The 144179-nt window shown below is 38.2% G+C and overlaps 1 protein-coding gene across 4 annotated transcripts; it reads left to right on the top strand.

Moving 5' to 3' along the window:
- The first annotated feature begins 11791 nt into the window (after positions 1–11791).
- LOC113051696 (A disintegrin and metalloproteinase with thrombospondin motifs 18-like) lies at positions 11792–64487 on the top strand. 4 transcript variants are annotated; one of them, XM_026215658.1, is made up of 23 exons: positions 11792–12105; positions 12265–12337; positions 13477–13796; positions 28077–28353; positions 28709–28908; positions 29029–29112; positions 31268–31427; positions 32041–32146; positions 32777–32914; positions 33137–33290; positions 34185–34280; positions 34988–35136; positions 39837–40009; positions 42478–42608; positions 44817–44940; positions 45687–45934; positions 50769–50889; positions 51483–51609; positions 56755–56959; positions 58873–59067; positions 60410–60658; positions 60755–60932; positions 62784–64487. In XM_026215658.1, exons 1-23 carry the CDS (start codon positions 11992–11994, stop codon positions 62900–62902), a joined length of 3741 nt encoding a protein of 1246 aa, XP_026071443.1. In that variant the 5' UTR covers positions 11792–11991; the 3' UTR covers positions 62903–64487. The 4 variants fall into 4 exon arrangements, with proteins under 4 accessions (XP_026071443.1, XP_026071444.1, XP_026071445.1 ...); XM_026215659.1 differs by having other exon boundaries at positions 42481–42608; XM_026215660.1 differs by having other exon boundaries at positions 11792–12048.
- Positions 64488–144179: the final 79692 nt, after the last annotated feature.

Here is a 144179-nt window from a genome sequence, read left to right on the forward strand (position 1 = left end):
CACACAGACAAGTGGAGTGCTTTTTACAGCTGGATATATTATACATGATATCACCATCAAAGATCTACTAAAGTTCAGCATGACATTCTGTAATTCAAATTTTTGCAGGTTGGTAACATGCTAAAATTAACTTCTATTATGCCTATTTTTTTTTTTTTTTTTTGCTTGAGCCTGACTTTAACTCTTTATCAGTTGACGTCTTATGAGGATGAAATAAAAATACCCTCTGTAAAAAGGTTGAAACTCAGTGGCTGTTTAAGCAGAGAGTTTCTTTGAATAGCAGACAGGCAGAGACAACTGTGAATGGGTCAGAGTAAATTGGCCTCCTGTTGATGTACAGAGACGTCTCTTTAGCCTCTTTACAAACGTGCTGCTAACTGCAAGACCTTGTGTGAATATAAGAAAGCAGAGGTAGAAGGGGACTAATTTGACAAAGTAAAAGCAAATCATCTTTGAGCGTGAAAGGAGCAAGTGAGAGAAAAATGTGTATGTGTGTGTATTTTCATGTGTTTTCATACGATTGACGGCCAGCCAGCAGGGGGCTACACTGGGAATTCCCACAGCATGCTGAAACACATCCCCTCCTTTTTCCAGTCTCTTTAACCTCAGTCCTGTTCACCAAAGATCTTCTGTCTTTTATGGTATTTTCTCATTCATTCGGTCCAATTCTAACTGACCCTTCCTTTGTTACTAAAATCACACTGCCAACTTGGGTTATGTAAATGTAAAGTCTCAAATCCTATCTATCTATCTATCTATCTGTCTGTCTATCTGTCTATCTGTCTATCTGTCTGTCTGTCTATCTGTCTATCTGTCAGACCATGAGCCTTTGTGATAAACAGCAAAAAAAAAAAAAAAAAAATCAGCCCACATTTATTAGCCAATCAGAAAGCTAACCAATCACAAATGATTATGATAAATTATAATTCTGTGAATTGTGCTTTTATCTATTTAAATTTACTGGCATTATACTAACTAAAATTATACTAACACCTCTAACATTTTTAATTGAAATATATAAGTTATTATTTATTCAAAACCTGTCAAGGTTTGCAAGGAGGAACTCAAGTGCAGACAGGGAATCACAAAACAAGGGGTTTATTTACAAAAAGGGGAAAAACAAAAACCCACGAGGGGGAAAACAACGGCTATGTCAGAAACAAAACAACTTAACAGGACAGGATTGACATGAAAAAACAAACTCTTAAACACTAACTACAAACAAACACTCACGTTAATACAAAGACTTCTCAAAGGGGGTTACAAGGGTAAACTTCTCACAAGACTGACCAGTAGGAATACATATGTGAAACAATGAACCGACGCAAGACAGAGCACACTAGGAGATCTAAATAGGGGGAACAATCAAGACACGACAGGTGGCACAGATGGGACAATCAAGACACGACTAGGTTAACAAGGGGGGCGGGGCAAGGGAACGAGACAACACAAGCACATGGCCCAAAGACAAGGCCATGCGCTTGTACACAAAACACGGGTCTGTCATGATCCTGCCTCAAGACTAGGAAAAATCAAGGACACGAGGGCAGAATCATGACAGAACCCCTCCCTTAAGGAGCGGCTTCCAGACGCTCCTCAAGGGAACATCAAACACGGGACACGACTGACATGACAGACTGGGACACAGACAAACCAACAAGACATGACGAACAACAACAAGGGCAAACATGAATACACAACGGCAGGGTTGGGGTGACAAATCAAAAAAAACAAACAGGGAAGGGGAGGGGGCGGGACCACAAAGTTCATGGGGGACAGACCAGGGCGGGTGGGAGGGGTAGGAATCTTAGGAGGACAGGACGAAGGCTGACGACGGGGGGTACGGGCAGGTCTGGGTGGTGAGGGGCGGGGAGGGGTCTCGGGACAACTGACAGGGGACATGACAGGAGCAGACAAGGGACGCGGGGCAACACTTACGGGACGCGGGGCAAGACTTACGGGACGCGGGGAGACGATATCTACTGGACACGGGGAGACAACATCTACTGGACACGGGGGGACCACAGGACACGGGGGGACATCAACGGGACACATGACTACATCAGCAGGACACGGGGCCACATCAGCAGGACACGGGGCCACATCAGCAGGACACGGGGCCACATCAGCAGGACACGGGGCCACAACGGCTGGACACTTGGGACTTCTGGGGACAGGGTCAGGGGACAAGACAGGACTGACGGGGATTTCTAAAATTTGGACAAGACGGGACAAATAATCAGAAAAGGCTTTAGCAGCTAGGACAATTGGCATCTCCTTATGAGATGAGACCGACTGTACAAGAGTCTTTGCTGCAGAGTCGGCCGCGGCTCTCTCCTCCGCTCTCACGACTGCCGACTTGAATACGGCTTTCTTCTTTGCCGCCTCGGGCACGCCAGCGCTCACCGCCGCTGGCTCGGGCACGCTCACCGCCGCTGGCTCGGGCACGCTCACCGCCGCTGGCTCGGGCACGCTCACCGCCGCTGGCTCGGGCACGCTCACCGCCGCTGGCTCGGGCACGCCAGCTCTCTCCGCTGCTGGCACGGGCACGCCAGCGCTCACCGCTGCTGGCACGGGCACGCCAGCGCTCACCGCTGCTGGCACGGGAGGAGACAGGGTCACAGGACCGGCAGGCCCCTTCTTCCTCCTCTTCCTCCTCGGGCGCGGTGCAGAGGCTACAGCTGGGTCAGTGGCGGGTTGGGGGAGTTTGGTCTCGGGCAGGGCAGCCTCGGACGCCGAAGACTCTGAAGCTGACTCCCATGAAAGCCGTCTCCCTCGCTTGTTGGGGAGACTTAAGGTAGTGGGAGGTACCTCAGGATCTTGGGAGGGACCTAACTGATCCCCCAGGGTTGCCACGGCCAGGACACGACCCTCCGGGATCGCCGGCAGCTGGGTAGGTGGGGACCTCTGGGGCTCCTCCTCTCGCCCGCTCCCTCCGGAACGACCTCCCCTGGTCCCCCGGAACACCACAAGGCGAGAGCCCTCAAAACAATCTCGCTGGCTGGCTGATGCCATCCAGCATTGCCTCCTGTCTGCTGAGTTCCTTCGTGGTCGGTTCATTCTGTCAAGGTTTGCAAGGAGGAACTCAAGTGCAGACAGGGAATCACAAAAGAAGGGGTTTATTTACAAAAAGGGGAAAAACAAAAACCCACGAGGGGGAAAACAACGGCTATGTCAGAAACAAAACAACTTAACAGGACAGGATTGACATGAAAAAACAAACTCTTAAACACTAACTACAAACAAACACTCACGTTAATACAAAGACTTCTCAAAGGGGGTTACAAGGGTAAACTTCTCACAAGACTGACCAGTAGGAATACATATGTGAAACAATCAGTGTTGGGTATAGTTACTTTGGAAAGTAGTTAGTTAGGTTACAACGTTACCATCAATTAAAAGTAATCAGTTATGATACAGCGTTACCTATTCATAAAAGTAACGCGTTAGAGTACTCATGCGTTACCAAAAATTAAAAGCCGTATGCAGCGGCTCACACATGACAGACACAGCCCCCGGCCCCTTTAAATGCACCTAGAAGTCGTGACTCCCGACAATGAATAACGTCAGTCATCCGACTAAATTAACACTGCAGGATAACAATAACAGGAAAGACAGTCAGCAATCGGCTATTCCACATGGCGTTTTATTTATTTATTATCACAGAACATATTATTAATCAAAATTCGCACCTAACGTTACCCAGCCCAGGTAGCCTAGGCTACTGTAGCTATATTATGAGCACCACAAGATAACTCCTGAAAACGTAGAGTTAAATTTGAGGTAGAATTTTTGGCGGTCGACAGAAGCTTTTCACCAAAGCAGAGTGTGCATTTTACCGTTATTTTCTTTTCTTTTTCGTTGACAAATTGAAAATAATGTGCGTACTTCCATAAACCAAACGCTGTCCTCTCTGCTATCTTGCCGGGAGTTCGAGAAAAAAAAAAAAAAAACCCCACACACACACAGGGTCAGGCGCAGGGCACAGACGCATCACAGCCATTGACTTTACGATCACAGAGCTTCGGCTCCGCTGATACATCCGCAGGTGGCACAGTAGACCTAGGACTACTGTCTGACAAAAAGCAGGCTGCAGTCGGGATTTTCCTTTCCTTAAAATAACGGATTACTTTTTTTAAAAAAATAACGAAGTTACTGATTACTTACGCACGAAACTAACGCGTTAAGTTACAAATTTCAGGAAAAAAGTAATTAGAGTACTCTAACGCGTTACTTTGTAACGCGTTACCCACAACACTGGAAACAATGAACCGACGCAAGACAGAGCACACTAGGAGATCTAAATAGGGGGAACAATCAAGACACGACAGGTGGCACAGATGGGACAATCAAGACACGACTAGGTTAACAAGGGGGGCGGGGCAAGGAAACGAGACAACACAAGCACATGGCCCAAAGACAAGGCCATGCGCTTGTACACAAAACACGGGTCTGTCATGATCCTGCCTCAAGACTAGGAAAAATCAAGGACACGAGGGCAGAATCATGACAAAACCTTCACTTTTTACCCCAACATGTCAAGCTAAAACTAAAAAGAGAGTTCATTCAGAACTGGAAAGACCATTCAGTGGTGAATAACTGTCTTTCCCATTGTTTATTTGTCTAGTAATTTTAATGTTGAGCTCTGTTCACTTCTCTTAATCGCAGTCTCCAGAATGGCTCCCTCAGCAGCCTGCTCAGGGCTGAGATGGGCCCTGCCTCCTGGTGTGATCAAAGACTAGCTTTATCCTCTAGACGGGTGTAGGTTACAGTCCCTTTCACTTTATGGGTGGTCAAAGGGTCAGATGAACATGTAACCACATATGAGATAAATCCTTAAGAGTAGCAAGTCCAGGGTCAACAGATAGACTGTGATGTATGAGGCGACTAGGGACGATATCACATCTTCTTTTCTCACGGACCATTATGACTCATTGGCGACTTATCTAAACTGTGCATGTTGTGCCTTGAAATCAGAGTTCAGTAATACAAAACCACAAGAAGCTCTTGACTTTGGGAGATCTGTATAAAGAAGGCACATTTAAACACTCAGAAACTCAATATCATTGTGAAATAGATAATCTAATATCTTATATTTTTATTTTATATATTATAATTATTTTTCAAGGCTATGAAGTAGTTCCAGGCTTGTTGAAGTAACTTGAAGTTAGTTGTCTGAATTGTTTGTTCTGGTGGTGTGTGACTTTTTTTTAAGGGAAATCTGTAGTGTAAGTAGTTCTACACGCCTGAACAAATGACTTGAGAGTGACAGACAGAGAGAAGACTGTTGACAAAGCAATTGTTGAATAAAGTAATTATTTTTGTTTTATTCGCATACATAAAAGCATTCTCGTCGCTTCATAACGTTACGGTTGAACCACTGATGGCAGATGCACTATTCTGACGATGCTTTTCATACTTTTCTGGACCTTGACAGTGTTATTTACTTGGGAGTCTATGGGACAGTCTCAAGCCTCCCATTTTTCATCCAAAATGTCTTAAATTGTGTTCCGAAGATGAACAAAGCTTTTATTGGTTTGGAACAACATGGGGGTAAATGATTAATGAAAAAAATTTCATTTTGGGGTGGAGTATCTCTTTAAAGACAAGTGTTGTATTTTGGACTTTTTGTTTAATTTTCAGATCCTTTATGGCTTCAAATATAAGTTCGTCATGTTGTCATTCACAGCAGAACTGGTTGCTTTTGTTCATAGTTTAGAACTTGTTAAAGGGGGGGTGAAATGCTCATTTTCACTCAATATCCTGTTAATCTTGAGTACTTATAGAGTAGTACTGCATCCTTCATAACTCCAAAAAGTCTTTAGTTTTATTATATTCATAAGAGAAAGATAGTCTGTACCGATTTTTCCCGGAAAAACACGAGCGCCTAGAGGCGTGACGTGTGGGCGGAGCTAAAGAATCACAAGCGCGAGTAGGATTTTGTGTTGAGCGAGTCTGGAAGCTGTGACATTACCGTGAGGAAAAAACATCCAAAACAAACCATGGCTAACAGTCAGATTCAGCGTATATTTATGATCCAGAATCAGATCCAGAGGCTGAAATTTAACAAGAGCAGCATCAGCAAAGGCTTCTCTATGTGGTATGTACTAAAACTGTATATATTTGCTTAGCGGTTTTGGAAAATGACTAAGTTCCACTTTGTCGTCTTTTTTTTTTTTTTAAGCTGTACATGTGGAAAGTGCAGTTTGATAACAACATCGCATGTTGTTTACTTGATGTGCTTACATGCCGATAGCTAAGTTAACAACACAGAGATATTTGAAGCAGTTTTACTCACCGCCTGCGGTTCCAACACACGATCGTGACCCTTTTTCTTTGGGACTGCATTATCCTTAAGAAATAAACGATGTGCAAATCCAGCGTCAACCTGGGCCTTGTTTGTAAAACAAGCATCTTCGAAATGTAGGGAACAAACAAACACATTTGCACAACTCCGTTGATGCTTTGTAAAAATAAACTCCATCCACTGGTCCCTTAATGCTGTTTCTCTTTTGGTAATCTGTTCAGGGTTGTCTTGCCCTGGCAACCAAAAACACTCCTTTTGTGACATTTCGCGACGCTCTCGCTCTGATCAGTGAAGTCTGTTGTGCTCTCAGTGCTCTGCTATACGGGAGCGCGTGCTCCTCCGGCAGAAGTGCCTCAGGACCCATATAAGGAAATTCCGCTCCATCTAACGTCACACAGAGCCATACTTGAAAAAAACTTTCAAAAACTTGTGACAAACCGGAAGGAGTATTTTTGGAACAGAAATACTCCTTCAAACGTACAACTTAATTTTTGAAACTTTTTCCATGTTTAGCATGGGAATCCAACTCTTTAACAGTGTAAAAAACTCAGTATACATGAAATAGCATTTCACCCCCCCTTTAATAATAATTTTTGTTCTCGATTCTTTAAACCCCTACAAAAAAATGTATGGATGAAATGTTTCCAGATCCATGATTGCAGAAAAAAGGGATTTTTTTAAATGTATTATTCATTACCATTATTCATTGACTCAGGTTGTTTGAGTATACATACATATCCACTGTATCTTTATCTTGATTATTGTATTTGGAGTGTCCTTGGTATCACTCCTTATCCCCTGGCTCTCTCTGGTTAATGTGGTTAGTCAAGAAAGATGCTTTAGAACAAACTTCTGTCTGTTCCTCCAGCCTCTCCACTCCTGCAATTTTTATATTTCCACAGATGGGGGAAAAAATGCCCAAAACGACAATATTTAGGCTGTAATTACAGGAGAGTAAAATTCTATGCCTGACAGAGAATGAACGATGATGGTTGTGCATGGTCAAACACGCCACATAGAAGATACGTGCTCAGACCAATAAACTAAAAATACACTGAGTCTGGTCTGTTTGCTCACTGCAAACAAGAACACAATGGAGACTTGCTATGAGGTTTACGCTAATTCTCTTCTTCAACAAGCATAAATCAGATGCTAATAGGATGTGGAGTGTTAAATGCTTGAGTAGTTTTGTGAGCTTTCATGTACAACAATAAATAAACATTCATGTTTAAAGGCATGTGTACAGGAACAAATTAAACTAGAGCATGTAGGTAAGCCTTTAAAGGCCTTTAAAGAGGAACCGGCAGACTACCAGGTGCCTCATCTCCCACAAATTATCTTCATTTACCTAAAGCCTGCAGGCTAAAGCCCACCTGTAGTGATGCCTTACACAGACACTTTCTTTTTTGTGGACTAGAAGAGAACATATAGAGCTGCATATTTTGGTATTAAACAGTAGTTAATGTTTATATTGTTCTTCTGTTGAAAAAAAAAAAAATATATATATTAACGTTTGTCTGGTCTTATTGAGATTGATTCATTTGTGCAGGCTAGTTTCTGACGAAAAAAATTAACGTCTTTGTAATCTTTAAAAGTAAACTTGCTCTTCCTCCGAAATGACTTTCACTATCTGTTCAGTATATTTGTAAAAATCACATTCTACCTGGCTCCATTCTGTTATGTAACACCATTTTCCTAATCTAGTCAATTATCATTGGCTAAAATTAAGTCCCATTCTACATATTTTCTTGCTTACTTTCTTCTTTGCTCTTCACTGACCTGTACAATAAAGGTAAATAAAATAGTTTTGTGCAGGATGCAAGTCCATCATGGAAACGAGAGACAATGGTTTTATGGGTCAGCACTGATGGCTTTTAAGAGGAAATGGAGGAGGGGGCTTTAACCCAGATTAAGCAGTCATTCACTACAGTCTTATCAGATGTGAAGGCATTGCTTAATACATATCTGAGTCTTTTCCTCTTACCCCCCACACAGACTTACACATACTGTATGCGTGCAGGCCAAGACACTCTAGAAACTCAAAGACTAGTCAAACAGATCTTACAAAACAGAGCTACACATATACAAACCACTTTCCCACGTATTTGTATTTATATAAATGTATTTAGATGAGCATTTGACCCTTGTCTTGAATCATGTCATGTTGATGGTATTGGAGTTATTTATTTTTATTCTCCTGAACTTCAAGGAGTTTCACTGACAGCATCAAGCTGTTTTTCTGTGCTAATATTATGAGACATGCTTGATCATTTATAGAGTGCTGACACTGTTTTGAAGTCTATATTCTCAGGCCAGGTACACAATAGCAGGGAATAGTACACAGACATTAAACAACATTAAACAGACAGTAAACAGCCACATCGGCATCAATTTAACCATTGTTTGACCCATAACACACATGTGGACACAAGCACTCAAAACTCTGATCTCTAGTTAATCCTTTAAGATACAGATGTTGGTAGCTTTTAGGATTTGAATGAATGCACATGCAGCTGTATTTGTCATGATGTCTGAGATATTACAAGTTGTAAGTTTCCTCGGGCCTTCAAGTCATAAGATAACAGATATCGGGGATATTCTCCAGGGTATGAGCTGAAGTCAAGAGGTCAGACTTGAAAGGCAGTTGTTTCCTCGTTGTTTCCTCATTATTTCCTTATTTGTCACACAGTCAAATAAATAGTGGGTGCAACCACCAACTCAAAGGTGTATAGTTTCATGTCATGGTTTAGAATTTATGACCTCTCAAGTCAACACCCTTGTCTGGGTACCATATTATTTCCAAAGGTACAGCCCACATAGGCTCCATTATGGATAAACAATTTTGTTGAGTGGAAACGAGTCCCTACAAGTAGGTTGTGTGTGTTTTTTATGTAATCAAATGTGTTTAATTCTAAAATTTGTATGATTTATAAGTTTGTCTTCCTCAGCAAAAATGAATGAGAGTTTACAAACCCGATGCTATCAAATACATGTAGATGAGCAGGGCTGTGTATTTCTGCACAAATACATTGAAGCCCCCAGATCCTCATTATTTAGAGATGTGCTTTGAATGACCATCAGACATTATGGTTCCAGTATTGTATTCTGTTCTTTAAATCCAGGACAGGGTAAATGAGGAGCAGATATGGGCAACCCTGACCTGGCATAGTTCTCCCCAGCTGGAGCCACTGCTGGAAAAGCCATTTCTCCACAACATGCAAACAAATATAAAACAAATGGTGTACAGCCATGTAAAGAGATGGGGAACAAATGTTAGGAAATATGAGGTCAGATTCTGAGTTATGACCTCACTGCCTATTGCATTACGTTAAATTGCAAAAGTTGCTTTAAACGATCATATGTGCCAATCTTTTGCAAGCAGCAGATCTGAATTGACGAAGATGCACGTTTAAGAGTCATTCATGTACTCCAGAAGTTTGTATTGGCAAGTATTATATCTGCCCCCACCTCAGGCTTTAACTAATCATTGGTTGGTTGAGTGCATCTGACTCATTTTTGGACAGACATCTGTGAGTGAACCTTTTGACTGTTTTTGACAATCCATTTAACATACCATGTACATAAACCCGTGTGGTATGGTGTTGCATGTTTAGCTCTCTGTGTCTATGGAGTTTGGGCACAGTTTTAAAACCAGAGAAAGAAGTATTGGTACAGAAACCTATGTAAATAACAACTCTGTAAGTAAAACCATCTTCCTTTCGGGTTTGATACATTTGGCTTTGACAAGCTGAGCCCTCAGCCAACATTTACTAAAACATCTGACAACACTCTTTCTGAGGACTTTTCAAAATAAGGTAAGAACCTAATGGATTGTAAAGCATGGCTAAACTCACTGGATGATTTCTTTCACATGCAGACTTTCTTTGAGCTACTTGTCATATGTTTGTTATTGTGTAGAGCATGGCAATCTTGGCCGGCTCTGTTCATTAGAGACAAAAGCCGAAACCACTGCAAAAGCAAACAAAATAAATATCAAACTACTTTTAAGCCACCTCTCATGATGTCTTGAATTGATCTTTTATTCTTTGGCTGAACCTTGACTTTAACTTTTATGTGATTCATAAACATTTTAGTATAAAAATCAGGTAGTTTTACGAGCTCCTTTAATAAACCGGTGAACAGGGTAAACAATCAAAACAAATGAGAATGCTCAAATTCACCCAAATGTAGACCGAGCTCTCATATTAAGACTTTGGGATCAGTGTGTTCTAACAGCTGTCATGTGTTTGGTTATCATAGGGCTTGGAACCAAGAACCAGTTCATATTCAGATCTGGTTAAATCTCTTAAAAATATGGGAAGTGAAAATATGAGTGATTTTCTCATTAAGTACACACTCGTTCTTATTAAAACTGTGCTAAAATATTTTGACAGTGTTTGCTACTATACAGTGTTGCCGCAGTATTAAACCCACAGCTTGAAATTTACAGCATCATCAATCAGTGCAGACTGATACCTCAAGAAATAATGAGCCAGCTAGTGAATGCTTTGAATGGTGCAATTTCCCAACAAATGACTCATATCAGTTGGATCTTTTTAAAGAACAATCAAAAACAAAGTGTAATCAGTGTAATCCGATTCCTGAACAAACAACTCTTGCAAGTTAATTTTAGTTAATGCAAAACATACAAATGCATTCAATTGAACTCTGATTCGGAATAACAATGTCTCTTGTGAGCTTCATTGAATACACTGTGTGACTAGTGTAGTCCGATTCCCAAAATAGCTCAAAACATAACTCTAATCAGCTGATCTGAGTCACTGAATAAAATAATAAAAATAATAATAATACATTCATGTAATGTGCAGGGTTACTTAAGACTTGGGACTTATTTATTTATTTTTTATTTTATTTATGTAGGCCCTATTGCATGTATGCATGCATATATGTATATTTTTTAAATGGTGCCTATAAATGGTACATATACTTCTCCTTAAATATAGCCTATGACTTAATAGGATACAACCAGAATCAGGCTGTCAGGAGATCTCGTTTGCACAATGTTGAAGAAGATTGAATAGATGCAGTAGACAAGAACACCCAATGACCATCACTTAAACAAACTGTAATGCAGTGTAGACTAAGAGGGCTTGCAGAACAGATTTTCATGACAGCAGAGTTTTAGGAACAAGACCTGACGTGAAAGCGCTTCATTATACATAGCGTACAGTAGGCTATCATAAATCATCCGGCAGCCCATTCACAACTCTTCAGTTTCACATTGAACACACATCTCTTTCGACAGCGTGTGTTTACTTGCTCGGACCGTTCATTTATAGGGAGTGTTACGAACATGTGTCCCATTTAAATGAACTCCATGATCTGTTTATGGACGGTAGGACAGTGAGGAACTCTAATACACTGAATCGACCGCAGATGGTCGCCGTTGATTGGTGGAAACTTTAAACCCCCACCTTTTGCCCATCAGCCGGTGCCACTATCGCAGTATAGTTTACACTCACAGACTGTCACTGCTCAGCAGTTATCTGTACCTGCGCTTGCAAACAGAAGCAGTGCGCGTTACCCAAATGGAGCCGGTGGATTTTACTTGAGGAACGAAAGAAACAGGGCAGTTTAAACAATTAGAAATGTCTCTTTATTGCATAGCATGGATTCGCGGATTGTTCATTTCCCCGTTTTTGAAGAGGTAACAGTAAAGGTCCATGCATGACAACATGGATTGTCTTTTTCTTTTGCTCTGGAGTTTACAAGTTCCTTTGGTAAGCAGCACATCAGTGAGATTATTGGCGAGTGTGTCGTTTTGGAACTTAATAAAGGCAGGTGACACGCAGATAATTATATATATATATATATATATATATATATATATATATATATATATATATATATATATATATATATATATATATATATATATATTTGTACTCCTTGTCACTTATCAAGTTAATTGTGGGGAGTTGTTTGCGCTTTTACAGGCTCTGCAGTTCTGTTGCTTCCACTCTGTAACATCGGTGTCATTTACCGGCGACACTGGCGTCCTCTATCAAGGTTTGTGTCTTTACGCAGTGCAACTGCAGCTATTTCTGTTCTGAATGATGACAAGTCAGTGATTGATGCCGATACCTGCGCGCACTCTAGTTGAACCAAAGATTCCTACCTGGACATACCTGTACAAATAAATATATAAATACGCTGCAGGATGGCACACAGATCCGGTGAACTGCCGGTAGCCCGGTATACTGTAGGGTTAGGCGCGTTAAAGGGAGTCCCTCGTCTCTTATCTGCTGCATGGGAGCCAGTCACTGAGAGTTCTTTTTTTTAATCAATATTTACACTACAGTCAAAAGTTCGGAAACTTTTAACTAAATTCATGTTCCTCCTGAGCTTTTGGTTAAATACTTTATGGTTTGTATATAACTTGTGGCTGCATGGAATATAAGTTAATTTATTTGTATTTTCCACAGCTTGCACAGGCTACACTGAAATGTTTAAAAATGTCATGCAGAAGCATGAGACAGTACATTAAGTTTGCAGAGACACATGCGTTTATTGATATAGCAACATAAAATAAAGTGTTAAACGATTTACAGATTTAGTCAGGAGGTTTATTTTTTATTAGTTAATACATTTTATTTAATGGATAATTTAGACAAGAGAGTGAAAGTGAGCCAACAAGTGTTGGCAAGTCCCCATGAAATGGTTTGACAGTGGAGTTTTCTTTCCTGTATTGGGAGCGACAGTTTCATTAGAGACTGTTTGACTAAAAAACAACAACAACATACCCCCCCCCCCCCCCCAAAAAAAATCCCTTGTAGTGCTGAGTGATTCATGAATATTCTTGCTCCAATTCTCCTGGAAGAGAAAGACTGTAAAGTTTAAAAGAGGATATCTGATAAAATTGTCAGCTTTTATTCAATAGAATAAAAGACACTTGAATTATTGAAATTCTATTTTCCTGTAAAGCTGCTTTGACACAACCAGGATTGTATAAATCGCTAAACAAATAGAGGACTTGACTTGACTCTTGATTTACCTGCCAACTGTATTAATTCCCTTTAGACAGAAAACCATGGATGACATTACATTATTACGTTATATTAGTAAGAATGATTAATTAATTAAACGGTGATGGATTGGTATTGAGATTTATATGATTGGTATTTATACTGTGTTGGTTCCTCTCACAGATTACGATTTTACCATACCAGTGGAAGTGGACTCACTTGGAGGCTATATTTCCCATGATGTGTCAAGGCATGGAAGGAACAGGAGATCGCTGTCAGAAGCTGGTGGTCCAGTGCACTATCATGTCTCTGCATTTGGCAAGGAATTGCACTTAGACCTGCAGCCATCTCCTGTGCTGGCAGAGGGGTTTACTCTACAGACCCTGGGTGCAGAGGGCATCAGTACAGCCACCCTTCAGCCTTCTATTCATAACTGTCTCTATCAGGGTTCCATCAGAAACCATTCTGAATCCTCTGTGGCTATATCCACCTGTACAGGTCTGGTAAGTGGCTCCCTTTAAACTGACTCAAAAAAAAGATTCAATGACTCCAAAACGGGCTACATCAATGTCTACCACACATTAAAAATTGCTTTTGAAGAAGGCATCCTAATTGAAATGGAACCGTATAAGTGACTGATTTTAAATGCTCTACTAGACATCAACTTTTGTGCATCATATAAAATTGAATTAAATATAAGTATACTTGTTTACTCATTATGCCCCGAGATGTTGCCTTTGAATTTAACCAAAACATATCTTAAGGGGCAGCATAATTAAGCTGTAAACATTTTGGAACAGGCTTTGCATCTCTTGCACACTTAAATGCTTCACTGCCCTCTATTAGTGTGGATCAGCATGATCATCTATGAGATTTATGTAAATTGCATGTATAATATTGAGTTTTAGATTTTAGCTTTTTACACAATAATTAATTACATATTTCCTTCTCATGTATACCACACCAATATTTGCTGTTTTTTATCCTTATGCCTTGGCTTTCAGGCCTTCTCAGCTGCTAGATATTTGGGAAAGGTTTGAAAATGTGCTGTCGTTTGTTTGTTTACTCATTAAATACATGGATAATTTGCAGTAGCTGCCAATGTTGCTAGTATGCAGACATGTTGGAGTTATGGTTAGTAAAGTATACATTGTGCATGTGGGAGCTTAAGCCTCAGAGCATATAGTTTTGAGAGTGAGGAGTTGTCGTCATAGCACAGAGCCCCTCCCCTCGATATCACAGTCTCCGCCATGTTGGCAGGACACCGGCGGCAAAACATGGTTGTTTATGTGTGTTGTTAACTCGGTAGTAGAGGAGGTTCTCACAATTCTGCACTGTTTTACCATGCCTGGAAGTTACTGCTGCGTTAGAAACTGCTCCAGTACAATATAATTCACAATTTCCATATATGTGCATGGAGGTAAATGGTCCAGGTCTCTGTGCCGCTGCAGGGAGCTCGTATCCAAATACCACTGGTTTGCGCTTGGTGTGAGCTTGTTCCTGTAAGGTCCCCTTTCTTTCGGCTTATCTTTTTGCATTGCTTTACTTTCTTCCTTTTCTTTCTCGTATTCGTAGATCCGTCTCTGTTCCGCCGACATAATAAATGAGCAAAAATTAAAGAGCTCTGAAATGTTTCCTGAAGGCATTGCCCCTGGCAACTGATAGCTTGTCCTACCATCATGGACAACCGGCTCAGACCCCTCCCAAAACAACCCAAATCGGCAACTGACTCCTCACTCTCAATAGTATACAGTGTGCAAGTAAAACAGGTTTATGGGAGCACTCAAGTAAACCAAAGTGCAGATAGTGGAGCACTGAGCTATGCTTGACATATATTGGTCTATATGTTTTTCTTCAGAGAGGATCACGTCTCATCTTGGATGGTGGGCGACTGTAAAAATCATACCGAGTTCAGCTGATGGTCTCTCGCTCCCTGCTCTTTTGTTCAGTGTTTGCCCTGCTTTCCTGTCTCTCTTGTTCACTATAATTAAAGACAGAGTGAGGTTTCAGACACTTGACTGTCAGCGCTAATCTTTGCATTGTCCTTTTCATTAGTGGTAGCCTCTCCACAATAAAACAGCAGTGACCCATTCTTTTAAAACTGTGTGACAACCCAATGTGATTTAGGAGCAATTGCATCTGAATAGACTGCAGGGACTCTTTGATCTACTCCCCTTCTTTTGATGCTCAAAGCTTTTTTTTGAATGATGGGCCAAGCTCTAGGTGATTTTCCTCACTCTCTTAAAGGTGCCCCAATTTCATATATACAGGATGCCAAACAAGCCTGTGTGTCTTTTAGATTTTGTGCTTAAACATACAAAAGCAAAAGGAAATGTCCAAGAAAAAAGGGGTCTCTCACTCTGTCACTCTCCTTCTTTCACTCTCCCTTTCTTTGTTGGAGTGAAAAAGAATGAGTCACCAAGGATTTTAACCCTTTCCTGTCATCTCCGCTTGATGAGGAGCTTTGGATTAAGTACAAATGAGAATTCCCATTCATCCCTCTGCTGATCCGCAACAACCCCTTGTGCCGTGAAAGGCAGAGGAGTCAGTTGCTTAGAGTGAAAGAGTTGTTGTGCTGTGAGAATGCAAGTCCAAAAGTAAAATAAATGTGAACGAGAACCCTCGCAGCTGGTACATTCAAATATAATGCAGTCCATTAGGTTATTGAGTTGATGAAAGTCTGATTTGCTTGTACTGGTTCTCTTGCGCTCTGTTAAACAGTGCATAACATAGCAGATGGACAGGGATTCAGTTGTTAAATGAAGAACAGGCGGTCCCGGACTTTAAATCGGGAACAAAGGGATTTACTCGCTAAATCCTGCTTCATTTAAAGTTTTTAATTACTGAGCGCCTTTCAACTGCTGTCATCACTTGCCTCGAATGGACTGTCTGGCCCCAGATTTAGCAGCATGATCAAACGTCTTCCATCCAACCATTAAACAAAACATATTATCAAACTAATGAAATGCTGGTTGATTTGTGGATTAGTTTTTTCATGTATGTTGTTTCTGGGTTTGGTTCAAAAACTTCTAGATGGGCTGCATCCAGGATGGCATATGAATGCGAGTCCCAAAGCTGCTTCAGTTTATAAAAGCAGATTAACAGGTGAAGCTTCTGAAGCGGTGCTCTGCTACTTCTTGTTCACTGTTAAAATCTTCCAACGGAGAGGTCGCATGGTTGTGCAATTTCACAGTTGCTTTTCCAGCCTAGGCATAGAAAAATCCACATCCTCGGGCCTTCTCTGGGTCATGGTTCCATTAGGCTGGTGACAGGTTCAAGCCCATCCCCCTTTGAAATGGCAGATCCTGCTTTCTAGACGTGTTTTGACTGGCTGAGCCATCAGAATTGGCTTTAGCACTACAATGAAAGGCTTTATACTGTTCAACATGGATAATTGATGTATGATCTATTCTGGCAGTGTTGCTATATTTAGCTGTTATGATTCGTTTGACACATGGGCACTCATTCAGTAATTTTAACACATTCACCGCCCTGTCAGCTGACAGAAGACTTGATGTTCCTTATTAGTTTATGTTAACTAACGTTTTTCTAAAAATTTGCATTTTTACACTCTCTGCTGGGTAGAATAACAATAGGTTGACTAAATAGCTTTAACTTTGAAATGTTGACATTGTGAATCAATTAATTATCTCAAAAAACATACATGGCTGGAAGAATTCCCACTCCCATTTTAATGATGTCCAACTTGATGAAGATGCTATTTGCTGATATCTTTCTTGCTGTTTGGTGTTCTAAATTGAGGGACTCCTCAGCTTTGTTGATTATTTGTCTTTGTAACTATTCTGTGTATTATACTGACAATATATAAAAATTGTACTGACCCCAAACTTTTTAACAGTAGTAAATTTTCTGCTACATTTTTTCTCTAGCTCTCATATACAGATAAACCCAGCATTTCATGATTAGGACAGAAATGTGAATGTAGGCAGAGTACACCAGAGTTTTTCAGAATCCACCAGCTAGACGACTGAGTATAGTTAATTATCCTCATCATTTGAATGGTTTGCAAGCAGGGCTTTGTAAGGCAGTGAAGAGCAAATCTAGCAAATAGATTTGCCCTTCACAAAATTTCAGTTCTTTACAAACATGCCCAACCATGCTGAACTCAGACATGACCTTTTCCAATCTATCTATCTATCTATCTATCTATACAGTACAGACCAAAAGTTTGGACACACCATCTCATTCAAAGAGTTTTCTTTATTTTCATGATGATGAAAATTGTAGATTCACACTGAAGGCATCAAAACATGTGGAATTATATATGGAATTATATACATAACAAAAAAGTGTGAAACAACTGAAAATATGTCATATTCTAGGTTCTTCAAAGTAGCCACCTTTTGCTTTGATTACTGCTTTGCACACTCTTGGCATTCTCTTGATGAGCTTCAAGAGGTAGTCACCTGAAATGGTCTTCCAACAGTCTTGAAGGAGTTCCTCAAGAGATGCTTAGCACTTATTGGCCCTTTTGCCTTCTGTCTGTGGTCCAGCTCACCCCTAAACCATCTCGATTGGGTTCAGGTCCGGTGACTGTGGAGGCCAGGTCATCTGGCGCAGCACCCCATCACTCTCCTTCTTGGTCAAATAGCCCTTGATGCCTTCAGTGTGAATCTACAATTTTCATAGTCATGAAAATAAAGAAAACTCTTTGAATGAGAAGGTGTGTCCAAACTTTTGGTCTGTACTGTACTGTATATATATATATATCAGTTACTTATTAAAGCCCACCTATTAAAACGGATCTGATACTATTATTGAATTAATCAAATTAATGTTAATCTTCCATAATTGTACTGATTGAGCATATGATGTGACATTTAATGCTTAAATTAATATTTTGTGTAAACTGTGCTAAAAAGTTAAAAATTATGTAGTTTGCACTGATGTTACAAGGTGATAGTCACTTTTGCTAAACAGGCTTGCCACAGACTCTCTCTCGTGTGCCTTTTTGGATGGCAAAGTGTTCTTTTATTTTTTATGGAAAGCCCGGCCCATCGTCCAGCCATGTGGGTGCTAGACTCTGTGTGAATTGCTGCTGAAGCACTTCAGCTGTGTTTATTCAGTGCCAGACCTGCTGGTTCAAGCTGATGTGCTAACGTGTGGGATTGTACTTAGGGACAGTTGTGATGCTAATTCACTCTGACTGCAAAGGAGGAAGGCTGTTAGTGCGCTCAAAGCTTGTGTGGATACACTGCAGAGAGAGTAGAGCACCGGGCCATTCAAACATCAATGGAAGAGAAAGGCTGGGAATTACCATATACAGACTCAAGAGCACATCTGTAGTGCTTGTCTGACTCAGGAAATTGTGAGAAAATGTTTTGGGGTTTCCATCAGCCTTGTTTGTTGTCAAGATTTGTACTTAGAGGTTCTGTTGAAATGGTCACCATTGGCGGCCTCCCAGTTTGAAACCCCCTTCCTGGTATCATAAATTAAGTATAGATGCATGGGAGCATTGGGTAGTGCCATTATAATTATATATGACAGTAGTATGATCCTTTTGATCATGATTTTGCATAAATACCTAAGATTCTTGTGTCAATTTTTAAATTGTGACTAATCATAGAAATGCATACTTTGTATACTTTGTACATCCAACAGTACAGATAATGTTGTAATTTAATTTCTCATTGCTTTAAAACATTAACGGGAAGCATTTAATATTTAAATATGTCGTCAGCTGTCAGCAAAAAAAGAAAAAATTATATTGTCAGTACTAGTGTATTGATGTACAAAGCCCAGCTCACACAAAAGTTACTTTCAAACCAAGCAGCTTTCTGTTGGTCCCAGTGTGACCAACTTGATATCGCTGCAAAGTGTCCTCTTGTGAAATTCCTGATCACGTATTTATATTGAAATATATAAATACCTTTGCTAAACAATGATAAATGTGAACACATCTTAACTTGGGCTTAAAATATGTGGCTGCCCAGGAATCAGGTCCTTTTCAAGAGGTTTTACCATATTTTGGGCTCCTTTACATCAACTATTTTCAAACTCTCGTACTGGTATTACACATAGCTTCAGTCACTCTTGTTTGTTCAGTTTAAAAACATTTGCTCACCACAGTAATACAATTATGATAATGTTATTTATTGAATCGCAAAATATGTGTTGTGGTGTATTTTATCACAATTAGCAATACCCTACAGCTACAGGGGCATGTTTGGGACCAGCCTGGGATTCTTCCTGCCACTAGTGACCCAGTCCCATTTATGAACCACTCTGAGTCTGATAGCTGAGACTCAGAAACCTTGCACCTTGGGAGACAATGCTTAGGTGACGTGGTGGACATACTTGTCTGAGTTTTGGGAGGGCAGACAGACAAATTGAAACCAGAGTGAATATATGCTGGGCTCCTTTGTAGTTACAAATGTTCCCAACTCCCCCTTTCATAATTCATTGGGTGTTATGCCATGTTAGCACTATAGAAGTCGCCAGGGGCTATTCCCTGGTGGTCTGTGTGGTGACAGTGATGTAGAGACTGCTTAGGGATGCCAGAAAGAGAAAGCCTGTGGGAGAGAGTGGAGAAGAGGAAAGGCATGCTGGTCCTGTAATAGCTCTTGTTCTCACTCACTTGAAGACCTAAAACTAATGGGCAGTGGTGAAGTGGCTGTCGCACCAGCTCTGAGAAGCCATAAATATTATAAAGAATATCTTGTGCCTTGGACCACTTGGGAAGGGCTTTTTAAAATTCTCATTTCTCCTCTGAGCTTTAATTATGTTAGTCAAGCTCATGCATCTTTCTTAGAGTAATAGAGATATTTGTCATTGACAACTTAGTTTTGTGATATCTGAGGCTTGGGCAGGAGCTTCATCTTTTAAGTTGTCTCTTGTTTGAGTTTACTGGCTTACCCACTGGATCAGCTTTCATTGTGATCTTGCTCCAACTGGTTTAATAGATTATAGTTGGGGTAGTGCCATTCTTAATTTTTGACAGAAATGAAAATGAGACAGTGAGAGGTAAAAGTACAGTGTGTTCGACTGATTGTACTGTAGTTTCCATTGTCATTTGTTTATTGACAACATCTTTCAAAAAAAAAAAAAAAAAAAAAAAAAAAAAGAAAGAAAAAAACAAGCAAAAATACCACAATTTTTTTTGAAAGTCTTGAGTTTGAAAATGATGTGATATACTATCTTTATATAGGACATACAAATTTGTGCTGTGCCTTACAGTAAATACATACAGTATTTGTGTTTACTTTGCACTGTTTAAGTTCTTTAAGTGCTGCATTACATTATCTTAACATGTAATAATGCCACCAGGATATGGACATGAATTTCATAATTTAATCATAGTGTATTCAGAGTTTAATGTCCTTGTATTCATGAAATTGTAGACGTGAAATTGGGCTTTAACTCACCACATGAAATTGTCTTTGACTGCAATATGAGAATATGTAATAAGGAAGCACTGTTTAATTTATGATTGGTCATCTGTTGCAAACATAACATGTAACGTTTTGACATTGTATATTTTGGACCTAATATTTTTAGCAGTGCAAAACCATGCTAGCCCAGTGCTTTATAACCCTTGGTTAAAAGTTTAAGTACAGTTTCCGAGTTTGTGTAGATCTCAAACAATCAAATGCCCATGAGTTGTCCATTATTTGTCTGTGCACACAAACACTGAAGCCAGAAGAGTTGATGCTCTGGTCAGATGTAACCAAGCAGCGGAATGCAGATGTGTTTTAAAGCTTAGTAATAAGCAGCTTTGGGTTTCTCACTGCTCCCTTCCAGCCTTTAACAGCATGTAAGCACTTACTCATCTAGATTACAATACCACGGTGGGAAGCTCAGTTTACACGAATATATGCTAATTACATTTCACAGAATCAATGAGACAGCCCATAAATTATTTCCCTTACTTTCACTGAGGACTCACTAGTGATGTAGTCAAAGACAAATCTCATGAAAGCGCATAAAACATACATTCCCTGCAGTTAAATCCTTCGTAGAGAAGCACTTTGAGGACTGTGCTTTAATCGTTGTTTCCCATCATCTGATATTCCTTTGAATATGTGAAGACTCCGACTCAGTGAGTGGAGTAATATTGTCATGGTTTCTGTGTTTGCTGTGAAAATGAAATGTGTTTATCTGGCAGCAAACTTTGGCCCTCTAATCTACATCTCTTACAAGTGTTTCTTGAAGGAGATAACTAAAAGTCTGGCACATGAATGTGAAACCAGAGGAAGAGACTGTGGTTGAGTGATTCCCTTTGTTCCCTCGAGTGTAATAGGCTTTAAGTAGTCAGGTGGTTTTTGGAGAAGGCTGTAGTTAGGCACTTGTGTAATTATGAGATCACCTGTCAGACATCATTACATTAAAACATTCAAGTGCAGTAATATATTCTATAGAAAAGACTCCCAAACTTCTTGAATCTTGACCCCTCCCCCCACTTCTCTCTATAGTAATTTAATGTAATTTTTTTTTTTACATTTCATTTAATAAAACATGTATTTAATTATTTATTAGCTGTTCATCAACTCATGTATGCAGTTTCTGCATGAACCCATTCGAGAAACTAGCACTGAATACCAATGTTAATTATTAATTACATAATTAATTATTATGTTGTGGTATTAGGATCCATGTAGTTCTTCAGTTAGTTTCCTCTCTTATGTCTTCAGACACCTCATTTCTTTTTTGCACCCCATCAGACATAATGGCCAAAAAGCTTAAAAAAATAAATAAAGTGGCCCCAGATGGAATCCATTTACCCCCATTGTAGAAGCAAAGCACCTTCATCTGCTAGCTGCTGGACTAAGTTGTTAGATATTTGACAGTAAAGTTTGCTATGTTTCTAAAACAAATGGAATACATGTGTGATAATTGTGTGAGGTGGACTGCAGGGCACTTGCAGAGGTCCTCCAGGATGTTGGTTAAACACGTGCTTGCGGGGTGCGCTGTGCAGGGAGGGCTTCACTGCAGGAAGCTCAAGTAATGTGCAAACATGGTTTATAAAAAAATGGCAGCACTGAAATCTTGTGGCTTTTCTTAAAATGCCAGCTTTTTGAATTTCCATTATCTCTTATGTCTTCCATTATCTCCCATCGTATATATATACAGTAGGCTACAGACCAAAAGTTTGGACATACCTTCTCATTCAAATAGTTTTCTTTATTTTCATGACTATGAATATATATATATATCCTTTTTGGTTATCTGAAAGGGAGAGGAAATTAATGAACAAAAAGTGTTATTTTTTTCTGTCAGTGTGGTTTCAAATGTAAAGATGTGCAAACCCACATCACAGCATCAGGAATTGTCCAGTTATTTTTGAAAGTAGTGTTTCATCATTTGTGCGGAACATGGATCAGTGGCATTGGTTTTCTGCTTGTGAGTAAAGTTTTACTGCAAAACTACACTGTAATTCCAATACACTAATAATAGGGTGATTCGGCACTATTATCATCAAAAAAGAAAGTTAAGCCTGTTATTTAAAGAAAGTAAATTGCATATGGGCTTCTTTGGTTGATTTAAATGTGACAGACGTTAAAGGGTTAGTTCACCCAAAAAGAAAAATTATGTCATTAATAACTCAACCTCATGTCATTCCAAACCCGTGAGACCCGTGAGAGCATCAAAAGTTACCGACTGCAGCTTTAATATTAATGTTTTTTTTTTTTTTTTATAGAAATTGTGGCAATAAATTAAGAATTTTTTCCCATATATTAATACATTTCCTCATTTTAAATTATTTAAAAAGTCCATATATTTAGCTGAAATGGCCATAATAACTGTAAATTTAAACTCAAATTTTCCCCCACCTGAATGTCATATCTGTGTCTCAGTAGTAAATGAAAAAAATAAAAATAAAAACAATACAACTTAACATATATTTTTTTGTGCAAATAAATAAATAAATAAATAAATAAATAAATACAATACAATAAAAAAAAAAAAATCATGTTAAAATTGAAATGCGTTGTGTTCTCCCTATTTGCTGTGATCACTTTTGTAGATTTTGGCAAATTCTCACATCAGTTGTCTCAGTTTTGATGCCTTGAGTCAGTGGAAGAAAGCCATTAGCCGCAAGAAGAGAGGTCAGCGTGGTTAGAGAGAGACGGGTGGCCCTGTTGCCCTGTGTTTAATGGTGGGAGCAGATGCCCCAGATTATTGTGGCAGCCTGCCATGTTCTACTGCTGTTTTCACAGCATGTTTCCTCAGCCCTGAGAGTGCCCTGTGTTTACCTTGCCACCTGTGAGATGTGAGGGGTCGGGGTACATGGGATCAAACACACAGGGGCATGAAGAACATAAGCGGGTTAAATCACAGACTGAATGCACAGCTATTCTGCAAGGATTTGTTCTTTTCATGGAGGATGGGATTAGGTAGAATTCCAAAGCCAGACGGAATGTGAGAGGTTCAGCAGTATGGGAGACAAACGTTAAAATTCTAGTCTTAAAGAGGCAAGATGACCTCAGCTCAGTGATGAGAGCAAGGAAGATGCACTATCCCATTACCAATGGTTTCCTTACGGCACCACAGGTCTCTAAAATATTATATTTGATTTTGTGTCTTGTAGCTAGTGTTTTAGAAAACATTCCATATTTATTTCATCCCCAAGCCAAACTGACAGGACAGAGTGGCTCATCTTTAGCACATGTTTATTATATCTTTGTGGCTGTGTAGGTAAAATATTCCCCTCATTTAGCTCACAATAACCAAAAAACCTAGACAGAGTTGGTTGCCCTCTCAGAAGTTTGTCTCTTTGGCAACAATGACTCTGCCAGAGTGAATATGGTCCAGGCACTGATGCCTGGAGGAACATGACCTGTTTTACAACTGCAGAAGTTCCTTCTTAGCAAAGCCAGGCCTGTCGGGAGGAAAATGTGTATATCACATGTTTTCAATTTCTGAATTCCATTAAATTCAATTACATTTTAATACTAAAAGCAATGTATAAAAACTTTTACAATGTATAACAAAATACACTTTATTTTATTCAGAAATTCTGTATTGCTGTGTTGCGTTTTATGATTTAATGCACTTAAAAAAAGAAAGAAAGAAAAATCAGAAACAGTGGCAATGAAATGAATGCACAATTTTTGACAATGTAATTAATTAAATTTGAATGATTCCTTTTTCTTTTTTTTTTGGAAAAACAAAGTGCCATACATAAAATTTTAAAACATGAAATTGTGTAATATCATCTCTGAAAACATAATTTTACTGTACAATAGTCATATAATCATGCCATTACTTCAACCAACCAACCTCTGGGCATAAAGTGAGATGGCAAACACTGAAAACACCAGAAGCGTCACACATGTGCCAAACTGTGCCACTCATTCACACACAAAACATGCAGAATTCATATTTATAGCAGTCTTTTGAGGTTCAATATTCTTAGACTCTAATTCATATCGCAATTTAAGTGTAGGGCTCTCCTTAGAATCTTTTTTCTTCCAAGTTTCCCAAATTCCATGACATTCTATGTTATTCCATTTTTATGACTGGATTCTGTGATTCCTCCTACTAAATATAATGCAAAGATTAATGCAAACTTAAAGAAAGGAAGAAGTCTGAATGCATAGTGCATGTTTGCCTAATGAAGCTGACACTGAAATATTGCCACATTTTGCTGGTAAAAAGGCATAGCAGAAACGCTGACCCAAACCAAATAAATCTGGAGACACATGTATATAGCTTATAATGAAGCAATTAAGCTCTGACATGTTTTATTAGCAATGGCTCCATGTGTGCATTTGTTGGCTTGCTGTGGACGTGTCCCGGGGCACCAATGCATGTCACTATCATAGCAGACGATAAACTTTGGGTTCGCCTTTGACCCCACACCTCATTAATCAACTGCTCACGTCTATCTGACCTGCTCCACCTACCACTCAAGCAGGCCTTCTTCTATTTCTTATAGTGGCCAACCAGCTTTGCAGAATTATTATTAACTAAATTGGCATATTAAAATATCTTTCAAGGATAATGTGATGCTGAAGACTGGAGTAATGTATAATTTCAATATAAAACTGTTATTTTAATTTGCAATACTAGTTCATAATATAACTTTTTTTCTTTAACTGTAGGTTTTTACCTCTCAGGTTTCCTTTTCCTCTGAGAAAACGAGTCAATTAGAGAGTTTCAAGGTCTGAGTGTTGTTAAGAGAGGATGTAGATATGATAGTCTGTGCCTGGCTTTTGGCCATGCTAATCGTCACTGTAAAACAAGCTGCTGAAAAGTTATGCTGCATATGAACTTTCCTCTGCTTTCTGTACTGAAACATTTGATAAATGGGCAGCTCCTTAAGATTCCTTCAGAAGCCCCAGGCTGCTCTACATCCCGCCATGTCATCGTTTGTTTATTGTGTACTGACAGCTGTAACTATGGCGATGCCCATTTTTTGTGACTCTGCAACAGCTGTTTTTTTTTAACCCCCGACGTTTCAGCTGGAGGGACCAAGAATCCTCCACAACCAGGAATGCAAGAGGAGGTGGTCTCCTGGAGGGCTTTTCTTCCATTACACTGAACTCACCGAAATACCTCCATGTCTTCGATTTGATATATTCTCAGTCCCGCGTCTGTGCGCTCTGATTTTAACTTGGTCTGGAGGGTTATCTCAATGCTAATGTGTCCCTTTTGGAGTTCTCGTAAACTAGAAGCTGACCTCTGTCGACAGCATCTGTCCAATGCTGTTTATAACCACTGAGGACAAGTTCAAATCAACCCCCTGTTTGTAAAAATAAAACAATAAACATGCTGACAGCATGTGCTTACAATGGAAATCTTTTGGGCAATCATCATATTTTGTGCAACAGATGCTGTTGCCCCTGCGCAAGTAAATAATCAATTACGGCTATCACGATTAAAATTAAATGTGAAAATTAATGAAAAGTATCTACAGTATCTATTGAATCACTCACACTGCATCAGATTGCTTTTTACGCATGCTTTGTTTTTCTGTGTTGAGCCCTATAACCAATCACACACGTTTCTGTTGATCTTAGGAATGCAATGGCCAATCAGAGACGGTTAGATTAGTCTGAAACGGCGTTCAGATTTAGTCAGCGCTGAAAACTCCAGAGTTGTTGTTGATAGTATGTGCTTACTGATTGAACACAGTGCAGATACAATGTAGCTTTTCAGTGATTTTTGTATAACTTGCACTAGACTAGACTAATGCAAAAAAGTTTTTAAATGTATTTTTTGAATCAGAATGAATAATAATCAGTCATAATTACAATATCAAGAGCAATAATTAACTATCATGATTTTTGTCATAATATAGATTTTTTCAATTCTAATTAGAAAAGGTGCAGTGTGTAATTTTTAGCGGCATCTAGCGGTGAGCTTGCGAATTGCAACCAACGGCTCAGTGCCGAGAAGGGTATAACTGCAGCCTGGAGATCTCCTTATAGGGGTGGGAACTCCAAAATAGGGCGTGGCTTCCTCCAATTGAGAGACACGTGCATGACACGCATGCACAATTTTCCCCCCAAACCACTTCAATGCAAACTCCGCCCCACAACTGATTCTGAAGTTTTTATTGGTTGTGTCAGTTAAAGGGTTTCCTAAACTATGTAACAAAAAATGATAACCCCTAAAACTACCCCATGCCTTACCTTAACCAGTGAAATTGACTGAATGACGGGACTGGCGCTGAATAGCGTGGTAAAGAAAGTTTCAGTTCAGGAAATAAAAAGTTAATAAGATTATGCGATATGAGACTCACCGCTCAATGGCACCTTTTTAGTTACACCCAGCATCACTACCCCCTCCTAGCCTGCAAATTTTGTTTTCCGGGATGGCCCCGTTGCTTGGAATAAAACGATAGAGTAAATTCTTCCTCCGCTCCTGAGTGATTTCCATTTACATCATGAAGCAGAGGTTCAAACTTGGGTCCAAACACCACTGGCCACAAGCTTTGGCCTCTGCTCTTGTGGAGAATATTTATTTATATAGCATATTTTATTTTAGATGAACTAGATACAATGTTTAATTTATAAAGTCTTATTTTGAAATATAAGTCAGTAACAATTGGCTTAAGCCACAGCCAATGGTGAAAGTCTTTACGAGGAGACCCCGTCCCATTTTGGAGGTTCTGCCCAATTTTGGACATTCAGTCCCCTGCTCACCCCTCCCTTCAGAGAAGCTACGGTGGCCGACACAGGTAAAGAATGTTGTCATTAAAGACAGCAGAGAGCAATGCGATTTCTTTACAAAGGTAAATCAAGGAATTCTGAAGAATCATATAATACTGAAGACTGGAGTAATGTCTTCTGAAAAATCAGCTTAGCCAACACGGAAAGAAATACAGTATATTTTATACATATACGTTTTTTTTTTTTTTGACTTGTAATAATATTTAAAAATATAGATTTTTACTGTTATCTGTGATCCAAAAAATGCAGCGCTGGTGTTCATAAGATCGGTCACACTTTATTTTAAGGTCCAATTCTTGCTATTAACAAACATACGATTTTTGCCTCAATAAACTCCTAATTTGCTGCTTGTTAATAGTTTGTGAGGGAGTTGTTAAATTTAGGTATTGGGTAGAATTAGGGATGTAGAATATAGTCATGCAGAATATGTGCTTTATAAATACTAGTAAATAATGCTAATGATAGGCTTGCTAATAAGCAACACATTAATAGTTAGAATTGGTCCCCACACTTAAGTGTTTCCAAAAAATTGTACTCACCCCAAACTTTTTAACAGTATTTTGTTTCTATATCTGACATGCAGTCCAACCTCATTGTTTGTGATTGGTTACCTATTCATAGCTTGCTCTTCCTCTTTCTCTGCAGTCAGGTCTGATCCGGTTCTCCAGCGAAGAACTTCTCATCACTCCACTACCGCAGCATTTGGCTATACAACACAACTACAGCGCCCCCTCTGGACATCGCCCACATGTCATCTACAAGCGATCAGCTGAGCGCAGAGTGTTCTCAAATAAGACTGACTGGATCAGCAGTGTTAAATCAAACAACCCCTACAAGAACCACCACCATCACCACCACCGTCACCATGACTACCAGCACGGAAAGCTCCAGAGACAACATTTCTGCGGACACCGCAAGCAATGTATGTAAGGGAATTTCCTTTTAGCCATTTGTAGACGGAAAGTTATAATCTATACATGTTGTAAACTTGTAGAATTTGTCGGTATGTGTATAAAAGTAAGGCACTCTGAGATATTAATACTGATTCCAAGCAAAACTACTGTGTCATTATTATCTGTTGTACTGAAAGAAATCGAATGAAAGCTTGGAAACAGCATGTGAAGTTAATGACTGTGTATTTCCTGGTCCGTCATCACCACTCTGGTGCTTTTATCAGGGAGCTAGTTTGGAAATGAAAAGCAGTTATTTGTGGCAATTTCCAGTTTCTTTTTCATGGGTTTCCATACTTTTACCTCTCCACCTCATCCTTGCTACAGATAATCCCAAGTCTCCTACAGAGGATCATTTTGTCATGCCTGATGAGTTTGAGCAGCAAAGCCGGGTGAAGCGCTCCGAGATTACATCAAGCAAAGAGGCTGGCCTGAACGTGGAAACTCTGGTGGTGGCGGACAGGAAGATGCTGGAGAAACATGGCAGAGAGAACGTCACTACCTATGTCCTTACTGTCATGAACATGGTGAGCAGAGCTACCAGCAGCATTGTTGCTGAGAAGACACTTTGTTTTAGCATGTAACTGCTTACTTTCTACCTTTACCTTTATCTATAGTAATGTGCACAGTGTTGTTGTGCTAAACAGGTCTCCAGTCTGTTCAAAGATGGAACTATTGGAAATGATATTAACATTGTTGTGGTCAGCCTTCTCCTACTTGAAAAAGATCCGGTAAGATACATACATAAATCCACACACTGGGTCTAATTCATGAAACATGAGCAGAACAAATTTTTGTGTAAATCGTGTGTAAAGTGGTTCTAGCGTAAATTCTCGGATTCATTAAAATGTTCTTATTTTCCAAATGTTAGTTGGTATGAAAGAAATCTGCAACTGCTCCCAGCCACTCGTAAATAGTGCGTTTAACATCCAAACGTTTTGCTCATTAATAAGGCTGCATTTTAATTCACCTTAATCGGGTACATATTTACACAACATTTTGAAAAAAATATTATATATAGTAATCACATACGGGTTTTCTTTTTACTTTTATTATGAGAGCCAGTAATAGCATCTGCAAAAGGAACACTTTAATCAAATAATTAATTGCTTTCAATAGGGCTGGGCAAAATAATATCACTTAATTGTTACGGAAATTAGTTTTTTGTAATCCAGCTTCATGTCGTACCATTTTCTTTTCACTTCTGGGACTGTTCGATTAACAGATGAAACTCCATTGACAGCATCTGTAATATGCTGCCTTTTTTAGGACCTGATACACCCATGTATGCTGGAAAATAAAATGTGGCATTTTGAATGAACTTCTGATAATAAAACTTAAATTTCTGCATCTGAGAATTTTTTATTTTTCATTCGCTTTTGAGAAGACATGTTGAAATCCTTTGTTTGGTGTCATAATATGATGCTCATATATAGTTGTCAGTTGGATTTAATGGGCGGCATTTATGGTAATTGAGAATTTAAGTTGTCCCATTTACGACTGATTGGAATTCATTGAAACACATTTCACTCTCAGGAGAAGAGTTTTCGGGAAGGTGTCTTTACACGCAAATCACTCACATATTTACTCATATTTACAAATGTTTCATGAATGAGACCCATTCTTTTTATATATATACATATATAAAATATAATAAAATAAAATAATAAAATATATATAAATATATATGAATATGCAATCGGTCATGATAATGACACAAAACTTAAAGCTGCAGTTGGTAACTTTTGATGCTCTAGCGGTTAATAAACAGAACTGCTTGCGTCTTGCAGAAGAACATCGTAGCCGGAACTACTTCTCTCTGTTTATGTCTATGAAGAATCACAAAGGTACTAGGTTACTCTGCCGCGGTATCCCCGAAGCAATCGAAAATAGTCTGAATATAAACACTTATTATAGGTGCACCCTAGTGATTCAGGACAGGCTAAAAACACGGTTTGGAAAATGGATTCATGGTGTACTCGCTTATTATATACATTTTGTATACTTTGAACACAAAAAAAAATTACGGACCGCAGCTCTGATTGGTTATTTTCTTACCGGGAGCGGTGTATTTCTGCAAATGGCAATAGGAGCACTGGGAGGAGCCAGAGGAGCTTGATTTTTTTTTTTTTTTACAGATTATCTGTCTCACATTCTACTGTCAGGACATAATGACAGGTTGTACAAATATGTAAAAAATACATTTTTACAAAAGTTACCAACTGCAGCTTTAAATGATACAGACATCACTGAAAATAACACGAGTCAGCTGTTGATTCTGTAACCATTAACTCATCAAACCTTTAACTCATCTTTTTTAACTATTCACTGAATAGAAATGGCTCATTAGAGTCAATTGACTTTGAATTGGACTACACTTGCCAATGCTGGTTGTTTTTTTAAATCACTAAAAACAACCAACTCATAACAGTCAATTGTTTGTGAATAAATTGGTCATGATGTATGTTTTTGATTCACTGCAAAAAACAGGTACAAAAGAGTAATTTGTTTGGGAATCAGAATATAAAATCACTACATGTTTTTTATGATTCAGTGCAAAGAATTGAGTCATTCATTCAGGAATCGGACATGTTGTATGCTGATATCTTTTGTCATTATTTTGCATGTCTTTTTATTGCTTCACATTCAACAAAGACTACAAAATAAGACTGAATTTACTTTGGTGCTAAACAGTGCAGGAGACACTGGTCATTATTCTCGTTAAAGCCAAATGTAATATGTAATATATGGTTTTCAGAAGAATACCAGTGTTTTTTTCTATATCTTTCATGATTGAAAGATGCCTGATCATTCACTACTCTTTCTTCTCTCTCTCTCTCACCACCCCTTTGAACACTTCATCTCTCTTGGCTTCACTGCTGTCAGCTGGGTCTGTCTATCAACCATCACGCAGACCAATCACTCAACAACTTCTGCCAGTGGCAGTCTGGCCTAGTAGGTAAAAACGGCAAGCGGCACGACCATGCCATACTGTTGACAGGGCTGGACATCTGCTCCTGGAAGAACGAACCATGTGATACCTTAGGTAAGGCACTTGACAATCACCTCCCAATAGCAGAAGTTGGTCATGTGTTGTGAAGTCAGTGGCTAATGGAGTTGCATGAAGGTAAATTACACAATTCCAAGGTTAGAAAGAGCTTGTGGTTCGTGATGTGTGCCCTGGTCCACCCTCAGGCAGAGAACTTCACCTGAATGAATCCAAGAAAGCTAAATTCCACTTTGCAGTCTATTGGCAGCTTCTCTAGTTTTTGCTGTAGAGGCGTCAGCCAAATGTAATGAATTCAGCTGTAAAGCTCCAAACCACAAGTATGCACTTCTTTGAATGTATGGCAGAATGGAATGCACTGCTTTTAAATTGCCTCTCTGTGATGTGAAACTCAAACCCAAGCTGAGACCATACAGTCAGGAAGAATAGCCTAAAAGAGTGTTTATGTGTAACGGGATCCTGTTTCAAAGTCTGTAGGTTTGAAAACATTGTGGTGTGTTTAGTGATGCTTAAATCATGTATTAATGTTTTTATCCAGACATGTTGGATTTTAAAGTGATTTGCATCTTCAACATGCATCAGTGTCACTTATATATCTTCTACTTCCACCCATGTTTTTCTCTTTCTGTCCTTTCTGACTTCCTGTCTGCAGGTTTCGCTCCAATAAGTGGGATGTGTAGCAAGTATCGTAGCTGCACGATTAATGAAGATACGGGGCTGGGCCTCGCTTTCACCATCGCCCACGAGTCAGGACATAAGTACGTTTACTCATGCTTTCAGGTCCCACACTATTTCAATTTGGGAAACCATATGCTGTGCAACAGGCCAACATTTTGTTTGTGTTTGCTGGTTGCCATTGTGTTAAAAGGAAGTTTATGCTGTATGTTTGAGATTTTGTTTTTATGGCCGCCACATTTTGAGTCCTTCGGTCCTTTGGCAGATTCTCAACATAAACTGGAACAAAATATATCCTGGAGAACCACCAGGCTGATAGCATGTTGTGGGATTTGTTATTCTCAGCGGTTCAAACATTTTGGTCAAATTAAAAGGACACGTGCCTCCAATGTGTACAGTGTATGGGGCAAAATCTTCACTGGCCAACAGTCTTTAATCACTCATTTATTGAGGAGTGGTCATTTATAAACACATGACATTAATTAATCTGATTGCCAGAGGGATCTAAATGTGTGAATCATGTAACTTATTCAGTACAATACAGAGATTATCGAAGGGTTTTGTGGGATGAAAGCACTTTCAGTAGTAGAGGTAATGTCCCACCAGAGTCAGGGAGTGGTTTCTCTCCTTAGGTTGTACATTAGTAGTCTTACTGGGTAAAACTTACAATCGCTATTTCTCCCTTATTTGTTCCCCAATTTTTTTTGCCCCAGTTTTGGAATGATCCATGACGGAGAGGGGAATCCCTGCCGGAAGACTGAAGGGAACATAATGTCTCCCACATTGGCTGGGAACAATGGTGTTTTCTCATGGTCTGCCTGTAGTAGGCAATACTTGAACCGATTTTTAGGGTAAGGTTTCACTTCATCCCACAGAAAAAGTGGTGTATAAATCCATTTTATTGATATATTTAATTTCCTATATTCTGTTTTATATATAATTTTAATGTTACATATATTTTTTGTTTATATATAATGTTACATATGTTTATAGATAAATATGCACTGTTGAATTGTATAATATGCAATGGTTTTTATGTCTCTTTCTGTGCTCATCTTCGTTTGTGTTCACAGTACAGCTCAGGCTTCATGTCTAGTGGATGAACCTAAGCAGATAGGCCAGTACAAGTACCCTGAGCAGCTTCCAGGGCAGCTGTATGATGCTGATATACAGTGCAAATGGCAGTTTGGCTCGAAAGCAAAACTGTGCAGCCTGGACTTTGTAAAGGTAACACATAGTGTATAAAATGTGCTATTAGGATTCTCTTCATATCTTTATGCTAAAATAGTTTGAACACATGTTAAAAAAAGTCAAATAACTCTTGTTAAACAATTCAGGTTGACACATGGTTGACATGGTTGACACAAACACACCTCTGAGCCTTGGAAAGAAAACCCATTGCCTCAAAATCTACTCTTAATCTTCATTCACAGTCCATGGTCAAAGATGGACAGGGCCCCCTTTGGCATCTGCTGTAGCATTTAGCGTCTAATCCACACATTGATATGCAAATAATTGTGCTTGGGAAATTAACATTGCGAGAGTGGGATTAGCTCTCATTTTATGGACTTCCTCTTTGAGAGATCCCTGTTGCTTTTGTGGGCTTCTATGTGTTCTGAAAAACATCTTAAACCTCAACCTTGATGGAAGGCAGCTGTACATCTTAATTAAGAACGATTGTAGAGATAAAACCCAGTGTTTTTGTTTGCTGTTCTCCCAAGCCATCCTGTCCTTGTCACCAAGTCATTGAGATGTAATTAGCTATTGGAGCTAGCAGTGTTAGCTGCCCAATGATCCAGAGTCCAGTGTTGCTAGCTTTCCTCACTGTCTGCCAGATGAAATCGGGCTGTTGGCCAGCAGTGGCCGGTCTCCCAACCCCTCATCACCCATTATTATCGTCGTATTGTGTGAAGAACCAAAATGCAACGTTAATAGCATGTTTAATTTGAGCAGCACAGTGATTGATTTTGACAGGCTTTTTTATTTGTTGGGAAAGCTGATTGGCCATTGCTGTAGAAACAAGAGGTCTGCGTGGTGAGGTGCAAGCCAGGGAGGTTGAAGGGTTCCCAGTGGGTGTTGACCCATTTTTAAATGTGTTCTCTGTGTGTTTGTGCCCACCAGGACATCTGTAAATCATTGTGGTGCCACAGAACAGGACACCGGTGTGAGACCAAGTTCATGCCTGCTGCCGAGGGCACCATCTGCGGAACAGACATGGTGAGTGACTGTCTGTTTGCCATTTCTCTGTCTGAACTCACTGAACCACCATTCAAGGAGGAACATGAACTGACCAGTCTCTCTGGCCATTTTTCTTCATGCACACCTGCAGTATTGTTCTCTGCTTTGTGTAAATGTTCCATAAGGACGGTTGGTCCTTTCCACTGGTTGATGGGAATGAGAGGTGCTGATGTGTGGGACTGTGTGGCTTGGCTGGACCGAGTCCTGCTCTCCAGGTGTAAATCTGGGCCCCAGCCCAAACCAACAGGCTCAAGATCTTCTCAGCAGATATACTCTCTCCTTTACCTCACTTTTCCTCTCATACCGTCTGTAATCTTAGCCATTAAAAGATGAGTTTGTCAGATAGTAGTCTGCTATCTCCTCATCTGCCATACAAACACTAAATTTGGTGGCTGTTTTAAATTTAAACACTTTTCTATGCACATAAAAAAAAGGTATATATGAGACCGTGAGATATGAGCCAAGTTTAACATAAGAAGTAAAGCCACAATATAAGATACAAAGTTGAAACTGTGAAATAATATAGAATAATAATTAGAAGAAATAGTTGCAAGATTGTGAGATATAAGTTTGTAGTTGCAAGAAAAAAAATCACAATGTGAGAAATAAAGAGGAAATAATAAACAACTTCCATACATTACTGATCTGTGTAAGATGTTTATTCTTTTCCTATTTCCATAATGCAGTGGTGCCGGAGAGGACAGTGTGTCAAATTGAATGATCATGGTCCTACAGCAGTGCATGGCCAGTGGTCGGGCTGGTCCGAGTGGTCTGACTGTTCACGCACCTGTGGTGGAGGGGTCATGTACAGAGAGCGGTCCTGCAACAGCCCCAGGTAACCAAAAACTCAAAGATATCAGACTCTGTGCTATGGAATAATTCACGTTCAGATACTGACACATTATTGCATTTGTTTGAATGAACATCTGTTATAAATTTAAAGAATATGGATAAATTCAGTTTGTGTTTATATCAGAGAGGAAATCCAGATGAATATGATGTCTGATTGCAAAATGACCTTAATTTAATATTGTGCTCTGACCGCTTGTTAATGCTTATTAAAATTATCACTGCAGTAAAATGTTAATGATTTTAATGATGCCATGAATGGTAGACTAGCTGTGAATGGGGGAAGCACATGCGTTTCCTGACCAACTGACCTACTGCAACTCCTAGATTACCCCTGAACTTTGACACACTGAGTAATCTTGGATTAAGTGTATTGTGGTATGTCAGAGTTCACTGTTACAGAATGCAAAGGATCAGTGTATCTACAGAGTCAATTACAGTTCAAAATCATTCCAGCACTAGAAAGAGTAAACATACAGTCATTCAAGTCATATACAAACATATATGGATGTAAGAAGGATTGTTCAAGATTTGAGTGTCTGTCAAATAGATGGAGTTTTTGTGCATTTAGGTTCAGGTGCTTCCCCTCTTTATGTGGTGGCAGGTTTATTTGAGATTGGGTTTCTATAGACCACAGGTGGCTCTACATGTGGTTTTGTCAAGCTTATGGAGCATGGAATTGTGCTTCATCAACACTTGGCTGTCTAGAGCATCTTAACATATTTCTGTTGGAATAGGAAATACTTATAATGCCTTAGACAGCCAGACCAACATGTCTGACATGAACAGTTCCAGTAAAGAAAGAAAGAAAGCAAGAAAGAAACTATTCAGCGCGATGTGAGTTGAAGTGGAGAACTTCATTAATGTGCTGGAAATACCCAGCCCCAAAATCCTTGTGTGTTTGTTAAATTGGGTACATATTAAATATTAAATTGGGCACATGTGATTTAAATTATCCATTGTGATCTCATACAAAGCGTTAAGGTAGATTTAAAGATTAGGTTGATTTAAAGATCTTTTACATAGATGCACAACATTTGAAGAGATCCTGCTAAATTATTTTGGAAGCACATTGCTAGAAAAGAAAAGGCATTTTTTGTTCTCATTTTTTTGGTCTATATTAGTTCGGTTGCGTCTGATCCACTGAAAGAGGCTTGGGGTGCTTCAGATGGGCTTGCTTTTAGGGCATAATTCGAACTATAATCTGAGATTTTTGGGAGGGATTATCCTACATTTTCTCTGTTTTTTTTTTTGTTTTTTTTGTCAGTCACCCCCCTCATGGCTCAGTAAAAATAAGACAATATCTCTTTTTTTTTTTTCACAATGCAGTCAAGTGTGCTATGATCGTTGTAACTGACTTCTCTTCTCACTGAGTGGCTGTTTACACCCACAGCATTTATGAGGTGCAAACCATGAACATCTGCCTGCATTCAGCATGAATAGTTCATGTTGATCAGAACATTTTATCTGTATCATTTCCCTCAGAAATGTTTCAGAAGAGGCATTTTGATGGACAGTCTTCCCTTATGGCTCTCAGACAGCACCTGCAGTGGAATATGTGTTGGTATGTCTTCTGTCTGTGGCGGTGATGTTCAAGGGGAATCCCCATTCTCATCACTTCAGTGTAAGGTCCTCAGGAGACAGCTGTTGAAGCCAGCGGCATACGATGTCATCTCACTCAAACAGCATTTATCAATAAATATGATCTGATAAATGTGCTCCCTTGACTTTATCCATACTCAGCTGGCAGATTTACTGGTTCAAGTGTCTTTGATATATATATATATATATATATATATATATATATATATATATATATATATATATATATATATATATATATATATATATATATATATATATATATATTTTTTTTTTTTTTTTTTAAATACATCTGCAACAGTGTAGTGGAGATGGTTGTTGATGGGATTGCCTTTTTAAAGTTTGCTTACTGTGTAGGATACAGTGTTAACTAAGAGAACATGGGTAGCATTAATGCACCATTACCAGGGGCCAAAGTTGAAAGAGCAAGCTGCATGTACAATCATCATCAGGGCTTCGGAAAACCCCTAACAAACAAACGATTAAATTTCATTGCAACATTGCTTGGTTTTGTTTATTTATATGTAGAGTGCTCTGTTTTAATGACTTGACTTTAAAGTGGGTATCTAATGGCTAACAGTGTGGGCATAATGAGGGTTTGATTACAGATGGGAGATGTATTGAGAGAGTGAGGTAGAGAAGGATGTGGGCCTGGGTGGGGAGTTTTGGGGAGATTCAGGCAAGCAGACAGACAGGGTGACCCTGTTTCCTCTGACGTTTGCACTTAGTACTGCAGTTCTGAGATTTAACATTCCCCAGTTAGGAAACAGTTCTACAAGGTTTTGTCGACAAAGAGAAAATGAGAATAATGTTCCCTTTTGCCAACAAGTCTTGTGTGAAGTTAAGCATGAATTGGGCACAGTTATTTCAAGGTATAATCAGAAAACATGCACTTGGCTCTCTCCCCCGCCTCTCCTCTTTCAATCTCTCCCTGTGCTTTGTGTGTTTGTAAGTGCTCTACCATATGGGCCCATAGCACAGTCACTAAAGCTCTAATAGGATCAGCCTGAAATCTGCTCAAAAAACAAAAGCAGACGTGCACAAACAACAGTCTGACAGCACTGTTGGACTATCACTGATCTCACTGACTTCTTCTGAAAATTGAGGCATAATTTTCCAATGCAGTAAGTTTATACGCACGATAGATCAAGGTTCAAGGAGTCTTTCACGGCAAGATCCACTTAGAGAAGTATAGTCTCATTGAGGCCCACCATAAACTTTTTAGTAAAAAAAAAAAAAAAAAGTAAAAAAAAAAGAAAAAAAACTTTGAAAATTGATTATATAGTAATTGCCTATATAATTGCCCACAACTTCAAAGTCACCAGCAAGTTTCCAACAATTACTTTGATATTTTCTTCAGATTTACAAGCTGTATCCTTTTAGTTAGTGTAGTTTGCAAGGAGCTGAGAATAAACACAATGAGGCTGTAAAAGTGCATAAGTGAGAAGATGAGCTCTGAATGAAAACCATGGTAGTCCTAGCCATTTGTTAGCTGCAGCCTTTAATTTCAAGACACATTAAGCTTAAAAAAATAACAAATGGGGTTTAACTGATGTTTTTCATGTTATAAAATAATACATAAAATATGCTGAGCTTATGTTAACCAATGACCCTGTTTCTGGCATTTAACCAAAAACGTTCACAGGATGGACTGAAGTTGATTCAGTAGCCAAGGATTTGGTGAGTTAAATGAAGGTTAATCAAACTGGTAACTCAGATTTTTTTTAAACAATTCAATATAATAACCAACTCTTCGCTCTGTAGGTTTGCGTGCATTTGAGCCCACCACCATTCTAGTGACCCACTTATTCCCACTCAATATTCCCACTGCAACCCAGCAGCGGGTCAAGACCCACAGTTTGAAAACTGCTGTTCTAGACAATAGAATTATGTTGTCAGTTTTCAGAAGAAAAGTAATTAATATATCTTACTGTGTGTGTTTTCCCCATGCTTTCTCTGTTTGATCACTGTACATGCAAAAAGACGATGAGTGATTTTTAAGAGAATGTGGAAGGCTAATCTGTCCTCTCTGTGAGTGGTTTCCTAACCTCAAGTGTGAACATGCAATAAAAAACAAAAGGCCAGAGACTAAAAGAACATGCACAGGCACACACACATACATTAACAGGCCCATGGTGCAGTCCTTTGCTTTGAGGTTATGCTACAAGAGGGTACCCAAGAGTCTTCCACTTTAAAACATGCAGCCATGCCGCAAGCATGCCTCCGTTCTCACAGCCTCAGTCACAGGAGCTGTTGGACCGCTTTTCCCTCAGGAAAGATGGTGACTGTCTGCTTCATGTGGCACTTGGAAGCATTCCTGTGGCATTGGGAGGAGGCTACCACTCTTCTCCAGCCTCAAGCTGCCTCAGCAATACAGGGTGACAGTTCGAACACATTGTCCAGAGCCTGAGGGCTGACCTTTTATGATATCCAGCCTTGCTTGCGAGAGTTGGCCATTGCAGATTTCAGAGAAGTAAAGAATAAATTAAATTACATGTTGGTTCAAGCAAGGTTATGTTAGTTTGGTGGTTGTTTTTTGCTAGATCAGCCAGAAAAAAAACCTATCACTCTTTATCAAGGTCAGTTTGTTGGTTAACTAGTTAAGAAAACATGGTAGGTACCATCCAAAACAAAGCGTTTTCAACCAGTTTTCCTATTTGACTGCAAGCAAATCGACTCCGATTACACAATGTGTAAGGTACACCAGCGCAGCTGCGTGCTGTCTTATTCTCGTTGACGTTTATTATTCAAAAATCATAGCTGTTGAAAACACAGGCGAGTCCAAGTCATGAATGGAATTGAATCCCAAACACTTTATATCTTTTACAGCTGTCAGTTGGGATGTGATTCACTCAGAGACATCACTGATAATGCACAAAGACATTCCCTTAGTGCAGATGCTAATGCACATCATATGAAATGCATCACACCAGCCCTTCTTCCAAAAAAAAAAAAAATACTGAATGGCTGTCATTCCTTTGCATGTTGAATGCTTGCTGAGGCACATCTGTTTCTTCTCTTCTTCTTGCTCTCTCTTCTTGCTTCCATGTACATTTGTGCTAATTGGTGGTTGTTTCACCCAAGCCCACAGCACAATGGCAAGTTCTGCCAAGGCCCCGGTCGACTGCACCAGCTGTGTAACACCAAGCGATGCCAGCCCAGTGGAGTGGACTTCAGAGCTCAGCAGTGTGCCGAGTACAACAGCAAACCCTTCAGGGGATGGTACTACAAATGGAAGCCATACACCAAAGTGGAAGGTATGGGAGATATATGGGCCTTAATGCATTCATTACGAACAAAAGCAAATGTCTCATTAACAGTTGGAAGAGATCACAGTAAGCCTCTGCTGGGTTCAAAATCCCCATGCATTTTATTTACTGGATGAGTGAGACTCAGACAAAAAAAAAAGAAAAAAGTATAATATATGTATGATTTCAATGACATTTTAAATAATATAATATAATATAATATAATAATATAATATAATATAATATAATATAATATAATATAATATAATATAATATAATATACCAGTCAAATGTTTGGGGGCTGTAAGATTATTATTATTATTATTATAATATATTTTTTAAAGTCTCTCTATACTCATCAAGGCTGCATTAATTTAATCAAAAATACAATAAAACAGTCATATTGTTAAATGTTAAATTGAAATTAGCAGCCGTTACTTCAGTCTTCAGTGTCACACAATCCTTCAGAAATCATTCTAATATGCATTTGGTGATCAGGAAGCATTTCGTATTATTATGCATTTTGGGATAAATGGGATAAATGTTTTTCAGGATTCTTTGTATGAATTTAACACTAAAAAGAACAGCATTTATTTGAAATAGAGAACTTTTTAAGCAGTTTAAAATTTGTATTGTCACACTTTACAATATAATTTTGAACAGTACGTGCACACTAAAAACATTAAACCTCTAAACATTAACGTTCATCTCAGACCTTGCATGCTTAGTTTTTAATGTGTGATATGTGAGTCAGCAAGAACAGGTGGGTTTTTAAATAGTAATCATTTTAATTTGTTTCTGACAGAATTGTTTGAGATCGTTACATAGGACAAACATATTCCACCCAAGCGATTCATCTCACCTAATGTGTGTTGACTAAGCTGTGCATGGATTTGGACTGGTAACATGTATCCACTCGTTCTGTGAGAGCAGTGCACTGATCGACCTTGTAGGCAGGTTTGGACCTGAATAGTACCCTGTTGTGTGTTTGGGCTTTCTTATGAATTAATGGACTAGGAGTGAAAAGGGAAAGGATAGGAACAATTAGGCACTGTCTTGTCAGATTTTTTTTTAAACTAATGAGAAAGACCTGAGAGGAAATGCTGAGCTGTCTCCTGCTGGAAAGACCTTTTCAGTGTATTCAGGGGTTTCAGTGGGGTGACTGGAGCTCAGTTCTCTAATCACTAGGTTGTTTGTTTCAGTGGCTAGTACAGGTGTTAGGAAACACTTACTTGGCCTCATCTTTGTGGGGAAGTTGTGGCCTTGTGGTTAGAGAGTTTGACTCCTAACCCTAAGGTCATGGGTTCGAGTCTTGGTCCGGCAATACCATGACTGAGGTGTCCTTGAACAAGACACCGAACCCCCAACTGCTCCCTGGGCGCTGCAGCATTAATGGCTGCCCACTGCTCCCGGTGTGTTTTCTCGGTGTGTGTGTACACTACTGTGTGTGTCTTTGGATGGGTTAAATGCAGAGCACGAATTCTGAGTAGGGGCCACCACACTTGGCAGTATGTCACTTCACTTTACTTTTAGGTGCATTATTCAGTCTGTAACAGCAAAATTTGTTTTCCTTTGAAGTAAAAGCACAATAATTATGATTTAATATGTAAAAATAAAAATAAAACTAACAGTTCATACTGAGCTGGTGTATTGAATGAGCCTGGATATGTGTGTGGATGTAGACGCATCTCTGATAGGTCCATATTTTTCTCTCGGTAGGAGAGTTGGACAGAGTTGCCCCTCTTGCATTCCAGCTTTATGGGCCCATTTGTAACAGAGTTTTACATTTTAGTGCAACATGTGTTCTGTGGGTATGTTTTCTACAGCATGGTGAGCCTTCCAGTTGCTTCACGGCCAATCACACACATCTTAAACATGCCCAGTAATTAGCACTATACAGTCCTACACAATTGTGTTGTGTCTGTTAGGAATAAATTATGCATGAGTTAATTTATGACGTAATTTAATTTAATAAAAGTTTTTTTTTTTTTTTTACAGCAATAAGGGTTACGTGCTGCAGACTTCCGTACTCTGTTAAACAAGTTTCGATGCTTCCTGTTCAAGCATTTTGCAAATGCTTCATTAAATATGAAGCTGTTTTACTCAAGATGCCTTCAAAGTAGATACAAAGATGATCATAATCAAATATGTCTATCACATATGAGGATTGATATTGGATTTTTTTTTATTCTTTTCACTAATATTTAGATATAAAATTTGAATAAAACATCAACAATATAAACAGCTAGCTACTGTAGTTTAACTCATTACATTAAAAGTTTGTGCATGTTTTTCAAAGAATTGTTTTCCATTTTGCTTAAAAGTCCACCTGGGTTTTGTCTGAAAAATGTTCACAGGATCATTACGTCATATGTCTTCATGCACGAAACTTCATAGCAGCACACTGAGAGGACCATTCTTACATAAAATCACTCTGAAGCTATAAGATCTAATGACCCCATTTATCTCCTGTCTAGAAGAGGACATCTGTAAGCTGTACTGCATTGCTGAGGACTTTGATTTTTTCTTCGCTATGTCCAGCAAAGTCAAAGATGGGACATCTTGCTCAGACTACAAAGGAGGCGTATGCATTGATGGGATATGCAAGGTACGTGTCAGTGTTAATTTCGTTGACTAAATATTTTCGTCATTATTTTCGTCACGAATATATTTTTGCCGACGAAAACGAAACGAAAACTAAAATAGAAGGCACTGATGGAGACTAAAACTATGACTAAATTGATTGACATTATCGTTAACGAATAAAGGACGAGACGAAAATAGACTGTGACGAAAATCAAATCAGCAGACGGGAGAGATGCGAGGAATGAGCAAAAGAACCAGCAAAACAGAACAGACTGCACGAGATAAGAGAACCAATCAGAGCCTGACTTATTGAGACGTGAAGCGAAGGTTTTCAGTTTTTATGAGCTCCCGGGAAGTCGGCATTCGAAGAGGTGATAGGGACTTTAAGCAACAGCCTCTGGTGGAACGGCAACGCCATTCTGGCGTTGTATTGCGCCTGCGCGAATTTAACTGCTACTTTGTGACGTTCTAATTTAACGGTCTACTACGGGAGAACAGCTGATTTGCCAGAGTCGCTACAACGTGAGAGGTTAGGTAAATAAATGTTATGTTTTTAGACTTATTTACATCATACAATATTAAAAACTCCTCTTCTGACAAAAGATTGTCATTTAACGCCAAAAGCAATCCTTCTCTTGCTTTTTTAAATTATATATTTTTTTGGATCTCAATAAATGAATTAATGCTGCGTTGCGCTGTTCTGTTTTACCGTTGCTTAGTGACTTTTACGTTCTTGGCTACAGCGGTGTGACGGCAAACTTCCGGTCGCTGTAGCCGTTCCATTCGCAGCTGTTGCTTAAAGTCCCTACTGTCTAAAAGAGCGACAAAATGTCCACAGCTCACTTCACGTTTGACGACGAACAAAACAAAACAAAGTGTAAAGCACGCAGAGCGCTCATTCGTGGCAAGAACACAACCAATTTGAAAAGACATTTACAGACGAGCCACCCGGACATTTTCTCAAATGTAATTTCACAACGATGTTCTTTTGTTTATTGAGCTAAGCAAAATTGGAATAGTGCAGTGCGTAGATGTTGTAGCATTAAATATTACGAACTGAAAAGTACTGTAAAATAGCCCCTTCTTCAAATTAGATGCGAGCACAATACTAATACGTAATATCATGATAAATACATTTGATTAATACTAATGTTTAGTATATTTTATAATGTTCTACTTGTTGACAATATCACAAATATTTCTATATTAGTCATGTGAAACATGAATGTTCACATCCTATCATTATACATACAAATCTAGCAATATTGTAGTATTTAAAACATACAATATTGCTAGACAAATGAATACCTTATAAAATCTTGTTACTTTTTTTATCCACCTAGCTGCCAACTTATTAAATATTTACTTTAAATGTATGCACTTATTGTTCAGCTCAGCTGTAAGCTTTAAGGTCCTGGACCTAACGTTATTTTTCTTTTATTGATGGTCAATTGGCAGCTAGTTATTGTTTACATTATCATGACAGTGTTTGTTGCTGCATAAAAGCTTTTGAATCGAAATAAAGACACAGTTGTGTTGAAATAAAGTTGAATTTGTGTTTTATATATTTTGGTTAAGTTTGTTTCCTATACCAGTTGTAAAAAATTGTCTAGTAAATCTGTTATTGATTTTAGTCTTATTTTAGTCGACTAAAATACCAAGCATTTTAGTCGACTGATGGTCAATTGGCAGCTAGTTATTGTTTACATTATCATGACAGTGTTTGTTGCTGCATAAAAGCTTTTGAATCGAAATAAAGACACAGTTGTGTTGAAATAAAGTTGAATTTGTGTTTTATATATTTTGGTTAAGTTTGTTTCCTATACCAGTTGTAAAAAATTGTCTAGTAAATCTGTTATTGATTTTAGTCTTATTTTAGTCGACTAAAATACCAAGCAATTTTAGTCGACTAAAATACCAAGCAATTTTAGTCGACTAAAATAAGACTAAAATTAAAACAAATCAGATGACTAAAACTTGACTAAAACTAAAAAGAATTATAGTCAAAAGACTAAGACTAAAACTAAATTAAAATTTCGTGTCAAAATTAACACTGGTACGTGTGAACGTGATGATTCTGAGAAGGTCATATTTCTAGCATCACATTTACCACAGATTTAACATTACTTTTTTTGCACGAGAACTGACTGACATATGCCTTTGCACGAGAAATTGGCTAAACTGTTTGTGTCAGTTTGAAAAATTCATTTTAATAACTTTTCCTGTGCAGCCGGTGGGCTGTGACCAGGTGTTGGGATCAAAGGCTGCTTTGGATGCCTGTGGCGTTTGTAAAGGAGACAACTCAACCTGCAAGTTCTACAGTGGCCAGTACACCCTCCAGCACAGAGCCAATGGTAAGGTGCTTGTAGAGCATGTTCCTTTCATACCTTCTGATCTTGTCCAACAAATCAATATTTTGAATAGAATAACAGGCTTCAAGAGAAAGAAACAAGGAGTAAATTCATTATAAAATAATAGAAAAATGTCTAAAGCAATGGTTCTCACCTGAGGTATTTCTTCATTTTGTAGTTCATTTTGCAGTTTCAGTGTTGAAAACACTTTTTAAATAGAAAATATTAAAATATTTAATAGAAATATTTTGTAACATGATAAATACTTACAATTTAATACATCATTTCTCAATAAAAAAAAAAAAAATTTTTAAATGAAATCCCCAAACTTCTGATTCTTTCACAAATCTGCATTGTTTTTTGGGATTGAACACTGGAGGCAATTAGGTGGTATTGGATTATTTTTATTTTATCAAAATACTTTGAGAACTAGTGGTCTTTAATAAAATATAATAAAAGATCACAGAGACTGAAATAAGAGAAGAAAAATTCCTTGCAGTATGATTACGTCTGTCACTTTATAGTGCCTCTCCTCAGACTTAACAGAAAACTTCAATGTATTTTTTAGAGCACTTACACAGTGAGAGCTCTGCAGTCTGGCACCTCATCGCTCTCCTCCAACAGAAGGAGGTGATAATGCATCAGCTCAGAGATGCCTGTTCCCTCTGGCCTTTAAAAATGCAGAAACTGCAAAAGTGAGCAGATATGGCAAACCTGTTTTCTTTTTTTTTTCTTCTTCTTCTTTTCAGAATATTACCCCATTGTGACGGTTCCTGCTGGAGCGAGAAGCATCAGGGTGCAAGAGATGGAGATCTCAACCAGCTATCTGGCTGTCCGCAGCCTGAAGCGTGGCACCTACTACCTGACGGGAGATTGGACGGTGGACTGGCCTGGCAGGTTCCAGTTTGCAGGCACTACGTTCAACTATCATCGCTCTTTCAACCGTCCTGAGATCCTATACGCCACAGGCCCCACTAATGAGACCCTGCTCTTTGAAGTGAGTCACCCCGTACCCATCCAGCCTTACACCTGTTAGCGAATTAGCCATGACAGGGTCTTGGCAAGAGTGCTGTGGCCATTCGGTCAGGTGAAAACAAGGCTGAGGGACAGTGGGTGAGTGAGAGAGATGAGAAACAAATGAGGGAAAGATAGGCCCAAACCCAAATCTACCCCTTAGCCCTTCCCCTTTAAAAAAGCTTACATTTATGTGTCTTTTTGTTGTCTTTGAAGAGAATCGAGACACCCCTCAATGTCTATTCGAGAGAGACAGAGAAAGAGAGAGAAATGGAAGTTGCGTGTGTTCGCGTCTGTGCGTTTATCTTTTTAGAGTGAGTTTACTTAAAAACAGCGGTTGTATCCTCTCGTCGCTGGAAAATATAATGTAATATAATGTAGAGATTCAGTATTTAAACTGTATTTAATAAAAGTCGTGGGGCAGCGTTGACAAGTTTATTTCCTCCTGGATGTGTGAGCTGTGCGATTTCCGATATGTGTGTGTGTGTGTGTGTGTCAGTTAGCAGCACATTAATACAGAACGATAATTAAAGTCTCTAATGCACACCAGCACACCAGTCAGTATATGTGTGTATTGTAAGAGCTAGATGACGAATGATGGGATGTGACATCATGGTAGTAGTGTCCCAATCCTAAGGGGAATATTTTCTCCCCTACCCCTTGACACTCCGTTCAAGGGACAAGGGAAAGGGGTAGGCGGAGGGGTATAAAATAGAATTGGGATTGGGCTATAGAGAGAGAGACAAAATAGAAGGGACACAAATGAGTCAAACGGGCAGACTAATGCCTCTATTTGGGATTAATTGCAGAGCAGAGCCAATGTGGTCATTGTGACTTTCATCTTCAGTGTGTAGAGATTCAAGATCAAACAGAGTGACAAAGTGAATGGCACTAAGCTTTGAACTCGCTGCACTGTGTGCTGGGCTAATGGGCAGCACAGGGCACTGCTTACATGAAGGGTGATGAGTATGGGCTCAGATGTTCCTTTGAGGTTAAGTTATAGTAAGGGGGCTTCATATATCTGCACAAATCTGAATCAGGGATAAGGGAGATTATTAGATTTCAGAAGAATCATTTAAACCTATTATCGCCATTGTGTTGTGTTGTGTAGATCTGGGGCCAGTTGCATAAGCTTAGCCTCTATCTTAAGACAGTAGCTTCAGAACCAGTTTGACCAACTTAGCAGTTAACAAAGGGGTAATCAGTCTAACATTTTGGAATCATTTTGGATCTATGTTTTTATGTAACCAAATGTAAAAACTGTTGACCAGTCTTAAAGAACAAAATTAGATGACTAACTTTTAAGACTAGTCTAAACCTTTTATGCAACCAGCCCCTATTCTGTGGGCTCCCAGACAGCAACATCCCAGACAGCAACCCAGACAGTGTTGGCCCAGATCCGGCCCACATCTGGCCCACATGAAATCCATGTGGGCCAGATGTGGGCCAGAACTGGGCCGAAACTGCTTGCTGTCTGGGTAGCCTGATTTGGGCCACATATCACTTAACTAATCTGGCCCACACTTCTCCCACCAACAATCGGTCCTCATATTGTTTGCCTCATCCACGCCGTGCCATCATTGCCACACTTAACCCAGCTCAGGGTGAAAGGGTACATGGCCATTGCCGACAGGAGGCCAGCAGTGCCAGCTTGAGGCCACATTTGGGGCATGTCTGTTTGCTATGTGGGAAGGATAATGCTGTAGCATCAAACAATTCAGTATTTATGCTGCTGTCTTGTAACCATCATACAGTCATTGTAAAGTTTGAATTAATAATTTTGACTCCAAGAAAGAATATCATGATGGCATGCTTGGATAACTTACCAGTTAATATAAATCCAGATCCATTATATCATACTTCCAAATTTCTTCAGCCCACATGCCCTCTCTTCATTAAATTTTTCCCAGGGTGGGTGGTGGCAGCAGAGGTCTGATTTGCAGATGAGATTGCATTAATCTCTCTAAGTATGCTCTGTAATTTCAAAAAGAAGAGTAGGGTACAGAGAGATTAAAAGATTTTTGCAATTGAACTCAGTAGATCAGAGAGGCTTGAGGTCGCAATTCGAGGGAAGCAGCTGGTCAATTATGCTTGGCTGGATCTCTTGATTTAATGTAAAGTATCAGCTTCAAGACCCTTACTGAACGCTTCGGAAAATGCATTTTGAGAAATGGGAACCAAGTAGTTCCTTTCAAACTTGACATGCTTCTATTTTAAACTCTTTTTTGGGATTTATTTAAGTATTGACATTCTTGTGGAATGCCTTAAGAGTATCATGCCAGTCCAGAGTGATTCATTTAGATGTGATCCCATTCATCAGTCTTTCATTCGCTCGTTTCTTCTTGACAGTAGCTACACTGCTATGCTTCTAGCCAGGGCACAGATGGATTTTTGTGTAGTAACCCTATACTGGGAGTGCTTGATAATGAACCTGTCCTAGTAGTCCTGTAGTTTAGTAATTACCCCAGATTTTCCTTCATTATTCAGAATGTCTGGAGCGAAAGAGGGGCATCTAGAGCTAGGAGCAAATCAGATGAAGCTTTCATTGCAACATAAAATGAAAGAGGATGCAAGGCAGCATCAGAAAAATAGCTTTTACAGTATTTGGATGGGGAAGGTTGTTTTGCATGTTGAATTGATGTTTAAAAATGTGATTCTTGTTGCATATGTTAAGACTGAAACTCTAGACTTCCTATATCAGAGCTCAGACATGGTGCAATGGACTCATGTGGGTCTTGACCCAGGATCAGAAGAGGTAGAGTTTCCCCATGTGTTGTATCCATAGTCAGATGGCTAGCCGGATCACAGATGGATCAGAGACCTCCTCCTGTGCCTGATTCTGGAATAGTTGCTCTGTGTTCAGTGCCAACTGTAAATCTGGACGATCTTAGAACAGGTTAGCGTGCAGGGTCCGATTCCAGGGCAGTAGATTCAGTCTGGACACTCAGAGGGAGACTGAGCCAAGATACAGCATGTTAAAAAGTTTGCTAACTTGCCACTGTGTTTCAGTATACTTGTTTTACTTCCTCTGGAAATCCTCCAACCTTCAAATACCACACAATATCTTCTGCTGTTCTGTTGATAGATTATTTCCTCCTCTAAAGGTCTGGAGTTACTTTCAGTTTGTGGTTTTATCTCAACATTCACCTGCATCTCATTGAACATTAACAATCAATTCCCATGAGTTCATGCCTCTCCATCTGTAATGTAAATCATGTATTCATGACACTAAATTGAACAGAAGTTTGACTAGTAAAGATCTTGGATAGTTTTAGCTAAAACGATAATCTGACAGAGCGCTGAGACTGGTTTATTGTGTTTATTGTGGCAGACTTAAGCATAATCTTCCCACATCAGCAGCAGCCTGCCATAAACTTCCTATTCAAAACATTAACTGAGGGTAAATCCATAGTAATTAGAGGATGGGTGGCATCTTCCTAATCCACTACTTAACTTCACACTCTTACTTAAGAGAAATTTGGGCTGCCTTGCAATTACCGTTGGCTTGTGTAAACACTGCTGCAACTCTCCAGTGACCCTTAAGATTCGATCCTTGTTTAGCTCCACATATAGTTTAGTGGTTTACCAGTTCCAGTGAATTTGGTGTCATTGCATTTTTATATTATAAACAGTCTGAGGAAAATCCCAGTGTGGCAAAGTCTGAGTAAAAACAAAGGTCCTCTTCTTGTCTGAGAACTTTTCCACTCCATTAGAGTTATCCTCGGTCTGTCCTCAGTGGCCTTGGACACAGATTTAGTGTGGAACTGACTGAACTTCCTCTGTGGTCTAGTCTCACATGAATGAGTACAAGAACTTCTCTAGGAACAGCCACCAAAATTTTTGCATACAGGCCTACTGAAACATACACATCAATGTAAATCTAGCTGGGAAATAAAGTCTCACAGTACACCACTATATAAAAATATTCTGATTCACCCAACCCACAGTTTGGTCCACTTGTGCCATTTTCCAAGATGACAAGCTTCAGTTCAGACACATAGACCGTCAAATTCAAGCATCCCTCCAGATCAGCGTCACCAGGAGCTGTGGTAATCATCTCTCAATCCCAGTGGAGCTACAGCCACAAAACAGCAGCAGACACCCTGGCAGCTTCTCCCTTGCTGGAATATGAGAACATTAACAAGAAAATCAGCATGTTAACAGTTCGTTGTGTAAACAACTCAAATCATGCCATTGCATATTCAAACTAACAGATCTAGATAATTTGATTGACTTTGACTTTTTCCTCATTATAAAGTGCTTGACAGAGACCGAGGTGATGCATGTGTGTATTTGAATCCTTCATATATTCAGTTGTTGTATGTTTTATGTCCGCTACTGTTCAAAAGTATGGGGTTCGTAATATATATATTTTTTTTATGTTAAACAAAGAAGAAGATTCTTATGTTCACCATGGCTGCATTTAGTTGATCAAAAATAACATGGCACCATTGTGTTTCACAGTGAACTCAGAATTTTCAGCAGCCATTACTCATGATCCTCCAGAAATCATTCTAATATTTGCTGCTCAAGAAACATTTATTATGTGTTATTATTATTAATGTTGAAGAGGTTTTTTTAGGATTCTTCTGTGAACCGAATGTTTGAAGTATATTTAAAATAGAAATATCTTGTAACATTTTAAATTACATTACATTTTTTCATCAATTTAATGCATCCTTGTAGAATCAGTATTTAAAAATATTACATTTCTGCCAGTTACTTCAAGATTTTGAACAGTTGTGTGTACTTGGATAGACAGAAGCCTGTTGCTTGATTGTTTTCACCAACCTATGTCCATCTCTTCTCCTCCACAGATTCTTCTTCAGGGTAAAAATCCTGGTATATCCTGGGAATACACTTTACCCCATCCTGAGAAGAAGCATAACTACACCTGGTCTGTGGTGCGCTCTGACTGCTCAGCATCTTGTGCTGGGGGTGAGTTGATTCTGTATGTACAGTAAATGTTTGCTTTGTTGACTCAGGGGTGAGAGAGCTGTGGTTGTGTGATGGTAAGGAAGGAAGCGTATGTGTGTATTTTTCCAGGTCCATCAAACACACCTTTATGAGCAAAAACAAAAAGTGGCCCCTCCTTCTCACAGATCTCTCAATCTAATTGGCTTATCTCTGTGGTAGTAGCTCCTCCATTCGCTGTCAGTTGTCTGAGTGATGGTTGCAGACAGACAGCACTATGACACGTCCAGAGCACAGATTTTTATCTGCGCTCTCACACAGTTTCATTCATGCTTGTCTTTAGAGCCGACCTCTGGGCCTCTCACACTGACAGAGGCCCGGCTTTGTTTGCCACAACAGAAGCCACACAACAGTACTGCCGTTCATCCTGAGTTCCCATAATCCCTAGAATGACTATTCAAGGACAGTGTGCTCCAAGCTTTCCATTTTCAAAAGATTACTCAAAGGATGCATTAGTTTATTGCATGATAAAGTCATATGTTAGCTGGATTTCTGCAAAATGTCCAAAGAGAGTAGTTGTGTTTACACTTCTCTGTATCTATCTATATCTCTTTCAGGTCGGGTCTCAATGAAAGCCATTTGTTTGCAGGATCACAACATGCAGGTCAACTCTTCACTCTGCAACCCTGAGACCAGACCTGTGGTGGGCTCTCACCTGTGTAACACACAACCCTGCCCTGCTTAGTAAGAGTCTGTGTCTGTGTGTGTAATTCTGAATGAGTGTGTGATCTGAATGTGTGTCTGAATTTCGCGTTCCATGCTTGCTTCTCTCCAGCAGAGTTGGACACAAATTAGAATTTAAGATTTAGCCCCATTTCAGTCATTTAGTTCAAATTTGAATTTTTCAAACCCAACACAGTAGCTGAATTGGAAGTTAAATTGGAATAATGTTAAAACCTGTACATAAGACTTGAAAGACATTTTAAACTGGAAGTAGCATCATAGTATGCATCCAAACAAACAAAAAAAAAATTGTTTGGTAATTGGATGGAGGCAAAAAAATTAAATAAATAATGACGTAAAAAATAAATTATGAATGATTCATGCAAAGTAAGATCAATAGTCTTTACCAAACTTCCTTTTGTAGTTAAAAATGTATTCTATTTATTACATTTCTTATATAGTAATCAAAATTATATTTTCATTAAACTGCCTTAATTTCAAACCTGTTTGCTACTTTCATTTAAATTCAAAATTTTTAATGGAATTTAAAAAGCATTCTTAGTTTAATTTTTCAGTGGTACTCTCCAGTGCTATTGGTGGGCACAGTGCCCTGGTATGTCTGTCTTTAATCAGCTGTGGTGACTTTAGCACGAGCACAACCCAGCTTAAAGCTCTGAGAAATCATGTTCTTCCTTGGGTTCTTTTCTCTGTTTCATTCCTTAAAGAAAACAGGATTAACATAGCCTCCAGACAGGGACTGACTGCACCCTCACTGCCCAAACTCCAGCTCCAAGCCACAGCCTGCCACACACGCACCTCTTAAATTATACAAACTCAAACCCACATACATACACACACACACACCAGCTTTCATAATAAGGCATACAGACACATACAAATACTAGTTTCTCGTTCTGTCTTGTCTTTTTGTTGACATTGTTGATATTCCAAGAATCGAAACCATATTTATTGAAGTCTTCCACTATATTTACAGTGAGTGTTATGCGTGAAAAGGATATGTGTTATATTTGGAAATGAGGAAGATAAATGGGAAAAAGCAACTTTCCAGAAGTTGGCAAATTAAATGGATAGACACGTTGTACTGTGTGTAAAACATGCTTAGTGATCTTTTTGCATAGACAAAAGAGAGAAAATAAAGCAGGAACCATCTCACAAGGGACCCTGGGAATAACATTCTCAGTCTAGGTGTCAGAAACCTCCTCGGGGCTCTGGAGACTATGAAAGGGACTGCTCAAACCAGCCTTTCTCTTGGTGTCTCAAAGCTGAAGTCAATCTGCCGGTCCATCTTCCTTTTGAGAGTCCCGCTGCCATTCCAACAAGAGCAACACTCAACTTGACTTGATTTACTGATCTCTTCCCTTACAGAAGCATCTACATACCCTGCATCCCTCACTTGCCAGAGTGAAAGTCATTGACGCACCATTCTAGAAACTCTGATAACAAATCACCCCTCCTGGCTGTCTTCCCTCCGTCCTTCTTGCTCTCTCTTTCTCTTTGGCCTTACGTCGTGTGAAATGTTGGCTGCGAATGATTATAACGTGCGGGCTATGGCGAGGCAATGTTAAAAGGGGAAATCAAGACCATATGATTATTTCCTTACAGCAACAAGCTCTAACCAGTTTGGCTTGTCCCATTCAATGCCTGACAAATAGTCCAATAACAGTGTAATTGAAAACAACAGCAGGGTTGACGGGAGAGCAGCGTGTCTGTGGCGGTGCTGGATATGTCGAGACAGACTGCACTGGTTCCACCAATGTGTGCCTGTAACCCTATGACACTTTTAACGTGGTGAGCAGAGAGGCTTTGATTACCAGCAGAGATGACCAGTGATCCTAAACTCCTTCTGTTGGTGTCACTGCTCAATGACATCACCACCCTGTGGGTCACACAGGAAGTTAGTTACTCTGTCATACCTACACTGGAAAAGCTACTGAAGGGATAACTCCTCCAAAGATTTGACTTCCATCATCATTTAGTCTCTCTCATGCAGTTTTTTTTGTTTGTTTTGTCTTTAGTCCTCATTTGTAAGTCACTTTGGATAAAAGCATCTGCTGAATGACTAAATGTAAATGTAAACCTGTATGACTTTCTTCTTCTTCTGCAGAACTCGAAAAAAACATATTATGAAAAATGTCTGTTTAGTCAGTGTTGTTTTTGGACACATTTACTTTCATTTATTAATATTTTCAAAAAAAAAAAATGCTTCATAACATCTCATTTTGTGTTCTGCGGAAGAAGGAAAGTCTAGCAAGTTTGGAACAGCATGAAAGTGAACAAATGATGACAGAGTTTTCATTTTCATCTCTTTTTAGAGCTTTTCAAACATAGGTATGACAAGGCATTACGTTAAATCTTAAATGGCCTTCTGCTTTTCTTCTCTCTTCTCTCTTTTTTTCTCTCAGTGTAGCTCATACTGTAAGTGGGTTTATTGTTCAGACAGACAGGTCCTAAATCCCACAGTTACTAATGACCTTCCCCACTGTATGCAGAGCCGAGTCTGTTTCTCTCCATACTGAATAACATCACGGCCTTAAGATATCGACTTCAGACTCCCGGAACATTATTTGTTTGAGGCTTTGATTTATGACTGCTGAAAAGAGGAAAACTAAAAAAAAGGTGCAGGAAAGGGAAAATAAATATCCTTTGGAAACACTTCCAGAAAAAGTATGGGCATGCATTCAAAACAGGAGAGCAAGACAGAAGCTTCTGCTTATCTTTCCAGCAAATATCTTTAGTGTTGACAGGTCTGCCCATGTTTTATTATGGAGCAAGAGAGACCGCATCCCTGTGGGGATTGAGCACGTCTAGCCAGCAAGGAATTGAGCACTAATCTCCGTACAATGGCCTACGGGAATCAGTCTGATGACTTGCTTCCGGCTGCATATGCTGGCCTGCTGCTTCTGTGAAGCGTGGATCGCAGTGACTTCAAACACGGGCTGGGCCCAGAAGCGGCCAGCATGATTTGTTTCCTAAAATGTCATGAAAAGATAAATGTGCATGCCTTAAAGACTTTTGCAGTGCCCTCTGAATATTTCTTCTTCTTTTTTTTTTTTACCAGACTTTTGTCAAATTGACCACCTCACATACACTACTGTTAAAAAATTTGGGGTCAGAACGATTTTTTTGTAAAGAAATTATTACTATTTGTTTTTGTATTCAGCAAAGATGCATTACTTATGAATTAATAAAAAAGCAACCGCTGTTGATAATACATTGATTATAATAAGAAGTATTTCTTGTACACCGAATAAGCATTTTATGATATTTGAAAGAAATTGAAAAGCTTTGCTATCACAATAATTAATTAATTCGATTTTAAAATATAATAAAATAGAAAACAGTTAGTTTAAATTGTAATAATATTTCCCAATATTTTTGTTTTACTCTATTTAATAAAAATAAAATTATAGCCACGGTGAGCATTAGAAACTTTCAAAAACATTTTAAAAAATTTACTCACACTAAACTTTTGAACTGATCACCCCAAAAGACCAAAGATGACTATAATGAATAACAATAAAAGAAATTCCAATATCATACAACCAAACATAGCTAAAGTGGTTAGAGCACATGCTTTGGTCTGTTTAAAGTAATATTTTTAGCATAAAACAAAAAAAATGTCACATGGGTTTAGAAAAGTAGATGGTTCTCTTAGTGCTCTTAAACTTACAAATGCTTCCAAACCCAAACCATTCCTCAGAGAGCGCTAAAAATTCAGCCTTTGTCCCGCGGTAAGACCAACGGTAGCTTACATTTCATTGAGTGATTTGGAACAAGTATCTATTATGGGTGCATCATTCTGGGTAGACATGTAGATAATGGTAGCGAAATCGGACCGTATCCGGAAATGTGGAGCAGTCCACAGCATTGACCCCAAGGATATGTCTTCTTTAATTGTATGGCTTGAAATATGCGAGTTATTGAAAGATTCCAGAAATACAAAATGTAAAAAAAATGCCAGCAGTGGTTTGCAGTGAGGCACGCCAAGGCAGCTCTTCGACCAATGACACATTGTCATTTATGTGGCAAGGAGAGGACGAGGGGGAGAGAAAATTGTTTCTTTTCAGAGTTACAGTCTGAGCACTGGAACCAAGCTTCTCTGGCATTTTCCTTTTAGACATAAATAAACATTCAATTTAGTCTATATTTTATCATGTCATATCCACTATCTAAAGTCAACAAAATTTGAATTATCTTTAGTCCACAAAAATAATGTCTTATTTGATGGAAGTGTGGAAAATTAAACCAAAAATAGACATATTATACACTACTGTTTAGGGTCAGTAAAAGTTTTTTTTTATTTTTGTATACTGAAAAAAATAAATATATATATATATATATATATATATATATATATATATTTTGAATAAATGCTGTTTGAACTTATTAATCATCACATAATGATGAAAAAACAATTATCCACAAAAATATTAAGCAGCACATCTGTTTTCAGTATTGACAATAATAACATGAAATCTCTCTTAATACATCAGAAATTTTGAATGATTTGCAGAATGAAAGCTGAAAACTCAGCTTGTTGAGAAAACTCTTTTCACAGTTCATATTCTTTTCAATTTCACATATAAGCACAAAGTGTCCAAAGGCTAATTTGTTATAAGTATTTAGAAAGAAGGCATTGATTCATGGCATCTGTTGTTAATCATATTGCTGTAGTGAAACATTTGTAGTGTCTCATTTACTTGCCATCAAATTTTTATTTTGTAATATTCTGTAATGTACATATAGTGCAGAATTAGAAATTGTATTTTTGAACTCAAGATGTCTGCACCTCTTGATTCATCTCTAACATTTCAATCGTTAGGCTGGGAACTTCATTGTAAAGGATAAGTGCATGTTTATATATGCCCATATGAGCCCACAGGAGAGGGTGAGGTCGGGTGCGTGCAAACAAATGTATGTGGTTTCTTAATTAGTCTTTTCATCATGTGGTTTAGAGAGTAATCATATTGTAATAGTCTAATGATCATCACATTATGTAGATTTTGTTTAAAAGGGCCATGTGTGTGTATACGTCTCACGTGTCTGTGCCATATGGGTGTAAAATGTCCTCTTCCATGTTAAAATGTGCTGAAGTGTTCAAACACAAGGTTCACACCTGAAGGTCAAATTGTTTGTCTTTGACAGTTGGACGACAGGTAAATGGGGAGTGTGCAGTAGAGCATGTGGAGGTGGGCAGCAGACACGGAACATCCGCTGCATGAGGAAGGTGACGTACCAGCGGGAAGAGGTTGCGGCTCACTCCTTATGTCCAGTAATGGCTCCGGCCCAACTACAGCCCTGCAATACACAGACATGTCCTCCAGAGTGGAGCACTGGCTCCTGGTCTCAGGTATGTTTGCATAAACATGCAACCAACATAACATTACCTCCATCTGTTTCTTTCCAATGAAATAATAGAATGTCATCATCAGGTGTGCAGCTACAGTCAATAGAAAATTAGGTATTTTGTAACATTATTAAGATTTATTGATTAGGAAATCCACATATTTGAATGATTTCTAAAGGATCGTGTGGCACTAAATACATGATTTATAGTCTTTATAGTTATCTTTATAGTAATCATGATTGGTGTATGAACAGGCCTTAAGGGATGGGTCAACAGTGTAGTTACAAATGTAATTACAGTAATTAATTAAAGATGTAATTAAATGCAGGTATTTACAATGTTAAAACATGTACAGTATGAACACAAAGTGCATTGTACCAAATGATTAATTTAAATGTAAGTACTAGTAGTTAAGTCCACTTAATATAAAGTGGGACCATTAAAACTAACTTCAAGTTAACCTTGAAGTTGAAACAGCACGACTGGTCTTCAACGTGCCCAAAAGAGCCCATTTTACACCCCTCTTTATCTCCTTGCACTGGCTATCGGTTGCGTCTCACATTAAGTTCAAGACATTGCATTTAGAACAGCCACAGGCTCAGCACCGGCCTCCTTCCACTCACTACTATGAATTTACATCCTATCCAGAAGTCTGAGATCCACTAGTGAGCAACGCCTCATGGTACCATCACAGAGAGGTTCAAAATCACTTTCCAGAACATTCGCGTTCACCATTCTTGGCTGGTAGAATGATCTTCCCACCCTTATCTGGAATGCTGAATCCTTGGCAATTTTCAAGTGACAGCTGAAAAATCATCTCTTTCGAAGTTACTCGACTTCATTTAAAAAATTTATTTCGCTTTATTTATTCCTTCTCTTTCTAGCTTGTAGCCTATTTAAGAGCTTGATGTATCCCCCAATTGTAAGTTACATTGGATAAAAGTGTCTGCAAAATGACTAAATGTAAAATGTAAATTTTAAGCTCATGTACAATAAACCTAATATAAGCTAACTTTTTTTTCTGTCAATGAGGCTAAAAAACGGCAATTACATTTTTTACCCATTAATTTTATTTTCCACTGTGTAAATAATCAAGTTATAATGAATAATGTTTAGTTGTCTGAGATTGACCAGAGCATTTTTCTGAAATTCTGCTATACCCTTTCATAAAAATCCTTCCCTAAATTACAACACATGCATATTATATTTTGAAAAGTGACCAGAGAATGAGGTGAAGGCTTTAGATGCCCAGAACAACTTGACGGAAAACGTTCTGTATGCCAGATCAGTGCTGAAACACTACTGCCCCCTGCTGTTACTGCACATGTAGCACATTGTGCTCCATCTGTTTTACTGTTGCATCGCTATCATTAAGAATCAGTTCTGGATGTATTGGACTTCTGAAATGACCACACAAAGTGTCCTTTCTGAAACCTTAGTGTTGTTGGCAAGTCTTATATTAGATAAATTACTACTTTACACATGGTTTAATCTAAGATTTAGTAATAACGTTTGCTGTTGCTACTTGTGTATACTTGTGCATACATTTGTGTAATTTATCTTTCAGTGTTCATACACAAAAGCCAGAGAATTCCGAAACACATTTCCTGAGTTCATTTTGTCATTAGCAGCAGTGCTGAATTCTTTAACCTTTTTTTCCCCAGTCTAATCTTATGTAATATGTTAAATCATAAATCTCTGAGAAGATTTTGCAGCAGTAGTTGATATTGAGTAAATTCCTCCTAAAGGTCAGGTTGAGTTCGCACTGCCTGTCTCCAGAGTTCATATCAACTTTTGTTTGAGGTGAACTGCATGCCACTGTGACCTTTACAATGTTGAAACTAACATCACTCAAAGACCACATGAGGGTAACTCACTCTCTCCCTGTTTGTCTTTCTTTCCTTCCTTCACGCTAGTGCTCTAAGACCTGTGGGCGAGGGTTGAAGAAGCGTAGTGTTTTCTGCAGGAGCACCAATCCAGGTGCCAGGGCTGTGGTGGTGCCTGACAGCATGTGTAAATTACACCTGAAGCCCAAAGCCCAGGAGGCCTGTGTGCTGAGCCGCTGTCCCAGGAATGAGCGTCTTCAGTGGATCACTACCACCTGGGGAGAGGTAAGGCCCCTCATAGGAATATCAGAGGTTATGTAGAAGAGCTCACACAAACAGTTCATATGTAGCACATATATATGTTCACCCAGTGAATCCTGATGTAGAATCAAGGGCATGTTAAAGAGATGCCGTCATGAAAATCTCATAATGCATATTCAGTCAGAACAAGATGGACCAGAGGGGTTGCATCAGCATACTAGCTATACTCATGGCAATTTTTTTTTCTCTCTCTCTCTCTATGTTAAGGGTAAAACAAAAGTTTGAAATACTTTGCAGTGATATACTGGTAGCGAACATCCTGATGATATGTGCTGCGTGCTTTTATCAACACACAACAAAAATGACAGTGGTGAGAAAACAGCAGTTAAGAAAACATCCGGTCATAGTGATGTGGATATGTTTGCACAAGCTATGCAGTTCCAGTCAAGTCGCATCATATTTATATAAGTGTTTTATACAATAGTTTGCTTTACCGCAAGCTGCGTTACCTTAAAAAATATATACAAAGCAGCTTTAGTCACTTTCAATTAGAAATATTACTTGAATTTCAGAAAGCAGCTCTCCAGTGTGTTTGTGTTTTTACCTGTGTCTGACCTCAATGGATTGAACGGAAGAAATTACCCAGAGAAGTTTAACATGTCAAAGAAGTCCAAGTTTAAAGTTGTTTATTAGCAGTTTGAGGGTGTTTACTACATATTGTTTCAGATTTAAGTTGATAGATTTAACTGAAAATCGCTTAGTGTATGATGGACTTCTTTTTTTAGCTTCAGACTATAAATCCAACCAGGCTAAGGATATACATTTTTTTTTTTTATCTTTTGAGACGATTTAAGAATACATGTTGTTTTCATTTATAAATGAAAACAACATAATAAAACGATAAAATGATAAATCATGCTTTTTCTAGCAAAGATGCTCATTTTGTTGATTTTGAATCAGCTTGAAAGTCTGGTACTGTGTGATCCTCAGTAGTCTAGTGTATGATGTCCTGTTTTTTTCTCTGTAACTACTTGCAGCAAGTGTATGGTGCCTAGTGCTTTGAAATCTCCTTAGATGTGAAAAGTCATGTAGTGTATTCCAGCTTTGCGATGTAAATGTTATTATATGCAAGTGGTTAGATCGACATCTGTGCATGTATATTTAAAGCCAAGTGATTCCAGACAGCTAAGTGGCACTTTCCAGTCTGCATTTGTACTTCAGTATCTCTCTCCTCCAATCTAGCAGCATTGTTAACACACTGCTAAGGAGGAATGAGTTGATCTTGTAGCGAAGGGTCAGTGAAGTATTTATGTGCATATACTTGTATACTTATGTACTTTATTATTTTGTCTGATTGTTTTTGCAGTGTTCAACCTCATGTGGAGCAGGAGTAAAGAGAAGAGAGCTGCAATGTGGGGAGAAAGACTCCCAAGGAGGCTACACAGAGTTCCCTGTGAGGAGGTGCAGGAACCTCCATAAGCCCCAAGCAGACCTTGAACAAGCTTGTAATAATGGCCCTTGCCCAGAGCCCCCACCGCCCCAGATCCTCCAGCCTGGCCCAGACAGGGCTGGCACTTCTGTGACTCTGGGCTGGTACTCCTCTCCTTGGCTGCAGGTATGCTCAACTAGCTCATCAAAACCAATCTGTGTTCTGTTCCATTTCTATTCTTCTAGACATCTAATGTTCCTGTCCTGTCTGTGTGTTTTTCAGTGCACGGTGTCCTGTGGTGGTGGGGTCCAGACACGTAGCGTTCAGTGTCTGAGGCAAGGGCGTCTGTCAGTGGGATGTTTACCTCATCAGAGACCCATCAGCTCACGTGCTTGCAATACACATTTCTGTCCTGGTCCAGTTCCAGTCCCTGTCCTACCTCCCTCACCTACACTTAAAGGTACAAGCTGGTTTAGCTCACTTTTTTTTTATTGATTTAGAAGACCATCCAATGTACACACCTGTTTCAAATGTTTGAGGTCAGTGAGACTTTAAGAAATTAGTAATATTTTTAGCAAGGATGCAAAAGTGACAGTAAAGACGTTATAAGTTAAATAAAAGTTTAAAGAAAATATACTCTTTTAAACTTTCTTTTTATTAAAGAAAAATGGGTGATTTCCACAGAAACATGAAGCAGTACTGCTGTTTTCAACAGTGATACTAACAATAATTGTTTCCTAAGCACCGAAATCAGCTTATTAGAATGATTTCTGAAGGATACTGATGCCTAAACTTTTGAATTTTAGTGTATATTTTTTATCACAATTGGCCTGGTTTTACAGTCAGAGTTTAGACCAGGATTAGTCCATAGTTCAATTAGGACATTTAAGTGAATTTTATAAATGTGCCTTAGAAAAAACATTACTGGCATACATTTTGAGACAAAATAAAGGCACTGATATATTTTAAGATCAGTCAGAGCAAGTTTCTTTCAGTTGAAACAGCTCAGACTTAGATTTTAGTCAGGGATTAGGTTTAAGCCTTATCTGTCAAACTGGGGGTTAGTGCGTTATCTGTTTGCATGTTCCTGAGAATCTAACTCAAGACTCTGGTGTTGTAAGCAATACAACATAACAATTTATCCCAGAGAGGCATTAACATGAGATGCACTTTAATACAAACTCACAAGACTTGTTCAGAAAAGTACAGAATAAAACAGAGATGAACATGAAATTGAGATTGTGTGTGTGTATGTGTGTAGTTTCCAGTGTCTTTGAGCCGTGAAGTGAAGATTGAGCTGTATTCTGAATTATTTGCGGAGGTTTTATTGGGCATGTGAGCCAGTTGGCTAGCAGAGCGTTATAATCTAGAAGTTAAAAGAGTATAGATAAAAAATTCTGCTGCGGATTAAAGTAGGAATTGCCTGGTCTTCTCCAAGATGTACATAAATCTGCATGACCAGACTATCTTAACAATAAGAAGTGAAATGCAGCTAATCTACTCTCATTGTTAGTTCATCACTTCTTTGCAGGAACATTCCCAATAGTCTTGCTCATAGGAACTATGGTGTTGGCTAATGAATCAAACCAGCAATTTATGGTTGCCCTCCCTGAGTCTTGAACACTACACCACTCCAACTTTTACCTCAACTCTTATCTCACTCAACAGTACTCTTAGTGTCTGAATGTGGATACCACTGGATGTTCATTGGTGATGAAATACTGCTGAATGTTTATTTGTTATGAACTCTCATATCTTGTTCGGTAGCTCAGTTGGTGGAGCATGAAGTTAGTAACGTCATGGGTTGGATTCTCAAGAAACATGCTGATAAAATGTATTGCTTTAGATAAATAATCTTCCAATTGCACAAATGTTTTCCACATTGTTAATTGGTTATTGATTCTTTGTTTACATATGTGTCATATCATCAAGCTATCAGTGGCGTTTTCACTTTTTCCTTATGTAGTGATAAAAACATGTACTTTTTACATGATTTAAAACCACATTGGTAGGTCAAATGACTGTCTGCCACTCAAATAATAATAGTCACAGCTTAATTATAATGATAATGAAGACATAAAAATCTCTTCTCCATAGAGAATAGGTATGTGTGTGTAGGCATAATTGTTTATTCTCATTGGAAAACTGAGTTTGAGAGCCTTCAGAGAGCAGGTCAGGTCCTTATCAGTATGCCGGTGCAGTATTTCCAAGTGCTTTGCAACATCGCCACAATGTCTCGATTCACACTAAACAGCACTGTAGTTTTTAAGGCTTAGAATAAATAATAGTCATTGTGTCTTTCTGTTAACAGAAGACCATCTTTGCATCGACTTCTTCAGCTGGTGTCATCTGGTGCCTCAGCATGGGGTTTGCAATCACAAATTCTACGGTCAACAATGCTGCAAGTCCTGTTCCGCCAAAAGACTGTAAGAGGAAGATCTTCCCACAAGCCTCCTCGCTTCTCTTAGATCTGTAAATCATTGTGATACAGATGACCACTATGGACAAAGTTGATATTTGCGAGATGTGGTAAAGAAAGAGGCATACCAGTGGACCGTGTCTTGGACTAGGAACTCGAAAAATTCATTGGTACATTGGAAAACTGGACCTGTTTCTGGCTTCATCTGTGGTGTATCATAATTAGAATTGTGGTTCTTTAATAACCAATCTGCAAAACATTTATATTGTAAATATATCTGTTCTCTTATGATTGGAGATGTGACCATCAGTTTAAGCCATAAAGAGACTTCCATCATCAGTTCACACTGAAGAGCACCAGATGAACATTGGTGAGACTGTACACATCTGAAGTACTATAGAATCCATTGAAACCGTGTGTTTACCAGCAGATATACAGAACTGAGGGATGTTCCACTGCACTGGTTTTTAAAAGTTTCATCTATGAAAACTCGTGTTCTTGATGGTTGTCTTTTACCGTTGCTTCATATCTTGCTGCTTTTTTAACCTCTCGCTATGTTGTCAAGTGTCAAGTTAACAGAAGTTCAATGTTTGACACAGCACAGCTCATAAATGTCAGTTTCTAAACAGTGAACCAATCAGAAGAAACCAGGGGCAGAGCAGAGTGTTTACAGCAACAACTGTACATCATTTGTTGGACGAATGGTTTAGCTATAGCCAGTTTTTATTGTTTTGTTATTATCTTCATTTTAAAAACAGTACATTTCACAGTGAACAACTCCTGAACCTGTAATCATTTAGTCTAAAGGTGTGGTCGCATTTGTGAATTTTTCGGTGAAAATGGTCCCTTGTCTAATTTTAATAATGTAGTGATTGATGAAGCACAGCTCATACAGAAGTCACTTTCAAACCAAGCCACATGTGATCTCACATTAATACTGCCTGCTTTACAGGACTGCTTTAGTTTGAATCAGCAAATCTTTTGAATCAGTGTTTTCGGGTGCAATAAGAAGTGCAGTGCACATTCTCATTCCATCATAATTTTGTTTTATTTTTTCTCAAAACAATTCATCTTGTATATTTTATTTGTTAATGTGTTTAGTTTGCTATAAAAGCTTTCCTCCAGTGAAGACAACATCCACATCTCTAGTGCGTAGGCTTCTAATTTTAACAGACATTAACATGCAAACATTTTCTCTGTGGAACTGGTGTGACCTGTAAGTTTGAGTCACAATTCTGTCTGATTGCCACAGAAGACTAAAGCAGACAAGATAGATTTATCATTAATGAAGATCAGTGCTTCTGCTGAAATATGTAGTGGGTCCATTGGTAGATGAACTATGTTTGTGTAGGGATGCCAGTATGTGAGTCTAATTTGTCTGTGGTTCATACAAGCCATCTCCCATGCGGTGTACGAGAGCTCATCCCAGATGCGTGTCAGGTCGCTCTCAGTCACTTTGTAGGGACCAATTAGTGTGCAGGAGCGAGTGTCATGCTCAAACCCAAGCCTCTCGGGACTTGGAACCTCATCTAAGTTTACTTTGTTAGTGTTCTTCAACTCTTTCTGTTTCTATCTGTTTGAGTGATGAAGTTGTTGGAACACTATTTTGTGCTTTACGGAAAAGTGGAGTCTCACCTTAGCAAAGCTTTCCCAGGGTTCAGGTATGACGGTCATGCTCTAACAATAAAAATCGCAACAGATGGCACATGAGGCTTAGAAGAAGTACTCATTCTGTCCTCGTTTCAGTCCAAACACTTCATTAACAGTTCCCAACCCCTTGAAGGGATATTTGCATACACTAATAAGTGCAAAAGTTCACTTTTTTAGAAGTAGATGTTGCACTGCAGAGTGCTCTGTCCTTTTTGTCTGAACCCTTTCAAAGGGTACCTTCGTTTATTGGTTGTATAACTTCTGGATCTCCATTAATGAACTCGTGTTTGGTTTCTTACAATATGTTTCCCAACTAATGTGTTCCTAATCATGAACAAATGAAAAATACATTGTTTAGCCTTGTCGTGATGTTATGTATGTTATGTACAAAGGATGACTCATGTCTTTCATCACTGTCTGAATTGAAAAAGTGTGTAATTTATTACTATGTCAAAATAGTTCCTGGGCTACAGTGTTGTCTGGAGAGGAGCTTCCTGTATAATACCACACTGTAAGTGTGATATTTAATATTTTCACTGAAAGTTTTATAATAAAAAGTATTTGATTTACCGTATTCCTCTAGTGACGCTTTTTCCACTAGTGCTTGGAGAGATTGAGGCGAGTACAGGAAGCCCTTGAATGATGAAAATGCTGCAATATTTAAGAATGAAAAATGATATTCTGTCATCACAACAAATTACTATGAACATCAAGCCAGAAGCAAAGTGGATTTTAGACAAAATACTCCCTAATATATTATCGACGAGGAAAGCAGACTTGTTCTCTGTGCAAATATAAAACGTTATTTAAAATGCGCCACTAAGGGACAGACATAATAATATAATAGGCTATAAACACATGAAAAAAACACTCCGCTACAAATAGTGTTTCCCATCCAATCATAACATTAAATACCCTAAACATTCATATTCCTCCCTCTCCTCTTTGTGTTCCAGGCAAAATGTTCTTGCATAGACTAAACATCCTAGTAAATCACACTGAGTTTGCTTAAGTCCTCCCTCGACATTCCTGAATATCTTTTCCTCCTCATAATATGCGTGCATTTGTCATTGTTTATAATTTCCTGTGTGTACAATTATTTGTGATAATTTCTGACGGCACTGAGAGACTTGTAAAAAGAGAGGAGCAATTCCTCATCCGTGTCACTGGATGCACAGACACTGATTATGAAGACTGCATACCAAGCACGTCTGTGGCATTTCTATCCCCTCTTGTGCATGGTGCAAACTCTCTTTGTTTCTCTCTCTCCTTGCTTGCTCACACACACACACACACACACACACACACACACACACACACACACACACACACACACACACACACACACACACACCGTGTCTTCACGCTCTAGAATTCACTGTGTCACTTCAGCTCTGGCAGTATGATGCTTCCTTGGAGTACCCCTCACTTCTGACAGGCTTTCTAATCACATCTTAACAGGGCGCTGGCCATGAGCACTTTCTCTTTCATTCTCTTTCTCTCTTTTTCAGCTCTCAGATGAAGTGAGAGCTGCCATCCTCTCCAATCATCAGCTAAAGGATATCATCCAGCATTCACTCTGTGTACCCTTGCAGACAATAGATCACTCAAAGGGTGAATGGACATGTAAGGGATCCTGTAGAACAGTCATCACTACAGGTGGGTCACAGGTCAGCTCTGAGAATGGAATGGCAGGACAAATATTGAACAAATGATAAACTGCGGCTAACCATATAACTGTGTATAGCTAGCGAGTTAAGGAAACAAATAAAAAAAGGCTCATGAAGTTTAAAAAAGTTTAACTTCCCACGTTTTGTTTGTTTGACAGAGTCTGCCGTGTCATGGTATAAATTCACATGTCAATTTTGAAAAATAAATTAATAAATAAAGGTGCCTTTGCGTCCCAGACGTCCCAGCTATTTTTGGATTGTTTCATATGTGCTACAAAAAAATTGCACAGAACTACATTTTTGCGTATTATGATTTCTTCTTATAAAAGAAGTGAATGACACTTGAAACCTGAGCAAGGGGTTTGCGTTATTTGAATTAGAATATGAAACGAAGATTCGGGTGTCATGTATCACATGGTTTTGGCAAAATGAATCAAGCTCTGGTACAGTCCCTGCATCCCAATGTTCATACTATCCATCCTAAATAGTATTTGAGATTAGAATGAGTGTGTCCCAAAGCATAGTATGTTAAAACATTATGCCAAAAGTCCTCGGATGGTCTACTGTTTAAGGGTGATTCTGAAGTGTGGATCTGCGCACACTCTAATGGTTAATATTACCCACAATCCATTGCGAAATGTGGAGGATGTTAACTGACAAGATGATTGACAGGCCAGTTGCAACAGAGCGCTCTGTTAAACATGCAACTGTATGTCAAGATAGTATGTCCCAAAGCTAGCCTACTCTTCAACTAAACACTCAAAAGTGTGTACTTTTTCTTCCCCAAAAAAGTACATACTTTTAAGGGCCTGGTATAGTAGGCACATTTGGACGCAGCAGTGTTTCACTGTGAGATGTTTCATTTGTCAGGTAAAATGTATAGTATCGCTTTTGTGTTTACTTTAAAGAGTTTTGTTAACGTGTTGGAGCACACATGAGGTTGAATTAGGGCTTGATGTGCTGTCGGACAGGTTGCTTCCAGTTTTGCTAATAGGGAATCGAGTTGTCTTTTGCGTCTTTTGTGTTTGAACGGTCAAATACATATACAATACCTGTTCTGGTCACGATTTGTGTATGCACATTTGGTCATGTCTTAAATTTATGAAATAGCTAGGAAAAATTGATTGTGTCAGTATACTGGATCTATGCCTAAGTGACTGCAGACGCATATGAATACTGGATGATTTCTGTGTCCCAAATGGTAATCATACAACAAAAGAAAAAGGTTTGGGCTATCTGTATTTTTTTTTTTTTTTTTTGACATTTTACAATTTTCATTGGTTTCCAGAAATATGAACTATTGTGATGTGTGTCATTGTCATGAAATAAAATTACTTATACCATAATATAACATATTACAATATAACACATGGACCCCCACGTTCAGTGTAAAGTCTGGATTCAGATGTAAAACCAGTTAGGAATAGGAACAGTTAGGAACCACTGATCTAGAATCACAGTTGCATTCATACAGAAACCTTATTCACATAAGCATATCTTCTCTATATCTGCACTTCTCTTCCCATTTCTTGATATTTTAAACACACGCAAACACACACACACACGTTTTCTCGTCTCCTCTGTCCGAGAATTTCAGTGTAGGTTATTTTGGGAGGATTAAAATGTCACTGTGGGTTTAGATGGCTGTGATTGTGTCTAGGCTCAGGAGCCGGGCTCATTTGTAGCTGTCAGTTGGCATTGGGCTTTTCTCAGTAATGTAAAGATGGCAGTCTCTGTGGCCCCGTTTGTCGCTGCAAGAGCGGTCTCGCAGATTATCATCTCAAAGGGACTGACAGCGGCTCGGACCACCTTTGTGTGGCTGCCTCTCCAGCTGAGTGAGTGGAAGACCCCCACAGTCTTCACTCCTAGAAACACTGCGACTTTGAAAAGTTTTACTGGTTGCATTAAAACCCTGTCAGAAAGTCTATAAAGAGGAGATTTGTGGAATGCCTCCCGCATTTTACAGGCTATTGTGGTGAAAATAGGGCTGTGTTATGGAACTTGACACATCTCATAACATGCACAGTAAAAATTATTTTGTGGTAACATCTCAATTAAGTGGTTTTACTCAAGGCAAAAAATATTTAATAGGTCTACATCAAGCCAACTATATTGGGTTTTACCAACAACAATATTTTTAAGCCTCAGATCAGGTAGAAATAAATTTGTTCCTTAAAGGGAAATATTAAAATTCTTTCATCATTTGCTCACATTTGTGTCGTTGCATGATAATATGACTGACTGGCTTCTGCAGAACACAAAAGACTGTTTTCTATGCAGGCTTTCAAACTTCAAAAAGAAGGCAAAAGTGCAATTATAAAAGCTTCTATCGTCATGCTACAGCCTTGTGTCAGAAATATGTCATAGCCTTGTGACCAAAATTTGAGTCTCTAAAATGAACTGAAGATTATTGACAGCCTCTCTAACTCTTCTTGGAAAGATAGAAGCTGAGATGTCTGAATCATAAAAGCACTGTTGTCTGAATGATTTATTTGTAATTTGAACTGACCTAATTCTTGAGTTTGAGTCAACCGATTTATCATTGATTTGATATTTAGCGCATAAGTCAAATGGACTGCTTTTATAATGGTTTTATCTTATTTTTGTGTTTATTCTGAAAGCTCAAGGTTATTTGGATTGCATAGAAAAGATCATTGAAAAAAAATTGTCTTCACATGTTTTCCTTCAGTAGTCCACAGAAGAAAGCAAGTAATATGGGGTTGGAACAACATGATGCTGAGTAAAAATAATGACAGAACTATCCTTTTAAGGTAACAACTGCAGATGTTCATATAATTTGCACATACAGAGATAAAGGAGCTCAATGTTTTGTGGCACTGAGATTGTAGTCTCCCCTTATCAAACTGGGATCAGAAGATGTAGCCCGTCATGCTGACTCAAATGAAAATTACTATTTCTATAAAGTCCTTTCAGCTTTGCTCTTTTACCCCATATCATACCCCCAGTCAGTGATGATCAGACTTAGCATGATAGAACACAATTACAGTTATTGTTTATCTTAGCTTTTAATTGGACGTTTGCACGTCTTGTTGAGATTGTACAAATTCCCAATGTATTCCTCCTTATGTTCCCTTCCCACAGATAGAAGGACAAATAGTGATGGAGTCATGGAAGTGCAATTTTGACACTTCAAAGAGAGAAGTCCACAAACACCCCCTTCCCTTGCTTTCCTGAATAATGCATGTCGAAATGGTTAAGGGCAAATTTACTGCAGCATGTCCCTGTACATCTCCTCCACAGATCATTGATTAAAATTGTTTTTTTCTTTTCTGCATGCTATGAATATTATTGATCTCTGTGTTTGTGGCTGTGCTCTCTCATTTATCTTCCTTTGAGTGACTTGTTCAGATTTAGCTCCCCTTGAAATGTAAGAATTGATTACAAGTCCCATAGTGGCAGACAGCCGCTGCCTCCTCTTCAGCCTCGCTGACCTTGGCGCAGAGAAAAAGACCCTAGCGCAAGACGAGAGATGCGTTCTGTCCCCATTCTCTTTCTCTCTCTCTCCTTCACTTTAACCTCTCCACTTCAAGGCTATTGCGATGCATTTCATGACTCTAAAACTGTAGTAGTGTGTTACCTTAAAGACCACAGGCAATCTGATAGCCTTCATTTTGACACTCCAGAATTAATCAATTTACTGCCAAAAGCAGATCCATTTCTTGTCAGTGTATTTCAAGCGGCTGATATTGTAAAACAGCCTCGTACCTGCAGGCACGCACACACTCACCGACCGACCGACCCTCTTCTCTCTTCTCACCTCCCCTGAGATGCTGTGTGTTGGAGGACATCGATTTATTTTACATAGTAATGCAAACAGTGGGAGGGAACAGGTCACCTCAGCTATTGCCACCTGTGTGTCGGTATGAAGCACATGGCACAGGTCAGTGAAGCCTTTTCTGCTTGAGTGGCTGCTGCATATTTCATAGTACACATGAAGAATGCCAGCCATCGCTTTAGGACGGAGATGTTCGAGTGGAAGCAGGAAGTGGAGCAGCACTGTTCCGTTTGACTCCAGTAGAGGGAGGTGCATACCTACTGTTGAGCTGCAGGCTTTGTCTCTGAGGACAGGAACCAGAATTAGATTCCTTCAGGGATGAATAAATTATCTCACAAGCATTTAAGCAGGATGTGTAGATGCAGAGTGTATGGCTTTCTTTTCTGATAAAAGATCTGGGGATTGGTGTATTCCTGTTTGACCTCTAAAATTGTTTAGATGCATTAATTACATTAAAATAATTTCATTTTTGTGCTTTTATGGATTTGGGTAAAGAGTGTCCACAGTAATGAAATTTAGAAATCTAAATTTAACACACATGCTGTGAGGCAGATTTAAAAGACTTTTAAACAAACAAACAAACAAACATTTTATTATACCAAAAATTAATTGTTATTGTGGTGTAACCATCAAGTAAAAAACAAAATATTTTCCTTTAAAATACTGAAAACGAGAGTGTACACATTTTAAATATTTTAAAAAAAATATTTCTTAATGTGCAAAGTTTTGTTTTTACATGTATCATTAATTAATAATTTATAAGAATCATAATGCTTAAAACCTTATTTAAAGACTAACTTTGTCATATAAAGGTAAAATTATCTGACACACAGCCACAAGCATCTGCAGGGTATGTCCAGTTTATACACACACACACACACACACGCACACAGACACACACACACACACGCAGTCTGGTCAGCTATCCTTGTGGGGACTCTCCATAGGTGTAATGGTTTTTATACTGTACAGACCGTATCTTCTATCGCCCTACACCAACCCTACCCCTAAACCTAACCCTCACAGGAAACTTTCTGCATTTTTAGATTTTCAAGAAACTTCATTCTGTGTAATTTATTAGCTTGTTTACCCGTGGGGACCTCAATTTAGGTCCCCACCGTGACACGAATCCCCATGAGTCTGTGTGTATTCAGGTTTAAGTCCCCACCAGAATAGAAAAACAAGTACACACACACACACACACACACTCACGCACACACACACACCCACACACACACACACACACATTTGAATGTTACTGGATATGGTGCAAAGTTTCAAAAAAGAGCTTTAGATTTGAGCTTTAAATGTTTGTGAAATGTATATGGAATATCAGTTTTCAGCTTTCAGTCCGTATAGAGGAGCTGTCACACTTCCATTACTTTAGTTGGTGCCAACTGCTATGCATCTTTGTTTAAGTGTCTGTTTGGTGGGGCTGACATTGTGCAGAGTTTGTCTAAAACTCATAAAAATTGACAGAGACAGTGTTCAGCACTCTAAAGGCGAGCTATTTTTACCCAGCTGTCTCTGAAGAGCCCTCTGAAAGACAAGTGACAGGCAGGTATAACTCAAAACTGGCCTGCCATCTCCAAAGATAACGCCACTATCTCAGCTACCTGGAACTGTTTTGCTTCAGTGCTGTCAAATTTGTCAGCAGGAGACAGGGGAGTGTCGATGACAGTTACAGCTCACACTCAAGTTCTTTTACCCTTTTCCTTTCTTTTTTTTTTTTTTTACTCATCGCCTTTGGTAAAGTGAGCATGACAGTGGTGAGTTGTGGCAACGTTGCTACCCGTTGTTGTTATTAAAGCGCAAAACAAGCTGTCACTGAAAGCCGAGCCATGCTCCTGATGGGCTCGGGAGCCTTTGCGTGATGCTGTGAAATGCGAAACAAATAAAGCTTGTGCCTCTAATGACTTTCGAATAAATAAATCATATTTACAAATCACTCCATGATTAAGGGGAGTGACAGGAAGCGCCACAAGCGAACTCTCCTTCTCGGCATGTGCCCAAAGCCCAAGGCACAGCTGTCAAACACGGTAACAATTACAATAGATATCACAGCAAATGAAGCAAATCAATCACCTATCCATCCCCCACCCCCCCTACATCACCTTCTCAAAGAGAGAATAAACAATCATTAACATTCTCCAGCGCAAATAAGGTGTGTTTTGCTCTGGGAGGCTCACATTCTCATTTGGGACCCACAAACCGGGGTGGAGAGGGGGATGAGTGCAGTCCCATAAGCCCTTGCTGTGGGAAGTTTACTCTCCTCTCTGCAGTCTGCCAGGTCCCCCCTAAGAGCCTACCGTCTACCTGTTCACATCCCTGGCATCACATCAGTTAGCAGAGATTTAAAGAATCGTTTCGCTGGAACCCATTCGGGGGGTTGGTGGTGCCTAATTAGTCCAGAGTGGAGCATGCTGGTGGAGAAGTGATTGCCAGACCTACTCTCAGAAAAAGAGCTGTGAAGTGTAGTTGTGGAGAGCAGCAGGACGCAACGATTAGTTCCACCACAGACGGAACAAGAGGAGAAACAGAGACAGTTGTTTTGACTCCTTAATACCTTCCCACTGTTCCAGGCTGGAGCCGGAACAAACCAAACTCGATAGAGAGAACTTCTCTCCTCGAGTGCATGCTGCATCACAGCTGTTGTTATCAGACACACTAGTGTGAAAAATCGGTTTCTTTCCAATGCTTCCAATAATATATAAAAATACTGAATATGTTTTTATTATGTTGTAATATTAGTTAATATTATAGAAAGCTTGACTTGAAAATTTATTGAGTTTTTTATATAAGTAATAGAAAATGAGAATGTGAAATGAATCATATTAGAAATGTGATTAATGATTATCTTGTTAAAATATATTTAAGAAGGGATTTTTACTTTTTACTAGGAAACAAATATCTTGATTTAAGAAAAAGCATATACTTTAAATCAAGAAGCAAAGCTCCATAAAGGTTAGTGTACTAAAACAATTTATTTTTATTTTTTATTTTTTATAGTACACAACACAGCAACATTTCCACAACACAACAAAAATAAGCCACAAATTAATGAAATTATCACAACACAAGCTGAACAATTATGCAGGGTCTAATGATCTGATGAAATCCAAATTTAGATATCCAATATATTTTCATGAAACCTTGAAGGTTTTGAAAAATTTGCTATACCATACCATACCATACCATACCAATGTTTTTATGATCTCTTGAACTTTGCACAATGTTGAGTTCATTTCACAATGCTGTTTCTCGTGCCCACGTAAACAATTCTTTAAAGTAATTTTTTTTTCTTAATTTCAAATATTGTTATGGCTTGTTTACACTGTGTTGCAGTGATTATGTTGTGTTATGGCTCCTTTTGATTATGTTGTGGCTTGTTTTCATTGTGTTGTGGCTTGTTTCCGTTGTGTTGTGTCTTGTTTTGTTGTCATGATTCCATTGTGTTTTGGCTTGTTTTTGTTGTTTTCGTTGTGTTGTGGCTTGTTTTTACTGTGTTGTGGCTCATTTCTGTTATGTTGTGGTGATGTAGTGTTTTGGCTTGTTTTCATTGAGTTCCGGCTTGTTTTTATTTTGTTGCTGTGATTACATTGTGGCTTATTTTTGTTGTATTGTGGCTTATTTTTGTTGTATTGTGGCTTATTTTCATTGTGTTATGGCTTGTTTTTGTTGTGTTGTTGCTTGTTTGGCTTGTTTTCGTTGTGTTGTGGGTTGTATTCATTGTATTGTGGCTCGTTTTCATTGTGTTATGGCTTGTTTTTGTTGTGTTGTGCCTTGTTTGGCTCGTTTTAATTGTGTTATGGCTTGTTTTCGTTGTGTTGTGTCTTGTTTTTGTCCTGTTGTGTTGTGGTGACTTTTATTGAGTTGTGGCTTGCTTCTGTAGTGTTGTGCTAATTTTGTTGTGTGGATTTCACTGTGTTGTGCACTACTGGGCCACTGTAAAATAAATGTGTTCAGCCCATGAAACATATTTCAGGTCTTCTGGAGCCATCCAGAAGCTTTTATGTGACAAACAAATTACTGAAATTAAAGTTAATAACTGATTTGATGACACAAATAATATTTTCTTGCTACATTGACAATTTTCTTTTCTCATTTTAAAGCAAGAATATAACAACATTTAATTAGATTTAAGCTTAAAGTGAGAAAATAATTTGCCAGCAGGACAGGAGAAAAAACAAAAAAAACAAAAAACAAAAACATTTAATTTAAGAGATACTGTGTGAAAACTAGTCTTACTCTATTACACACTTTTGCTTGTCAAGTAAATGCATTTTGTTTTAATGATGGTTCATTTTGCAGGGAAATCAGCCACAATCCTGATTATGAAAATAATGTTCTGATGTGTTGAGAATCCACTGCTATTTTAGTATATTATAATATAGCCCTTTTTTTAGATATCCGAATATAAGCTTTTAAAGGTGAGGGATGATAATGCAGCTCTGTTCTCCCTGCTCCTCTTCAGAACAGAACATCAAACCCAAAGCACTACTCAGCTTATTTTAAGTCCCGCTTTTAGCTTGGAAGTGCTGGATATTGCCGCAGAGTGTCTGCTGCCTGAATACCCGAGAGCGTCTGTGGCCACTGCAGTCCTCTCACCCAGCATGGGTTATTTATGTCTGTGCTGTGAGAGGGTCAGTGCACAACACAGGCCAAAGCCATGTAGGACTGAACACGGAGATGAGGATATTGTCTTCATCCAGAGATGCACAAGCATTTTCATTCCATGATTAGTAAGGTGACAGGTGGAAGTTTAATTTGTTAAAGACATCTCCCCGGCAGTGTTTGTGACCAGCTGTGCATGTTTATGTGTGTGCATATAGGTGAGGGGGTGTGTTTTAAACTGAAAGACGGATTCTAGTCAAAAAACATTCTGGGAGATTTAGTCTCAGGTGCATAGGCAGATTCAAACAAGCATGGTATGTTGGTTTGCAGAGACGAACATGTTCACAAATACACAGAAACATGCTTCACATATATGAACACCCAAATAGAAAATAGGAATGGAAGTGAACACAATATATAATATATAATCGCTCTTATATCCCTATGCTATTAGAAGGCCCTATGAAATCCACCCCCCCCCCGAAATAATTTATCTTTTCTATTTTTTTTTTTAGTAATCCAAAAACATTTGTAATTAATTAAAATCATGAAACAGATACAATTCAACAACAGTTTATCAAAATTTTAACAAAAAAATAACTTTTTTAGGCCCTTTGTTTTTTTTCTTCTTCAAATTCTAATGTATTGTTTATAAATTACATGTTTTATTTATTTTTTGATTGGTTTTATCACATTTTATTAGTCAAAATAATTTTACAGTAAAGTGCCTGATGAATTTTTTCCCCCAGAAATTCTTTGCTGTCTTTTTACATTTTTCTGTATGATTTGTAAAAAGTAAAATATGAAAAAAAAAAAAGATAAAAAAATAACCAATTGTGATATTCTACACATTCTAGAAATTGTGATATTGAGAAGTACATTCTAAATTTCAATATTAATATATTTCTCTCGCAGTTTCTTCATTAAACCAAACTTTTATGTTGATGTAGTGTTCTGTAATGTTCTGTAGTGAGGTGGAAGGCACTGAGAACACCACAAGCATCATGCAAAAAAAATAGCCAAATCATATGACATTCCGCGTTCTACAGGAAATTACATTTTTAATGATTGAAATCCATGATTCCATCTATGTTTTCCACATCACAGAAATCATTGAGCCCTACTATTATACTCTCCGATAAATGTAGATATGAAATTAATAGCACATTCTATTACAACTGTGGCTATGCGGGGGAGTTTTCCTTTTGGAATTACAGAAAGACTTGCAGCAGGCAGCAAGCAGCTGGAAAGTCCTCTAATGTGGATGTATCTAGAGAGAATGACATTTTTTTGTGTTTGTGTTTATGATGCATTTTAATGGCTTCAGGGGTCCGGCGAGCTGCTGGAGTTGTGTTTTCCATGCACGCCATGTCCCAGTCTTCTTGTTTGCCCTCCCCTCTGTCCCCGTGGGATTTGGAGAAGCACTCTGTTGAGGGCTCATCAGCTGCCTGGCATTTGATCAATTCAGAAGTCCCTTTGTGCAGGTAACCTGCAGATAAAAGACATTGTTATCTGCCTGAGATCCTCTGCTTATAACAGAGTTTGAGAGAAAGAAAAGGATAGGTTGGGAGAGAGAGGCAGAGAGGAGACGGAGAGGGACAAGGAGAGATGCAGATAACCAAAGAGAGAGTGACACATTGGAGGTCAACACCTTGATATGAGTCATTACACCTGTCAGAGGATTGAGAGTGAAAAGAGAAGGCGAGATAATACCAATGGTATGACAAGTGGTAAAATACTAGTTGTGTAGGAAGACTTATTATTTTCACACTGGTGCAAAAAGCAAATGTTTCCCATTAAATCTTAAATGTATTCATTTCAGTGATGGAATTGTAGCAAAAACAGAAACTATTTTTCTTTTTTTGCTGATAATCTTTTGTTTTTGGCTTCGGTCAAATATCAATTCTGTTCATGTCTAATGTATTATGGAGATAATAAATGAGTCTGAAAGTCTTTTCTGCCTGGTCATTTTGAAACTCTGCTCTGATAACATTTTACAATAGTGCTGATGAGAAATTGTCCTCGGCTTAATTAAGAATGAATCGCTCTAATGGAACTTCACAGTTAGCTTCGATTTTGATTTTTTCTTTCTTTTTTTAAATAAATCTAAATGAAAACAATGTCGTGCATTGAGATAATGGAGTTCCACAGAACCGGGAGCTGAAGGAAAATATTACGCCTATAACAAACAGCATATTGACATGACTTCCTGCACACTTTAATGTGAATTATTCACTATGCCAAAAACGTTTTTATTCAGAGAAGTATTTAACTGATCTATTTAAAAGTATCTCCTGAATTTATTTATTTTTTTTGAATTGTGATTAATGGCATCCAAAATAAAAGTTTGGGTTTTACATAAGTGTGTGTACTATGTATATTCATATAAACACACACACACACATAAATGTATATTTAAGAAATATTTACGTGTGTGTGTGTGTGTGTGTGTATATATTTTATATATATATATTTTATTAGGTACGCCTGTTCAGTTTCTTGGTAACACAAATTGCTTATCAGCCAATCACATGGCAGCAACTCAATGCATTTAGGCATTTAGATGCGGTGAAGACTTGATGAAGTTCAAACTGAGCATCATAATGGGGAAGAAAGGGGATTTAAGTGACTTTGAACAATGGAAAGGTTGTTGGTACCAGACAGGCTGGTCTGAGTATTTCAAAAACTGTTGATCTACTGGGATTTTCACACACAACTATCACTAGGGTTTACAGAGAATGGTCCGAAAAAGAGAAAATATCCAGTGAGTGGCAGATGTCTGGATGAAAATACCTTGTTGATGTCAGAAGTCAGAGGAGAATGCAGACTGGTTAAAAATGATAGAAGGGCAACAGTAACTCAAATAACCACTCGTTACAACCAAGGAATGCAGAATACAATCTCTCAACCCACAACACTTCAAACCCTGAAGCAGCAGGCTACAGCAGCAGAAGACCACACCAGGTGCCACTCCTGTCAACTAAGAACAAGCTACAATTTGCGCAGGCTCACCAAAATTGGACAATAGAAAATTGGAAATCTGATCAGTCTCTATTTCTGCTGCAACATTCAGGTGGTAGGGTCAGAATTTGGTGTAAAGAACACGAAAGCATGGATCCATCCTGTCTTGTCTCAACGGTTCAGGCTGGTGGAGGTGGTAATTGGTGTGGGGGATATTTTCTTGGCACACTTTGGGCCCCTTGGTACCAATTGAGCACTGTTTAAATGCCAAAGCCTACATGAGTATTGTTGCTGACCACGTCCATCCGTTTATGACTACAGTGTACCCATCTTCTGATGGTTGCTTCAAGCAGGATAATGCACCATGTCACAAAGCTCAAATCATCTCAGACTTCATTTCCTGAACATGACAATGATAATTTGGTTTACTCAAACGGCCTCCACAGTCCCCAGATCTCAATCCAATAGAGCAGCTTTGGGATGTGGTGGAACTGAAGATTCGCATCATGGATGTGGAGCCGACAAATCTGCAGAAACTGCGCGATTCTATGATGTCAATATGGACCAAAATCTTTGAGGAATGTGTTCAACATCTTGTTGAATCTATGCCACAAAGAGTTAAGGCAGTTCTGAAGGCAAGGGGGTCCTAATAAAGTGGCCAGTGATTCAATCGTAAGATTCTTCTTCTTTTTTTTTAAATGCATATTTAACATTGCTGGAGCCTTTTCTGTAGTTTTGTAAAGGGCAATAATACATGTAGAACAGAAAAGAGACAGCAGAATGCTTCTGCTTTGCTCAATCACATCACCTGAAACTCCACAGCAGAAGAAAATGACTGTTGTGATGGAGTGGCTGAGAAAGAGAGGGAGGGAGACAAAGACATTGAAGCCTCTGCACAGAGAGAGGTGGTCCGGGTAGATCTGTCCTGCATGTGCTCTGGATGGTACAAGGCTGTGCTCTAATTGGACGAGAGCTTTTTGCATCATGGCTGAATCCCTGAATCCTGCAGCCACAATTTAGCGTGAGTTACTCCACTCGTACATTATGTGGGACACAGAGAACTTTCTGGATCTCTTCCTTCCTTCTTTCCCTTCGTTTTATTCTTTTTTTCATTTGTTTTCTTTGTCATCCTTCCCAACATTGTTTGTTCACTTTTCCCACTTATCTATTATTTCTTTTTCCTTCTTTCCATCTTTCCTTTTCCCTTTCCCTTCATTCATTCACTCTTTCCTTTCTCTCTTCCTTACATAATTTCCTTCATTATTTTCTTATTTTCCTCCAATCCTTCTTTTTAGTCAGTCTTTTCTTTCACTTTGTTCATTTCCTCCTTCCTTCCTTCACTCTTTCCTTTCTCTCATCTTTCCATCCTTCCTTTCTTCTCTCTATTCTTTCTCTTAACCTTTTTTAATTTGTTTGATATTTCCTTCCTCTCTTCCTTCCTTCCTTCCTTCATTGATTTGTTCAATATTTCCCCCTCCCTCCCTTCATTCGTTCACTTTCTCTCCTTCCTTCTTCCATTCACTTTTTTCTTCTGCTCATCTATCCTTCCTTTGTTGCTTTCTGCACTATTTTCTTCCTCTTCCTCTCATCCTTCATAAATTCTTTCATTATTTCCTCCCTTTCATCCTTTCTTTATTTATTTGTTCATTATTTACATTCATCCTTCCTTCCTTCCATTCACTTTTTTCTTCCTCTTATTAATCTTTCCTTCCTTCCTTCACTGGTTTTTCCTCTCATGCTTCCTTCATCTGTGTACTCTGTCCTTCTTCTTTATTTTTTATTCATTCACTCTTTTCTTCTTTCTATACTTCCCCGTCTTCCTGCATTTGTTCACTCTTGCCTTTCACTCACCCATCCATCATTCCTTTCTTTCTCCCTGTTATGCTTCTCCTCACCTTTCCTTCCTGTCTTCATCCCTTCCTTTCCCTATGCTTTCTCTTTTCCTTTTTCTTATTTTTTCCCCTTTTTCTTATGCCTGTCTCCTGTGTTCTTTCCTTAGTTTATTTGTTTACTCTTTTAATCCACTCATCCTTACTTTCTTCATTCATTTGTTCACTCCTTCCTCCCTGTCATGCTTCTGTACTTTCTTCCTTCCTTCATTTGTTCACTTCCCTCATCCTTTTATCTTCTTTTGTTTGTTAATTCATTCCTTTGTTGATTTGTCAGTCTCAGTCTATTTCCCCTGCTTATTCTTATCCTGTTCTTAAATGGAAATATGTTTGTGTGTGTGTGTGTGTGTGTGTATGTGTATGTATGTGGGGTCTGAGGGAGGGGTAGGTCTATTCATGGCACAGTGACAGGGCCATCAGCTCAACACTACACATCTGGATTTGCAGGAGTCCTCCACAAATTAAAAACTATTACCCACGACCTTTTACTGTTGCAGAGACACCCCCCCCATTGCATAAAACACACACACACACACACACACACACACACATATAAACAGAGAAACACAGACATGTACAGACTGCCCAAGCGCTGTGTTCATATTTGCTATATATCAACCGCAAAGCAATGTTCAGAATTGCTTTTATGGCCAGAGGAGATGCTGGTTTATCAGACTAACCAGCTGTTGGTTATCATAAGCTCAGTGCAGGTGGAGACTCTGAAATGGTAATGGCCGGACAGCTGTAGATGCCTTTCCCATCAGTGTTGGAAGTTTGGAAAAGTGACAGAGTTTATCACCTCCTGCCCAGCCCACCCTCACCACTCACTGCTTGTGTGACACCGCCTGTCAGAGCACTGGCCATCAAACAGGACTTACCGCCCATGAAGAGTCACAGATTCCCTGTCCCAGGAGGCTCAGAGACAAAATATCCACTGGGTTATATATATTGCTGCTACCACACTGTCCCCTCTGGCAACACAAACCTTTTTTTTTTTAATGCACACATGCACATTCTTTGCTTTGCCTCCTTTATTTGCAGCCATATCGAATGCATGTTTTCCGCAGGACAACTTTGTTCTGTGATGTTTATCCCTTCTGCACACTGTGATCATGGCTTGCTTTCTTGTTTTTATCTCTCTGGATAAAATCTATAATCATAGTCCTGTTTCAATAGGAGTACACCATCCTAGGCTTCTGTCATCTGTTTCCCACTGCTTTGCCCCACGGAAAAGGGAAGTGACTAATTTAATCTGAAGTATAACAAACCCTTGTGCTGTTTTTTTAAGTGTGCATATTGCATGAGGGAAGACCGCACTGAGCGTTTCATTAAATGACTGTTGAGTGATGTTTGCATAGGTTGACAAGAGTAAGATTGCTGTTGAGAGTTTGGGCTTAGTAGGTTTGGCTCGGTGTTGTGATATGCCCTAATGCTGTAGTATTTGTATATATGTTGATACAGTGGCCCCCCAAAAGTGTTTGGACATTTAGGCTGCCATTAAAAATGTGTAAAGTGGAATTTTTTTTGTCAAGCACAAGCACAAATGTTTATACAAATATTCATAGATTTCAAGCATAAAACAATAGACATTATTCAAAATTAAGAAATTCTTTTTTTGAGAAAAGTTCTATCATCATTTGTTTGGAGATGGTGCTTTAGTTTGATTTTATGCATCCAGTACATTCAAAATCTAGGAGTGTGCAACGAGTTGTGATGTCTCTTATAATATCATAATTGTTGTTATATCACTTCGCAAGCTAACATTATCGAATATCTCACTCACTTTGCAAAAACAAGCCTTGACAATGGACACTTTCACTTCACAACGAATAGTCTACAATGCAGTTTGATGCCATCAAAATTCATTATATTGGGCAAAAAAAATAATTCTCCTCAGTATTTAGATAGGCTCGTATAACCGCACTACTTATGAAACCCGGCCTTAACCCATCTCTTTTGGAGAACTACAGACCGGTTTCCCTTCATCTTTTCATTGCAAGAACGCTTGAACACGCTGTGTTAAACCAAGTTTCTGCCTTTCTCACACAGAACAGCCTCCACGACAAACAGCCAACAGTCTGGTTGCAGAAGTGCACATTCAACCGAGACTGCCCAGTTTTTGAAGCCCTAAGACTGGCAAAAGCAGATTTCAAATCTTTCATATCAAAAAAAAAAAAAAAAAAAAAAAAAAAAAAACTAACACTAGCTTCTCTAATCTTTTTGTATTCTATCTGGTTCCTTTTTTTATTTATTATACAATTAACAAAAGCAAAAAATGCTTCAAACACTTGATTTTTGTTCTTTTTACTTATTATATAATTAAAAAACAAACCTTGCTACTCTACACGTACTGCATTAAGCTATTGAGACTTGTTATAGCACTTGCATATCATTGCTCTTTTCTTGATTTTGATTGCTTATATCGTCCTCATTTTTAAGTCAAATAAAAGTGTCTGCTAAATGATTAAATGTAAATGTAAAAATTCACCTTCAAGAGTTTTTGACTTTTATATTTATATGACATGATATAGTTAAACAATATCATGCACAAGCAAGAGTGACAGCTTTACTGAATATCAGCTCAAATGCAAATGTGGCATTTGTTTTATACAACACTACAATTAACAGTCAATAAGCAGTTAATATTAAGCAAGTTGCATTTTAGACTCAGTTTCATCAATAGTGTCTGTTTTTGCTTATTTTGTCATCAGAAATATTTTGGTTAAATGAATCAAATGAGTGATTTTTGAATAAACCAGGAGAGTCTGTGATTCAATGGCCCATTCAAAAAAAAAAAAAAAACAGTCTGTAGAATGAATCAGCAAGGTTCATTATCAGTAGGTTGGCTGAATGACTTAACAACTAACTCATTAAGGCAGTCACTTCCTGCACCTACAGGCAGTTTTACTTCATATTTAAAAATCTTTTTGTTTATTTGTAAAATTTGGGGGGGGGGGGGGGGGTTGTGGTGGGGGGGGGTGGGGGTACAGTATCTCGTGTAGCTACATGAAGGAACGAACATACTTTGCTGTTCTCATACTCAAACACCTCTCAGTGATCACCTCACCGCCAACCCGCTATCATCCCGGTGACCTCTAAAGTGCCACCTCAGCTCCGTCCCACCACAGCTGAGCCATTCTATCCAGTCTCCTCTACACCAGATATAAAGCGAGTCTCTCTACACCACCAACAAAATGAAGCAATATAAATGATAATTTGTAATATTTCAGTAGGGTCTGGCTTGACTCTCACTTATGTAGATGAATAAAACATCCTTGGTAGTGCTTATTGCTAATCTGAAGTGGCTATAAGATGAGAACATTTTAAACAAATGTTCTTTAAACTCTTTCGCAAAGTGTGCACACTTTCTTTATTATATTTACATTTAGGTTTTCCAGGCAAATAGATCCAATTCTGCCGTCCACTTATTGCATCCACTGCCTCTTAGCTATATGATCAGTCAATGTTTAAAAGGCACATTATGAAATGGATCATTTTCATAATTGTATTGTCTTATGCCCAGGCAGCTCACTTTCCCACCCACAATCCTCAGCCGGCAGCCTTCAGCACTGGACCATAAGCATCAATTTGCAAAGCTGTCACACAAATGCTTATCAGCCAATGCCCCTGCCTTCCCTTAACAATTACAGATAACAAGATGAACACTAGAAATGAAAAGGCAGCAGAGCTGAGTGGGCCTAGTTTGGAGCTGCATATCACCAACTCCTCTTCGCATTAACCTTGTGTTGATAATCTCATCGCGGTCGTGCCTTTCATGATCTGGAGCCAAAACAAAATGACTACATTTTGGAGTGCAAGCAAACTGTGCTGCCTTGGTGAGATTATTCACTTCTTTCTAATTTCATTTTGATGGTTTGGATCAATTTGATAGTGGGCCCTTACAAACAAGTGCATTTGTTTTGGTGTAAGCTGTAAATATTTACGTGGGTGTAGTAAATGTGACCTGACTCTGGCAGGACAAGGCTGTTCACGTAAACGGCTCTGTCGCTGTAGCATAACATATGGCAGAGTGTAATCCTGTGCATAAGTGTGTGTAGGCCTGTGATAATATTTTGATAGAATCCAGTGGCGTGACTCCTTAAGCTTGATTTACAGAGGTGCTGTGGCAAAAATGTGGATGGAGGAAATGTCGAAAGGGTCAGAAATGTTCAAGCAGAAACATTCCCTCATTTTCTGTTAAATGGAACCTGATAAATCTAGATCTAATCAATTCCAGTTGGGTTTTTCCACCTCTTGATTTACAGGGAGACACAATACATCTTATTTATCACCATACATAAACATAATGGTTGGGAAACACAACTCCTGAAAGAACAGGCAAACTTATGCAACGTATAACTACAGCACTAATATATGCTCTCGCTCCTTATCTTCTCATTTCCTAGCCACAGCTATTACCATTTCTGCCAAACATGTAGAGGCTCTAGTGTTTCTTTCATACCTCATTATGTAGTATAGAATCAGGAGGAGAGAATAGGAGCAAGATAAGAGGAGCATGCAAATGTTTGATGTCTCAAGATGAGATAAAAAAGAAACCAGCTCTACAAACAACTCCAATTGTTTGATGTTACCGCATCGTTCAGCCTATTGTGAGATTTCTGGTTTTAGAGAAGTTTGTATCTTACACAAGATGGCACTGCATCGCCTCGGTGAGAGATGACTGCTTCAGGCGCGCGATCATATCTGCAAGGGACCAGCTAAAGGGAAGGAAGTCAGTTTTGATGAATACAATGAGTTTAAAAACACAGTTACTAACTTCAGCCATTTTATGCTACATTAATCAGAAATATCTTTCTGAACATTGCAAAGAAATGTATTTCTGTAAGGACTAAAAATACACATTCAGCCAAAAATGAAAATCCTGTCATCATTTACTCGCGTCATTCCAAATCTGTATGATTTACTTTCATCTGTGGAACTGTTTTCACCTTTGGCTGAACTGTACCTTTCACAATAGTTTTCAGTTATTTTAGATAATATTAATTTATAAAAAAAACATCTAACTTTTTAAATGTAAAAAACAATAACAAAAAACAATATAAAGCTTACATGCACATATCAATAGTAATATAACAGGATTAATGTAGGGCTTAACAGGGTCATATTGACTAACATGCAGGTCATGGTGTGATCAATAGTATGTAGGAGTTGGTAACACTTAAGATGATGGCTATATGCTGAAGACATGAAAATGTATGACAGTTAACAATTTTCATCTGTCCTGGGTCCTCCACACCTTTGGCCCAAGATGCTAGTTAAGTTCTAGCATGCCCATGACCCTCCAGGGGAAAGTAGTTTGGAAAATTAATGGATGGATAAAGTATCCTTTGTGAGCAACATATTTTATTAAAGTTGTAAGACCAACAATTTCCTTTGATATAACATTCAAATCTCTTTGCCCGTGCATCATGGCAAGTGTGTTGGGAAATTGTTTTGTCCAGCTCATTTGACCTCATTGTGCATCCTTTGGTTTGGGTTACTTTATCAAATAAAGTGTTCTCCACTGACTTTAGATCCCCCCCACTGTTATTTTGCCCCATAACTGATACATTGCTCATAGCGTTTATTCTTGATGTCAAATGTGTTAATTTTATCCAGGCAGTGATTCTGTGTTTGGTAACTTCAATTGTTTGAAAAGACCAGAGACTGCTCTTGATCAGAAAAATACGAAACTTTGCAGCTTAAAGCGGCATCATGTTTTGTGTCAAAACGTATTTTCAGAAACATATTTGGCCTTGAACCAGCCCAGTTTAACAGACATCAAATAACAGCAGCAAGTAGAACAGGTGAGATGAGCCTGTAACCAGGAATATGAGAGAACAAAGACAAGGCTATGTTTTTGGGGTCAAAACTATCAGTCAGCTTATTTAGTTGAGCACTGTTTTAGGATGGCACTCGGCTTACACCTCAACATGCAAAATGACATGCCCAAATAAAACACACGTCATATATCATGTAATAAAAACAACAGCTTATCTTGTAAATGAAATTACTTGAGGATGAATAAATTATGACAGAAATATCATTTTAGATTTACTGTCCCAAAGTAATGGATGACAAAATAAAAACACAATAATGCAATGCTCCCCATTACATAATGTTAGCGGCAGTACATTTTTTGACACAGTACTTCACAGTATTATTCTGAAACAAATAATGCTTTTAGGCATCTATCAATGTAGAAAAATACTCTTGTTGCATCTAAAAGGCTTGGAAAAGGTTCCCTTCCATAATAATAATAAAAAAAAAATTAAAAAAAATAAATAAAAGGAAATGGAGGTATAATATACTGTATAACGCGTAATATATGAGTTTTACCCTGTGATGTATACTGACAAAATGTACTAAGTGCACTAAGCCCCCGCCCACCGTCTCTCTCTATTCATTCCCAAGTTGTTGTGGTATTGGTTTCTATTTGAGAGGTACTCAGAGAGTTGATGTCTGCAACTTGCCCAATACAGCCCATGGGTTTGAAATATAATACACCTAAATGGAGAAAGTCAATCTGTCTCTTGCTTCACTTGTGGTGTTAAAGTCATTCCGTGGTGTAGTGGTGACACTCACACCGTTTAGTTCCGGTAACTCTTCATTTTTCATATGGGGTCATTTTGTCATTTGAACACATTGACTTTGTCTTTCCTGAAATTTTGCACTGTGGTTTGGCTCGAAAAGGCGATAGCCAATTCTAGTAAGTACTGCAATACTTCATTAGACAGAGGATAGTACATTGTGCAGTCTGTTCATAACTGATGTTGGTTACTTTTATTGTATCTGTCATTTTAGAAACTCAGGTTTTACCTATTAATTCAGCAAGGACATTTCTGCATGGCTGATCTGTCACCCTGTGGGATTTACTGAGACACAATCTAATGAAAGTCATGATGAAGTAGAGACATTGCTCATATCCCTTTTAAGATAGATTATTATGGCTTTCTTTACTGCTGCTTGGTAAATGTTAGAGTCTAGCTCAACAAAATTATTTGGAGATGCTTCTAAACTAACATATTCATGTGCAGGCTGAGAATGTTGCATTGTGCCTTTACCTCTTAGAGTGACAAGACGTTTTTCAATTACTTTATGAATCCTCTTGGACATGAATACTGTGGCTGCTTATTTAAGAGTATAAATGTATCATAAAACTTGCTAACTATTTACAGTATGTTTAGGTTTTCATAGTTTTAAAAATAATAATCAATTTAATTTCATTCATTTTGCCTGGGGTGCTGTTTTTTTATTTTTTATTTGTCAGAATCACGTTGTAGATACAGTACACTGAGTCCAATGTGTATAATGTGGGTCAGTATTACAAATTGTATAAGAATCTTTATACAATATATAGCGTTCCAGTAAATGCATCGCTGAGATTTGTTTTTTCGGGAACAGATGTAGAGCATTCCATATGCAGGCAGAAACAATCAAGACAACAAAAACATATGCCCAGCATTCTGAGGGCTAATGCTTTGTGTATTTTTCCCCATGCTAAGTAGGTTTTAAGAGCCTTTAGTGAAATGAGTCTAATGCAGGCCTTTTTACAGTGACGCACTGGCTTTGATCATTGCTTTCTCTTGTTTGTGTGGGTGACTGCGACTCATTAGTTGCTGTATAGTTATAATTAGGCAGCACGACTGTACGTATATGTTAAATTTGAAGAAAAAAAAAGAGAATTCTCATGGAAAAGATTAAATGAGAGGCTTTTGGAAAGTCCCCATCTCGCTAAGTCTTTAAATGGGCTCTAACTGTGCTCAGTAAAGTACTACAAAACCCCTATAATTAATCCTCTATTCTGAACTCCAACTGCTAATTATGACATACAAGTCCATACCGAGAGCTACTTATGCAGGAAAACATGTCTGCATCCAGACACAAACATGTCTGAGAGCATAGAGAGGAAATCATAGAAGTATGAAATGCATGAAAGAGAGTGTGTAAAAATAATCAAGCTGCAAAGCTACAAAGGAGTGCAAAAGAGAAAGAATATGCCAGAGAAAAGGTCAGATGTAGCAAGATTCTTCTGTCTAATATGTTATCATCATTGCAGTTGCTTGGGTCCTGATGTATTTTAATGAATGGCTGAGGTTTTACAGTCCTGTATCACCCAGCACCAGTTGGTTACAATCAATCACACTTGCAGAGAAAGGAAAATCTATCGACCTTTCCCCGTCACGTTTTTCAGATGCATGCAATTTTTTTCAACCAAAATATTTTAGCATGTAGTCATAAGCTGGGTTGGTTTTATTGATTAAACATTAAAGGCCAAGAGAGGCATCTTGGCCTCCTCTCGATGTGGTGCAGCAAAGGGACTGACCTAAAATCCACTGATGTTTTTTTTTTTTTTTTTTTTTCTGGATACCTCCAAAGCTCTGGTCCATGATCAAGTGCTCGCAGCCCTATTAACCCTGACTCTTTTCAGTGAGATCATCTTGGATACAGTTGTCTCTTCTCAAACACACAGTGCAGGTCTGCAACTTAACACATTTAAGCTGTGCAGTTGGGAGCAAATACAAACAATATTAGTTCCCTGTTAAGGAAACTGCGTCCTCTTAGGGGACACTATGGGGAACACCTCGTCGTGACCCGTGTCTGAAGCATACTTTGAAAAACGCCAACTTGTTGGCCGGCGACAGCCTCTGATGTCACTACAATCGCAACTATAAATACGCGCCGGTAGGACCCGTCACTTATCTTCTTCGTCTTCATTGCCTGTTTTGTTTGAAGCGTGCATCTGAGAAACGACCAAAATGGTAAGAACGATCTATCATTGTTATCATGGCATCCACTAGCAAGGCGTTTAAACAGTGTGTGCATCCATGTCAGTGTTAACTGACACCTGATGACTCACACAGTCTTTGCGTCTTTTGTTTGGGCGAAGAGCACGCGCGCAATGTCCTTGAGGGGGCAATCTGCGTGCACTGCGAGCGTTTTTCTGTGAAAAAGCTCCGCTCTCGTTTGTCTCTCTTTTCGAGGAAAGAGGGACAGCCATCTGGAGCCCCCAACTGAGGACCCGCCATTGCTGAGGCACGGAGTAGAATGAGCTCGTGGGGATCACAGGTGGATCTCACTGAGGAGTGTAGAGAGGGACTTTTCCTTTCACACTCTCCGGTGGCAAATGAGAGTGAACTTCAAGAGGGAGATGCATTGTCATTAACCCATTCTGATACTGAAGTTAGTGCTATGCTGGGTTCTACCCAGAAAGAGCAGGAGATGTCTGAGAGTGGCGAAGAAGCTGAGGCTGAGCCTTCTCAATCCTCCTGCCCTGCGTATGGGAAGCTGTTAGAGGTTATGGATCATGCCATGGCAAAATTAGACTTGCCATGGAAGCGTGCCAGAAAGGTAACGTCGCGAGGTCGCCTCGATGAGCCTCCAGCCAAGGTGAGCCTTCCATTCTTGCCTGACTTACATGCAGAAGTCGAAAAGGAATGGAAGAGGCCGTTTTCCTCCACATCCATCGGTTTCAGCATGCGAGTTATGCTAATATCGAGGGCATGCACGACAACGGCTATGAGAGGATGCTCCCTGTAGAAGAGACGCTGGCTAGCTATCTCTCTGTCGGGGAAACATCCTCTCTTAAATCTCCCTCTTTGCCATCTAAGCCCTAAGAAGGCTAGTGTCGCGGCTTGTGCTCCTCCCCCACCTAAGGGCAGGGGCAAGAGGAATCGCCGATCACGAAGAGGTAAGCAGGGTCTGAGGGATGTGATTCAGACCAGGCAGCGTTCTCGTCCGGATCGGAGCGATACCTAGTAGTTACTCACTTCCTTTGGATGTTTCTAACTTCTGTTTTTATCCTCCCCTGCCTAATTCCCCTGTAGCCACCAGCTCTCCACCTGATGTTTGGTGGAAAGTTTCTCACACAACAGTCTCCTATCCTGGACCTATGATGTTTTGGTTGGTTCTATATTCATAGTAATCCCCTTACTGACGTTCCAGACCAAAAGGGGGTGCCCCGTAAGCAGGACTCCAGTACAGGAGGGTGGGTGAGTATGTAACCCTTTCTTTATCTGCTTACGGGGGTTATGTTGCTGGTGGTTATATGTCAACTAACAAACTCTGTGAGTTTCCTTTACAGTGCTCAGTTCCGGCCTCGTGCTCTGGTATTAGGTGGCAAAGACCACAAGCTTTTGGCAGGCGGCCGTGCCCCGTGAGTTCAGCCCCCTGGGGCGCAACACCCACCACGGAGTGAGACCGACGTGTGGGAAGCAAGCGCTCTGCGATTGCCCATCCCACACCCCCTCCCGAGGAGCCTGGCTGATCGACAGAACTGGCACAGCACTCAAGGGAATTTTGTGGATGTCTGGCCAGGTCACCCTGAGGGTGAAAACCCTTTCTCAACCCTTTCTCAAAACCACAAGGTGGTCAGTGTGCACGTAAGACTCTGTGCACTTTCTGAAATCCACGTAAGTGGTAAGTGTGCACGCAAGATTTTGCGCACTTTCTGAAATCCTGTACAGTAGAGGTTACGCGCTCTGATTTGTTCCCTTTTTTAAGATGATTAGCCCTGGGTTCCTTGGGCTTCATTCAACCAGTGTGTATTTGTTATACACCTCAAGCATCGCTTCCCTCAACATGAGGGGCTGTGTGGGCAATTCTTGTGGTAGTTTAGCAGCGTTCCCCTTTTCCAAAGGAAAAGCGTGCTATGAGCGTGCTACTCTGAGCTCGGAGTCCTCCACTCATAGGAGACTGAATTCTCGTTTTTTTCAACAGAGCGCTCCAGTATTACATACTGTTTTTGAGATGCACTGTGAGAGCAGACATCCTGCTGAGGCAGGGGCTGAGGCTTGGGGAATGGCGCCTTCGCACCAAGGTGATGAAGCAGAGTTGGGGAGGTTGGCCAGACTTGGGTGGATTGGTTTTGTGGCTCGAGAGAGCATCACACTATCCCCTCTGGCTTCCTCTGACTCACCCAGCTCCACTGAGGCTGGACGCCATGGTACAGGCGTGGCTGAGGCTTCATCTGTACATTTCTTCCTCCAATTGCTCTGCTCCCGGGCCATTCCATCTACGAGCTGTTCTATCAGAGCACCACGAGAGCCCCTCCTTAGAACAGTATTTGTAAATCCATGCTATGGTAACTGTGCACGTGAAGTCTTTGCGCACTTTCTGAAATCCACACTGTGGTAAATTTGCACGCTAGTACTCTGCTTTCTTTCTAAAATCCTATATGGTGAGGGCTTCACGTAGCTGCTTCGTGCCCTTTCTTGAGTCGGTTAAAGCCCCGTTCATCTTGGGTGCCACTCCACCCAGGTATCCTCTGATACCTATCTAGAACAGGGCGTTGCTACTACAGAACTGTTGGGACAGCTCTTTCGGCAAGTTTTTGCGAAAGCTAGTGGTAGCCCCTGTGTGACTGGCAAGACTTGGTAAAGAACATGCTAGGTTCTTAGCCATATCCCTTTAAAAGAATCTTTCGTAATTCCAAGCTTTCAGCTCTACCCCGGGCCGAGGCCCTACAGGTAAGTTGGGTATGTAGTTAGTATGTCATGGACAGCAGTCAAACCGTCCCAAGGGCGACTCCCGGTGAAATGGTAGAGTTGGTACTTAGTGTTTGCCATGATTCTGGCCTGCACTTCCCTCAGCATGGCGGCGTGGGTATACTGTTCCCCATAGTGTCCCCTAAGAGGACGCAGTTCGAAGTTCCCTCTAGCTCCCTGCCATGCTTCGGACGCAAGCTTCACGAAGAAGATAAGTGACGGGTCCTACGGGTGCGTATTTATAGTCGCGCCGGTAGTGACGTCAGAGGCTGTCGCCGGCCAACAATTTGGCGTTTTTCAAAGTATGCTTCAGACAAGGGTCACGACGAGGTGTTACCCATAGTGTCCCCTAAGAGGACGCAGTGTCTCCTTCCCTCTCAGGGAACATGGTTACATTCGTAACCTGAGACGTTTTTCATTATTTTTAAAAGTTCATATTTGACAGCAATCTCATACCTAAAGAGTCCGCTTTGGAAATGAACAAATACCTTATGTCTCGGACATACAAACCGCAATCAGTACTTCTCAAAGATGGATGGTGTGTATTTGTCGCACTTTTGGAGAGATAGGGGTGCTAACCTCTGCTGTCTATAAGACTGCAGCCTTATTTTTGGCTGTCACTTGGTAGATGCAGTCAGCCAACAGTTTTTCATCTAGTCACCTCATCTATTTCTGTTAAATCACAGTAGAGAATGGGAGCATGGGTAAAGGTCAGAGATCATTGTCTCTCTTTTTTTTTTCTTTCACAAAAGGGCTGAACTCATTTGAAAACTTTGAAGTCTACCTTAAGGGAAGAAGTTACTGTTTTTTTCTCTATTATTATTGAAATGACCTACAGATGCACAACGGGGGGCTGAGTTTGTTGTGCAGTTTAACACACTAAATTGTCTGTGCTGTCACTCGGCATCTGTTCAGTCAGAGGGAATCTGGTTCAGTGCATTTTTGAGTTTTAAATGTCTGTTTAAAGCAGTTTTCTGAAGTGAAGTGGGTGTTCTGGCACACTATGGCTGCCGTCACATCATCCGGGTGGATGCGGGACACACTGGTGGTGTTTGAGGAGATTTCCCACAATCTCTCTGTAAAGCGTGCTCAAAAAATAAAGTACATGTGTCAAATTAGGTTTGAGGGAGGCCGTTTTATCAGTGCAAAAGTGCTGAGGCAAAGGATTTAACAGAGTTTTAACAAGGCAAAACAAGTGAAAATACCACGTTCTGCCTGAATCAGCCTCTGTATGTGGTGATATAACACACTATAAATTTAACGCATGCAAAAACGAGGAGTCTGTCATATCAAATTGCATTTTGTACCATTGCTGCTTTGATCATGTTAAACAGGGTGGTCCCTGGAGGAGCACTGCATGAGTTTACAGGGTGCAGTGGTGTCAGAGAGGCATTGCTGTAGCTTAGTAACAGCAGGCATGACAGCCATACTCTCCCACTATACTGCTATAAATGTATGACATGCCTGCATCAGATTGTTCCCCCACATCCTCCCATCACCTTTGATTAAAAAAGTGCATTTGAGACATGCACACAAGCATGAAGAATGGCACAGCACATAAGAGATGGACAAACTACAGTGTGCATTTGTTCTTAAGCACTACAACAATTTACAATGAGTGGAAAAGGAGAGAACAGTTTCTGTGGTAACCTCCCAAATACAATTTAGTGGTCATTGAGTGCTCTAGTTCAAATAATAGTACCAAGTGTAATGAACTCTAGGCTAACAGAGAGAATTAAATATATAACTAGAATTCTACACATTTAGCGCTGATCCTCTGGCCAGCAAAACTTTGACAAAGAACTCAGCAGGGAAAGATTTGAGTAGAAAAGCAGCTCTGGGGTTTGAGAAAAGACAAGTCAGCAACAAAAAGAAAATAAAAGAGAGAAAAAAAGAACAAAATTCACCGTTAAGTCAATTTGACTGAACTCATTAAAAATTTACTATGTAGATGGATGCAGTGGCATGGCTGCAGTGTTTAGAGAATACAAGTGATGAAGAGGCCACAAATTCATTTGACAAGTGTAAATATTCACAGATAAATAAACCAACTGCAGAATGCTAACACATGGACAGTGTTTCTGCCATATCGAGCTAGTTATCTGTACCTTTGAATTTCAAAAGTAGATAATTTCAAAGGATTATTAGTGACCTAGAAGGCTATTGAGTAATGGATGGATCTTTTTCCTGATTTACTCATTTGTGATTGTGAATGAAGATGGGAGTGGGTTTTGCTCTACTTGAGCAGATTTGTAATTTCCATAGAAAAGTATGTGACATTACCTTGTTCTAATGACTCTTAAACGGTCAAAGGGAGCAAGGCTTCATTTCCAGCTGCCTCGCTTACTGTGATATCAGACCATCAAGAGGAATCTGAGACTAAAATCTGAGAAAGGTCTGACACACATGGAGTTGTTTTGACATTAATTCAGCATAGAGGTAAGAGACAGACTAAATGAAGATGTTAAACACTTTGACCCCTTGTTAATAAGTGTTCATTACACCAGGAAAATGGCCCATCTGCTCAAGGTTCTTGTGGAAGTTAAGACATAACGAATCCTCCAATAGCACATTTAACCTTCATAAACTCTAATACCGTACATAAATGTCTTATATAGTCATATCCCTCAGAATCATGGGGGCACTCAGCCACTTCCATAACCTCACTATGCTAAACAGAATCACTCAAAGGTGGAGAAAAATGTCAGTTTGTGGTGATGGGGTTGAAGTGAAAGGTTGTGATGGTGGAGCAGGCCTATTACTTATGTGACGGTAAAATTCTGCTTTTGTTACTGAAAAAGCTTCCATTTGTAATCTAACTCTGGTCCACTTTCACTACTGCTTGCATATATCTGTGTTGATGTGTTGCTCCATAGGGTCTTGAACTGTTTGAGTTCTGCCAAACTGACTTTATGATCTCCATCCAGTCTCCTCGGGCGCTCCCCTCTTCCAATGGCAGTGATTAACGAATACGGGATCATTTCCATCATTAGTCCTGGCCCCCCCTGTGAGAATATGCCATAAGCAAACCAACCAGAACCTGAATGACCTGCTCTCTCCTCCCTCTCTGGTGCCCTGGCTCCCAGTCAGACACCTCCAGTTCATCCAAGACCAAGATATCACCATCAGGGTAGCGACAGCAGATGGTCCGGCCCAGAGCCCATGATCCCAGCTGCACTGGGGCTGAAGAAAAGTAAAAATGGACACCAAAGATAGGAACATAACAGAGAATCTAAGTTTAGTCACTAAACAGGCTAATAGGCATTCCTCTGATATCCATTGTTTTTGTTAGGGATTCACAATATATCGGAACCATATCGGGTATCGGCTAGTATTATTTATAAAAAAATATAAATTGTAATGTAGTAATAATAATAAAACGTTAAATTTATGAAATCAGTCAGAATTGAATATTTGATTGTTTATGCTTATTTGTTATTTATTTTTACAATAATACTCTTCCAGTTTTTACATTTAGGGTGCCATCAGACTTACACGTTTGGTTTAAGTGAACTCTGGTATGGTTCGCTGCTTATAAGAACACAATAGTACCAAATCACAGACGTGAACCGATATTAATGATTCATTATTTTATATATATATTAGGGGTGTAACGATTCACAAAATTCACGGTTCGGTTCGATACGATTCACTGGTGTCACGGTTAGGTTCGGTACGTTTTAGATACAGCAAAAAGTAAAAATTTAAAAAATGTTTTATTTATTAAAACTAACAAAGTATGTTTTTTTTTTTTTTTTTTTTTTACATTGAACAACGATGGAGCTATTCTTTACCCATCTTCTATGGTGTTTTCTTAGCAGCATACTGTATAAAACAAAAACAGCTCCTTATAAAAAAAAATTAAAATGTTATATTGTTGTAGTAGTTATGAACAAATACAAAGATGTAACTTTTATATGGAACTCTAAAACTCTTTATATTGAGTGTGTTTTTATTAAATTGGTTCTCTATAGGGCTTATGTTTTTTGGAACAAAGCAGGAATTACGGTCTGGCTGAAATGGGCTCGTGAAGAAATATTGTAGGCTAACGAGGCTCAATTACATCAAGCATGTTCTTAAAACCTGCGTTTTTCACTACAGAGTGCGCTTTTTTTCTTCTTCGGGGGTGTCAGGGGCGTTGCCTGTTACGTCGTTTGGGTTATTGGGCTACTTGTTGAACGCATCTCATTATATTTCACAATTTTTTATTTATTTTCCAAATATAATTAATTAGTCCAATGAACCGTTCGGTACATAATGCGTACCACGTACCGAACCGAAAGCCTCGTACCGAACGGTTCAATATGAATACGCGTATCGTTACACCCCTAATATATATATGTAAGTATGTTTTTATATCTGTTTCATTCACTTTCCTGATGAGTATGACTGACATGTTGCAAGCAGAGAGCTGTATATATCATTTATGTTTGCCTTCAGTGATCTTTTGAGCATTTGCAGTACATTCATACGACAGACGTAAGTGCTGTTATTCCATTGTAACTAAACAGCGGGGGAAAATCCAGTGTGGGGAGCAATTGAACTCGAGTTCGGTCCAAGTTCGAAATCACCCATATATTACTTTTGCCACACTGACTTGAAGGTATGAATAGTAATAAAAAAATAATAAGTTTATAATATATTTATATTTAGTTACAACACTGCAAATCTCTATGAATAAAACTTTTCATAAGTATGTTACAATATTGTAATGGCTAAAGAATTATATACTTTTAGAATGATGTAAGTTTTTATTGTTTGCATTTATTTACACAAAACTATATCATTTAATATTAGCCATTTATCTGTTATTTAAAAGAAAAAAAAAAACTTTCTAGTCAGTTTTTCATTTTGTATTTTGAATGTATCTAAAACACCCAATATCTCTTACCCCAAAAGACTAGACCCTGTTATCATTTTATTTTGCTTTTGCTGTAAAATGTTGTTTATCTGATGCAATCCATGCACATCCATATTCTAGCGGCACTTCAGGGTGGTCTGAGATTATAACAATTTGCCTTCTTTTGCCATTTATAGGCATGTCTGAAAGCACATCTACTTGTGCTTTCGATTATTCCCATTTTAGTTTGAAGAGCAAGTGGCCATTGCTAACAGGCATGCACCCATAAAGAGCTGGTACCACTGATGCTCTCGGTTTCAGCTGTAATTGAACCAAATGGGAATCAGCAGTGCCATAGTTCACACGCCATCAGTGTTTACAAGCTAATACACATGAGGCCATCTCATTAGCGCCTCCTTCAAATGGTCCATCCAAAAAACCACACTAGGCCTGGGATGTTGAGATGTGTGGGACTTGGCCATGGGACATTCTTAGGTGATGAAAGCAGATGTAGAACGCCAACAGAACTGAGACGGCATCCTTTGGATTTATAGTCATCAATTGTGAGGAACTGACTGGTCATGAAGAAAAAATGGGAGAGTCTGTAAATAGGGCACTGAGCTTCAATAGACCATCTGTGAAAGGATTACTAACTGCTCCTGCATAAATAATGCTTGGCAAAAAAAATTAGAACAGATATTGTAGCTGACAATCCAGCAACGGGTCGTTGAGCCAAATTGTTGATTGAGTTCTTTTCTGAGACTTTTTCAGTGATCTTGTAATTTTAACTAATTATTAAACAAGGTTTATGGCATATTACTACAATCAGTTCTATAAATCTGAATGGAATGTCATATATAAGTTTCCATTTATCTTTATCACTTAATGTGCATTACTGCAAGAGTTTGAGTTTTTGTGCTGCAGCTCCAACAGTGTTTCTTTCCAAGGCCAGTCACCATCTATCAGCATTCATATTGATGTTGTCTAATTGTAGAGCACACTTGATCCTGATCTTTAAGAATCCCTGCAGGGAGAGTAAGCAAGGCTATTTATTTCAGTGGTGCCTCCACTCTAACAGGTCCACCCCTATGGAGGAGCCAGACATGGTATTCAGAAATGCTTAAAGGACAGCACTGTGTGCTGCTGTGGAATGAAAATAGCAGAGATGGTAATGTTTGCTTTATGATTGCAGCTCTCTCCCTACATGAAAACGATCTATAGATCACGGTAGATACAATAATCCCATTAAAAGGATGTGGCACAGCCCTTAGGGGGCTTATTGTGTTTATTTAGCCTTCTCATTGTCAGAGAGTTATCAGCCACAATGAGGTGGCTAGCAATTTAATTCGTCCATGGCTTACAAACATCTCAGTGACATGACTTTTGTTTCTGTACAGTCTGAAATGCTTTCATTGCAGCTATATTTGTGGAGCCCCAACAGTTGTGAATGTAAGTGTTTCTAAATAATTACTAATTCTGAATGAGTGCAAGTATTACAGCTATTACATGCATTAATTGAACTGGTAGGATTCATTCTACATCATGAGTTTCTTCATTATGGATTAAGTACCATCATTATGCAACTGCCATAACAGTAATAAGACAACATCCCTTTATTCATGCCAGGTTTGCATTGCCTACACACACACACACACACTCACACACACGCACACACATGTGTATATATATATAATCATAATTATTTTAGTTATTTATTGTTTTTGTAAAGATTTCAGGACACTGAAGAAGAACCAGCTGTCTTCAACCATCCTGGTGAACTTTTACCGGTGTGCGATCGAGAGCATCCTGACCAGTTGCATCACAGTCTGGTATGGAAACTGTTCAGTGGCTGACCGCAAGTCACTGCAGAGGGTGGTGAAAACTGCCCAACGCATCACAGGGACACCACTTCCTGCTCTTGAGGACATCCAGAGGAAACGCTGTCTACGTCGAGCTCGCAGCATTCTCAGGGACTCCTCTCACCCTGACCACGGACTGTTTAACCTCCTCCCCTCCGGGAGGCGTTTCAGGAGCCTCCGGACAAGGACCACAAGATTCAGGAACAGCTTTTTCCCTAAAGCTGTCTCCTTGCTGAACTATGCCCTCTGACACCCCTCAACACCCCCCCACATCACAAATATAGACTCCTCCCCCTCTTCAACACTGACTGATTTATTTATTTATTCACATCAAGCAAAAAACAGTAACTTGTTATTACTGCACTACTTTCTGTTCTTCCAGGAACACTGTATAATCCATTTGCACATTTAAATATTTTCTATGCACTTTACTGTCCATTGCAATACTGTAAATTATGTTCATAGTTCTGCCTATAGTGTACATACACTTTTACATAGCCCATCTGTATAGTATGTTCATAGTACACCTATCTGTATATCGTGCTTATAGTATTTAATATCTGTAAATTACGTCCATAATACATACCTGTATAGTTATTGTACATATTATAGACCTTCATTTTGTACTTACTGCTTATTGCACTTCTGGTTAGATGCTAACTGCATTTCGTTGCCTTGTACCTACATGTGCAGTGACAATAAAGTTGAATCTAATCTAATCTAATCTCATTATTATTATTATTTTTATTATTATTATTATTATTATTATTATTATTATTATTATATAAATCATAGTATTAACAGTGAAATTAACTTTTATAATTATGATACAAAGTATAGGGCTCATCAGTAAAAACGCTCCTGTAATTAGAAGTATATCTCCAGCACGTGCGTTCAGATCAAGGTTGACAGGTTTCTTTTTTTTTTTTTGCTCAGACCTAATACAAAGTGCATTATCTACATACTGCTTATAAAAAAATCATACTTGTATGTGGTGTACAGAGAAGTTGGATTATGAACAACAGACAAGCTAATGTTTTGGCCACCCTTTTATACCTTTGAGAATCAAAGGGACACTTGTTTGTTTTACTCAGGAAAGCCATCTTGCAAATGTCAAACTAAAACAGGAGGGAGTGCAGGAAAAAATGCTGTTGAGCCTGGTAATTGGAGAGGAACAAGGCACTGCTTCAATGTCAATTCTGCAAGCCAGTCCCCAGACAGTAAAACAACATCCCTGACAGAGAACAATAAACACTTCTTGTGTAACAATTCGTAAACATGTGTCCTGAGGGTCATACTTTATTTTGAGGGCCTTTTTCTGTAGTCGTTAAACTGCTAATATAGACAGCAGGGTTCCTGCTGAAACCTCCAGCCACAAAAAGGAGACAAATCAACTCGTTCTATGAACATCCAACAGTGCTCGGTCCATAACAGTGATCACAGCAAATTTTAATTAATCATAAAGCCTTGTGCCTGCTAGACAAGAAAGATGAGTGAACACAGAACCTTATACTTCCAAGTGTGCTAAATCATCCTTTGAAAACAATAAGACTATTTATCTTTAAGCACTTTTTTCTGTCGCCAGTTTTTCATCAAAACAGTTTTACATTTTAAAATTAAGGGTGCAATTTGTTCAACAATACAAATATGAACAATACACAAGATGCCAGCATTATTCTAAACATTTGAATCCCATTCTTTTTTTCATATTCAAGCTTCAGCCTGCTCTTGTGTCACCTCACTCGAGGGCAAAGGCAAAAAGCTGACAAGCCCCACCACTGATTACCTCCGTCCTTCATGTGAAAACTCAGCCCTACAAGTGTTTACCCAGACACTCCTGAATGCTTTCCATCACAAACTCTCTGACTCCAATCCATCAAGCCAACATTTAGACATCACCAAGTGTAGTTGGCAGGGCCGAGTCGGGAGAAATTCAATAGGGGCTGTCCATGGCTTGACATTCTCCTTAAAGGACAACACATTCAATCATTTCATGTAAATAGGAGGGGCCATTGACTCTGAATTTCATGTCCTTAACAGTGTCGGGCATGATGGATGTAGATCGCGCAATGTGTTTTATCACATCAATATGATTTCCTCCCATCTGAACGAAGATGCTTTATTCCCCTGACACACATCCCAGTGACAATCCAGGGAAGAAAAACACTGAAATCCACAATCACGGCAATAAAACTTAATTTCAACCCCTGGGCAAAATTACAAATGTTCCAGATGTGCCACTGCAGCAAGTCGGTCGATTTTTTTCATCATATTTTTTGATGTTCTTTTTTAAATGCAAATGTTGTTGAATTGTTTTTCCTGATCTTCTAAATGCAGAATAGGGACTCGTTTGGATAACAGCCGAGAGGAGGGCAAGGATTCACTAAATACAGCCTATAATTACACATGAATTCCTTCGCTCAGCACTCCACAGGCTTAGTTGCAGCAGTTTCCTCTGCACTTTCCGATTATGGCCTCTACTTTTCCTATGGGATCAATAGCAACTCCAACTCTATTAGGTCTGACAGCACTTACCAGTATGAACTACTCAATAACAACAGGAGGAAACACAGCGTGCTCTGTTAGCAAAAATAAATAAATACAAAATAGAAATTCTATCACTCATGTTCTTCTCTCTAATATGTCTGTGCTAGTATGAAGGCACCCCAGTGTAAAACTCTGGATAATGATATGAGATGAATCAATGCGTTACGACCCCTCCGGGTCAGGTAAATCACACACGTTGCCTCTTTTGCTTTTTTTTGTTTTGTTACATTTATTATATTAGTTTTGTACTCCTGTACACACCTCAATATCAGCTGTGTGATTGGCGAGAGATGAACAAGTTTAAATGGGCTTCACTGGTCTCCCAGGGATGGACAGAAACATATGGAAGTCGGTTTGAGCTGGAAATGGTTGAAGTTGTAAAATTGCTCTGTTGCCGTGGAAACCCATCACAAAGCCAGGGAGACCTTTCTGCAACTTTATAAACTGCAGCAACCCAGAGGCCGCTAGACTTGTGTACACACATGCATAACAAGCTGACAGTATTGCAGTCTGTGCCCGCCGTGTTTAATTGATGCCTTGTCTGTGTGATAATAGAAAGCCAGACAGAGTGGACAGGTGCCATCTGAATCCTCTCCTGCCCGCTGTTTGCGAAATTCTCTGGGCTTAGGTGCTAATATATGCTGCCACACCACTTTTCACTCTGACTGCATCAGAAACCCTAAGGCACTCTATGGGACAATCTCATTTACTGGTGAGGATATATAACATCACTCTCACTTTCCGCCTGCAAGTGAGTAGCACTAATGAGAAGATTTTTAGAATAGCACCTGTCATGGCAGCAGATTTCATGTCTCTGAGTCACAGTAACAAAGCTTTGATGGGAATCTGGTCAAAAAAAAAAAAAAAAAAAAAAAAAAAAAAATCTTAATCAGATTTCTTAATCAGTTTTTGTAAAGTCTACATAAAAGAAGGAAAACTGAGTCAGATATAAAGACTTCTTTTCAGAGAATATCTAAAGTTTGTGTTTCTTATATCACTGAAAAATTGTTGTTGTTTTATTATTATTTTTATTTATTAATTATTATTATTATTATTATTATTATTATTATTTTTATTATTATTATTTTAACTTGTTTTATCCATAAACTGCAAACTTTAGGTTCATGCGTGAAACAAGAAAACAACAACAACAATGAAACAAAAAAATAGAACAAGAAAAATATATCTTAACAAGGACATATATATATATATATATATATTATAAATGCATATATATATATATATATAGATTTGCAATCTTGCTTGACAAAAATTTTGATCAGGCATATTCAAATGGAGGACCACAGCTTGTTCAAAACAACGGAGCGGTTCACAGCACACGCACCCGGGCTCGTTTATTATAATGCTCTTTTGGTGTTAAAGGTCCCATATTGTACACTTTTCTTGAGTTTTATTTTAGGTTTTGATGTCCTTAAGAATATGTATTTGTGATATAATTAGCAAAAACCATCTCATTATATTTTCACAGCTCCTTTCTCAGGAGGTCTTCTAAGAACAGGTCGATTTTAGCCTGTCTAATTAATATTCTTGAGCCTCTCTTCTGATTGGCCTGTTGTTTTCTGAGTGACACATGGCCAGGCCAACCACAGGTAACTAGGGTCAGCCGACGTCACAGCGCTAGCTGGAGGCAACAAAACAAGGGGGAAACTGGAGTCCGCCCACTCAAACCAGCACAAAACCTAAGGGGCTTAAAATATAATCTAGTTGTGATTGTGGGTGCCAGAATCGATGTAATACAGCTTCAAATTAGAAATTTGATCACATATCTGCTGCCACTGCCAGACAAACAAACTGATGACAGCTATGGTTAAACGTGATAAAACGAGTGGACTGGACAGAAACGGCAGTCCAAAATGATTGTGTTTGCAGAGCACACTTTACTCAAAAGGTTCAATAAAGTATTGTCTTTTTTTGTTATGAACAATTTTACAGATTTCTTGCCATATGTTTCTTACATCTCACAATGTCATGTATGAAAAAAAGTCTGTGCATGTGTGTAAAACAACAGACTGATGATTTATACATAATCATTTGTAATTGTACATACATTGTTGTGATTTATTGTGGCTGGAACAATAATGTAGCTGTAAAAATAGTTGCCTGCTGAAATTGAAATGTATATACAGGTACATCTTCAACATGACGTGCTAGATAGATACGATGAGTCCGTCTTTACTATACACGTTAGATTTGAACCACCTCTGTCAATCCTGTCAGATGGTCCATCCTTTGAGTGAGAATGTGATGTTACAGGTTGGCTGATTTGGTTTCGTGCTTAAAGTGAACCTTTTCAACATGTCTCAGTGTTGTTGTTGCTCAATGCTCAGCAATGGCACGGACACAATGTTGTCTGGGGGTTTGACAGAAGGAGGTGACTGTGTAGTTCTGATCCCTTACTGTGGACTGACTGTTTTGAAATTTATATGGCAGTTAAATAGCCCCCAGACATCAGTTATCATGAAAAAAAAAAAAAAAAGTGGGAAAGCTGGGAAATTTCAATTTTGACAGTATGGGACCTTTAATAACATGTAAAAATAAACATAATTGTTAAAATTAGTTAACTTTGTTTTCTGCTCAAGATTAGAGCTTTTTGAGATAGATATATATATATATATATATATATATATATATATATATATATATATATATATATATATATATAGTTACTGAATATAAAGAGGAGAACAAAGCAACCCTAGGCAGCTGCACATGCCAGAATCCGCCACCGCTAGATGCAGTTAGAAATGCACTATAACTAAGCATATTGCAAGACATCATTTGTCAGTATGTGTATTCAGAGCCAGTGAGCAACAGACTTTATAATAAAAACCTTGCCCAGCCTTAATATATATAGCAACACAACAGATTTGGGAATGGAAGGTTAAGGATATCATCATTTATCACACACACATGAAAGGAGAGATGCAGGTGAGTGAATCTGGAGAAGATGTTGAGTAAGGGTTTGGATGACTGGATTGGATAAGGTACATGGTATGGTACTCCGTAAGGCCGGTGGGGTGACCAGAATGAAAGAGCCATTGTACACACCTCGGGGGTAACACTGGAGAGGAGATCTTGGAAGAGGGATCGCTGGAGGCACTGGAGTAACACTGGAGCCTAGAAGATAGGGATGTGCACATCGATGCTGGAGTAACACCCATTTTTAACATTTATTAGCACTTCCGTTTCTGACGTGCAGACTCAAACTAAGCTTGATGACGTCAGCAACCTGTCTGACAGATGTAAATCTTCTAGTAGCTGTGCGTGCAAACTGCCATCGTTAATCTTGCAGAGACGGCGAGCTTGAGGGAGGAGTTCTTTGGCGTGAGTGAGCAGGAGTAAGTATTCTGATTAATTATTTTGTATAGTATTTTCAAATGTAATGCCAGTATGCCATATTAAGTTATTTGCATGCAAGCTTCTCCTCCTGTCTGTACGGTAATGCGACAGAGAGTCGAGTGGTTATGACGCAATCGTTAGCCTATTTTTACAAAACTTTTTTCACGGGGCCATAATGTAACTTAGAAGGTAATGGAGCCCTTTATACATTGTCGTGTATCTTTAGAAATAAATAATGGACAAACGGAGTCTTTAAACGCCTCAGATGTAAAGTTATTCGTTGTCAAAGTGACGCCAAAATGAATGGGAGTCAATGGGAATGCTAACGCAAGTGAAGTTCTGCTACAAGATGGCGGCATGCGGCCGACTTCAATTTCCGGTCGACTTCCTTGCCGCCTGGCACCATCCTATTTGCTAAAAAAAAAAACAAAAAAAAACACCACAACAACAAAAAAAAATAACCTGCACCATTCATCCGCTCTCGCGACCGCTCGCACCTCATGTTTGTAGCTGAATGTTCATAATTGATGGATGGACATCTATGCCTGGGTAAAGGACATCACCAATCCGGCGCAGAGAAAAGAAAACTATGAAAAAATGAAGTTGGCTTGACGTTTTAGGTTTGTAACGGAAACAAGTCAATTTAGCTCAAAGGGAATCATTTAAGATTTTAAAGGGAATTTGAACAGAATCACTGTTTCACGGCTGGTCACTTAGACGCCCTGCGATTCAGTGAATGAGCCGTTTAACATCAACTCTGCGCTGGATATTAATATCCAAAGTATAGTGAAACACTATAAATTAGCACAGTAACAAGATCGGCAGTTTAAGACATTAACTTGTAAGCACAAAACAAGATACTTCTCTTTTCAATATGAATAAGGCTTTATTAGATAAATCTAAGGCATATAAACTAATCTAACACATAAACGCACGCACTCACACATTCACACAAGTTGCAGGGAGCTCGAAAGTTAGGAAAAGATGAGTTTGAGAGAATGAAAATATGGAATCCCAAGTTTACAGCAATACGTTAAATTGCATAGACATGAACAACCATCAATCACATCAATCGTAATTAGCCCTCGCATTGAGTTCCTCAATGTGACTAAAATTATATTAGATACACCAGCACAACAAATATCTGGGGATACGTTGCCTTCGTTTCCTGTGAAAGGGACTCCCGTTGAAAGGGGTATCCCGGTGTCGCTGATTGGCTGGAAGTTCAGTAGTGGCTGAAGTGACGTCTTGGGAAGCCCGTGGTTGTTGGTTGTTGGCTGAAAGTGCAGAGTCGTGTGCGCTGGTTGAAGTTGAACAGGCACCCAAGGTCAGGCGTCGGAGACTTGACGTTACAAAACTTAACTCAGAACACGAAACTATCAAACGGAAAAGAAAAGAAATATAGTTTGACGAGACTAGGTTGTGTTCCTTCTCATCGTGGCTAAGTAGCAGCAGGCGTGCAGGCTGAAGCACGCAGAACCACGCTCAAAGATCAATAATGATTAAACAGCATGGCTAGAAGCTACAAGCTAGCAGAAGCATAGCTAGAGACTAGAAGCAGACATGGCTAATAGCAGCAGCATAGCTAGAGACTAAAAAGCAGACTAAAAGCAAGATTTCATGGTGTCCAAAGTATTTAAAGTGGCCTGTTGGCCACACCTCAAATGTTGTCTTGACCAATCAGATATTGGCTTGGCTCGGGGGTATCATAAATCATTTGTTTATCTTACCAAGCATGTGGTCCGAATTTTCCTGCCTTGCAGGGTCTAATTTTGGACATGATTCCTATTACCAGGTTATGATATATTTTACAAATAAATGATTGTCAGGACAATATCAAGCAAGAAAATTCAATCACACACATACCAGACATGACAATGTATCCTTCAGCTATCCCATAGTTATTAAAAAAGAACACACAATAAGTGATTATAACATGATAGTCAAATGTGTGGGTAACACATAAATGAATATGGAGTGAAGCGATGGACTGATTCATTTATAAGTCTTTTTGAGTTCATTCTGGTCCATATATATGTACAAAAGCAGTTTCTTTGCCATTCTTTTCTGTGAAGACAGAGGTTTAAAGCCCTTCCCCTGCTTAGGAATTTCAGTCTGGTTCTGCTAGGTGGGGGGGAAGTCAATGGAAGTGTTTAACTCATGGGTTTCCATGTGATGTCCAGCGTTGCATTTCAATTACGAAAAACAAATTTGACACCAAATTTCTCTTCTTCGAATTGAAATTGTAAATAATTGTTCTATTGGTTCTTAATGTTGAAAGCTGTTGTGTGAACAAGTTGGTTGGTCATCTTGCTTGGTTCTTGTGGCACTAGAACTGATTTATGACTTCCTGAGGAATTCAGCTCGTGTTTCAATGCACACAGCTTTATTTATTTATAATTTTTTTTCAGGTTCCCTTATGAAAATTACCCATGTTTTAACAATAACACCACAAATCATCGTTCTTGTAGCCATGGTAACTGCAATTATATATATATATATATATATATATATATATATATATATATATATATATATATATATTAAATTAAGATCATTTTGAAAAATCACATACACTTTTAAAATTATAAGCAGTATCGGTATCGTTAAAATTGCAACAAAAAGTATCGGTATCATATCACATGGAAAAAATGTGGTATCACCCATCCCTACTAGAAGAATCGGGCTGACAGAGCGATAGCAAGGTAGTATGAGAGTCTATGCCAGTTAATTGAGATGGGAGAGGTTCTGTACTGAAGCTATGAAATCAGACAAAGGAAGTGAGGTGTGTGCTTTTATGTGGTGGTTAGTGAATGCGATCAGGTGCTGGGGATTAAATTATTGGACTGTGAACAGGTGTTGGTAATTAATGCTCGCTGAGTGCGCTTTGGGTGATGAGCCTGACCGATTTGTGACAAACACACACACACACTCACATTATACATATTATACATACATATATATATATATATATATATATATATATATATATATATATATATATATATATATATATATATATATATAAATTCAACTTTGATTGAATATGCCTGATTTAGATGTTTTAATTAAAAAAATATATATACTGATTAATTTGTGTGTGTGCAGTGAAGGAAATAAAGAAACCATTAAATTCACCTAAAATGAAAATGATATCATGATTTACACACCCTCATGTCATTCGAAACCTGTTTTGAGTTTCAGAAAGTGGAAATTTAATTGAATAGTAATTAGAATTTACATTTATGCATTTGCTGGATACTTTAGCCCAAGTTATTAAATCAAAGTATGAAATTGCATTCCCTGGGAATCGAACCCATGACCTTGGTGTAGTCAGTCTATGACTTATTTAATGCATGTATTGAATGGAAACATTTTTTTGTGTTCATAGTGTTTTTGAAGCATTTTAATCAATAATTTTTTATGGTGAAGAGAGGATACTACATTCATAAGAATGATTCCTTTTGTGTTCCGGATGACAACATAGAGTCATATAGTGACGTGACATTCAGCCAAGTATAGTGACCCATACTCAGAATTTGTGCTCTGCTTTTAACCCATTCAAAGTGCACACACACAAAGCAGTGAACACACACCCGGAGCAGTGGGCAGCCATTTATGCTGTGGCGCAGGGAGCAGTTTGGGGTTCGGTGCCTTGCTCAAGGGCACCTAAGTCATGTTATTGCCGGCCCAAGATTCCGGCCCAGACACTTTGCTTCAAATGACAACGCTTTCCACGTATGAACCCATCAGCAGCTTGAAAGACATATAAAGGCAGGGCAGAAAAATAAGCTGTGTTTTTAAAATGACTTTTAAATTCAGATTCTCTGACAAAGAAGAAATTAAGATAGTCTGCAGTTAAATTTGTCTTATGTTTGAATAGCACTTTAATTGTTATACAGCTTTAAGAAAGACTATACTTTAACTTTCTCTCATGCTGAGCTGATGAACCGTACCATTGTCGCCAAGCTTTGAAGTCAATCTATAAAGGAAAAATGAGAAAGCTCTCCAAATAAATACATTTTAAATTAATAAAACTCACTGTAATATTTTATTTTTGATCCTCAAAGTTGTGAATTGCCGTTATCGGCTTTCTGTTGCAATGTATTCTGGCTTCCTACAGTGAGGAAATATACCTTGGGAATAAACTCAGCGTTAGAATGGGAGACCAAATTAGCTTTACTGCTGAGCGAATCAATAATGCTAGCAGAGGGGATTAACTTATAAAAGTCAAGATGAGCAACCAATGGAAGCTCTGAATGATTTTTCTATTGAAATATTCATCTCAGTTCACTGCATGAGTCATGTAGAGCAATATCCAGGTGTCCAGGGCCAAAAGCAAATTGTTAAAAAGCGCTATTACGACAGGCCATATGAGGTGGTTGCACCCAAGTGATTAGAGGATAGTGTGGCAGTTAGGAGTTTAGATAAATGTCCAGTGGACAAAAATGTGCTTTAACTGTCATTTATGCTTGCTGAAGACTATTAACCACTCTTAATCACAGCCCAAACAGTAGAACTGTTAATCGATTGCCTGTTAAATTGCATTTACATTTGTAGCGTTGAAATCAATTAGCTTTCACGACATTGTAATTGCATATGATATTGAAAGACTCGCATACAAGATGTATGGTTTAAATATAACAAAACGTATTGGACTAAGCTTTGATGGGCACATGAATGTTGTAATTCTATTAATAGTGATGTGACCTTTCCTCGCATGTCTGAGATTCAATCTTTGATGTGCTGTTAATTATCAGGTTGGGGAGACCAGCAATGATATCTCATTGTCTTCATGACACATAAAGTGGATAACTTGGAACAATTTTATTTTGTCTCTAACGGAGGTGGAGAGGGGAAAAAAAAATCCAAAAAATGAGCAGTAGCATCTAATTAGATGGAACACTGCTGGGGCTGAGTTGTTGCCAAACACGCTGATTTTGAATTAAAAAAGTGGGGTTTGGCATGGGAGACGAGGTAGAATTTGCGGTCAAGGAGAGACCAGACAAAATTCCCTCATCAGGTAAATCAGGCCTGACTTTTATTTCTTCAGGTGACAAAGCTGGGTGGCCTTCTCAGGCCAGAGAACAGTAAAGTGTCCTGACAGAATGACTTGCAAGGGCGCACAGGGGGTGGGGGAATGGTGCTCCCTCAGCCTCTGCAATGACGCTTGAATATCTGTGTGTGTACATGTGCTTGTGCATTTGTGAGAGAAAGAAAAACATTTTTTCCTTAAAAAAAAAAAATAAAAAAAATAAATAAATATATATATATATATGTATGTATGGAGAGAGAGAGAGAGAGAGAGAGAGAGAGAGAGAGAGAGAGAGAGAGAGAGAGAGAGAGAATGTGAAACATATTTTTTGTCTGTCCAATATTTAATGTAACGAGACAATGATTTTTATAATTATTGTTTTATAATTATTTTTGAAAGGGCTTATTTCATAAGATGTATCCAGAAAACCTTTTTTTTTATCACAAGTACAATTAAATAAACTTTCATAGACTTGAGTTTTATTAAATGTTTGTATTTGTGTTTTCATATTTATTGCATCTTTTCTGTACCATGAAATAAACTGTGAAGTTTATATAGCAATAAACTTACTACATTTTTATGACATCAGGAAGTTGTATCACCCTGCCATTTTTGTCTTTATGTTCCCCTGATCAATAAATTAATTTCTAATTAATAAAATAATTGTTTTTTAAACGTTGACCCAAATAGCTTTATGTGTGTTTACTCTCTTTGATGACTCAAAAGGAGGCCATTAAGGCTATACAGACTAAAAACAGTTAGGCTGTCAGTCTAACTTTATAACAAAACAGTGAACCCTTCTTACAGCGCAATTTGCTGTAAATGAAATTTATATGTCACACACTGCCTGTCTTCCTCTGGGGCACTACAGGCCCGCCAAAGAAACATGCAATTTTCTGATGAAAGCCACGGTCTGAAATGTGTAAACATAGCTAAATTACATCCAGACTATATGATTTGCTTTGTTGGTTTGGTTGTTTGTTTGGAGTCCAGTAACCAAGCATGGCTTCATTAGGTGGTGGAAGCTATGAGTTTCACCTCCCCTGTGCATTCTCCAGATTCCCGTTGATGGGCCACTGCTGGCAGAGGTGATAGCATAACATTTGCATCCATCAGGGACACAAATATCACAGTATCAGTCACACTTCACTTCACATTAAGTCATAATTATGGCAGAAAAAGGAGAATATATGGGAGCTAAGGTACACATGCAGACACTGCTTCATTGCCATTATTTCCTGTTAGTGCCATTTTGTAAAACAACCCAGTCAGCAACTGCTAGGTGTCTTACAGTTGTCTGCGTGTCTTTTTAGGCCATTTTAATATCTTTTTTTTTTTTTTTTTTTTTTAACGCTTTATGCATCCATTTCCTAATTTCTAATCTTTTAATGTTTTAGCATTGCAAATAAATGCCTGCTCTGGAGCAGTGCCAAACCCTGACTTCTGAGTTTATGTTTGAGAAAGCCGGTGGACTACAGGGGTTAATTAAAAGCGTAATTGTTGTTATTAAAGCCTTCTTTCAATTCATCCTGTCTTTCCATTTTCTCACACCACTTCCAGAACTCACTCTTTTTGGCATCTGGAGCTCCTATTAAAAGACGTGGGCTTGATTCTCCTCCAGATGTTTTGGCTAATCATCTGTCCAAAAAGGAAACACTTTATGAGCATTCCAAATATTTACACACCCGAACCCTTGCGATGCAGGTTTTAGCCCCTTGGGTCGGCCCCAAGCTCACAGAATCTGTGAAGCCTTAATACAGTTGTTACAGCCATAACCACCCCTCAGAAGCAGATGCTCTTTTGTACGAGAGCAGTTCAAATACTGGAATTTTATTAGGTGTTTAAGCTTCTGAGCTCACAGACTGCTGTGCCCCTGCCAGAACTCGGCATCACCACTCCTCTGCCATCCTCGACCGAGAACAACCGAGGAGCTTAAAGTGATATAAATGTTTTTGAATGACAATGTAAATCTGTACGATGTCAAATAACCTCCTTTGAAGTCAATGCCGCGTCCAATAGGATACAAGTTTTATTTTATAAAAATGCCCTAATGGCTGAAAAAAGCACTGCACAATGACAAACTGACAATCTTAACTCTGTAGCTATGAGGAGTGAGGGTGTTTGCCGCGCTTACCTGAATAAGTACGTCACGCACGGTTAAATCTGTATTCCATGGTAACTTGGCATGTCGATGACGGTGGAAAAATAGCACGTAATAAAGTCAGCACAAATGAAGATTTTTCGTGTCCAATGCATGCTGCAATACATCATAATTCTACAGCAAGGCTCAGAATAATATAGAAACAGGAGGCTTTCTTGTAACAAAAATGAAAATGTACTTTTAAGAAATGAGCAATTTCCCGATGGAAGAATAGAAAATTCAAGGGGACTGTCTGCGGTGACCTGTCATCAATCACGACCGGCGCACTGGGGGCTTGGGAGAATGGCTGTCCATTGACAGGTGCTACCCGGTGCCTAATGGCACACGGCAAACACAGAGCAGTGTGGAGGGAAGGCAATAGGACTATTAATTGCTCCAGCTCTGCCCTGGAATAATGAAAGCGGCTGGCTCTTGGTCCGTGGTCTCCCTTGCTCTCATTTTCGCACCAGATTCCACGGATGCCTTGCAGATTACATGCCCAAACCAATTGCTTTCGGCCCTTCCAATACTTAATGAAGCAGGAGTCTCTAACATGTGACAATAAGAGATACTGGCAGCTCAAAAGCTGCGACTCATTCTGTGGGTTAAATAGCCTTTCGGATGATGACCGTGTGAATGAGAAAGAGGAGATAAAAAGTTTGTTGGAGGTGCTTCATTTCAGTCAGCTCTGGGTATTTGACTTTCTAGGTTTATATCTTCATTTAGAAAAAAAATTAAAATAAAAAATCACAGTTCAATGTTTGATTGCAGTGTAGGCGTTTTTCTTTTTTTGTTCTTTTATGGTGGTTGAGAGAACAAATGGCTGAATATCCTGCATTGTGTATTGCATACGTTCCCCATCAATAACTCTTTCTAAACCACACCATTTAAATCTTATGAACTGCTTTAAAGCCCTCATATCTGTGGTGCACCCAGATGTGTGCATTTCCCTCCTCATTTGTTTAATGCATTAAAAGTGAAAAACCACATTAATATTCCTGGAAGCCGAGCGCTCATTTGCTCATCTGAGGCGTATTGCCATTCCAACTGTCATCTGGTGTGTATGAGCTTTTATTGATGTATGACTGTGTCAGACTCTTCATTTTTGGAGTCAGTAAATGCAGATGCTCATAGGTTATAATGGGTCTTTGTTAGTGCTCTGCATTGCCTCTGAGTGTATGTGTGTGCGTGAAACAGAATGGAGAAGATAGATGGAGTGGATGTGAGGTAGCTCTCATTGTGTGTGAATCTCTCCACCATCTGCAGGCTGAGCGTGTGGCTCCCTGTCGATGGCTCCTGATGAGGGCCAGATGTTTATTCTGGCTGCAGTGTGTTCCATTAGGACCTTCAAGGCTAAACGTGTTACTCTCTCAAGCCTGTGGGTTTTGTTCAGTGTGGTATCTATTGGAGGGTGTGTGCCAGTATTCACACTTAATTCCATGACAGCCTGCTATTTGCTGTAGTTTTTTCATTCACTTGATAATCAGCAGCAATTTATTTTTTTAAACCATTTATAATTTTCATTTCTTTCTTCTCTGTAATCTTGGAGTGCCATTGGTTCTTTTTTCTAATAGTTTGCACAGTTAACAACATGAATGCATTATTATTATTATTATTATTATTATTATTATTATTATTATTATTATTATTATTATTATTATTATTATTATTATTATTATTATTATTATTATTCATTTATTTATGTTATAGCAAAGCTGAATTCACAGTGTCACATTAATTAGACCTCCTGAAATGTTGCGCTCTAGAATAATTTCTTATTATTATCAGTGTTGAAAACTGTTGTGTTGCTCATAAAAAAAGTATTTTTTCAAAGTTGTAAATAAAGATTATATTAGTCTTAGATTCCAGTTTTCTGCTTTAAAATTTAATGTTTAATTAAATATGTAACTTGATGTTTCTCTAGTTATTTATGAAATTTGAATTAAATTGTTTATACATCTTTTTTTCCTCAGTGTGCTTAGTCTAATATTTTTGTGATTACAAGAATGTGAAACCATGATACAACACATGATTTTCTTTTAATGAATGAAAAGTACAAATTAATGAAAAGCATTTAGTGGAACTAGAATTCTTTTGTACAAATGTAAGTCTTTACTGTCACTTCTTAGGATTAAAATTAATCCTTGCTGAATAATAGTATTATAAAAAAAAAAAAAATATATATATATATATACATGATTCCATGATTCGTGATTCCATGTTTTAAACTTTAGTTAGTGTGTAATGTTGTTGTTAGAGTATAAATAATATCTTTAAATTTCTAAAGCTCAAAGTTCAATGCCAAGCGAGATATTTGATTTAACAGAATTCGCCTACAAAAAACGACCCGTTTGGACTACAGCCCTCTAGTTCCTGTAGTAATGACGTCACTAAAACAGTTTTTTTGACTAACCTCCGCCCACATGAATTCACAAACAGGGGGCGTGGCCTTGTTGTGCTTCCGACGGAGAAGAAGGAAGAGCTGTTTGTTTTTGTCGCCATGTCGTTGAAACGCTGTTTTTTCATGTGAGATGAGATGAGTCCAATCACCTTTGTTTGGGCTTCCCAGGAACGCTGTACTTTGAGATTGATGGTTACAATTTATGTTTAACTCGGTTCCCGAAAATTATAATGCACATGTAAAACTATGTGCAGCTAATTTTGCTGAGGACAGCTTGCTGAGGACAACTTTCTCAATCTCAATCAGTTTAATGCTGGATTTGCACAAAGATTATTCTTGAAAGATGGAGCAGTTCCCTCTTTGTCTGGAGAAGGCGTTGTTTATGGACCACAACTGGTAAGTGTATTTTATTATTTAAGTTGGTGCGTTTAACAGTTTCTGTAACTTATCACACAAAGGGCAACACTGTTTAGCTTTGTTAACTAGATGTTAGGGCTGTGCAAAAAAACAAATGCGGTTTTCATGCGCATCTCATCAGTAAAAACGCTCCTGTGACTATAAATACATCTCCAGCATGTGCGTTCTAGCCCAATCACGTTACCAGGAGGGCAGCCTGCTCTCAGCTGCTGTCGAATCACAACTCAGGTACCGCTGGCCCAATCAGAACCCGTTATGCATTTCTGAAGGAGAGGCTTCATAGAACAAGGAAGTCATCAGCCCGTTTTTGTGACAGTGAAAACAGCAGTATACAGATAGGTGAACTGTGTGAAAAATACTGTTTTTTTACACGTGAAACATGAACACATGTTATATTGCACATTGAAAACACAATCAAAGCTTCAAAAAAGCGCGTCAAATGGGACCTTTAATGTTGAGTTTTCTTGATGCAGAAGTTATGTTTAGAAAATGTTTAAATGTTGTTTTGATTTTTGTTTTATTTTGGAACTCTCAGGCACAAAAACTCTGTCCGTAATCTAAAGAGGATCTCAGGTTAACCACTCACACGAGGCGGTAAAGTTTGAAGAGCTGTTTTTTTCTTTACTGATTGCTGTTGACATCTGACCTACCAGATTTCCCTTGTGTCCTCTTGATTTTTGTTTGTGGCTTCCTTACACTGTGTGGAAATCTTAGCAATGTTCATTGATTAAAATGATGTTTACTGGTAGATTTAACAAGCTTTGCTTCTTGCTGAGTTCATGCAGGGTGCAGGTCTTTACCAATATAGGGCCCTGCAGGGTGCTAGTATGAAATTTATTGGAAGTTTACAAGACCACGGTGTCGATATAGGATTTGAGGATGAAGACGGGGGAGGAAACTGTTCTTTGGCATACTAACAAATTAATGTTAGTGTCTTCTTAATGAGTTAGCACTTATTGAGCAAAACAAATTTTTCTTGATTTTTAGTCTTGATTCAGATTAAATATGAGTGAATATGGTCTACCTTCCTTCTCATAGCAACAGCTAGCTGCTGGTGGGCAAATAAAAAGCGTAAAGTTGAATGTAACCCCTTGTGCATTTTCTGTCAGGTGTGTAACCTGGTTTGGACCGAGGCTGTAGGTGATATCTTTGATGAAAACTGGTTTCTTTGATTTTTTTTTCCAAAGCTCTTTCTCGGCATGACAGAGCAGGTCAACAACAGCTGCAGAGATTCTTCTTGATTATAAAAAAAACATGCTGTTTTTTAAGAAACGGAAGAAAAATCAGGTCTTGCCTGCAGTGCATACTGATATAATTTTCATTGTAATGAGTCCTGGATGGTATTCTCCACGGAAAATGTGAAATTATGAAAGGATAAGTGTGGGAGGGCTGACAAGGAGGGGAAGAGTCTTAATTAATCTTGCAGTTCCCTTTCAAAGGAACTTCGAACCGCGTCCTCTAGGGTGCGCTATGGGGAACACCTCATCGTGACCCCTGTCTGAAGCATACATTGAAAAAACACCAACGAGCCGGCCAGCGACAGCCTCTGATGTCACTACCAGCGTGACTATAAACAGGCTGGTAGTGACATCAGAGAATATCAGAGAAGAAGAGAATATATTCTCTTCTTCGTCTTCACTGACAGCTCTGTTTGAAGCGTGTATCTGAAATAACTGGTAAGAGCGATCTTTCTCTGTCTATCAGAGAACTACTAGCAAGCGTTTAGACAATCCGTGTCAGCGTTATTTGGCACCCGATGACACACACAATCTTTTATCATTTGTTTGGGTGAAGAGCATGCACGCAATGTCTTTAAGGAGGCAAAAAAGCTCCACTCTCATTCGCCTCTTTTTCTGAGGAAAAAAAAGCGAGCCATCTGCTTCCCGCGGTTCAGGATCCACCACTGCCGAGGCACGGAGGAGAATGTGCTCATGAGAATTTCAGGTGGATCTGTCTGAATGGTTTAGAGAGGGACTTTCCCTTTCACGCTCGTAATGGCGGCAGACGAGAGAGAGCCTCGGGAGGATTATGTAATAATACTTAACACTTTCTGATACTGAAGTTAGTGCTCTTCTGGGTTTTTACCCAGGAAAAGCAGAAGATATTTGAGGATGGTGAAGAAGCTGAGCCTTTTCAATTCTCCTGGCCCTTTAAAAAAAATAAAAATAAATAAGAAAGTACTTAGAACTTTCCCATGACTGACACCGTATTGAATGAGCTGTATACAGTCCACCATTGTTTTGATGGTGGAGTAGGTGTAGACAAGAATGCCTCCTAAGCGATTCAGGTGTTTTGTTGTTGTGTGTCAGAATAAACATAGCAGTCGTCATTTACTCTCAACATTTGAGCCACTGAAGACACAGTGGATTACTTCATTTTTTAAGAGAATGTGACCGTACAAAAATGTACATTTTGTGCTTTTATACGTTCTAATACCTATGTATAAAAAATGAGACCAGACTGCTTTTAACATAAGAAACTTACAAGTTACACACATTTATATTTTCAAACAAATCAGCATGATAATCTGAATTTGTGAATTATGAATTCCTAAATGCTTCCAATTATCAGTTAGTGCTGTTGGTGCTAATGTGATGCAGTTACTTCAGATTTTGATCAAAGACATTGATATTAAAGCCTTTTCTTCAGAAAGATTTATGAGCAATTTTACACGAGTTCTATGACTCATTAGCTTACATGCATTCAGAAGTGCTAAATTACTAAAGAATTAAGTGCAGTGCTTATACTTTCTTATTTCAGTCTGATCGCCTTCAGGTCTGAGAACACCTGCTATGAGAAAAGCATAATGAGGCAGGAGATGGTTGATCGATGGGCTTAGTTTAATGTGAAAATCAAATGTTTTGGGCACTGTAGCGATTCTCTCTCTCTCTCTCTCTCTCTCTCTCTCTCTCTCTCTCTCTCTCTCTCTCTCTATATATATATATATATATATTGTGCTATGGCATACTGCAAATTGAAGTCACGTAGCAAGTATCATGTACTGTGAGGATTCAGATGAGCTATATGCCTTCATTGACATGGAACAATACATGTAACTCCAACTAAGAAAGAGAATCATCACAAGATTTAACAACATTGTGTTTTTGGTTTACAATTACATAATAATTATTGAATGCAGTTCTTGACCATGAAATATGACATTGCTTGTTTGCAACAAAGTAAACAAAAAACAACAACCTTGCTTCCCTGGAACACTATAAATCCCAAAGATGTCTAACTAAGTTGGTTATACAAGAAATTTCAGTTTGAATCTGCTGAACTGTGTTCTTATAAGTCCAAGGGTTTTTTAGTCATATCAATGGGTTATATATGATTTTATCCTAGGTTTCATCATTACTGAGAATAGTCAGCATGTGGTGGATTAATTATGTGTTGTGAATGTAACATTTTATTTGTATGTGGATTGTACAGTTGTACAGGCTTGATTAGAATCCATCATTCAGAGAACATTTACCAAGATAATAATTTTAAAAAGCTACTTCTACAAACACTTTAAAATGTCAAAACTTGTGTCTTGCATATTGTTAATGTTTAAAAATGTAATAAAATGTAATGAAATATGTGTAGAAACAGATCTACATTTGTAAAGGATTGTTTCTGAGAGTATCACTCTCTGCACTCTTTACGGCTGATCTGATGTGTGACCCGAATCCCACAACTAAGAACAAATTAGGTGATGTTATTGCTTCTCTTTTGTTTTGCACTTTACATTTGATCCTTATTACGTGGTAATTATTTTGATGAACTAAATCTGAAACCGTGAGGCACCAAACAGTTATCAGTACAGCCTGTGGTGAGGATAATTTGTAACATCACTTCTCAACATGAGTTGCTGTGTTCTGAGATCAACTTTTTTTTTTCTAAAAGATTCATGGCAGGGAATATTTGAGAGAAAAATAATATCTTGACGTTGGTTTGACAGTCAAATAAAAGTAAAATAGTTTAAGTGACATGAAGCCAGTGGTGTTCCCATACTTGGAATTTGTGCTCTGCGTTTAACCACTTCAACCTACACCTTAATCACACCCGGAGCAGTCGGCAGCCATTTTTGCTCCGGGGCCCGGAGAGCAGTTGGGGGTTTGGTGCCTTGCTCAAGGGTCTCACGTCAGTTGTGGTAATAAAAGCGCTGTACATTAACTCCCACAACCTACAATCCCAGCCGATACAGAGACTCAAACCTGCAACCTTTGGCTCTGCTGCATTCTTTAGAAATCAAGGTGAATGCTGTTTTCAGTAACACTTACATAAAAAAAAAGTCTGTAACCATGATCATGCCACAGTCACTGCACTGTAGAGAATACACAATAATAGGATAAGGATAATAATGGTAAAAAAGGGCTTTTTTGTTGCTTTATGAATATTAATTGTTAAAATCAAGAAAAAGTGCCTTAAGTAATGTAGGTAATGAAACGGACAGGGCATAAACAGCATAACTTGTTTCACAGAAGCACTCCTCAAGGCTGTAGGCTCCACAAAAGGGCAGGGCATTGTAGTTTCACAATTATGTTAGCAGCTCCAGCATTTCTAGGGCCTCTGAAGCATCACAATAAATAAAAGACTGAATAAAATCAAACAAAATTACCGTAGTGTTGTAAGTCAAGCATGAAAGCGCGGATAAAATGTTCTGTTTAGAATGTTAATTGTGAAATTGTAATAATGCCATAAATATTAATGTGCTCATTAGTAGGTGTCAGCCCCATCATGCTCTTGTACATTGCCGACTTGATGAGCTTGTTAATGGAATCGAAATGAGTCAAATGAAAGGTGTTTTAAATGACCAAATGTTTCTTAAAATTATAGTGGGTATTCACAGACCGCAGGCCTGTTAAAAACTAACATTTGTGACAAACGTCCTCAGTAGTCTTCATTATGCATTTAGGATTGTGTTATGATGAACCATCAGCCCACTGAGACAGACTACAAAGAGCATATGCATGGACAGATCATTAGATGAGTTAAGAAACATCACATTATCAGTCCCAATGCTCTTGTGGCTCAATCTGGGCTGCTCGTGGCTAGTATATTAATTCATTTTATGATGAAACCTGTTGCAAATATACATAAAAAGAGGACTTCATCTGAACGAAGCAAAATGCAATTAAAGACCTTCAATAATGAACATCTAATCTTATAATTACCTTTATAATAATAGTAGTGAAGGAACACATTTATAAGAAGGCCCGGGTCAAGGCATTGTACATTAAGCTGATATTACATGCAGCTCCTTATTTAAATCAAAAGGAGCAATTATGTCATTGAGTGATGACTCATCAACTCCCCTTTTGAAAGCCTTCCCAACATCAAGTGTGAGAGTCTGCTTTTATTCAAGGCCCCGTGCTCAAAATAGTTCTGTTACACAATAGCCAGCTCTTGTCTCATGAAATTTGGTATTCAGGAATCAAGAATCAGATTGCAATATGAAAAAAAAACAACAACAACAACAACAAAAACAATAGTCCCGAAGCTTCTTTCATGGTTGCTTCTGAGAGGTATTGAAAATATGGCTATGTTTGGATTTCAGAAGAGGATCATTACATATTGCTAATTAAAGAAGCCACCTTTTGCCAGATACTAAATAAATAAATAAACAGCATTAAATGATTTTCGCAGTTTGCTTGCTTCTGCCTGATCATGTAATGTATCTCTTTGCATTCTCTTTCATGAATGCAGACACATTCTGTTCTATTCAGTGCACACAATATATGTTCAACCTTCTCTTAACACGGCTTTGCTAAACTTATGATGGTGTTAGCAAAACATATAAATTGATTTAAAGTTGAAATCGAATGGCCTGGGAAAAAAAAAAATGTACTGTGTATGTACAATATTTCAGCTCTTCCCTAAATAGGACCTGATGTGATGCCATCCTGTGCAACTGAACATTAAATTCCATCCCAATTCTACTAATTCATTTTTTTTCTCCATTTGTGGGAGTCTGGGCTCCATGCAGAGCAAAAATCAATTTGCCATCTCAGATTGTCATATTCCCTCTCACCTACCCGTCTGCAGAGAAAGGGTCCCTTGAGTGGCAATCCATTATTTTTTTTTTTTTTTATATAAGCAGACATGCACAAGGCCCTATGCACAGAAATGGACATACATAGCTCCACTAGAGATTAGAGGTGGCTTGTGGTGACATGGCTTATAAAAGATAGAAGTATACAGGGACAGATAGGTGATTGAGGGTGAGTTGGCTGGCATCTTTTCTCACAGAGTATTAACAATGTGCAGAGTACAAAGGTATGCATGCTACAAAAGATACAAATGTCAATCTGCACCTACAATATAACACTAGTTGCGCTTTATGGGTGAAAATAAACATGACAAATGGAAAATAACATGCATTAAAATATTGTACATATATTTTAAAATGAAAAATATCCATGTGATGGTAAAGCTGAATTTTCAGCAGTTCCAATCTTTAGTGTCTAACATGCTGATTTGGTGCCCAATAAATGTATGTTTTTTTCATCATTAATTATAAAGCAAACAGTTTGTACTGTTTAATATTTTTTGTGGAGACTCTTATGTTCTTAATGATTCTTTGATGAATAGAGAGTTCAAAAGAACAGCATTATCTTTTGTAACATTATACATTTCTTTAATGTAAGTTTCATGCATTCTTGATGAATAAAATTGATTTATATATATATAAAAACTTCTGAGAGAATTTATATGATATTATATACAGAATTTTGTAATTAAATACTGGCATTACATTGCAAAAGTGTACAGCAATGTCACATGGTTGAGACTTCTCACAGCTGTGTGGTAACGTATTTATGTGCATCATTATTGGATCTCATTTTCTTTTTAATTATGCAAATAGATAATACAAATGCTAGAGATGCATCACAACATGCTTCTCTAATTTCTCCTTCAGATGTCCTGTAGTAGTGTCTCTTTGACTTCAAACGCAAGACATAATCAGCAAAAGTGTTTTTTTGTTTGTTTTTTTTTTTGTTTTAGTGTTTAAGGATTGAACAATTCACTTGTGGAAGGTATATTGGTTAAACTGCAACTTTCTGAATAGTTTTTACTCTAACTTACAATTGCACTAAATTAGTACTATGCAGAGCTGCCAAAACGATTAAATTAATATAATGTCATTGTGTTTTAGACCTTCAAAGTTTTTAGTTTCTATATTAATTTGAGGCAGTATGACATAAAACATATTGGTTGGGTATAACTACTACAGGAAGTAAAAAAAAAAAAGAAAAAAAAAAAGAAAAAAAATTCTGACTGATAAAATTTTTAATTAGAGATATTAGTCATTTCAAACAGAAGAACGTGAGTTTAAAGATAACTGGGCTATCGAAGCATCTGAAACATTTTAAACATGCAATAATTTTGATGGTTTTGTGGTATGCAGTATGGTACAAGCAAACAGGATGACATACTTGTTGCATTTCAGGTGGTTTCAGTAATGTCATCCTGAAACAGTAATGAAACCCTATTTTGTGAAATTTCCATCTGTGGTAAATCTCTGCTTTGCATTAAGTGCATTTGACTTTCTTGCCACTTGGCAGTTTGGCATCTTAAAATGAAGCATGTATCACACCTGCATCATATCTTATTTATTTATATTGTTATTCTTATTTATATGACTCTATTCATTATTTTATCATCTTTATATTTGTTATCAAGTTTTTTTAAATATTCAGTTTCATAAATTTAGGTAGCTGCTATGGATATTCTTGGAAACATTACTTTTCAAAATCTGGTTGTTTGGAAAGGGTACTGCTTATTATAAAACTCATTACCTTGAATATCCTGTGAGTTCCTGTATTAAGAAACTCACCAATTCTTTTCACTACGTGGGCAAAAGTTGTTTGTGTGTACTTCAGTAACAATCATATTTCATATTCTGCAATCTTATCAGCTTTCTGCTTTAGAATGACTGCTGAGGCTTTCAGCTATTCAGACTCTCACATGGAATTGTTTTGCTTTCAGTGCTTATGTCTGTGATTCATGGATTCATCTGGTGCTTTTGATCACGATCAGTCTCAAGCACAAAGGAAAGGAAGGGCAGCTAATAAACCGTGTGCTCAGAAGTCTACCTCAGGACCCCGGCTGACATCTGATAGCATGCGCTTATCACATCCTTGCTCTCTCCTCTCTCAATGAAGGAGCAGATCTCTGTCAACTTTCTGCATATGGTCCCTGCCTTTCATTCCACCAGCAGCTCCTTATTTGAAATTCGGGATCCAGGCTTTAAATTTTATTAGCAGCCTTTATTGAAGCCACCTGTAGAAAAAAAAGGAAAAGTGGAGATAAAAGAGGAGTGGTGAGAGAAAAGCTCTACATTAATTCATTGTCAGGAGAGTGCACAATGTGATTAAAAGAGAATGGAGAGAAGGAGCGACCACTGCCTCATTGTGCCAGTGCTCAGACATAATTGCCAATCAAATCCAGTCCTTTTTTCATTTTTCGTTCCAGCCCCCCGCACCCCCCATCAGTATGTCAATCTCTGAACCTCGGCACATATTCGCTGAGAATGCAGCCAGAGGCACCGATAAAATGGTTCCCTCATTGGTTAACTCTTCAGCCATCAATAAAACGACACGGACAGCACATGAGCATAGAGCCCTTTGTTAGCATAATGAAGTTTATAGTGCCGAGAAAATGAGGCTAACCTGCAGTTAGCGCAGTGTATATCAGTGACATTGTGTCTTACAGCTGTTTCCTTTTGTTCTGCTCAAGCACCAGCACTCTCCACGAAGACTGGGCTGATTCAAATATTAAAGCTTTTATTATAATCCAGGAAGATCAGACCCTGGCTGTTGAGTTAACACTGGGAGGAGAAGTGGAAGCCAATAGCCATTTGTGAAGCACATTACGCTATGTGATGGTGCTTGTTTAAGGTGAAAGGAGAAGGTGTGGCTGAGATAATGGAAGAAGGGCTTTATTGATAAACTCATCAAAAGTCCCCATTTGTGACGGCCTACTAAGGAGGGATCTGGGCTGCGATAAGGGCATATCATTCTCAAAATGGGTTAATCTCTCCGCAGAGCTGTCCCTCTGGGTCATGTTCTGAGCCCTTCTTAAATTAGTCTTCATGTTCCTTTTGTGTCAGACTTCAGGTCCTCCAAACCCACAGTTGTCCCTGACATCTATCAGATGTCGTTCTTCCCCCAGGTGCCGCCACTGTTTATGTTCTTGTTCTTCTTTTTGGTATCATTCTCACTCCTATTTTCACAGATCCACGGATAGTCCAACCAGCTTTCAATAACCCCAGTGGCAGTATAGAGCGTCTGTGGGGGCCCTGCAGGGCTACCTGCTGCGCCTGAGCCCTGAGGCAGAACATCAGAGTGAGCCTCAGTCAGGCAGAAAATGGAGACCGAGCCATATCAGTCCTCACACCCAAGAGCAGATTATCTTTTTTAAAGGAGTCCTTAAAAATTAACTGTGAACTGGGGGCACTTACGTGTTCTCGATGTTCAGATTTGCTATTTTCTCTCTGCCCTGAGATGTTCTGCTGCCAGTTGATGTGTGGTGGGTGTTGCTGATGTACTCCAAATTGCTCTTCAAAAGAATGTATGTTTTCAGAGAAAAAAGTGGCCAATTAAGCTCAGTGGTTCGTTGTGATGCGTCTGCAATTACTGTCTAGTGGTCTTGTAAAATAGCCATGCGGCGAGATAGATAAATGATACATTTTAAAAGTGGCCAAATCCACAGTGTGTGGCAGTGCGGACAGCCTACTCTCTCTATTAATATTTGAAAAGGCTCTAAGTGTGTTACGAGCATGTTTATAGTGGGGATAAGAGTGCGTGCGGCCTAATATCACTTCCATATATTTTAAAAGATGACCATGTGGGGCTGCACTCATTTGTGCATCTCTGACAGTACATCAGAGAGCCAAATCAACTTTCCCTACACAAACACACACACACACACACACACACATGCCTCCATTATTCAATTCATTTCATAGTGTGTCATTTTCAACACGAGAAAAGCTATTTCCCTATGACTCACGGCTCCATACCTCGCTGCAAACATCAAGCTGAGACTTTAATCAAAAGGCATTTCAGTAAACAAAACACAATCTTACCCTCAAACATATCAAAGAAGAGACAGAAAGCACTCAAACTGAGAGAAAATATGTTTTCAGATCATTTTTATATTTGGAAGCTTTCCAAGTTTTGGAACAAAGGACCATGCGATATAGTGTTACGTTTGTAGGTTACCTAGAAGCTCTTTGATGAGAGACAATAAATAAGGAATACGTTGTTTGTTACTTTGAGGACCAGTCACTCTATTATTTACACTGGAAACCACAAAGGCTTTGCGAAGTGAGTACAAGCAAATATGAGAGGCTCTGGAGTAGGATGATGGCTGACACCTCAGGGTATCCTCCTGGAACATCCCCTTAATTCCCAGTCATGACTGTCTGGAACATTTAAATCACTGTCTAACAATAACAGGGACATGCTGATGGAGAAACGTTCGAAAACCTGTCATTCAGTCTGAAGTAAGGTTATGTGACAAGCTTTTTGTCACGTCTTTATTTCTTTTATTAATATTTTTGGAGCACTTTCTGAACACTTCTGGCTCTTTCAGAATAGCTTTTTGGGTCATTCTACGGAAATGTCCATTTTTCTGTCCCTAGCCTTTACAGAAATATTACACTTGAAAAACACTTTAGGTTTACAATTTTTTTTATATTTAAAAATGAAACAATATGTTATTTGAACAATTACACTTTCTTGAGCCATCAATGTGGCAATATTTGATTTTTATTAATTAATTAGAATTCCAAGCACCACAGAAGTGCTCGTCCCCACAGTCATGTACAGAGGGAAAATGCTTTATTTTGAGGTGAAAAACAGTGTTTTCTTACATTTAAAATACAACCATGTGTCCATAACTATAACATATATGATGTAAATTACATTAAAAAACAAAATGCTAAATAAATATTATAAAATATATAATGAAAGTAGTGGTCCCCTGGAGTTGTGTCACTGGTGTTACCGTTTAACAAAAAAGCTCTTATTTTGAAATAAAAATCACGCTGATGACATCACTCGACTTTCTTCTTCCAATTTTCTGGAGATCTATGAAGAGAAGCCCATGGTAAGTCCACTGTCTCTTTTCAATTATCAGAAATCTTCTCATTTATCTCATGATTTCATATGAAGCTTTTAGTTGAAGTCACTGGTATGACCTCTTTTATTGTTTGGGCATTGTAAAAAACTAGAATACAAATGGATTAAACTACTTAATTTAGTGAGTACACCATGATTGACAACATGTGGTTTGATACCTTGCAGCAGGCATTTTGTAAAATGCAGTTTTCATGAAAATTGTCACTGGTGTTACTGTCACTGGTGTCACCTTCCTTATGGGTAACACCAGTGAAGATCAGTAACACCAGTGACTCCCTTTTATAGATAAACTTTGTTCAAAGCTATTCATTTAGTTATTTTGCATAAAATAGCACTAAAATTATGATTCTAACTTTTCTTTGTCATTGTTAATCCTCCTTTGGTCATGTATTTTTAAATTGAGGGTATGGCTAAACTGAGCGCAGCTGAGAAACAGCGACTATACAGAAAGCGTAGGGATGCTGATCCTGAACGCAGAGCAGAGTATTTGCAGAAAAGGAAACAGAGCTATGTCCGTGACATTGTCACACAAAAAAGAAAGAGAGTAAGTAATTTGAGTGAAAGGGAGAAGAGATATGAATGAAAGGCATGGAGGGCCCGTCAGCAAAGATGCAGGCAAGAGTCAGAGCAGGAGCATTGACCCCCCCCCATCATCACCAGATAGATCACCCAGCATTTCAAGGTACAAACTGAACTGTTACAAATACAGAAATAAATGGTAAAAGAGATATAAAAGTGCATAGCATTCAGTACCTCCACATACACACTCACACTCACTCACAAACACACTCTCTCTCTCTCTCTCTCTCTCACACACACTCTCACACACGCACTCATACTCACTCTCTCTCACACACACACACACATGTTTGTTTTTGTGTAAAGTGTGTTCATCCCATAGGTGTAATGGTTTTTATACTGTAGAAACTGTATATTCTATCGCCATTCACCAACCCTACCCCTAACCCTAACCCTCACAGGAAACTTTGTGCATTTTTAATTTCTCAAAAAATCTCATTCTGTATGATTTATATGCATTTTGAAAAATAGGGACAAGGGTTATGTCCTCATAAGTCACCCTCTCCTTGTAATACCTGTGTCATACCCATGTCATTATACAGAGTTGTGTCCTGATATGTCACAAAAACAAGAGCACACACACACACACACACACACTCTCTCTATCTCTCACACACACTCAAGCTAGGGTTAAATGAGTGAGAACTTTTTTTCAAGAAAATATTGTTGTATAACTACAACAAGGGAGGAGACAACGTAGGAGAGATGCACAAAGGAAACAAAGGGAAATAGAGAAACTGAAAGACAAGATCATCGGTTAGAAACGAAGATATGAAATGGTGAAGAAATGAAGTTAAAATGTTAAGTTAAAATGTTGTCTATGATATTTTTCTAACTCTGATTTCAGTTCTTATGAAATAAGAAAGTCATTTGTATATGTTATGTATGTCACTGGTGATTTGTTGTGTCACTGGTGTTACTGTTTTTTTTTTGTTTCACATTAAATAAAATCTGTCATATGTGGCATAATGATCATTTTAAATTCATTGAATTCTGCTGCACTTAAGAGTTAAGCTTTAAATGATTGTGTTATTGCTTGTTTAAAACCTTTTTTTCAAATATTTTCATTGTTATAGCAAATACATGGTTGTGCAATTGAACTAACATCATTCAGTCACACTTTTAACAAACCTGATTAAAATAAATAAAACATAATCACCGTATTAGTTAGATCATCATTAATTTGCTGTACCTCTGACTGCATGTGCTGAAAAAAAAAAAAAAAAATATTTCATAAACACCTTTAATATCGCTAAAGAAGTAAGGTAACACCAGTGACAAAAAAATGGTGTATGCGGTCTTTAAATACATGCACACAAAAAATAAAAAATCATTAAGCTGTAATTTATGTGTACTCATAAAGTCAAAGGGTAATCTAATAATGTGGTCTAAGTTTAAATGTTAGAAAAAGAAATCAATTTTAAGAGATCTTGCCATACCAAATGTGGACGTTTCTGTAGAATGACCCTTTTATTATGAAAGACCCAAATGGAAAGAACATAATGCTGGTCTGAGAAATTGATTGCAAAGGTTGAAAAGGACTAACATTTAGGTTAAAACCCATGGTAACTCAGCACCAGGTTAAATGGGGAGAAGGCTGCTGATAGCTTGAATAGAAGCCAGAGAACAAGGATCGCGAAAGGTCTTTGTGACCCTCACTGTAACGCATGAAGCTGTAGAAGAATAAGCACAACCATATGCTGCATTCAGGGCTTCATGGGAAGTTTATGCTTATGATTTAAAAAAAATCATAGTTACAACTTGCACTCAGGTGTTTTGGGTCAGAGTACAATGAAGTACAATTTCAGTTACTTTGTTTTATTTGATCAAATTGTATGTTTCCCAATAAAGCCAGGAAGTTTTTATTTTTAGTATTAATGCAAGCATATATGTGACCCTGGACCACAAAACCAGTTTTAAGTCGCTGGGGTATATTTTTAGTAATAGCCCAAAAAACGTTTTATGGGTAAAAATCAGGCGTGTCTGACAGAAACGGTTCTTGATTCGAGAACGAGTCAACCTTTTGTTCATTATCTGGCTCGGCTCAGTGTTCATCTTCAGTTCTCTCTTCACATCAGTTCAGTCAGTGAACTGTTTGAGTAAATGAATTACTCCGGGATATTGGTTGGTTTTAACTCAGAGGGAGTGTCAGCCACATTAGAAAAAGTTAACAGCTTAAGTAATTTGTGGATTAATGCGTATTGGAGATGCGAACCGTTTAAAATGATTCAGTTCGATATGGTGAACTGGTTCAAGAAGATCCGGTTACATCGAATGATTCGTTCGAGAACCGGATATCACTAAACTGCAGTGTTTTGAAATCTCACAACAGACGTGGAAGAGAAGACAATGCTGAATAAAGTCGTAGTTTTTGTTATTTCTGGACCAAAATGTATTTTCAATGCTTCAAAAAATTCTAACTGACCCTCTGATGTCACATGGACTACTTTGATGATGTTTTTCTTACCTTTCTGGACATGGACAGTATACCGTACACACAGTTTCAATGGAGGGACTGAGAGCTCTCGGACTAAATCTAAAATATCTTAAACTGTGTTCCAAAGATAAACGGAGGCCTTGCATGTTTGGAACAACATGAGGGTAAGTTATTAATTACATCATTTTGATTTTTGGGTGAACTAACTCTTTAAGACTGGTTTTGTGGTCCCAGGTATCATGCAAGCAGTATAAATAATGTTTTATGTGTATTTTGTAATTTTTGTGAACTATAAATACTAAATAGAAAAATCACAGTGGAACAACCAGAAAGAGACAAAAAAGGAGAGATCAAAGTGGCTAAAAAAAGCTACACCGAAAAGCTGAAATAACAGTTTTCAGACAACAGTACAATACACCACCACTGCATTATGTGGAGAATCAACAACTGGCTGATAATCTGAATGTGTTTTACTGCTGGTTTGAAAAGCCCTGTCTCACACCCCACACCTTCTCTGATCTGCGCTTCACACATACTACTACCCCACTTATCAGCTTTCAATACTATCATGCCTGACTTTCTCTCAGACAAACTGACCTGGCTCTCCATACCCACTCCAATCTGTCACTGGATCACCAGCTTCCTGACAGTGAACTAGTGAAGCTGGATAAACTCACATCCAAGACTCTCACAATCAGCACTGGCATCCTCTCCCCACTGCTCTTTGATACGGTCAAACACTCTATTCTTTTATCTAGACGTGAACAGTTTGTCTGCACTAAGGGCATAGCCCTTAAATGGTTTCAATCATATTTGACAGACAGAAGTTTTTCTGTACACCTTGTGAATTTTTGTAATCTGTTTCCCCTCTTTTTATGGGGTCCCCCGAAGGTCAGTATTGGGTCCTATGTTGTATTCTTTGTATATGCTGCCCTTGGGGTATATTTTTAGAAAGCATAATATCTCCTTCCACTGTTATGCAGATGTACAAATGTATTTACCTGTCAAAACTAATGACAAAGTTTAATTCCTGTCATTACTTAATTGCCTAAGATATTTACAAATATGGCTGGATCAGAACTTTCTTTGTCTTAATGAAAATAAGACTGATATTGCTGTGTTTGGTTGTCCTGGGGATTTAATGCTTGTGTAGATGCACTTGGTAATTTCGGTTTGTATGTTCATCCATTTACCACAGATCTTGGTGTGATTTTTGACAGTGCCAAAATGCAGCAGCTCGGCTTTTAACTGGGACTAAAAAGTATGAGCACATTACCCCTGTGCTAGTTTCACTACACTGGCTTCCTGTCCACTTCAGGGTTGATTTTGATAATTTATTGTTTGTTTTAAAGATTTTAAATGGGTTTGCATCCGCATATTTATCATATCTTTTACATGTCCAAGCTCCTGTCAAAGCACTGAAGTCATCCAATCAGGTGCTCCTCGATGTTCGGAGAACCAGGTTAAAAAATAAAGGTGACCAAGCTTTTTTAGTGGTAAACAATGGTTGTTTTTAAATGTGTTATATAAATAAAATTTAACTGAACTGAACTGCTCTTTTCCCATGCACAGCAAAAGACCCCTCGGTCAAGCTTCTGAAATTTGCAGATGACACTACCATCATCAGACTCATACACAACAGAGATTTCTTACATTAAAGAGCTGGCTGTCTGGTGCAGACATGACAGCCTGAAACTGAACACTCAAAACATGGAGATGATAGTGGACTTCAGGTGAAAATCCCTGGCGCTCCCCCACTCACCTTGATGAACAGCGTTGTGGTTGCAGTAGTCATTCAGGTTCCTGAGCACCACCATCTCTTGGGACCTGCATTGGGACACTCACATAGACTCCATTGCTAAAAAGAGGTTGTACTTTCTTTGCCACCTGTGTAAATTTAACCTGCCACAGGAGCTATTGTATCTGTTTTTACTTTGCCATCGAGTCCATCGTCTGTTTTGGTTCAACTACCAAATAAGACACCAAGAAACTACAACAGACAGTCAGGACTGTGGAAAGGATTATAGGTCTCAAAGATCTTTACACCTCCAGAATGAGGAAAAGTGCAAAGAAAACCACTTTGGACCCCACACACCCAGCCCACTCTCTTTCAACTGTTGCCCTCATTGTGTTACAGAGCACCGATCACTACAACAGCCAGGCTTTTATTTTTTATTTTTTATTTTTACAGGCTATATTCAGCCTGAACAATTAAAACGTTAATAACTATAGACTGTCAATTATAACTGACACATTTATACATTAGCATCTGAAAATTGTACATTTGTAAACTACATAAACTTTACACTTATAAATAAAATATCTGCACATTCATTAAAACAATTATGTTTTTTCTTTCTATATTTATACTTCTGTTTTGTATTGAATTATTGAATTTTCTGTTTTCCTTATAATCGTATTATATATCATCTCTGTGTAATTCTTTTGTTATGTCTGCACTGTAATTTATGTTTGCAATATGTCTGCTTTAGAAGCTCCAGTCGCTAAGACAAATTACAAAAACTCTTTCTGACTTATGAAACATAGTTTGGACTGTCTTCTTATAAACCAGCTAAATCAAGGTGACAAGTGTTATCACTATTTCCATCAAAAGTACAGAAAATGCATACAAACTAAATTGTTATCCACCAACAGTCACAATTAAAACTTATTATTATCAGTAATAAATTGCTTCAGCCATTCAAATTTAATTGCCACTTTCCAACTTGGAAAGTCAGAGCCTAAAGAGAGTAACAAGTTACCCACTCATAATTATGACTTGATGTTGCTTTTCATGTTCACTCTATTAGTAAATACAATCATTCTGACATGACATCGGGACAACATTATATATACTACACCAACTATTTACCAACTCAACTGTAAAATTCCTCCAAAGCAAATGATGGCAAAATGGCAGAATGCAACAACAACAAAACTTTCTCTTAATTAAAAAAAAAAAAAAAAAAAATGTTTTTAATACAATTTATTACAATAATATTTAGAGTAGCATATTTTTTGTTCAATTGAAAAAATCTTAATTCCTAAATTATGAATGCAAGTATGCATTTAAATTTATAAAAATATTTATCAAAATATTTATTTATAATATACACGTTTTTTCATATTTCACATAAATTCAGCTTTTTTTTAAAAATAAGTTTAAAAAAAAAAAAAACTTCAGCAAATAATCCTGAAAAAAGCAGCTTAAAAATATTAGCAGCACAACCATTTTCAACATTAATAAAAAAATAGGAAATATTACTTGAGCACAAAATATGCATATTAGAAAGATATCTGAAAGATAATGTGAAACAAAATTATGTATATGAACGGTAGTGTCCATCTTTCCAATGCCACTTACCCTACTTAACACTTGAGGGAGCTATGAAATATCACGCTCTGGCTTTAGCTTTTTGTGAATGTATCACAAATAATGTCCAGGCATAATAGAAAGTGCCTACTTTGAGGAAACGTGAAGTTTATGTATGTTAAGCAGTGTTTCAAGGTGAGGGCAGCATCTACATTTTAGTCTTGTTGATAGTGGTGACAGTGAAATTGCTGTAATCATAACCTCAGCTTGACAGGTTTTATCTTCCTGTCAGAGCAGGACCATTTCTGAAGCTTGTTTTAGTGCACCATGTGGTAGATGGGGTTGAGTGTTGTGAGAGGTTACCCTCTTCCAAGTGCCTTTGTTGGACCTGCTAGAAAATAATTACTTGTATCCTGGTTTTTCTCATAGACATAAAAGAGCAGGTGCTAAACCTTCAAAGACAGAAATTGTTAAATCCCTCTGGAGTGGGAAGCTCTGACATTATTAGAGAATGTTCACAGCATTCGGAAGAAAGCGAGATAACTGTCAATGTCGTATTTAGTATGAGATGCATGCCATCTCTTTAACAGTCTGGTGATCTTGGCCTTGACGCAGGCAGACTCTCATCTCCTCTCCCCTCAGATAAACGCTGCCTCCTCTCCTCTCTCTCTAACCTTCACAAGTGAAATGAAAGTGAGCTAATGAGATCATTTGAGCAGAGATCACACGACACACTGTTTGTTAGTTTAATCGAAGATAACAAGCCATAAGTTAGCCAATAGCTAAAGATTAAGACATAAAAAGAGAGCAGTCTTTCAATTACAGAAAAGAAAGAGGCAGAAAGAAAAGAAGGAAAAGTAAAGGTAGAGTTGAAGCTCATGCAGGAAAAATAATGAGGATTAGAAAATGTAAATGCTGTAAGACTCCTTCTTGCTGGACTTGGATAATGCAGTGCCGATAGTATCGCCAAACAGGAGAAGAAAGCCCCCATACTGAGTCTTCAGTGCATTCACTCTCAGCACTTCATTATCCAGAAGGCAACTGGAATAGACAACGAAAGTTTTAAATGTCTCGCCTACACTTTTTCATGCTGTTTGCCTTTATATTCACGTCTGTCTGCCAAGGATCAAGCACACTGAGAGCAATAAGCCTGGGAGAGCACGCTAAACACATATCACACAGAAACCAGGCCAGCTGTAAAATAGCCTCATCTCAGGCCATGCAGCACATTTATATAATAGTGTTTGTCTCCAAAAACTGACATTTGATTTTTATGGAATGAAATGTAAAGTGGTAGTATCCTGTGCCATTCAGTGCATGTAAATGCAATGCACTTTAAAAGTTTTTCAAACTGAATAAAGCAATAATTCCTTTTAAAATGTAATGCATATTGTTTAGTCCGGCTGAAATCACATCAGCCACACATTCACAATGTGGGGGTAAGAGACACTGAAAATATGTACACTACCGTTCAAAAGTAGTGGACTCCCACTATTGGACTTGCTGATGAACAGTTTTACTTTAGAAAGTCATCATCATCATCATCATCATTATATGATTAATTCCCCTATTAAATATGTTTGTTTTGATTGTGGGTAGGTAAAATGTATGGAAATGTAGATAATATGCTTTGCTCACTCAGGTTAAAGTGTGGCAAAATAGGATTTTTCTTGATCTATTTTTAACTTTTTTAAGCAAATTGATCTTTTGGCTGAATAACAGGTTTTCTCAATTGATAAAGGCATAAAAGGCCCCAGAACGGACAGACATATATTAATGACCAGTGTTTATTTTACATGTTTCTCACACCTCAAACCTTTTAGCCATATCATGTGCCTTCTCCCTTCCGTGTCCGTGTATCCGTGTTTTGCTTTGCATATATTCGCTTAAACTAGTATGATAGTCGGTTTGACACAGGTAGTAGTGTAACAGAGCATTTGGTCATGAATGTTTTTTTTTTTTTTTACCTAAAAATACAAAGTCTGTCATCATTTATTCACCCACATGTCATTCCAAACTTGCTTGAATTTCTGTCTTTTGTGGAACATAAAAGAATATATTTTGAGAATGTCGTGGTATCCATACAACAGAAGTCACCAAAACTGTTTGGTTCACAGTATCTTCAGAATAACTGCACCCTTCTGCTCCAGATTCAACAACTTGAGGATGAGAAAAGCATCTCACACATTACTCTTCTGAGAAATTCTGAGAAATTCTGACAAATAAAAATGACCACTGCCTTGTCAGTTGAAGTCCTGTCTCCGTGTATCTTTGCTAGCACTAAAGCTACAACACAATTAAATTTTTGTCTGAACAAAATACAAGAAGACACTGAACTAACTTGTATTGCCTCTAAAAGTCTCAAGTCACAAGAGAATGTTTAATATGGCATGACAAATGTTGATTTATTTAACACAATGCAAAATTGAGTCAAAATAGAGTTCATGTAATATAAAACCTCATTGTAATTGTAGATGTAGTTTGTGTAACCTGACAAAAGGCCCCGTGTTTGTTTTTAATAAATTACACACGCTTATCCATAATTAATGTTTCATTAGAATGAGCCCATTACTCCAAGTAAAAAAAAAACAAACAATGATGACACTGCAAGATAGAGAGTTGTAAGGGATTTAGAGCAGCAAAAGAAGAGCAGCTGGTTAGGGAGGTTCCTTTACCTCTGGGAACTAACTTGGAGAGAAGTTCACATGGAATCAACCTACTTAATCCAGAGAGAGGGGTAAAGACTCAATTCCCTGTCTAACCTGTGAGAAAGAGGGAACAAAACTGTAAGTGGGTTATATGTAAAGAGTTATTATTACAGAGAAAGTTGTTACTGAAATTGAGAGGAGTATACTGTCATGCAAATGCAAAAAACCGTAACTTCGATTTTTGTTGAAAATTAGTCTTTGATATTTTTGGGACATTCAAGACATTTGTTTGTCATGTGTATCTTGAGTAAATTTCGTTGTTTTTCTGAGAAAATAATGGGTCATCTCAACCGTAAACCGCTTCAAGAAGCCACAGAGAAACCAAGGCAGACCACCGTATTACACCTGTTACCGCTCTTTTACTTTGTTTGAAACACAAACAGAGATTTTTATCACAAGCTCTTGCAGTCTGGCAGCCATAAAATGTAAGTGAATGGGAATCAAGGCTTTGAGAGTAAAAAAAAAAAAAAAAAAAACATACACAAACAAACAAATTAAACCCAGCAGCTCGTGATGATACATTGATGTGTAAAGAGACAGAATGATAATTCTGTGCAAGAAACTGAACGGTATTCATATAGTTTTTGTTTTTACCTCTGATTCACAGCAGATTTATAAGTGCATTACCACCACCTATCTCTCTAATGGACCATTGACACTATATCTACAATCTCAATTAGGACTGTCAATGTTCCACTTGAGAGATAGGTGGCCGTAATGCACTTATAAGTCTGCAATCTGCCGTAAAGCAAGAAAGAGAAGATGCCAACACGCTCAGGACAGTTCAGACTTTGCTATAAATCAGAGGTAAAAAAAAACTTTATAGCTACTGTTCAGTTTCTTGCACAGATAAATTAGTTTGATGTCTTTACACATCAATGTGTTGTCAGAGTCGCTGGATTTTAATTTGGTTTTGTTTGTGTACCGTATGTTTTTTTGACTCCCAAAGCTGTGATTCCCATTTACTTACAGTACATTGTGACTGACAGACTGCAGCAGTGTTAAAATCTTTGTTCGTATTCTATTGAAGAAACCAAGTCACATACATCTTGGATGCCCTGGGGGTAAGCAGAAAAGCATCACATTTTCAGTTTTGAGTGAACAATCCCTTTAGTTACTTTATACCACATATTTAATTTGAGATTTACCTAAATCATTGACTGTATCAGGAGTGCACCATGGTTTTTGCAACATTAACTAATCCTAACACACACAAATAACACATTAACAAATATAAATGTCTTTGAAAGTTGCATACAATTCATTAATTATATAAACAATAACGTTTGTAGTATAGTATAGTTATAGTATAGTAATTTAGACTAACCTTTTTCCAAAGGTTAGTCTACACAATCATTTAATCCCGAATCAAATTGAAAGGCATCTGTTTGTGGTTCATAAAATACATGTATAAAATTGATGTAGTAAATTTATATTTTTGCGTGCATTAATAATTTTGAGTGCATTAATCATTTTGAGTCTAATTTCATTCCATAGTAATGCACCATGTGGGAGGTCTTGACCAATCACAAAAGACATTATTGTGATTAGAGTTGTGAATCCTCACTTGTCTCATGATTTGATTTGATTATGATTCAGAGGGTTATTCGACTGTAAGACGATTATCAATGCATCAAAATGCATCTTTTCCTCCAGTTATTTTTTTTAATAATAATTACTACATTAATTATAATATAGTTATCTTTATTTTATCTTTGTTGTTAAAAATAAAAACAAAGATGTCAATAAAATAAAAACAAAATAATCAAACACAAAAATTACCACGTAGTATATAGTGTACTCAATTCAAATAAAGAAGTCCAGTCAAGAGTAGTGAGTGATTCACTTTTCCTCTATGGTTTGAAAAGCATTAATGATATATGACAGCCTATATATTAAGACCTACTGTAACACACAAATCTAATATAATGTTACACATCAGTTTTATCCCCCCTAACAAATTACATAACGTTTAACCAAATGTGAATATTCGCCAAGACAGATATTTTGAAATACTGTATCCTGACATCACTTATCATCTGACAGGCGTCCTGTGCACATGCTTCGGATGTCAGTCAGCGCAAGTAAGATCCTGTTTGTGGCTTATCGCTCTCTTAATAATACTTTTAACATCAGTCAAGTCTCACAATTGATATTCTCTCTCCTGCATGTTCCTCTCAAAACCAAAATGTCAGAGGCACTATGCTTTGCTTTCGATGGTTTCGAAAATGTAACTTATGTAACATAAATGTAACATATATATTTTTTGTGAAAACCTCAAATTCAACCAAAATGTACTTTTTATCATTTGTTTGCCTGTAGCTTGTGTGCATTCCGACTCATTTTGCCAGCATTTTTGTTTTTACAAAAAACGATTTGTTTCCTCATGTACAGCTTATTTTAATAAGATGTATGCATATAGTTGTTTTTATTTTATTTTATTCTGTTGGCTTTTTATAACATGATGACATTGGCATAAAATATGACATAGTTTGATTATGATTAGATGATTACCACAACTTTTTGCATTTGTTGCAGCTGTAAAAAAATCCTTCACGTCATAGCAGCTCCATATCAGCTTTGGATTCTTCTTAGAACTATTATGACTCTGTACTAAAATTATTTTTTAATTGTTATATTTGGTTATTGTCAGGCTGGGGGATTCATGCCTTAAGGATGTATCTTAAATTGTCTTGTATGGCAGCTGAGCCCCTTAAAGCTTAAGCTTTTGCCAAATTCAAGAATTGCCAACAAATGTATAATTTTTTTAAGTGGTCCTGACTGAAATGATTGAAAGTGGAATGATTATCTTTGTAGTTCCCCCAAAACAAAACATTCTGATGAACAGTTGAGCAAAAGAGCAAAATGCCAGCAGATTGAAGTTAGCTACAGTATATTAGCTGGCCTCCTTTGATCCTTCATCTGCTGTCAAGTGTAGTATCCATGCAATGTAGACCAGGCTCTGTTTTGACTCACAGATGAAATGTCTCCGTTTCACGTTTATCCTTAACAATTTGTTTCCCATTCCCATCTGTAATTTTGACATTGACTGTTGTATGTTAAACTAGTTTAACTGAAAAGGACATTGTGAGCTGTTTGATAAAATATCGGGCAAACTGTGTCCCAAGTGGGTTATATAGAACACAGTTTTGTTCCTTTATTTGGTTATTATTTCCAGACATTTCGGATAACTATTGAAATTATATAATGTTTTTACTGTATAAATGTTTGTTTAAACATTTCACTAAGTATGAGATGGATTTGTTGAGTCTTGTTTTAAATAAAATTTGTTTTTTTAATTTTTTTTATGGTACTTTCCACGATTGCATATTGCAACAATTTACCAACGACCCCCCTTTAAACTTTATTTATTATTATTATTTTTTTATTATATATTTTTATATATCTGTTATTTAGCTAATTTTAAGTAATAAAAAACATGCAAAACATTTTTTACCATGTCTAAGTAATGTTTCATGCAATAGAGGGTTAAATATGGGAAGATTCTATATTATGCATATGGGATGGTTGGCAATCTTAAACTTGACAATAGAGCTCAGCTGTTTTTAAACAGTGTAGCTTTTTTATAGTAACAACCTGTATTTCCCCCAACAAATTGCAATGAAAAGAAGACATTATATCATTGTTTTGTTATAGTGGTTCTGTTTACATACATCAATACTTTGATTATTGGCAATAATCAGAGTAAGAAACTACTTCCTAAGCTGTTTAATAAATCTCCTTAATACAATTTACATGCTACTTGAATGACTTATATTATTCTCAAATAAATGTGCTTGTTTTTTTTTTTTTTTCATTTTGATATTTACTTTTACCTATAACGCAAAATGTTAAACTCATATGTAGTGAACCTGTGATTTGCTGATCCGCTTCAAATATAAAAATGTTTGTAGCATTATAAAGTCCAATTAATTTTAATATAAATGACCTGATTTGAAATTAAACTGACCATTCTGACTTTTTTTCCCTTCTGCAGAGCATTAAAGAAGATATTTTGAAGAACATTTCAGCCCCATTCATTTTCACAAATAAATAAAAATATAATAAATCTTAAAGCTTTCCCAACTCTGAAAATGGCATGAATCTTTAAATATGAAAAGTCTTGTTGGGATTTGAAAAGCAAAAATTGATAGCATGTTTATTCACACGTTGACCTTTCCTCCCCATTCCCTCTCCAAGAGTGAGAAGTCAGGAGTTCAGCAGGAGCCTCTTCAATACAGGAAAGATTAAAATGATGACCTTTCTCTCACCTACAAATGGTCTTTGTTCTGGTTTCATATTTGTCAAATTGTTTTGTATTGTGTGTCCATTATTAGTAGGCCCTGTTATATGTGGATATATATACATCATGACACTTATCGTAAGGTACAGTCTTAATATACAGTAGCTGACAGCCCTTTGGAGGCAGACATACTCTGCAGTTTAAATCTAGATTAAAGACCCATCTCTTTAACCTGGCTTACACATAACACACTAATAAGCTTCTAATACCTACCTATCTACCTCAAACATCTACCTCAAACACTGCAAAGGCAGAGCTGTTAAAATCATCAAGGACTCTAACCACCCCAGTAACCATCTTTTTACTCTGCTGCCATCTGGAAAGTGCTTCCATAGCCTGATGGCAAAAAAAAAACCGAGAGACTCAGGAGGAGTTTCTTCCCCCAGGCCATCAGGCTCCTAAACTCAAAACCAGCCCCTTAACATCTTCATGTCTCCACTTAATGCTCACTTTATCAGTAAGATATTCTTTATTCACTGCCTCACACTGACACACTGACAGTGTCAACCCGTTTGCACATTTGCTTCTTGTACATCCCTGTGTATCTTGATATTTAAGACTACAGTTTACTTTCATGCACATTATTTTGCATTCTATATTTAATTCTACAATATAGATCTTTTTTTAAATATTTTATTATATTTTTATTGTTTGCTTTTATTTCATTCTTTCATAGCTATATTTATGTATATTTCATCAGTGTTGTATTCTTTAATAATTGCACTGTGCATAGAGGGACCTTACTCACATTTCACTGCTGGTTATATACGCTCTATATAATTGTGTATGTGACTAATAAACAAAATCTTGAATCTTGAATATCCAAATCAGTTAAAGGATTTTTAGTAACACTTCCCATAACACCCTTGCTACATCATTAGAAGAATGGCATCTACGCTAATATTAGTCTGATTCTCTCTTATTCCGAGGTCATTGTAGCTACCACATCCAATTTGTATCTAGCCCAGATGGTGGATCAGCACGTAGAGAGGACCTCTACAGCCCTGAAAGACAGCAGAGACCAGGACAACTAGCCTGGTTTCTCCCAAGGTTTTTTCTCCATTCTGTCACAGATGGGGTTTTGGTTCCTTGCCACTGTCGCCTCTGGCTTGCTTAGTTGGAGACACTTCATTTACAGCAATATTTTTGACTTGATTAAAAATGACTGCAAAGATACTATTTAAACTAAACCGAGCTGCATGATGAAATCACTGAATTCAGTGATGAATTGCCTTTAACTGTCATTTTGCATTTTTGACACACTGTTTTCCTATTAATGTTGTTCAGTTGCATTGACACAATCTATTTAGTTTAAAGCGCTATATAAAAAATAAAGGTGACTTGACTTTGATCAAGGAAATATGAGCATTTTGTTTGATTTGTAATGTCTAGGATCGTTCTTGGCCTCTAAAGGGAGAAATCGTTTGAAGTGGACCTATTCTGTAATCCATATAGGGTAAAAAAAATAAAATAAATAAAAAAACACACCAAAAATAAACAACAACAAACACACACAAAAACAAGCCCAGTAAAATAAGTCATTCATCATGGATTATAGTTAATACGGTGGCCTTCCTATTTCTGGCTCAGTGAAGTCTAATCCTAAACTTTAGGCTAGACTGAGCTAAATACTGCTGTCAATATCCCTGGCCTGTCATCTTCAACGTGGCACCCATCAAACTAAAGGCTCTGAATAGAACCTGAACATATGCATTGCAAATAGCATCAATGTGAAAGGGTGGAATAAGTCACTTTGAAAGTCATCCAGTGTGAAGCTCACAACTATTATCAAAAAGGGCTGGAGGGAGGCGCTTTTTGTCGTGCAATATCCTATTCCACAGTTAGGGCTCTTTGCTGGAATCGTTGTTGTATTTCATATGGAAGCATACAGCTCCACACTGTGTGGAAAATCCCCCAGCTGCCTCGATCCTTGGGCATTGAAAATGTCATTTTTAATCATACTCCCCACTGAGATCCCATCCCTGTGATCAAAGATGCTCAGACTTAGAGTTAACATGTCAACAAAGATGCAGTTTGAGGACATCTCTCAAGATGCCTTTCACATGGGTGAGCGGGTACGCAAGGAGTAATTGTGGTGTATACAAAGGCAGAAAAGAGAAATAGCAGTACCCCTGAATGGGGATTTAAATGTACAGTAGTAGTAGTAGTAGTAGTAGTAGTAGTAGTAGTAGTAGCGAAGCACCATAATTACATTTTTTTTTTTTTACCTTAAAAGGTATGACTAAAATCATATGAATGCATGTGTGAATGAAAGGGAGTCAGAATGACTCATATTGTATTTAGTGGTTACTTCAAAGGAACCAATCTGGTTTTTATCTATATTTTCAAAGTAAATATGCAGGCAAAATTATCTTTTGTCTGTTGTTAATAGTGTGGTGATGCATAAAGTACTTAGCTTACAATATCTTGCTTATTCTTGAAATTGCTGGATTTTATTCACAAAATTTAGCTGAGCAATGATAGATGTGACCATGCATTAATAATAATGTGATTACATAAACGTTTAAGTGTTTTATTGTGCACTTTCTAAGTACTTATATGATGTGACATTTTTATTTGCTGGCAACTTTTAGTTACAATCTAAAGTTACATAATTAGTTTTTTTTTTTTTTTCATGGTTTTTGGGTGGATTTTAACCACTTACTTATGAGGAAATGAGACCATAACCAGTCAAATGTTTGGATACAACAACATGGTTTTTTGGATCATGAGAAACATTTATTCTGGTGTGTTCAACTTTTGACTGGTGGTCTATCACGCTATACATTTCTTATTATATATACATAATAATAATAATAATAATTATATATATATATATTTCATAACTATTATAGTATTGTCTTTTTAACTCCGAATAATTCGACATAGCCACAAATAAAAATGTTGATTAATCAGTGGTCATAGAATTAAAAATGCTATACTAAATTTACAACAAAAACAAGTAAAAAATCATTTTTTAAAACAAATATCTACATGACATTGGCTTACATAAAATAAATAGCATTAAATTATATAATGCAAGAAAAATAAAATACGATGTGACTGTGGACCACAAAACCAGTTACAAGGATTATTATTTTTATTTTTTTTAAGAAATTTATACATTACCTGAAAGCTGAATAAATAAATAAGCTTTCCATTGATGTATGGTTTCTTAGAATAGAACAATATTTGGCCAATATACAACTATTTGAAGATCTGGAAACTGAGGGTGCAAAAAAAATCTAAATATTGACAAAATCGCTTTTAAGGTTTCCAGAATTAAGTTCTTTGCCATGCATATTTCTAATAAAAAATTTAGTTTTAATATATTTACAGTAGGAAATGTACAAAATATCTTCATGGAACATTATCTTTACTTAATATCCTAATGATTTTTGGCCAACAAGAAAAATCCATAATTTTGACCCATACAATGTATTTTTGGCTATTGTAACAAATATACCCCAGCGAATTTAGACTGGTTATGTGGACCAGGGTCACTGCGGGTAACAAACCCACACCTTAGTATTGGGTCAATGTGATCCAGTTTATACAGTGTAGGGGTAAAAGTTCTCTGCATCTTTTAATAACCTTCAGTTGTACCTTTCACAACATTACGCCAGCCTCTATGTAATTGATATTCAACAAAAGAGTCCATCAAAAAGCTGAACACATTCAATCCCACATTTTGAAGCTTCTCAATGGTCTTCCCCGGGAGTGTTGTGCGTAAACGTTATTATGTTTCCTGGCGAGCTCTACAGCTAGCAAATATCTCTCTCTCCATGGTGAACTGCAGTGTGTCCGTGCCAGCAGAGCGTCCTTGTGGTATCGCTCTTTGTGCACACATTACTGTTATTATATGCATAAAGGCCTGCACTGTGGCACGTGCTCATCATTGCACACACGCGCAAGTAACAATGGGGAAACTCGTGTGCCAATGAATCGCTTTGGACCTGACCGGCTTGAAATCACCAGCAAAAACATTCAATGTTGAATAACTGTCTTTGTGGCAGCTGATCTCAGAGGAGCCGACAGGGGAGTATTATCCAGCCGTAGCTGGCAGTCTCCAGCCACAAGGAGAATCGGCATGCACCAAAGAGCGTACACGGCGGCTATGTGACGATTTAAAAGCAATTCCAGTCAAAGAATCTCATTTCTGTGGTTATCACGCTCGAGCAAACGGCACACTCCTTTCTGCTGGACTGAGGGAGAGAAATCTCTCCCATTCTATACCTTTCCAGTCCCTCTGCCTCCCTCTCAGTAGACTTTGACAGCTCTCAGTCACACTATGTCCTTGCATTGAGACCGGGACATGATACGATGGACATTAGACTAGCACGGATCCCTCTCAGCAAACTCACTAACCTTTTCCCTGCCCCTTTAACTACGGGCTCCCTCTATAATTAAAGCCTATAAATGAGCAAACATAATTAGAAGAACGTTATGCTGAATAAATGGGAATGGGTTGTGCAGGTTAATTTTTGTTAGCCTTTTGTTGAAGAATGGAAGGTGTATCCTAATGTGCTATCTGAACCAAGGAGAACAAAGTTAATTGTTTATGACCTAAATATTGTCCTATTATCATCGGGTTATGCGTGGTGTGTTATTTTGCAATGTGCTGCTTTGCTATGCATAGGTTACAACATCGGGCATGCATAATAAATGCACTATTCTGTGAATATTCATGACTGTTTGGATTTTGTTTAGCATATTTTTGAATTGCTACACTTTAGTCTGGGAAAATAAGATGTCTGTCAAATTTATGGGTAGATTGCTTATCATGGATAATATTCATTTGACCTAGTTGTTCTTTCCATGGTGCATTTTTTCTCCAGCTTTTTGTGTTTTTTCTTTTTTCTTATTCAGGCGTTCATGCTAGATGCTGCACTCATGTGCTAAAATGGCTTCAGAATTATATTTGAAGTCTTAAACACAACAGTCAAACTAGTTTCTAAATATATTTGTAAAAATCCCCATCTTCCTTAAAGCTACCTAGCTAAATTTTCCCGGCCTGTCTTCTTATGTCAAAGTTTCTAGATAATGTGAATTGAGGTGATTGGTGTTCCCCTGCTGCGGCCTTTGCAATGTTTCCACTGAAACGTGTAATTTCAGACTGTGTCACTGAATTCAGTCAGACAGACACATAAAATTGGTATGGCCGACCATTGCTGTGTAATTTGCTTTCAATGCTTCCATTGCTCATGTTGACAGAACGTGTGCTTTCATACACTTGAGTATCAGAGTGTTTGGTGTGAGGTCATGTAGCAGACAGATAACTGGGGACCAGTAGTCTCTCAATGAATTACGACTCCCTGTGGCAGAGCCAACAGTACCCCACATGACATCTGCTGAAATACTGCTCATATAAATCTCTGAACAGGCTCCAGTAACATAGCCCGAGAGCATGAGGAGTTTTGTGAACAAAGATCTGCTTTCACCAGAACCACGACCAATTAAAAAGCTTTTTAAGTGCATAATATTATTCCTAGTCTTAGAATTAAAAAGCCTCTCTGTGTGTATTATTATTATTATTATTATTATTATTTTGTATTTATTTTTTTATGCAGAATATTTATTTTGCAAATAATTGCTGTTCCTCTGAACAATGTATTAATCAAACAATTCTGAAAAAAAAAATAAAAAAAAAAATAAAAAATAAAAAAAAAAAAATATATATATATATATATATATATATATATATATATATATATATATATATATATATATATATATATATATATATTCATTATAAATATGAAGAAATTATCTATTCATTTTTCTTTTATTATGCAGCACACCTTGAATTCCACTTGAGCTTTATTTTCCTTATCCAAGAAAACCTCTGTCAGTTTTGAATGTACAGTGAATGTGGAATATTATCCATAATACCCCATGAATAAATCCACTTCTGGGTCCACAGAAGTCTCTGTAGCCAGACACTTCATTTTAATGCTTCTGTCACAGAGGATATTCACACCTCTGCTCTGCTGAAACCTCCTATTAAAGACTATGAGAAAGAGCAGTTAGGCCCCAGGAACACAGTGAACACATCAGAGGATGCCAGATATGTACATGTATTGAGCATAAAACACATGAATAAGCTAAAACGTGTTACTAGATATACTCTGCTGAAATCCTTAACCTCACC

This window comes from Carassius auratus, chromosome 32 (assembly GCF_003368295.1).
Source record: "Carassius auratus strain Wakin chromosome 32, ASM336829v1, whole genome shotgun sequence".
NCBI classification, from domain to species: Eukaryota; Metazoa; Chordata; class Actinopteri; order Cypriniformes; family Cyprinidae; genus Carassius; species Carassius auratus.

What these genes read in the sequence shown, in the direction of transcription:
- LOC113051696 (XM_026215658.1), top strand. Translation starts at nt 11,992, where the DNA reads ATGCATGACAACATGGATTGTCTTTTTCTTTTGCTCTGGAGTTTACAA. An exon ending in CCTCCAGCACAGAGCCAATG is followed by an intron (nt 44,941 to 45,686) that starts GTAAGGTGCTTG and finishes TCTTCTTTTCAG; the next exon opens with AATATTACCCCATTGTGACG. An exon ending in GCACTGGCTCCTGGTCTCAG is followed by an intron (nt 56,960 to 58,872) that starts GTATGTTTGCAT and finishes CCTTCACGCTAG; the next exon opens with TGCTCTAAGACCTGTGGGCG.